The sequence below is a fragment of the Amblyomma maculatum genome, chromosome 11 (assembly GCF_055883805.1).
Source record: "Amblyomma maculatum isolate TAMU_Amacu chromosome 11, ASM5588380v1, whole genome shotgun sequence".
In the NCBI taxonomy this organism is placed as follows: domain Eukaryota; kingdom Metazoa; phylum Arthropoda; class Arachnida; order Ixodida; family Ixodidae; genus Amblyomma; species Amblyomma maculatum.
The window spans coordinates 67,536,650-67,680,828 of NC_139354.1; the positions used below are offsets into that span (position 1 = coordinate 67,536,650).

Here is a 144,179-nt window from a genome sequence, read left to right on the forward strand (position 1 = left end):
GAATAATTGACTAGAACCCCACTGACCGATCCAGATTCCACCGGCAGCACGTGGTTTTCATTCTACTTTCCAGCCTATTATCTTCGCGTTTAATTAATACTTCATATTGATTAACAAAATTCTAAGGACGATTACGATACTCTCGAATACAAATTTGAGCGCAGCTATTTGAGCGTTTTTGTCATATATTGAGGCAAATAGCAACGGAGATCCTTGTATGCGTGTGCGCGCAGTTGCAAAGCACTCTTATTTTTCTCACTAGCCAAGGCAGCCAAAGACAGTCTCCCGGAAGAAGAGAAAGAAAAGCCAAGCCCGAGCGGCGCAGATCTCGTTGCTCTTCTTTCTCTTCTTCCGGGAGGCTCCCTTGCCATCTGGACGAGTGCGGGCGAGCTTCGCGAGCATAGTGAAGAAAGAGTTCACCAGGCGACGTAACAGAACAGAGAAATAAAAAATAATGCTGTCTCGTCTATAGTGTCGCAAAAGCTGCAGGTTCTCGCATTTCTCTAGTGCAGGTTCTGCAGTGTTCTAAGAGTTCTCATTCACAATTCCTACGCCGTACTTTCTGGGGAACGAAGCCTATATGAGATGTGATGTGTGCAAGAAATTCGGTGGAGAAATCTTTGATACTGGGAAAGATCGAGTGGCGCAGGGGAAAGGATAAACAGCGAACGCGATGGTTGTAGAGATGTAATTCTCGAGGTATTGGAGATGAATCTATGTGCTATTCGAAATATATATCGTAGGTTATCGTAAAACTCGGCGTGATATGGTTTATAGGGTCACGAAGAGCCGGACACGACTGAGCGGCTGAACTGAATTGACGTATTAGAAAATCGATTAAAGCAAGGATGAAATGTATTGCTTCAAATACGTGGTAAACGTCTTTTGTATTTCTTTGCTCTTCTTCAGTTGATGTTGCAAAAAGGAATACATTGCAATGCAACATATTTCTAGCTGTTTTGTTCTGAGCAAAAGTCACTAAAAAGAACTATTCTGGACGCAATGGAAAAGAGCACTTAAGTACAGGTTCGACTAATATGAGGGGGAACACTTTATCTACATAAAAAGGCGTTCCATAATTGTTAGCATTTACTAGAGTGTAAAATAATTTTGAATGTTAAACGCAAATAGGAAACCTGCTTTTAAAGCTGGAAGGAGTCTGTATGGCGCACGTAATTTAATAGTAACAATGTTTCGAGACAGTAAACTTTATTCCCTTGTAATGCATATCTAAATATTTACCGGATCATCATATGTGCACTATAACGTCTACCAAAGATGTACAGAAGCAGAAACACACAAAAAAATTGGCTTGCGACACTGTAAATATATCGTTGTGCTATACGAACGAGAAATTCGTGTATTTTTCAAAATCCGAGAAATTATGTATTCAAGCAGTCGTTCATGCGAGAAGGGGGGAGGGGGGGGTAGCCTTCAATATAGAGTCTACGCAGGAACGAAATCAATACATGTGGTGCCCGACTTAGGCCGTTTAATACCTAATCGCGTGACGGTGCCATATAGAGCATTTACCTCGGCCACAATGTCTACCTAGCAGACATCAAGACAGCAAGATTGTTCGGACATTGGCGACCATTGCGAACAGTTGAACGCCTCTCGAAATTTGCGAGAATTTCTCACAACCACATTTACATCCAAAGGTGCTACCAGTGACGGGTATGGGATACACTTGTCATAAGCCCACATTAAATACACGAGACGTCCTAGCGATATGTCTGTGTTGTTCACGGAGCTGATCAAGTTCCACTCCAACGGCATCATGGCGTCGAATGCTGACTCGACGCCCAGGACAGCAGAGGCCGTTTCTAGGCAGTTGCTGTCCTTGTCTTTAAAATGTGTCTGTCGGAAGCATTTCAGGCGATCGTCAATGTTGCTCTGGGTCCCACCAGCCCAAGACGACTCCAACAGGAAAGCCCATACGTGAGCGGCCATGTCGACACCCACAACAGGCAGGTCGAGCGCAGGGTTTCGAGAAATATTTAAATGCATTAGTGCAAGCAGGTTGCTTGGCAAGACAATGACATCACGTCGCCTCACAGCAGCGGGAAAGAACAGGTCGCCCGGGTCAGGTAGCTTTCTCGCCACCCTTCCTGCCCTGACATCGAAGGCATACGAGTGTGCGGCGAGCAGGTTGGAAGCAAACGTCTCCGACACGGCTGGAATCGCAACATCAGGGATGACGATTTCCTGTGGGAGCACCAGCTTCAACTCCTTCAGCCTCTGGGTAATATGTTGCTCAGATGTGCCGTTGAAAAGAGCATGCCTCGAAGCTTCACGGGCCACGTTGCGTCTGATCTTGGCGAACAAGACTCGCACGTAATTATTCATACTGAAACTGCTCACCACTTTTGCCATATAAGCATGCTCGACGTCGCAAAAGTCCAAGACCTTGCACGAAATTTTCCGCGACCACATGCCAAGGGCGGCCGCAACTCTCTCTATTCTGGATCTTGCTCTGAAGGCCGTGCACACTAGTACGTAGACGAGTGGAACAGGATGGCGGCTGGAGCTTGCAAGGATGTCCGTGAAGTCACCTAACCTGTCCTGCTCTCGGGTGGCAACAGTTTTCACGTCGGGATGCACTGGTAACACCAGCTCGTCTAAAATGGCCTTCCACCGACCCTTCGATAGCCCTGAAAATGGGGATACCTCTATGAAATGCGACAGGTTAATTGAGCTGTTAGTGGCAGGAAATGAGGCTATTTCATTTTCAAACCTTAGAAACTGATTTGCTGTTACAGAACAGTTCAGAGCATTGTTAGCTGCGTCCAGAGCAGTGGACAGTGCTTTATCAAATGCGATGTCTCCAAAGCAGGAATTTCTTGTGACATTCAAAACAGCACCCGATGATGAGACGTGGAAGGATACGACAGATGTCAGGCCATAGCGCATATTGAGTGAGGCCAGGAAGTGCACCATGTGAATCAAATCCGCTTCTCGGGGCAGAATACCTGTACCTGCGATGGCCTCCACGAAGTGGGCTACACCTTCTCCGGAATAATTTTCACGATCCGAAAACCCCTTCGTGAGAGACTCGAGCATCAGGCCGGCGGCGTTGTCGCCCGCTCTCAATCCGCCCACGCGCCGGAAGTCCCACTCCAAGGCAGCTCGAACGATAGGCGACCAGTGCTCGGAACTTCCCGCCTGCGCCCTAGAGCAGACGTGCGCGTAGAAGTCGACGCATGGGTCGATGCTTCCGTTGATGGCCCGCAGGACCATGAGGGCTTCTTCTGGGCAGCAAAACGGCTCGAGCGTTTTGTTTGCAGAGGCAGTCTTGTCCTTTACCAGCACGGTGGCAAGAAAAAGGCCAAATAGGAAGACCGACACAGCCAAGCCGGGCAGTCCTACAAGCCAGTAAAACCTGCTGGTGTACAGAAGCCTTGTCCAAAGCAGCCCCCTATGGGAGGCCACCTCTGTTTCAGGTGCGGAAAGCGAGAGCGAGACGTCCAGAGCCTTAGGCGTGTCCATCGCTGCCATGACTTCTTCTTCTTGCCTTTTTGAAACATGGCATAGAGGGGATTGGCCAAGGCGTAGTAGCATACACAAGGAAATTTCCGCAGGCGCTTACGACAAAATTATCAGCGCTTAGCTGGTATATTTTGAAAAACGTAGCGATGGAAGTGACAGAAAGCATTTAAAGTAAAATAACAAACCTAACATTTTGGTGCAAAATGATCTCGAAAAGAAATTTAGATGTTAGCTATTCAAACTACCATTTGCAATTATGAAATCAATGGAGAATCCCATAAATTTGTCGCCGACGCAAATCCTTCCCAGTAAAAAACATTCAATGGGTCAAATTGGGAATCTCCCAATTGAAATGAATTGGTCAAAAACCAATTGTGTTTTCGCCACCCATTCGGCCTTACCATTTGATATGAATTGGTGCTTCCAATTGGAAAGAATGGGTCACCCATGAAGACCAAATGGTTAACCAATTGAACTGAAATGCATACCCATTGAGCCCAAATGGTTTGAACTCACATTGCTGCAAAAAGAATAGAGATGTAATTTCAGTGTTTTCTGTCGAGAATTTACAGGGGAGCCGACTTTTTACAAGTGCAATGAAATTACAAGTTTTTACAGAAATCATGAGACAAGCATGCATCACACACACGGAATTAACACAGATTCAATTGATATATCCAAAGGATACTTTGCAGACTTATATACTCCATTTGTTGAACAGGGCTGCAGGACCAGTGATACATTTCTGTTATTCAGAGTTAACTTATTTAATTATGCCTGCACTTACAGTGGACATGATAAGATCAATTAATAAGATTAAGCGGCATATACTTTTTACAAGAATTTAAAATTTTCACTTTTGTCTTTTTATAGAGATATGTATATATATATGCACATCTCAGTCAAGGATATCACTGACTTGATTTTCCCAATTGGGAATATTTCCTTAAGACCAGTTAGAACCAATGGGAAGCCCAGTTGGAAGCCCAATTGGTTTCAATTGGGCGTCCCGGGCCAGTTGGGAGTGAAGGCATCCCAATTGGGATTGAAGAAACCCATTGGGCTTCCCAATTAGCCCAATGGGTTTATTCAATCCCAACTGGGATGCCCCGGTGGTTTCTTCATTCCCAATTGGGACGCCCAATTGGTTTCTTCATTCCCAACTGGGAGTCACGAAGCCAACTGGGCGTGCCAATTGGGAATGAACAAACGAACTGGGCATCCCAATTGGGATTGAAGAAACCCATTGGGCTTCCCAATTGGGAGTGAAGAAACCAGTTCGGTTGGACAGTACCCACTGGACAAACCATTTGGGATTGGCAGAACCAATTTAATCTGACTGGTTGTCCCATTTGGACCCATTGATTTTTTTGGACTGGGTTTGGCGGTCGCACCGAACCATAGCAACATTGATAAAAGACAAGAGGAGCCGTAACCTGGAGAGGGACCTGTCTGCAGAGATCTGTCTCTGAAGTGCGAAGCTTCAGCAGGAGAAGAGAAAACACTGTGGGAAGACGAAGGGTCAGACATGCTGAGACAACAGCCAATCTGCTTTTATGGGCGGACCCATCTGGCTTACTTGTATATTAATTATTATGCTAACTTTAGTGCGTTTTGAGCCCTAAAGAAATGTATTTGGCTGCAGTACTACATATTGTTTTACTTAGAGCTCACAAAATATGCATAAAATTTAATTTGAAAGGTTTTAATATTTATCTCAGCACGCAGAGTACTTCTCGCTCCTTTGTGAGCGTGCTTGTGCACGGGCCAAGGTGAGCTTTTAGCTCACCACATAACTGGCGTAAAGTACTTTCGACACCCTGAAGTGCCCCGGAATGCAATTGCGGGTATGTTAAAGGGTTGTCATGTACACGAGACCTTACCGCGAAGAGCGGGGCGACGGGAGGAACCAGCATATGAAAGCTGCTTCCGTGGCATAGGCGACAACGCGTTCCGCCACCACCACGCTAGAGATGATGCGCTATGTAAACGCTGTCGCATCGCATTACCGTTAGGCGCTACTAAATATGCGATGCGATACGACCCGCAGCAACCTAACCGATTCTTTTTCACTTGAGTGACTTGTCTCGTGACGTTTAGGAGGTATGCACATGGCGCCATATCCGCAAGGGACGCTAGTGGCCGGCGCGGGATTCGCCATATGCGTGGTCGTGTGTGCGGGCGCCGCAACCATCCGCAGTACTGAACTTGTGGTCCGGGGTGCGCTTTTCGCATCTTGTCGGAATTTCTACGTGCGCCAGCTAAAATGGTGCGAGTGAGAGGATACGTACCTACACCCGTGGATTTCGTGGAACAATAAAAATGTCGGTCTCGATAAAATTTTCGACTTTGTGAAAACATCGGCTCGTACAACTGCGGTAACTTCGCCGTGGTGTGCGGGCTTACCACAAGACCACTGCTTCGCGTTGAACACCCCGTAATCGAGGCCTTCTTGTGAAGTGTGCTCTTAAGTTTTGCGACAGGTGAAAAAATTAAAACGTAAAAATCCATGAAAGCATTTAGGCGAGCGAAGCTGAGCCACACGTACGTGCGTGAGGGCGTCGATGGGCGGCGTGCCGTTTTTAAAGGTGATTAAATAACAACGTGTCTGTTCTTTTAGCTAGCGCTGTCACCTCTGTCGACTTGCGAGTGACGTGTTAGAACTGTATCAAGAGTTATCGCTGCACATTGCATTATTGTGAACCTATATATGTTCCATGAGTTATGTGCATTTCAAGCAGCCGATACCAAATTTGTAAGATATGCTCGCTGGGTGTGCCCTTTATGCTGCGAGTGCGTGAAAGTATTTGCTTGACCAGCTGTCACCAAAATTAAGCAACTGCATTGCTTCGCTTTACTGCTGGAACAGCGCCTATGCAAGCTTCGATTGGCAGTTTGCAGACTACCGCCACTATAGAAATGTGCGTTTCGCAGCCATATGCCAGCTTTAGAATAATGAAAATTAATGCACTGTCTTTTCAAGATGTGTTCTGCATCAGTTGGAGCTAACAACAGGTTTAATAAGCTGCAAGTCGTGTTGCGCACAATGGGCAGCCGGTCACTTTCGCTGTTGAACGAGTGAACGCCTAGTTGAAACACCGAACAGGCAGTTTTATGTCCCGGAGCACGAAAATACCGCTGCAGACTTCACGCGCATAAAGGGTTCCACAGCGAAAAGTTGATGTGGACGCATTTAACAACTTGATAAAACTTTACGGATCACTTTCCACTATACGGCGAGCCTCTGACAGCGATACTGCGCGAGCCGACGCGCGCCGATGGTACCGATGCCACCGGCGACCTCCGACATGGCGGACGAGGCGGGTCGATGCTGGTGCCATCTGTTAGTACGACCTCAGTGAATACCTGGTCCCGCCTCCGTAATTTGTACGTTCCTGCCAGCGATGATGACACATGGCCAATGGAGCGAGGCGACGAGAGAGAAAACGGACGCGTTCCAAAGCCAACTCTTGTGGATTCGGCCATTGTTGTCTTAAAAAGTAACTGTATTGTTTGAGCTTTGGAGAATATTCTGAGGGTCTCTAAAACCGGTAAGACCCGCTCTCTAAAAGGTACAAATTTCACGCAAGACATAGCTTTGCCACGCGAGCTCGTTTGCCACGCGAAGGTGCAATTTACGCGGCGATCCAAGGTCATGCATGCCAGGATTGTGATCACCGTTTAGAAACGTAGCATCAGTTTCTGTGAGGTCTGGGGAGCAGGAACGCACGTACTTCGCGAATATTCGTTCGGTCTTACTCCTATATACAGTACAACTCAAATTAAACAGCCGATCATATTCACGAACTTCAAAATTTCAGTGATTCCGATCCTTTTATATGAACGCCCCGGAGGAAGCGCGCAACCAACGCGAAAGCGCCGGCTCTAGGCTGCAGTTTTGTTTTTGCCACTTTTTCAAAATAACCCAAGACCTAATGCAATAGTACTATCATCTAGCGACGGGCGTGCGCGTTTCCGCCATGTTTGAGGGCAGTTTACCCAACGCACCCAACGACAATCGGAATTGTATGGGGGGGGGGGGGGGGGGTGCGTACTGTTGTGTCCGATGTTGTATGCAGCACTAAAATATGGTTATCAAAGTAAATTGGAGCAAGCTATTTCCATTCATTTTTGTTTTCTTGTGGATTTGTGCTAATCAGCTGTCCCATATAGTTCTTGCGCTGTAGGTGCACTCTTGTTCAAGGGCTCACCTAAATTGTAAAATGGTATCTTTGAAAGATATTAAATGCATACTCTGTGATATTTCCCACAGTGTGTTACATTTGTACTGCTCTTGAAGGTCCGGTAAATGGCAGCCATTTTGTACAAGGTCTGTACCATTTGGCACAGCAGCTCCACCACTGCATCTCTCCAGCCATCTTTGCTTGCATCCCTTTCCACCAGCCAATCAGAAAATTTTACGACTGAAAAGTTTTTTTTCTTCAGGTGCTCTTATTACCTCACCAATATTGGTTTGTGACTAAGGGCTTCTCTAAACTTTCGAAGTAGAGCGATATTTACGCCAGTGTGCATAATGTGAAGAGCCCTTTGGAATGGTACTCCCTCTGCACAGCACTCTGCCGCCGTGGGTCGTTTACAGCACTCGGCTACCGAGCTGCGAGATTCGGTCAGAACCACAACATGTTTCGATGCAGCCGAAACACTAAGTGCTTACCTATTGCAAGATGTCTGTACATGTCAAGGAAGTTAAGGTGGTCAATTGTAAGGAACAAACCACAGGAACAATTGGACAGAGGCAAGACGGCAACAAGTTGTCGTCTTGCCTCTGTCCAATAGTGCCTGCGGTTTTGTTCCTTACGATAACCCACCAGCTGGTCTACAACCAGGTGCTATTAGAGTTAAAATTATCTGGAGCAGTTGTCAACGCCGTTCTTCATAGCTCAGGTTGGTCGCTTTCTTTGAGACGTTAACCTCATAAAGCAAACTAAACTATTTTCGTACGAGTTACCCCTGTGGCAGTGAGAAAATGGGAAAAGTAAAGGAAAAGGTTGACACATGCTGGATGCAGCAAGTTTGAATAAAACACAGTTTTCAGCCTTCTCCCTCCTTTATTCTTCTCATGGTCCTAAAGCTTAAATTAAACCAGTACAGGGTATGTGGAAAAGGGATGGGAAAGAGTTGGGATAAAAGGGGGGATGAGAAGTGGTGCCAACCATGTTTCCACATGGATAATGAGTAAGTCCGACATCATGAAGCATCATGATAATGGGCGATAGGCCGGCAAACTGCCACCTAAAACAAGAGTACAAGTATCACAGAAGTTTCAAGTCATGCTCTCAGGCAAGTCTGGTGGTACATGTACTACAACCGAAATGAGTGAGAATTTACGGCAGAAAACACGTAAAAAAAAGCCTCGTGACAGCGAAATTCAGATGCTCGCTTAGTAACAGACAAGCAGCCTTACTTAGGCATCTGCGCTTCCAGCCATTTCCACTTTCCTCTCAGACTTCCTTGAAAACGCAAACCCCATCGATCATACAATTTGAAAATAAAAACTATATACATATACACAATCATTCACACTAAAAATAGTGCTACAAAGGAAAAAAATGTCATATAGACTGCATTAAGGTTCACCACAGAAAAGCAATGGTGACTGACATAGGCAACAAATAACCCTTTCGAGTAAAATTTGATTAACACTTAATAAAATCAACAGTGACCAAACTTAAACATGCAAGGTTAGAAATTGGAAATAACAATCCTATAAATAAAAACAGGGCTGGAAGAGTAGCCTGTCTGAATAAAACTGCTTGTTCTGCACTCTCGCACGCCTCATTTAACCATGAACAGCAAAACAAATGAAATCACACCCAAACAACCACACAAAGCACAGAGCAAAAACACGCACATACAGATTTCTCACAATAACGCATGCACCAAGAACTACAAAAGCCACAGTAGCAGATGGTCAATTCTGCACCAGCCCAACGGCACTTATGGCAAGACATGAAACCAGCGTCTGCTGCTCAAAAAAGTGCCAAGGGAAAAAAAAATGCAGCCAAAAAATGAACAAGCAGGAGAAATTATTTTGTCAGGCTGTGTTAATGGACATTACACCACACCCTATCAAGATATTGCAGCTCCATGCACATGATGACACTTGATAGAGGTAATGCCAACAGTCTAGAAGTTTCTACCAGTTCTGTCTGCGCAGAACTCATTTGGAACATACTAAGGCCCTACGCTGCCTATGAGCTTGGCAACAGCTCAGAAAGGCCAAGGTCCAGCACTTAGCGTAGGAACTTGTCCACTTTTTCATAAATGAGTCAAAAAAGAAAAACAGCTGAGCAGATGATTGCTGTGTCCAAACTGCAGGTTACCGTTTCAACTCTTTACGCACTCAAACATACAACAGACGAATATAGATGCCATGATAAAAATCATGTTAGCCGATGGCAGCACTCTGCTATGGTTGTAAAGACCACCTCATGACTTCAACCCACAAGCAGTAGGAGGTCAAGATGTGGAGAGAGCAAGCTTGTTTCACCAAAGCCAGTGGAACTAAAGCAACGTTGCCCACAAAAGTGCTTTCTCACTCTGTCTACATTTGAACAATATTAATAAAAGCCAGCGCTGGCACTCAGCTCCCTGCAAAAATGGCTGCTATGTTGGTAGAGAATGTCAAAACAAGCCCACCGCTCTTAAAAATGGGACGAGAATATATATATGCAAAGCTTTTTTCCGGTAAGCCGGAATGCACTAAGATGCACATTTCTTCCATTCCCATTGACCACGCGCTAAGGCATAGACTGCAAGCACATTCCTTGAGGATGGTCACATCACTATGCAAGCCTCCTCTGCTTGGCTACGCAAAACAGACCATGGTTTGTCCAGGACGCTTTTAAACACCAGCCTGAAGTACAGGAAAATATTTTCTTTCTTCGTTACAGCCATACCTGCCTTCTTTATGAAATGCTTCGAAAGACCCGGTCCAATGCTTGAACAGCCGTGAAAATAAGTCCATGCAAAGTAGCAGACAAAACAGAAGCCCGTTGAGCTGCTGTGGAATAGAACAGGATTCAGCTCACTGCCACTAGTGCATCTATTTTCTCTCGCAAATTAATGCATCCAGTTCAAAACACACACGCTGATTGGGGAAGAGGAATTAACCAGCTTTTACTGTGGCCTCTGCAGAAGCCAGACTACACTCTAAAAAAGACTAAGTAGGTGCGATCACAAGAACTTCAAAAAATGTTAGCCGACATGGCGATGACATTCCTCGCGTCCTTGATGTGCTGCTAACTGAAGCTCCCGAAAAAATGATAATAATAATAAGAAAAGCAGGGACACACCAAAAAAGAAAAACATTAAAGGACAAATGCAACACCACAGATAAAAATGGATGCACAAAAATGACACTGCTGCTGCAAACAGTTTACTGCAAAGGTGGGAAACCCTTGAAGAAGAAAAAAAAAAAAAAAAAAAAGGCATCGAACATGCAAAAACCCATAAACTTATATGAGAACTTATTCAAGCCCCTAAAGTAATAAATTAATAAAATTCTCTGGGAATAACATTTTATGAACAGCATAAACACTGCACCCACAGTGGATTAAAAATCCTGCAAAACACAGCAAAAGAAGGGTGCAATCTCTGTCTGGGTTGATTTAGATTACGTAAGATCAATACTGCCCATTATAGGCTAAAAGAAAGCAAAAGAATGTGGGCGTTGCCCTATACAGACACCAAGGCACTGGCAACTAGCCTTTCAGGCACTTTACAGAAAAATGTACAAAGAAAAGCCATCGTTGTCTAGTAGCCAGTTGAGGAGGCCTATTCTAGTATATTATATTGCACAGATAAGGGTATATACACAGATAACTGTTACAATATGGAACTCGCACAGCCAAATATTTACATCAAATGGACATTGCAGAAAAAAAAAAAGAAACTGCAAGCAGATTCGACAATATTTTAGCACTTCATTCAAACTTTTTAATATATTAAAATATCTTCCCCATAGAAAAAAAAAAGCAAGATGGCAACCATTTCTGCCACCATTAGAAAAAGTATCCCATTCAGGGAAACCTGAAATGTATTTTCCAACTGGTTGTCTAAGCAAGAACGCTGCAGCGACAATGAACAATTAATCGGTTTTAAACTGTTGCAACTCAGTGTAAGAAGAAGAAAGTGCCATCTTTGAGTGCAGATGGCAATTGCTGTATCTGGATTAAAAACGGGTCTCACAGCAACATTGGAATTATATACAGAAAAGTTTCAGGCTTTTAAGCTGAGGTCCATACATACCGAAAATAACAATATAAGTCAAGAACAGTTTACAGGAAGATAATCAGTGAATGCCACTGAAACCATATTAACAAGTGCAGTCAGTGCAGATGCAGCGACAGTTTTGCAACAGAGTTCCGGTAAACAAAGGCTGTTTCTGGATTTATATCAGAGGGGAAATATAGAGTTTTAGCATAGCATATCCATTATCGTGATCAGCCACCATGCATTCCATTGAACATACTCGGATTGCCTCGAGGGCACCAGACGGCGGCACACGCTGAAAGTCTGCAAACAGATCTGCCTCACATGGACCATTCAGTACGTACGCACCGGCGGCCCGCAATAGCAGGTCATGGTGACAGATCGCAACTCACGCTATGCTAAATCTCTCTATTAGGTGGAAGCAATTGGACCCTTGCCACATGCAAATGCCCCAACACTGCCCTGGACTGTTGTTGCAAGTTGTATTACTACACACTCATACTGGCAGAGGTGAAACATAACTGATGTGAGAACAATTTCCAGTTAAGCAGAGTGCCCTTGCACTTTGATACTGACACACTGGCTTTGCATAATGACAAACTTTTCCACGACAATAAGTAGTAGCAACAACTGCCACTTTTTGAATAGAGTGCACCAACCTTACTGTACAGAAAGAGAGTGAGTAAAAGAAAAATACAGAATATGTAATGTAAAGTGCTGGTCCCAGGTCCACCACATATTGACGTGAACCAAAACTGTGCAGGGGCAGTCATCGCCACGTATCACCATGCACTGGCAACTACTGTCAAGCACTGCAGCTGCACACCCACACCACGTGTCAGAAGCGGTCGTCACGCGTCGAAGTTACGCACGACGCGCTGTATGCGGCGCCTGCACACGGGGCACGGCTGATTGCGCTTCTGCAGCTGCAGGGCACACTTGTAACAGCTGAGACGGTGACTCGTCCGCCCGTGAACCAGGATACCACACTTGGGGCGCACCAGGCAAATGGTGCACAGGTCACCACCCAACGATGAAGCAACCTCTCCTCCCCCTGTCCTGCCTGTGCTGCAGCCCGGCTGAGACCAGTCATCTGTCAGCTCCTGGCTCGGCCCGGTGCTGGCTGTCTGGCTGCTGTCACCGTGTGGCTGCAAACACAGTGAAAGGCCCGTTTATTGGAGAACTTCATTCAAGCATGTTCTGGTAACTTAAAAAAAAAAAAAAAAAAAAAAAAAGAAAGGCAGTGGTTTAACTTTGTTACACCAAGTAAGACAGACCGAAAGTACTAGTTAGTTGTATTTACATTCTATTTTATCCATTTTCAGTGTATTTACTTTGTCTCCCCGTATTTAAAAAAATTGCTGAAGAGATCATACTGTATTTAAATCTTGAATAATTAAACATAATGTGGCGGTTAAGGAAAAAATACTCAAGACTAGAGCCAACTTCAGAGAAAAGAAGAACTCTGTGTTCTTGGCACAAACTGAACTAAAAAAAAAAAGCAAAAAAAAAAAAAAAACAAACAAACAACCAACCAAACAAAAAACAAAACAAAACAAATGTTGCACTCACCACCAGCATTTCCAACACTCCTGGGTCACTGAAGCTTTCTTGCGAACCCCCAGAATTCTGCAGCAAGATTGGACATCAGTGTGCTGTGCCATGCCCTTTTCATCCAACACGTCCTCCCCTCCCTCCCCTCAAAACCAGCACAAATAAACTCTGGATGGCATAGCTAGAGCCACCATCGTGGCAGAGTATGCTTCCTCTGAGCAGAAAAGCCAGGGTCAGCAAGAATATGCACCATGTTACATTTACTGATGTGCACATACTGAACTGCTGCCCTGGCCAAACAATTAGGCCTGCGCAAATATTCAGTCGTTTTAAATATCCAATTAAAATGGCCAAGAATCTGGTATTTGACTCGACCTACATGTTTGACATTCATAATCTACGAGTATTCGTCAGCTCAAGTGGATAATGTCCTCTAAATAATAGCTGAACACAAACCAAGTAGTCAAAGACACATTTTAGGTGTCCCCTCAATGTTCCAACAACCAAAGATACCCCTCTCATTGCTTGTGTCCTCCAGTGTTTTCCCGAACGGCTTCTCAAACACGCTCACCGATTCAGTGTTGCTGCTACCCAAATGCAAAGCCTCGTTCTTCTCGGTGCATGAAGCGGGTCGGCTCTCCTCGCCGGCACTGCCCAGCTGGTGCCGAGCTTCGAGTTTCACGCTGCTGTTGCGGTGGGAGTGGACCACGCTCATCTGACGACTGGTGCGACGCTGGACTCGCCTGCGCTTCTTCTGGGGCGGGTGGCGCTCTATCCGGTCGGGCAGCCAGCCAAACCGCTGCTTCCAGCAGCTCGTGCAGTAGCGCTGTACGGCTGACAAGCCGTGCGGCTCGCATCGAAGTCCACACAGCCGGCACTGCCACAGATCCTGTGTGGCGAGGTGAAATAAAGGGAAAAAAATTACAAAGCATGTAAGCAACTGTGTTGGTTGTACAACAGCAGCAGCTTTCCAAGCAGCACAAGCCATCAACCCAATATTGCGCCGTGCTGGTAATGCACCAGTCCTGTTTATGGCCGAAGCCTTGCCAACATATAGCCAATATCAGGCCAATGTTCGCCGGATGTGTTCAAGTTTGGTCATTCGTTATTTTTGTAAAAATATTCGGCTGCATTTGTGTATAGTTGGTCATCGGCACAATATTGGGTTGTTTTGGCAGCACACTGGTCCCATGTAGGGCCGGACATTAACACAGAACCAATATTGGGCCGATGTGTACTGTCTGGGTCCGGGTTTGGTCATGCACTGCTCTTGAAAAATTATTAGACTGCGTTTATGTACAGTTGAGGTCCATCATGGGGCTTGCAGTCCAGCGAAGTTAATATGTGAAGGGGCAAGTGGGCTAGATGTTGTGAACGCCAGTTTCGGGCGATGTTCTGCAACCGATGCTTTTGTCTTCAGGCGCTGGGAGAAAGCGCAGAAGGGATGGTCCCACTGGCGTTGCTGCCTAGACCGTGGTGCCCTTCTTTCTATTTCGAGAGCTATCCCGTTGAGTTTGGCCGGTGCCGTGCTTTGCCGTTAACTGACAGCTGATGTCAACCCTTCAGTGCAATTATCAACCTAAAAATTCCTCACGATGTCGTTCTGTTAACTCCCTTTTCCATGTGAGCAATAAGTGCTCAAACTGCGTTATTAGAATACTTTTCTTTTTTTTTTTTAATGGCAGCAATCATTATCAAATAATTGTAAACAAATTGCAACTGCGTGAGTCCTGCCTTATTTATTGCCTGGTAGGACCTACAGGTGTAACAAATTATGTTGATGATCACCGAAGATTTTTTCTGCAATACATGTGTTCCCCTTCATAACAGTGTTTTGCAAAAAGATAAAAAAATAAAAAAACACTGAAAACATATAAAGTTTTTTTCTTTCCAACTACCAGCGCTAACTATGGAACTAATTACGACAAATTTTCATTGTTTGTGCTTGTGCTGCACCAAAACACTCAGTCATACACTTCTAAAAATTAGTTTTCTTGCTGTCCACGGTTTGAAAGAGGTTTCCGTCCACAATTTAGCTAAGCAGTATTTGGGAATGGTGACTGGGACAAATGAGCTATTCTGATAATTTTGGCAAACAAGCAGTCATTTAAAAGGCAGTGTTATCGCAGAATTTATCACTTTATTTTTCTGGCAAAAAAGGAATTATAGCAATAGCTGCTATAAAAGCCAAGATACCGCTCCTTCAAAGCGCTGACCATATCTAAAATTCAATTTTCAGAAATCGGCAAACGTTTTTGGCATATTTTTGAATTACCAAGGCTAACAGCAACTCTATAAAATAAGCTACAACTGGCTTTTGGTGTGAATGCACCCTTCCCTGTCGAGAAAATTCTTCCTGCAACTAAGAAGGAAGTTTATCTCGATAAGGTCTGTGATTCCGCATGCTGCGCGTGACGTTTCGCGAACGCCGCTGCCTGGCACCGTGCCACTAACTTTTCCAAGTGCTCGATCTGTCTTGCCCCTAAAAACTGCATCGTCAGGATTATAATGCTCGTATGCAACAGGAATCGCTTGAGGAAATCGTTCACTCTCCTACCTGTCCTGCTGAGCACCATTGGCTACGCCGTTATTGGTGCATTGAGAAGCGCCGGCGCTTTGTCACCGATTGCCGATAACTGGATGCCGCATTGCCATGTCACGGACATACCTCTTATCTCTACCTTTCTTTGCTTTTTAGGCCAGTATGATGCTCAAACCTAAATTTTGTTTTATGCTGTGGTCGCGAAGACGGAACGTGGCTATACGCTAGGCTTAACTGCGCAACCATTTCAAGCAGTCGACACCAGCAGCAAACCAAAAGTGGTCAGTTGGGTCACATGCTTTCAAAGCCCAATAGCAGTGTGCGTTTCATGCAATTTTCTCCCTTTGCTTCCCACTTAGAGTGTTCGCTCACGGACGCCAGTCATGACATAGGAATAGCCTAAATAATGATCTTTCGAACAAGACCAAAATGATGCCGGTGGAACGTATATTTGTTGATCTGCGGCCGATGAAAACAGCGTGATTTGACAATTTAAAGGGCCAAGCGTTCAGATTTGCAACTTTGGAACGCTGTAACGTGCAAAATAGGCGGTATTTTTTAACCACAGTTTGCAGATAGTTGCGGAAACGTCTCCCGACTGCGAAAATGAAGAAATCGAAAATTCAATGTTTTAGAGATTTTCAGATGCAAAGAGCCGTGTCCCCCCTTAATAACGAGGGCAACGTGGCTACAAATACAAGAGTTTGATGTGAAAACCAATGCCTTGCATGAACACGGCATCATCTTTTGCTGTCTGTCTTTTAAAAGGCTATAGATAAGAAATGTGCGCTGCAGTCAAGAGCTGCAAAACCGCACATACCGCACCTCCAGTTCTTGCCGCCACTGCCTCAAGTTGCACAGTGCTGTGAATATTCGACTGTTCGTGCCCTCCCCTATTTCTCACTGCAATTTTACTCTCCTTTACTTTCTAAACAGACTGCGTGGCCTCCTTTCCATGTTTGTTCGATGGCTAATTTTTTTTCCTTACGCACTGCATGCTTTCCCACACGGCTTCAGTGCCTACGTTAAGTTGGCTTCTCATCGGGACTGCTCAGCCTGGTAGTAAAACCATTAAGAAAACCACACTTGGTCTTTTCTTTCTTTTTTTTTATTGCCTCACAAATCGGTAGCGTGTCATTTCGTGGAAAGTCTGTATCGGCCACCAGGCGCACTTTGCATTAACTGATTTTTACGAAAAACGTCTTTACTATAAAGGAGAAAAAATGTACATTAGTCCATGGAAGATGAACCGGGACTTCAATTTCACTTTACTATATCTCAGTTTTTACTACATCCAAAGTTACTATAGCAGGATTTCACTGCATTCCCATAGCTCTTTAGGCACTCATTACTATTCAATGCGGCCGAAAGGCTGCGAGCATGTGAGGCAGGAATAGGACCTTAACGAATGGGGCTCCCGAAGGTTTAGAACGACCGGGAGAACCCATTAACAATGCAGCATCCCTTTCTCCAGGCTGCTGCGACCATAGCTGGTTGGCCTCGTGTGGGAGTACTCACAGCATCTCCAATTTCGGAGTCAGAGGAGTGGCTGTCTGAAGAGTCGGCCCAGAATGGGGCATCATCTTCATCATTGACGCAGATCAGGATTTCCGCCTGGGTCACCTCCTGCAACCGGCAACGCAATACACCATGCTCACAACAGAGACCACTTGCAGCCCTGTATACACGGACTATACAGAGTTGGGTCGAATTAGCCTGTCGAGTAAAAAAATAAAAGTTGTTGCGTTCACGTATATGGCATTCGAGAAGTTAAGTAGGTGGCCAAGCGGTCGAGTTAATCTATTTGCAGTGGTTGGCTAACTCGCTTGACCTGCTAGTCAAAAAGCATGCAGATGCTGTCGAGTTGAATAATGCAGAACTCTGGGATCAAAAAGCGTCCAGTGTGGCTACGAGCATTAGTGAAATCCAATGCCTTCTAGCCCTTATCAACGATAAATGATAAGCCAAACTCTCGATAGTAAAAGGCAACGAAACCAAACTCGAGCAGGAAGCTCACACAATAACTTCGAATCTCGAGACGCTAGGCACCGTTGCTATACTTACTCGCTAAAATCGAGTTCATGTAGACACAAAGTGGGTCGAGTAACAGTGACCTCGCTTACTCTACGTTAACCAACCCGCTGCTGTCGAGTCCATGTTTACAGGGCTTGTAATTCTGAGCTGTGAGCTAGTTTCACACTTGCAGTAATTTCATCGGGCACCATCTTCAACATAGACACCGCAACCAGAATAATGAGAGGAAATTTTAGACAAACGGTGTACAGTGCAGTCCACTTATAACGATACCAGATATAGCGACATATCACTTATAACGATCAAATTCTTGAGATTTATAATTTTTCCCATTGCCCCTATGAGAAAATAAACTAGATATAACAATCTATTATCGGCGGTACATCGGATACCAACGATAGCTTTATCGCCGCCCGGTAGACGTTTACCACGAAAATTTGGCTGAATATTCAATAAAAGATCAAATATTAAGAAGACAATGACGTGAAAACGACATATGCGACAAAAACTGAAGGAAATGAGCCCTATCAGCCACAATCACAGACGCACAAAGGATGCTGCTGCGGCCGTATCGCCATCGCAGATTCTGCGTCCATGGAAGATGGCGGCGACCACATTGATGGACGGCGCAATAGCTCATGAGATGAAACGGCTGATCCACCAAGATTTTTGGCAGGGTTTCAAGGCTGGAAGCCTCGTGAAAAAATACGGACATTCGCACTCTACGATTTTAACGATCATCAAGGCTGGGGATGCCCTTCAGTTCATCCAGTCGCTAATCGGTTTCGTGCATGCAAAAAGGACTGCCACTAGCGTACATGCTACTGGAAGCGATGCTCACAGCGATTGTCAAGCTTCAGCTGCTGCTCAAGCGAGCGCAAATTTCAGACTTCTTTAAGTATGCTCAAGTTATTTTATGGCTATTGATGTACACTGTAATAAAGTGTTTAGTGCTCTTTACGAAGATTAGCGTTGTTCAACCCGATATACTCATCGTCAGTAGGCAAGAAGGGAGGGGGGGGGGGGGGCTCACCTTCAAGATTACATGCTCTAACTAGCATGTCAGACATACAGGTTAAATGCTTTCTGTAGGTGGGGGTTCAACTTCAAGATTACGTGCCTTAACTAGCATGTTTAACAGACATACAGGTTAATTGCCACTGCTGTAAGCACTGCGCTCTTTCGGAAGAAAACTCCGGAATATCACTACCATACCTGCCAGGTCCACAGAAAAGGCATTAGGGAGATCTCATCGGAGAGGGGAGGGGGGGAGGGAATGAAGGAGTTACTAGGCATTTATATTGAATGAGTTGTTTTTATTTGGTTCAAAAAAGCTGGAATCGGGTGGTTTTTGTTTGAAAACCACTGACGTGCCACATCCCTGCTCCCTGTTGGGGAATGTTCGATGTGGCAGATGCTGCCCTTTTCAGAAATTCCTTTGAGTACTACCAAGAGTAACAGTGTTCGCCCCTGCGACATTTAGCCAAAAGAATGTGACCGAGGGTTGTGTCGGACATGGATGATCTGAACTGGGTGCGATTTTTTTTTACATTACTGAACTGCCTCTCACATTCAGCATTGCTGTGTGGTATACAGAGGATTCCAAGCATTACTGCTGAGATGCGGCTAAATTTATTTTGCCCATCTGCGCCTTTCAGCTGGGTGATGGCCAAAAGCTAGCTATGCAGTTAGACAATGGTATGTCCAAGGTATTCAGAGTATTTATCAGCAATCTGGCGATATTGCGCCCAGTTGACTGGCCCTCTAGGGTGCTCAGCACAAGAAGTTTGCTACCGATCACGCCCAATTCTTCAACAAAATATGTAACCACGATCGGGTACAGCTGCGCTTGGCTGTCGCTACTGTCATCCACGGCAACTGAAAACACACTCTTTTTCAGGGCACTCATCGTGCTCTCTTGTGCGCGACACGCCATTTTACTGACATTATCTGTCGTCTTGGTTCTAGAACATGCGTAGCGCTTCGCAACGTCAGACTTTGGGAACATTTTGCGCAACAGAGGTCCCATGTGCTCAGAGGCGCTCAGCGGGACATTATGCTCCAACAAGAAATCGGTAAACAAGTACTCTGCACGGATGACATCGCTGTCGTCTTGTGCATTGAAGAAATCTTGGAGACACTGTTGCTTGTCTTGGCACTGAAGGTTGCTTGAGTGTGTCTTCGACGAAATTTGCGTAGCCAAGTCCGTTCTGCCACTTTGCGAGATGCTGATGTCACAATTGCAAACTGTGCAAAACGCATAATGCTCGCCTTTCCGAGACTGCACAATACATCAAACTCAGCAGTATACTATCTTAGGAAGACCTGAAGATATTTCTCGTGCTATTTTCTTAGCGCCATGGCCGAAGACTATGTTAACGCAGCACTAAACAACACACAACACACGCCTCTTGGAAACTGCATTAGACCATGCAACTGAGCTGCTGAAGTTAACAAAGAACACAAGTAAACACGGAAGTTGCCTAAGCAAAAGCCGGTGTTAATGTAGAAACATTATAGGCAGAAATTAAGGCACTGGAACTTTAGACAAAACTCGATCTTAGCGTCACGCCTGAACAGCCCCAAGCAGTGACGGCGCTAGTCTCAAACAGTGAAAGTAGTTCTTGCAGTTTTAACACTGCGTTTGGCCAACTATGCTTTTTAGACCTTTCACTGATCACTATGTCAATCGGTGTCAAGTGGTAGATAGCCTTGGAGCTATGTGGCCAGACTAGAAAAAGGATTTGACCAAACATGGGAGTGTTTCCGGGAGATTTCTGTTTTGGTCGTACAATCCTACAAAAGCATCAAGATTCGAGAGTCTCCCGGATAATTCGGGAGACCTGGCAGGTATGCACTACAGTCCTGGTTTAAGGGGGGAGGCTACCTTTGAATACCAACTTTTTTGTTTCTTGAGATAGTCGAATGAAATTTTCAGGGTAGACTCATGGCCCAGCCATTTGAATAACTGCAAAGTTTCATGAAGCTGTGCACATTGGTACTCAAGTTACAGAAGTATATCAGAATGGTTCACATGGGTTCCTTATACCATGCCTGGAGAACTTGCGACATGTGTTGGCACTATGAAATTCATTATGAAGGTTCGTGAATAGGTACAGTCAAACCCGAATATAACGAACTCGGATAGAGCGAATTATGTTTTATATCGAACACTCGAATTTCCGCTAGCATTATGCATATAAAATGTATTTTTTATAACGAACTACACATCGGATATAGCGAACTCAGCGCGCGCGATCGGTCGCCAAACGCCCGCCAATGGGCGGGCCTTTGTGCCGGCTCCGAGTTCTCTCCGGGCAGCCCACTCTGCCGGGCCGCAATACTTCTAGCGCATGCCGTTGTCAGATGGGAGGGGGATTGGCGACGGCTCCGTTCCCCAAGGTCTCACACAGCGCATACGTCATCACGCGCCCGCTAGGGTGCTTCTGCTGCTTCTGCGCCGATGCCACGCTTCCGCAAAACGCAGGAGGGGCTCTCTACAGCAGCTTCCACGAGGGACCCTCCTGTACGCATGCGCGGCCGTCGCCCGGAGTAGCGTGAGTAGCCTTTAGAATCCGCGCCATCGGCCAGCCTCTCTTTGCAGCGCTCCTATTCGGCAGCTGCCTACCATGTGATCAAAGACGTTCGAGCAGCTCCGGACCTATTGCACTTCGAGAAAGAAGCAACACCGGCCAGAACTGGTTTCAAGTTTGGGGGAAGGGAAGGCAGCCTCCGAACAACGAACGCGTCAGTGCCGAACTTTCCTGCATCCTCGGAGCTTTCTTTGTTCGCGTTTGCAAGTCGTGCTGCTGCTATCCTCACGATTCCGGACGTGCCTACGTTGCTGCTGGCTTGCATTCCGGTGCTACATCCTGCAAGATGACGATGAAGCAGCGGCGTGCCCTACCGCTTTCCGACAAGCTGGAGATAATTCACCGCGTTGGCCGCGGCGAAAAAAAGTCTGACGTTGCCGCGCATTTCAAGATTCCGCGGAGCACGTTAAGCACCATTTTGAAAAACCAGTCGGCCATCAGAGGCAATGCACAGGAATGACCAAATGGTGACGGCTTTCGCCACCGCAAGCCGGCTTACGACCAAGTAGAGAAAGCGCTGTACCGATGGTTCTTGGACGTTCGCGCGCGAAATCTGCCGGTCTCTGGCTCCATGCTACAACAGAAGGCAAAAGATTTTGCCTTCGTCCTGGACGTCGAGGGGTTTACAGCGGGCAGTGGTTGGCTCCAACGATTTAAAGACCGCTACTCCATCACCGGGAAGGTGGTTGCAGGTGAAAGCCAAGCAGTGGACGCTGAGAGTGCTGAAAAGTGGGTGCAAGACGTGTGGCGTGCTGTCACGGAGAGATACGAACCGTGCAATATTTTTAACACCGACGAGACTGCCTTGTTTTGGCAACTGCTGCTGAGCAGAACTTTGGCGCTAAAGAATGAGAAGTGCCATGGCGGCAAATTGAATAAGGCCCGAGTCACCGTTCTTCTCACGACAAACATGGACGGTTCATCAAAGCTGCGGCCGCTTGTCATAGGCAAGTTCAAGTCTCCTATGTGCCTGCGAGGATGCACTTCACTCCCAGTCACATACAACTCAAATTCTAAGGCCTGGATGACCAGAACGTTGTTCGAAGCGTGGCTGCGTGGCTGGGACGAGGAACTTGCAACGAGCGGGCGAAAGATTTGCCTCCTCCTCGATAACTGTTCTGCGCACCACTGCGGCGTCACGCTCAAGAACATCGAGCTTTGTTTCCTGCCACCAAACGGAACAGCGGTTTTGCAGCCCCTCGATCAGGGAATCATCCGCGCTTTCAAGCTGGGCTACAGGAAACGCGTCGTTGAGCGGCTGTTGGTGAAATTGCGGGTTAACGACGAGCTCAAGATTAATTTGCTGGCCACAATAGAAATGATTAACCGTGCCTGGCAAGACGTGACGCAATCCACAATCCGCAACTGCTTCCACCATGCTGGACTATGTCGAGAGGATGCAGAAGCTGCTAGTGAAGCGCGCACTGTGCAAGATGACAGCGATGTTGCCACGCTGTGGGAAGAACTCGCTGATGCTCCGGACGCTGTGCCCGAAGAAGTTGCCCTGGAGGATTTTCTCACTGTTGACGACAACGTAGCCGTCTCACTGTTGACGACAACGTAGCCGTGACAGCGAGCCCGTTGGACTCGGAAATTGTTGCCGACATGCTGGCATCTGGTGCAAACGAGGAGACCGAGGAGCCGCCGCCGGAGGACGATCGCCCTCGCCCGACGTTGCACGAAGCCCTCGCTGCTACCGATCTGCTGCACCGATACTGCTCCGGAATACAGGGAAGCGGACTGGAGTTTGTGGAAATGATGTCGCATGTGGAAAGTGCGATTCTCACTGATGGAGTTAAATGCAGTGTTCAGGCGAAGATCACTGCCTACTGCAAATAAGTGAGCATTTATCTGCAATAAATTTCTTTTGTAGATTCATGGTGAGCGGCACGGTTTTTCTTTAGTTAGTGCGTTTTCGCTGCGCTGTCTGGACATCGTGTATAACGAATTTGGTACTGAAGTTCGTTATAAACGAGTTTGGTTATAGCGAAATACTTTATATAGCGAACAAATTGCGTTGAATTACGCAGTTCGTTATAACCGGGTTTGACTGTACCACAGGGCAAGACAGCCTTTTTTTTTTTAATTTCCTTGCTGAAAAGTTTTAGGACAGCATTGAGGTTAGTGCCACTAATTGGTCTTGCATTAGCCTAATTTTGATTGTTTATTATAAATTCTAGACTCAATATTTAAAAAAAATGAGCTTGTCTTGCCCCCAGAAACTTATTGAGGCACACAATAAAAACAAACCAGGTGGGAGTCCGATTAGTGGTTCTAGAGATACTGCAGGAATAAGAAACCATACCAGGAAAAAAGTTCATTCTGAGAAAATGGCCCTTGAAGTTTAAAACAACATTTTCAAGTCTAAAGCTTGTTTTTTACAGCAGCAGGTTGTGCTTCCACCTCCTCGATTCGCTCGGAAAGTGCATTTCCATGTGAACAGTGGACAACGCTGACGACGCGTTATCGCTTGCGATGACAGACGCGCTTCGGGAGGCCGAGATCGCCGAGGTTGATATGGTCGGTACAGCAGACACGCTTCAAGCGCCACCTTCTTACGTTGACGCGAAAGATACACAGTTGGAAGTGGCAGCGCAGTCGGTCTAGTCGTGGTGTAGCAGAGGCAGCACTGCTAGAAGCGTCTCCGCGACCGTTGGCAACGCACTTCGCTAACTTCGCGATTTGGACTGCATTCACAGAACGACGACGTACGCAGTGTTTTGAACTTCTTAGCGCGCATCGTGACCGACCGTGCGACGATCCATAAGGTGCACAAAACCGTTCAAAACACGCCACCAGAATCCGTAACGAGCGATGATGATGACCACCATGATGACTGCCATCTCAAAAATGGTGAAACGTGAAGCGATTCAGCGAGCACACGAAGAAAGCCAGCTCAGTAGGCAGCCGGAGCAGACGACGCGCCGGGGAGGGACCACCGCGTCAGCGCGCGCAGCAGCCAATAGCAGTCGCGCGATCTACCGCATTTTCACGGAGCACGCGCTTCGTCCAATCACAGCCCGAATTGGCGACGCAGGAAGCTCAACAATCCCTGCGAGGCCCCCAACCACAAGCGAGCCATGCTTCTGCTACGCGTGGACACCGCCGGCGAAGGCAACATAGAAAAGTGCAAGCATTCACAAACAAAACAAGACCAAGATGGCGGCGCTCGGTTCAGTAGCAGAGAAATGGCGTGCACGCGAAATTTGGGTACTTTTGCCATTCGCTCGCTACTCTGGGGTTGCCGCGCCCAGTTGTATATATAATTTAAAGCAGTTTCACGATGAATTAGGTGTTCATAATTATAGAAAAGGTAGTTTATAACATGTACAGCAGAGATATGTACTTTTTGAAAAGCCGACTTTTTAATGATTTTCGAAGCCCGCGTCCCCCATTAAATCCCCTCAGATCTGTCCCGTTGGCTCCATTTGCCTCCCACGTGATGCTTCCTCTCCCAAGAAGACCCCACCCCTACTGCACTGCACTTTGATGTCCCTGACAGTGTACATGCTTCAAGGAGGAGGAGGAGGAGAAAGGGAGGGCGGAAGGCAGGGATACAGTGAAAGCTCGTTAATTCACAACTCGTTAATTCGAAATAGTCATCGTGGTCCGGTCCGCAGTGCATAAAAGTCTATGCGCGTAACAGCTCGTTAATTCACTCAAAAATTGGCGCCGCCACCCATAATTCGAACTGCGCGCCGCCAAGTGGCGCTGTTAAAAACCATTGTTGGAAGTTTTCACGGCAGAACGATAGATGGCACAACCATCGGGGCGCCGCTAGGGTGCTGGAACAAGCACTAAACAGTCTTTCCTGCCGCGACTTCTTCGAGGAACGACGTTTTAGTGTTATCGACCACGGTTTCGTGTTGCATTTCGTGAGCCCTCGTTTTGCACGCCGCTTGTTGTGAGCTTGTGTCCGCGAGATGTGTTCGCATGGGAAATACTGTGCCAAGACGGTGAAGGAGAAAGTGGCTATTTTACGCGAGGTGGATGAACGGAAGGCCAGCAAAGTGGAAATCGCGAAACAGCACAGGATTCCACCAAGCACGTTGTCGACGTACGTCCGAAATAGGAAGGCCATCGAGGATGCCTATGAAGCCGAAGATTTCACCAGCAACAGAAAAAGGCTTCGGTTAGCCAAGAATCCGGAAATTGAGACCGCTGTGATCACGTGGGTGAAAGAAATGAGAAGCGCTGACATTCCACTGAGCGGCCCAATTATCATGGCGAAGGCGGCCGATTTCGCCCTGCGCTTGAATGTGGAAGATTTTGTCGCCTCCGAAGGATGGTTTCACCGCTTTAGAGACAGACATAATCTTGTCTTCCGGGTGTTGTCTGGAGAAGCCAAAGAAGTGGATGCAGAAACTTGTGCCACGTGGCGAAGCGGTGCTCTGCAGCAGTACTTAGAAAGCTACTCGGCACATGATATATTCAATGCTGATGAGACGGCTTTGTTTTATAAGCTCTAGCCCGACAAAACAGTAACATTTAAAGGGGACAGCTGCGCTGGCGGCAAGCGAAGCAAAGAGCGGATTACTGTTCTGGTCGCTGCTAATATGACCGGGACGGAGAAGGTCCCTCTTTTTGTTGTCGGCAAGGCACATAAGCCTAGATGTTTCAAGAACATTAGGACGCTGCTGACGGAATACTCCGCCAACAGCAAGGCGTGGATGACGGGCGAATTGTTTAAAAAATGGCTCTTGAAATTCGATCGGAGGATGGAGCTAGGGAAGCGTCAAGTTCTCCTCATTGTGGATAACTGCTCGGCACACAAAGTCGACGCCGAGCTGAAAGCCACAAGGCTCGTCTTTTTGCCCGCCAACACGACTGCGGCCTTGCAGCCGATGGATCAGGGGGTGATCAGAAACATCAAATGTTTCTATAGGCGCCACATGATCGAGCGCATGACTTTGTGCACTGGAAACCAGAAGACCAGCACCATCACATTGCTCACAGCAATGCACATGTTGGTGCGTGCATGGGAGCAGGTCACGCCGTCCACAATTGCAAACTGCTTCCACCACTGTGGCTTTGCTGCCGGAAGTATGAAAGAAAGTGGCGACGATGGGAGTCCGGAGCCTCTGCCTGCGGCTGTGCGTGCTGTGCTGCAGGACGTCAGTTTTGAAGATTACGTTGGAGTAGACAGCGATGCAGCAGTGTGCGGTGCCCTAAGTGATGAGGACATTGTCGCTGAAATTGTTGGGGAGCAGTCTGTCCCAGAAGAGGCAGAAGACGAGGACGACGACGAGGAGCAAGAGCCCGTGCGTCCATCCGCGGCAGAAGTTATGGGAGCGCTGAATGTCGCGCGCCTTTTCTTCAGCTTTGAAGAGGGGGAAGAAGACTCCCTGCGTCGCATTCGCATGCTAGAAGACCGAGTGAGTACGGTAGCCCTCAGAGAGAAGAAGCAGAAGATGATAACAGACTTTTTTGCTAAATAAATGTTTTTCGTGCCCTCCGGGCATCAAACGCCTTCATTTTTGCTCACTTTCATTAGTTCGAATTTTGGTTAATTCGAACTGGCCTGGCGGCCCCGTGGAATTTGAATTAACGAGCTTTTACTGTATTAACCAGAATGAATGAATTCCGGTTGGCTACCCTGCACTGAGGAAGGGGAATGGGGGATTAAAGGGGGAGGGTAGAAGAGGAGAGGAGGTGAGAAAGTCACAGTCTGTCAATCAGGCTACTCTCTCTTAAAAAGCGAAGAAGTGCCTTGTAGGCTTCGAGCGCAATGCACTGCAAAATACGCAAAACGTCTTTGTCACATGCAAACAGAAAGTGATAAAAAGAAAGGAAAACAGAAAAGAATCACTCTTACCTCAGTAAATTTATTTTATAAAAGAGTGAGCGACTGCTTTAGAGATGAGAAACGCAACACTACACGCGTTTCCGTCACTGCCTTGTGAGGACATTGTCGGAAGCGTTGAAGCCAACCGTCCCAAAATGGTGACTCTGGCAACCTACATGGTGCAACCCGCAAGTGGTCCAGCTGCAGACTTCTCGCAGGCATCAGCGTAGCGTGCGATGCTTCACACACAGATATTAGAGTGCATGTGGTGACAGCACAAGCACAAAAAGAGGCTAACCCAGGCAACAGCTGCCTGGAACAGTGGGCGAGCCAATGGTTGCTTCACACCGACACTTTCTTGACCTTGGTCCAGGCGGCGTCCTCTCAGAAACAAGCTTTGTCCAAAAATTCAGTTCAAAAAACTGCAGGTCTGTCCTCTACGTGTTGTCGCCAATGCCGCGCTTGCTACTCAGAGGCCCTTCAGCTCCACCGTCTCCAGGTTTTTCTATGCGGCCGATCCGTTCCTCGCTCAGCAATGAGCAACTCTGAGGTCAACGCAGAGGTCAAGCACCAAGAGTGAGATGAGCCTGCTTTGCATCACCTGTAGCACAGTAACTGCTGTTTTGTTTGTTATTGCTTGGGCTCTAAACTGAGCTTACCGAAGCTGAGCTGAAAGCTGCACTGTCATCACTAACAGAGCAGGGAACTTAAAAGGCAATTCAAGCTATGGAAAGGAGAACAGTAACGTCAGGAGACAGCAAGAGATAAGACTGGGTCTGAGAGCAAATAAGCTTCAATAGTGGGCATGAAAATGGAAGGCGACTGATGATCTTTTGAGGTTAATGGGAAGAATTATAGGTGAAAGAATGTGTAACAAGGTGGGGCAGAAAGTCAGACTGATGACACCAGAAAGTTTGTGGAGGTAAGATAAATAGCGGGGAAAGGCCACCTACCTCAATGTCACTGTCGGAGGAGATGCTGCGTGCCTTGCCCCCGCTGTCCGACTCCTCTTCAATCTCATACTCCACCTCGAAAGGGCAGTCACTGTCACTGTAGTCATCCAGTCTTCCTCCTCGTCGTTGGCTCAGAAGCAGCTCAGTTGCCAGGGCGGCTGCCTCCACGATACGCTGCTGCTTCGCTTCGCTGTTTGACGACGAGGAGTAGCAGTCGTCCGACGATTCCTCCAGGAACCAGAGGTCATCGCTCGAGTCCTTGACAAGGTCCGTCTCATGACCCTGGATCACAAAGTTCCCCACAATAAGACGGCATAGTCCGTTTTCACGACTTGCACTAACTACCCGCCTCATACTTTTCCCCTGCCCACCCAACAATAGTATTCTTGCAGAAAAGAAAAAGGGCACTTCAAGAGAACATTTGACTCCGAAAACACTGAAAATTTGAAACCAGTTAACGCCAATCATCTTTACAACTTGTTACAAGAAACTGGAACACCTTTCCTTTAATCAGAGGATAGTGTATTCAATTGCATTTGTGGTCTATTTTGGTCCATTGCTATTCAATTTTTGTTTGTCATTCTTATATATTGCTTCTCCTGCGACATGGTTAAATAACCACCAGTATACTGGCTTCAGACTGCGTGTGCACCACCCAATGACACAATACTGAGTACAGTTGACTCCCACCACAACAAAATTCATGGGGCATGCTAAAAATTTCGTTGTCAAGAAATCCGAAAAAAAAAAAAAGGAACAAAAAATGACTCTGGAAACCACACTATTTCATTTCCAAAAATCTGTTAGCTTTTTCTGCTTTGGTTTCATCGCCAGCAGCGGCGTCACACGAGTTTCGCACTTTGCTAACAGAGCCATGGCAACATCATCATCGTGAGTGCCAAGGAATTGCCGGATCACGTCGAAGGCATCCATTACCTGGCACTTGGTCGCTGAGGCAGTTTTATCCTGGATGGAGTCATCATCATCGGACGGTTCTTCTACTTCACGGACACTTTAGTTTAGTTCCTCATAAACAGCCACCTCCGCGTCAACGGCAAGGAAGTCTTCCAGCTGTATGTCAGCAGAGATGCTCCCGGTCTCTTGAAGCGAACTCCATGTCGCATCAATCTCTGGGGTCGATGACGACGATATGCTGTCTTCTGGGGCTGCAATAATGCTGGTCGCCGCGCCAAGAAAAAAAATCCGGCGTGCTTGAAGCAGTTGCTGATTGTGCTCGGTGTGACAATCCATGAAGCAGCCATCATTTGCAGTGCCATGAAGAGGTCCACTTTCGTTTCTCTTCCCGTCTGAGTATTCAGGAGAAGCCGCTGGATAAGTCGCTCAAGGTAGGCACTTTACACTTCGTATAATTCCCTGATCGAGCGGTTGAATTACTGAAGGACAGTTGGGCGGGAAGTAGCGCAACTGCACACTTGTCAGCTTCATGTCAATGCGATGGGCCGAACAATTGTCTACGAGCAAACACACCTTTCCGTTTTGTCTGCTCATATCACTGTCAAGTGCACTCACCCAGTCTGCAAAGACGGCACGAGTCATCCATGCACAAGCGTTCGCAACATACTTTACAGGAAGGCTTCAATTTCCTTTAAGGGGAGATGCGCGTCGAAAAAGTGAGTTTTCCGAGTAATTTTTCAGTTTTGAGTTTTTGCCTGTAAAATTATCTTTGAACATTTAGCTACAACTTTCTAAAAGATCAAGGCAAAATTCGATCGTGAAGTTAGTAAAAAGTCCATTTTATTCAACCACGGTGGCTCGAGAAAGTGCTATTTTCCGCGCAAATCGTCAATTTTCGTGCGCCTATACCTCGAGAACGCCGCGTCGCCCGCCATTGCCGTTTGCTGGGAGAGGTTGAGTAAGCCTTTCTCTTGTAGATAGCCTCTCTCGCAGTTTCATATCTCGGCTGCAAATAATAAAAAAAAAAAAACGTTTTCCGCGCACGCTTCGAGCATCCCTACTGGATCTTTTAAATCACGTGGTGCTCTAGAGAGGCCGCCATTGGCCTGGACTGATACGACGCTGTGGCGAAGCCTACCTCCTGCTTTCGTTTTGTGCAGCGTCTGGATCGCGCTAGATCGTGCTCTGCTAGTTCTTTTCAGCGGCCTTTTAGCATTTGTTGAGTTCGCGATGAACGACACGCAAAAGCGCAACTTCCGAGCTTGAAAGCCTCGGTCGAAGAACACGTACCGAGGATGCCGTCGCGGACCTCACCGGAAAACTGCAGCGGGAGACGCAAGCTAGTCCTAACCAGGCCAACGTGCACTCGGACGAGATCGATACCGCGGTGAACTTTGCGAGTGCCTCGGAGGTGAAGATTGGACTCTTCAAGGAAGATAGGGCAGCATGCGGTCATCGATATTCTACGAGTGCTGCGATATGCGAGATTAGCACGCTTACGGTGCTGGTAAGCGGTGCTGCTTGCCCTACGTGCCACACCTGTACCCTTGCGGTACGCGAACCGGTGGAAAAGCGAAAGGGGCTTTCGGCTTTTCTTGAGCTGCACTGTGAAAGTAGTGAGTGCCCAGCATCAGTGCTTTCTGCTGTGCACACCTTGAGCCGCGTTGTGCCCGGTGGAGTTGCAGATAGCACCAGTGGAAATCGGGACTATCGGAGTGGAAGCTCTCGCGACAGCTTTGCCGTCAACGTGAAGGTGGTGGTGGCTGCGCGCGCGATTGGCATCGGACACGAACAGCTGTCGCGATTTTGTGCAATTCTTGACCTGCCGAACCCATTACACCACAAGAACTTTGCTGCGATCGGCAAGAAAGTTCATGGTGCGGCCATAAAAGCAGTGGCAAGAAGTTTCATGTGCTTTTGTTGTGTTTATGAAAAAATACAGATGTTTGAAACTTTCAAATGCAATTTTCTCCATTCGTAGTTTTCAGCATTTTTTACATTTTGTGCAACAAGTTTTGAGTACTTTCAGTAGTCAGATTTGGATGAAATTTCGCACACACCCTCTTCAAAGTGTGTAGAATGTTGTTATCTACCTGGTTATAAAAAATCTCTTGAACTTTCTTTGATAAAAATTCAGAATGTTGACACATGGTGCCCCAAATATACACATAGGTGTTCCTGAATTTTTTTTACAATTATAGGATAAAATGAATAAATTTGAAGTAGCTTTCGACATATTATATTACCAAAATAACAGAATGAGCTATTGCAAGCTGGTCTAAACATGCATTTCATTATCAAAAAAGTGTGCACAAAAGGCCCTATATTGTGCTTTTGCAGACACTTCTACACAAAAACTAATAAAGATATGTAGAAAGTAAAAACTTATTTGGAATCAGCATTAAATACTCTATAAATGGCCAATGTTTCATAACCTTAGAAAAAGTGTTTTCGGGGAGCATCTCTCCTTAAAGCATCGCGGTTTTTCATTCTTCCCGATTACTAATGGAGGGCGCTTATCCGACCCGTCCAGGTTAGTGCATAGCAACGAAGTAATTCTTTTTTTACTATATTTTCCTCCGTGGCAATGTTGCCTTTTAAAGTCGAGAGTCTTCGCTGGGAGCATCTCGTAGAAGAGGGCAGTCTCGTCGGCACTGTATATATCGGATGGAGTGTACCGACTCATGATGTCAGGAAAGTAATTTGCAGCCCATGCTGAGGCACCTTCCTTGTCTGCTGAAGCAGATTCGCCGCACAAAACCTTTCCGACGACATTGTGCCTAGCTTTAAAACGATTTAGCCATCCTGTACTGGCCTTGAAATCGTCTAGGCCTAGTAAGCAGGCATATTTAAGGGCCTTCTGCTGCACCATATGCCCACTGAGCGGGATATTTTTCGATCGCGTGTTTACAAACCACGTGTTGACAGCCTTGTCCAGCTCGTCATACGTCGGCTGCGTCACTTTATGTTTGGCCGATGTTCCCGACGCAAGTGCCTTGCTTGCGCTGTCCTTGTTTTTCAAAATCGTGGACAGCGAACTCGGGGCGATGCCGAAGTCCGCAGCAATGAGTGCCTTCTTCCGTCCGCTGTCCGCTTGGGCGATGATAGCTGCCTTATCTTCAAGCGAAAGAAACTTTCGTTTTTTAGTTGGCGGCGATTTCGGCATTGTAGCGACTGGCAGAAACGGCGAGGTCGTGGTCGATAATCCTCATGAATGACACACGAGAAAATGGCGATGCAATGCCGGCGACGCGATGTGAAAGCAGGGGAGGGAGAGCTGGTGACAGTGGATTTCGTTGGATTTGTCTTCAGCCGTCTTCAACCGACTGCGCCGAAGATGAGCTAAACTGTACAGCCCCAAAATTTTTAAAATGGACGGCTCACTGAATGGCGAACGCTTACGAAAAATTCGTTGAAGTGAACGCGTACTCACAAATAATTCGCTTTGGAGAGAATTTTTAAACATTACTTCCTATGGGGACTTCGCGGGGAATGGAAAATACTTCGCTGTGGCGAAAATTTCGTTAAAGTGGCGTTCGTTGTGCCGGGAGTCAATTGTAGTAGACTTTCGTGGCAAACGAATTTCAAACTCTGCTTCCACACAAGGCATGCTAAAGAACCTGGTGTTGCTATTTGGTTACCATGTTTCGAACCAAAAATAGGACACACTACAGTAGAGCCTCGGTGATACGAAACTCACGGGTCGCAAAAATATTCGTATCATCCAAGCGAAAGAAAATAAGTATGCAGAAGCATGAGAAAGGCAGTCACACAGATCTGCTCATGTCCGAGAAGGTTTATTATTGCCACGTGGTCACAGCTCGCCACTCGCGGCTCACATTGGCAAAGTGCGGGCCGAGAAGCGCTAGACTGCTCGCGATGCTTACAGTGCAACTAGCGGTCGTGAGGTCGACAATGTGCGGCCCGTGCACGCTGCCGACTACTACTTACGGCCGTGCCACGCTGCAAACTTTTCGCGGTATTGAAAACAATCGCAAAGCTGGCGATGTGCAGTCCACCCGCTTCCGTATACATCTCCTGGTGAACGCAACAGGACAGAAGATGGTGACATGCGGACCGCACGGCGCCGAAAACTGCTCGCAGATCACGATCACGGAGCCAAAGCTGCGTGGTCCTTGCGCGCCTGCCCACCGCCACCAGCTGCTGCGGTTGCGACGACTGTGGTTTGTGGGCCACGCGCTGCTGAAAGCTCTTCGCGGCATGAGCACGACAGACAATCGCAACATCAACGAGGTGCGGACCACGTGTCACCGCAAATTGCTCGTGCTGCGTACATACAACGCAGCTGGCGATCGCAGAGTCAACAATGTGCAGGCTGTGCACAGTGCTCAAGGATGCGGTCACATTTCGCGCGTTCGCATTGTCCATAGTGGCCTGGAAGAGTGTTCTGAACATCCGAAATTTTACACATTTTCACAATGCACTCCGGCCAGGGTATTCCCCCAATTCGCATCATCCCGAAATTCGTATCACTGAGATCTTATGGCCAATTCGAGTGGGAGAGCAGGTGCACTTGAGAGCACTTCAAAAGTGCTCCCAGACAAGAGGGCGCTCTCCAGTGGGAGACCAGGAGTAGAATCACTGGCTTCCAATGGTAAAGGAGGCGGGCTTTTCCTCCGCTGAGAGTAGCCAAGTGCACTCTCGGCTGCTCTCGTCTAAAGCAAGTATAGAGGAAGTCACATGGCACAAAGCGTCATATCCGCGCCATCTTTTTTTTTGTCTCTTGAGTCGGCGACACTCAAAATGGTGGCTGCAAAACGTCAGCGCTTGGTGAGCTCTTTGGAATCAAGCGAATTTGTGCCAGGAGCGGAAAGCAGTGCTCAGGTGCTGTATGCATGTTTCAAAGTCGCTGCTGGCGTTGAAAGGGCCAATGGAGGCAGATCGCAGCGCTGCGAGAACGAAGGCATACAGAACAAGTGGTTCTTCACGGAGCATTGGCCTCTCCTCGGTTTGAAACTGCCGCCACTGCAGGCAGGCGGAGAATGCTGGGAGAGAAGTGCGGTCACGTGGTCATGACGCGTTGCTCTTGACAAGCAGTGTTCCCGCGGGAGGACAGTTACACCCTCGCTCGGCGTGCTCCTGTACTGCTCTGCAATGCTCGGCGCCTCTGCTTTCGTCCCCCAACCGAACGCTCCATTACTGTAGTATGGTCACCTGTTATCATACAGCTCAGTTCATGTGAGCCACGAACATGAGTTTAGCCTTGCAGTTGCAGGCATGGACAACTCGTGATTTATATTTCCTAATCTATTTGTTATTTTGCCACATACCTGTATGCTGTACTCCGTCTCCGTGCCACTGTCGTATGATGGGGACGGTGGTATGTGAAGAGCAACGGGCAACGTTTGCGCCGTGCTCGCGCCACTTGTTGTCGAGTCCGGTTCCAGGCGCGGACGCTTGGCTTCAACGGCGGCGCCGTTTCCACAGGCACCCGATTGGGGTTCCCGCTTTAACGCTCCTACAAGCCCAACCGCAAACCCCAAAGGGGAAGGACAAAGAGAGGGAGAAGGGAACAAAAAGTGTCAGGACAACGAATGTAAGGCACTTCACAGCATCTCGTTTAGCGTGCAAAAACGGGGAAAGGAATAAACCACAGTCGCTCGCACATTCACGACCATGCAGCAAAGGTCTCTCAACAGCCCACTCATCACAAACAGGCGTGCGTTGGTCGTAGCGAAAACAGCATGGCAAACAGCAATTTAAATTTGTACCAAGATGCCTGCAATCTTTCCATATTTTTATTTTCGAAGCACTTCAACTCCTTATGCAGGTAACGACCAACGCACGCCTCGCACGCATTCAACCGCAGACGCTTTCCATCAGTTAGGGGGCAATCGCATTCCTCACAACAGCTCACAATATTGTGCCCTGAATGTTAATAAAAAAAAAAATAAAAGGTCAACAGTTCAAGCGGTTAGTTTAGAAAAATGCTTAAGACTTATGCGTTGTAGGTGCAAAGTGCTCGATATCTGTGCAATAATAGGCAATTGCAACAGCGGTGTCAATTCGGTCACGTTTTGGGTGCATCGGGCAGCAAAACCGACATCTCTTGGTAGTGCGGGACAGGGAGGTCGGGTTGGGGGAGGGGCAAAGGTGCAACTCCGTTAGTAATAAAGTGCAATAGACAAAAGAAATGTTTAAATTTAGTGCACGAACATTACCATAAAATATCATAATACTGATTATTACTGATCACAAGGTAGTAATGAGTGGCAAATGTTATGGTGAAGAAGTGACCATGGCCAAAGCTCTCAGGATTCGTTCTTCGCAAGGTTATTCACCATTTAAAGGCTTGCCAGGTAAAGCCAAGCATGACTACAGCAATGTGAATAGGTAACAGAATTTCCAGCATGGATACTAAACACTCCATGAACACAATATGATCGCAAACTTAACTCGCATCATAAAGGCAAATTTGGGGCAAGGGGAAGGGATGATGCTTAGGTGGGGGATTCAAGTTCTGCTGCCTTCTGCACCCAACTGACACAGTCTAACGATGCAGTGCTTGAGAGGAAACACTCTTTTCCCAACCCATTGTTAACGTGAACTGCCAGATTGTGGGCAGAAAAAAAAGAAGAAAAAAAGAAGGGGATCTCGCCCTAAATCAACTCCACCCAGAGGATAAATTTGGAAATTAAAGGAAAGGAGCGTTTCCTTGACGGGGCCCGACAGACGCATCTTTGCAGGCAACAATACCAAAGCAGTCACAAGACTACAATTGTTAGGCACACCCACGGTACACTCAACGACCTGGTCTGAGACGGAGTGGCAAACCCTTGAAGGCCACTGGTAAGAAGCTCTCTGTTCAACAGCAGAGCAATGCAGCGTTTTTTCGTCTTTTTCCCCAAGCAGCTTTTGCGCTAGCCCAGGGCAACATTACGCATTTGACGCCTGCATAGACAAGTCGGCAGCTCGCACTTGATTTTTGAACGATTCTAGCCAATCCGAGGTGCACGCACATCGCCGGAGAATCGTGGCTGGGTGCTTCTTCGCACTGCTGCCCAGACAGAGACAGTTGGGAAATTTCAACATTGCAGGTATGGTCTCCAACCACGGTGACCAGGTCGTTGATGACCATGATGAACAAATGGCTTTGTTCACTGCCAGCTTGGCACGTGGCCTGTGGGGCTCTCAAAACACTCGGTGGCAATAATCGCAGACTTGGTACGGCAACAAAGCCAACTGCCCTGTTGAAACTACCAGAAGAAAGAATGCCAGAAGCTTAGAAGTGATACGAACTGCACCATCGAGTGAGCCCCAGATGAGAGCATACCGTGACATAAAAGAAGACGAAAGACTGGAAGCAAACACAAATCGAACGCTGACTTAACACCAACCCTAACAAGTTCTCGAGGGAATGACTGCAGCATGAAACAAATGAATCCTGCGAGAATGAGCCTAACCAATGACGAGAGAACTGAAACCACCACTGCCATGACAATGAATTGCCAGACAAGGCAACTGAAGGAGAAAAATAGTAAACAAACAAAACAAATGAAAGCACTATGCTTCTTTGCAGTGAACACCCATCCTATTAGGAGGCTTGTTTATTTTTTTTTCACATATTCCCTCAACCACGACTGCCAAAGGGATCACCGGTACATGTTTCATCTTAACATGGCCCTGCCGGGGTGGCGCAGTGGTTACGATGCTAGACTACTGTTCCCAAGGATGCGGGATCGAATTCTGGCCTTGGCGGCTGCTTTTCGGTGGAGGCGAAAAGGCAGGCGCCTGTGTGCTGCATGATGCGAGTGCACATTAAAGAACCCCAGGTGGTTGAAATTTCCAGTCCTCCATTACGGCGTCTCTCATAGCCTGAGTCACTTTGGTACGTCAAACCCCACAAACCTCCTCTTAATGTGATGAGTACTGGTCTTCGTAGAGCAATAAGGTCCTGAACATAGGATGTGATGTATGGCACTTGGCTTGCTCATCATATTAGAAGTGCCTTTAGTCCGGATACTCCAACAGTCCGTTACACACATCTTCGCTTTGATCTGGACTTGCGACATATCATTAACAGATGTTTCTTCACAAAACCCTCAACTTGGGCAAGGCTAAAGTGCTCAACAAGATGCTAAGGATGCCAACTGCAAATAAAAGAGCACAGTGCACCGAACAAAGCACATCATAATTGTGCTTGAGAAAAAAAAAAAAGACTGCACGCTCTAGGAAATGTGAAATCCGACTTGAAGAAACAAGAAGTGGCCGTTGCCCGAGTTGAAACATTCCTTCTCAGCATGGCCCACCAAGGGACCAGTGGTTATCCGATGGCTGACAGGGGACGAACGATAACTGGCTACTAAGCCTAACCAGCATTGAACAGGCTCCTCTGCTCCTACTTCGATGCAATATCATCAAGGACCTAACCCTCCAATGTGCACAAGAATATTGTGTCGTTTGATGTTACATAACTCCCGTACAAATAACAAAAGCTAGTGGTCACATTCAAGAATTAGGATCACCAGATAAAAAAAAAAAAATACATTGTCCACAGATATAGAAATACTTCAGGGGGTTTACTAATTTCTGCATCCTCTGAAGAGGAAATTCCGTATATGAAGAGAGCATTGCAACTTTTTTTTTTTTTTTTTGCTCGGTGGCTGGGCTTACAATCATGACGATGAACCGCAACACTACAAGGTGCAACCAATCAGTGGGAGGGGATAAGCACCAGCTCCGAGAGCCCCACGACCACGAACCTCACGCTGGAAAAACGACAGAAAAAGTAGTGCGTCTGTCTCCCGCCCCACAAAGCAAACGGCGCGGCGAGCCCTTTCTCAGCCGCGCGTCGCATCTCAAGCACCGCACAATGAATGACAAAGCATTGCTAAAGCTACGGGGAAAAAAAAATTGTGGAGTTCACCGCTTATAGTTACCTGATGATACTACATGCTGCGTTGGCACAGCACGCATTTGTTTGACTAGAAGACCGCTAAAGAAGGAAAAAAAACAAGAGAAGGGAGAAACGTGACATCTTTCACTTCCTCCTCCGTTTTGCTCCCAAGTCCTCGAAGTTCTCACTCCCAGTCTTCCCATCATCATCATCATCCTTCCAAACTGATGCGTCTCTCTCTCCCCGCTTATAAAAGCTGCAGTGTCACAGACGAAGAGCAGACGACGGCGTCAATCCTTTCCCACAGAAGAAGAAGAAGAAGACATGTTGCCAACACAAGGATGTCTTCATTTGCCTTCCCTCACACACACCACAAATTCAAAGAAGGCCAAATCCAGTTCTTCTTTCTCAAAGGTACTGCATTTTTTTTAAAAAGACAGTAAATTTAAAAATCTAAAGCTCCACAGAAGTTGAAGTTTTGCACTGAAGATGCAGACGACGGGCAGCAGAGCAGGGTCGTCTGCTGAGTTTACGTTTCAATATGTCATTTTTCCCCGTCGTCCCTGAGGAAAAAAGCACAGAAGAAAAAAAAGATACGACGAGTGCACACAAGAAGTATCTGTGCTAACAAAACAAAACTCTAGTTTCCTTTTTTTCTTTTTGTGTTTCAAGTCTCAAAAACATGCGTGCCACATGAGAGGTGCCAAGATATCTTAAGTATTAGCTAAAACTTTGTGGCAAGCAATCCAGTGCTTACACTAAGCAAAACATTACCCCTTCGCTACCAACAATGTTCAGCTCGTACCATTTTCAACTTAACGCTCACAAAAGACAGCTCCAGGATGCAAAAGGCTGCCATCACTGAAACTCTGCAAGTTTCTCAAAAGAACGTAGCTCACTCTCTTAAGGGTGGGTGTCTTCCCACGCTATATGTCTCTGCTTATGAGTTTATTCCTGTTATCTGGCTTATCTTGCACCTCTCAGGTCGCACGCTGTACCACAAGAGCGCTAACATCAAGTAAGCATTCCGATTCATCGAAGTTACAAGTACAGGAAGAAGAAAAGTAAGGAACGAAAAAAAAGTTGGCGAGCATTATAACCAATACAAACCTTTCGGTGGTTCTGGAAAGGTAAGAGAAAGCGCTTGCCAACTTAAAACCATTCAGCTTGCTTGCCACAAATGAACTCGCTTCAACTTTGCAACGCTCCTGTATTGCCGACCTATTGACAAACTCGTTTAGACCAAATTGAGACCCGGGATATTACAGTAGCGAGGGTTCTCACACCACAGAGTCCTCACAAGCTGTAACGTTAACTATTACGAAGAAATTCCATGACCAGCGCTACCTCACCAGTGGCCTCCACTGTGGTCTAGCCCCTGGGCACTGTTGTGAACCACAGCACAGTTAGTGCTGAGTAATGATGCTTCAAGTGGACAATGCATCTAATTTGCTGCCCTGAAATATTACTAGTACTAATAATACAAATGATTTTACTGCCAAACAAACTGAAAAAAAAAAAAAAAAACACCAAACACAATGTCAAATGAATAAAACTTTCTCCCTCTAAAAGTGAAAACTTGCGCTTTGGATAAGTCATAGCCCTAATTCAAAGCTCTGGCTGCCTTAGTGAGCTTCTAACAAGGCATCATGAAAGCCTCTTCATAAAATAATAATAATAATAATAATAATAATAATAATAATAATAATAATAATAATAATAATAATAATAATAATAATTTCAACCGTCAGGGGCGCACGGGAAAAAAAATCTGCAGCTTGACTCGTTCTTGTCCCCTCATAAAAAGTGCCTTCACAAAGTAATGAAATTACTGTCCGTGAGAGCCAGGTCCATATGCTTTTGAAGATGTGCACGTTCCACTCAGTGTTGACTAATACTTTTTATGTTACTTTTTAAAGCTGAACACAGCTCTCTCATATTTTTTTCTTCACCGAGTTACCAGTAGTGACATGGAGTAGCCAGAACAGTCGCGACTATATAACTCCTCTACATGAATGCGAGTGTGTGCAGTAGGTGGCGGAGAGTACACTTTTTTTGTGCACAAATCTATGTGCAGACCTGGGATTGCTGGTACTGCTCAGCAAATAAGCTTTAATCTGAACAGCTTGACAACTCAATCCAGCTGGTTTGGTTCGATAGAGGAAGACCTAAGCATGCCTACAGCAAGCCGGTGAATGTGGCAAACAAGCACGGTTACAAAAAAGTAAAAAAGGAACGGAGGAGAAGAAGAAGAAGAAGAAAAAAAAAAGAGCCAGGTTTGCTCAGTTTTGCATAGATGCAGCTGTGCTGTGCTGTGCGCTCACCTGGCCTGCTCACCAATCTTTTTTTTTTGTTTGTTTTGCCACCAGGGTTTCAATGAGGCCTCGACTTTGCAACTCCAGCAAAATTATAGCGATGGTCTCAGATCCTGTTGGTTTTTATTGCTGCATTTTTTTCCAAATTCAGTTTTCGTTTTAGCACATTTCTTCTGATGACACGCGCTAGTGGTGTCAATGCAGAAATTACCGCACGTCCGTAAGCCCACATTCTCTCAACCCTTTAAACGACAACCCCGAGCTATATTAGTCATGGCAGATCATACCAAAATCGCTAATGACGAGTTAGACTCGACCGGCCTGATATTGTGGTGCTGCCATCTCGAAAGACGAGTTACAATCGTCAATTGCATTGGTTGTGATTTTGAACACTAGAGGCAGTTAGTCGACCATAAAAAACGCATTTTGCGTCTTTGGCGCCTAATTGAAGGCTCAAAAGAGGCATTTCACAATGTGCATGCACTGTGGGAAAGCCACCCTCGTGAACAGTATTTTTTTTTTAACTTTTGGTGTTAATTTTAACCACAACCCATCGAAGCAATATTTTTTTCAGAAGCGTAATTACATGGAGAAAATTATGGTCACTCAAAAAAATTGGCGATTTCGGTAAGTTTTCACAAGAACATCATTCTTGTGAATTTACCACTTCAACTAGCACCAACGAACTAGCCCCATTGCTGCTTTGCTTGTGAATTTAGTTTGGCTTTAGAAAAATTTAACTCACCCTGATACCGCACTGTGATGTGGCGCACTGCACCCTTAGGAAAGGGGCTGGATTTTCACCTTTCACAGTTGCCGCGAATGCTACAACGAAGTTTAACCGATTTTTTTTCTAGCTATAATGAATGATCACGGTTACTAGCATAGCCAAAGTAATAGAACTCCTCAAAGAAACTTCCTTAAAATGAAGAGTTTTGTAATGCACAAATTAATTATACCTGGAACTTCTACTCTGTAAGGAAAGACACATCTATGAGAAAGTTTTTGCATATCTGAGTTTAGGTGGTCAGGAGAAAACACAGCAGCAGCAGCAGCAGCAATCGGAAAAGGAAAAGTAATGGTCGAAAACACAAAATGCATTATTGCAAGAGCAATGCCACACCTTACTGGCCATGTACCAAACACAATTCCTGCTATTATTACATTAATAAAATGCAGTAGCTAAGATATTGTAATATATAGTGAGCAATGCAAGGTTCTATCATCGATATTCAGGCACGTCTTAGTTAAGGTGTCAGTTTAACTAGAACTATGCTGCTGAAGAACGAACAAAGTTACATGATTTCGTGATTTATAGTTGGCACAAACAAAACCAGTTTATCCAAGTTCCGTGAATTACATTGTTGTTTTCATTCACTGTTCAATAGGGACACTTCCAGATTAGTTTTTTATTTTTTTTTTTGCAGTTAAGTACTCTATTTACTACCCACTTACTAGAGTAGACTATCTTTAAGACTAACTCCAAGGCAGCATGAGAACTGTGTGTATTACAACATCACCTCATCAGGAGTGCTTCCACAGATGACATGTGAGCATGAAGAGTGTGTCACCTCATACTGAGAACGAATTAACAAAATGGCCCTGCAGAAAAAATTACTCGCAATTTAAGCATTTACCTTACTACTGATGGGATTACACTATGTTTGCCCCGAAAGGCACCATGCAATCTCGACTGTTATCCAGTCTGTTAGTTCCTTTAGTGTCTGTCATGAAAATCGGGTGGCAAAAGTAGACAACTTGTTCGGCTTTCCAAGAATTGCTCGAGTGCCGATACTGGTAAAAAAACTGCAGTAAGGTATCCATCCTCTATCGCGTCAGCGCAAACCTACCACCTCCCAATGCACCAGTGACACACGCATGTCTCGAAACAACTGCCCGGTACTTTTCAGAATGCTGAACTTGCGAGCTATTTCTACAGTGTGACCACGGTTGGCGCGAGCTTTGGTCTATAAGTCAGCCTCCTCATGAAGCTCGAGCTGCTTTCTCCGAGTGGTTAACCGACTGGCCATAATCTCAACGTGGTGTACGCACAGCGTTTGCATGAGGAGGTCACCATGAGGTGACAAGGCGTGGTTGGAGGTCGCAACAATGTCACGGCGACGCGAAGTGTTACCCACTAGAAGACTGTTTCCTTTCAGCACCTGTTCTCATCAACCTTCTGCGCTAAGCTTTCGCAATGTCTCAAGATGCGACGTTTTTGATGCACGCCACTAAAAACTGCATCAACGCATCCAGCGTCTTAGCATCTGCTATATAATGAAACTTAGAAAGCAAAAAAACTTAGAAAGGAGGCTTTGTCTTGCCCAGAGGTACCTACTGAGGAATTACTGCATTGAATATCACTATGCCAACACATTTTGCATATTCTCTAGGCCTGGCATAAAGGACCCAATGTGACCCCTATGACATACTTTCGTAGCTTGAGAACCAGCCTGCACAGCACTGCAAAACCTCCTACTAGTTATTCAAATGTTCATGCTATAAGTATGAACAGACAAAAACATTGATGTTCTCAACCTTCTAGGACCATTTTCTCAGAATCATTTTTTTTTTTTGCCTAGTGCAGCTGCTTAGTCCAGCTCTGTTTCAGGAACCGCTCATCAGATTTTCATGAGTCTGCCATACCTAAATGAATTGCTGGGGGCAAGACAAATGCATTTTTTTCTTCGAGATATGTGTCTGGAATTGATAACAACCAATTAAAAGTTGGTTAATGCAGATCTAATTAGTAAACACTAAATTTGGGGCTATGCCAAATCTTTCCACCAAGAAAATTTAGAAAAAGGGCTCTTTCTTGCCTTACAGTAACTACCCAAGAATGCCCATAAAGAATTTCGCAGTGCCAGTACATGTCTGTCCTGAGGAACCTATCTATTTAAACCATTTTGATGTACTCCTCTAACTTGGGATCCAGCGAGTACACCTCGAAGAACCATGGCAATTCTTCAAATGTTAGCCTGCTCTAAAAATTTCAAATATCTCAACAAATAGAGATGCGTTGGTTGCTCAAGGGTAACCTTCCCTGTAAATTACAGCACTATTGACACAGAGCGGTCAGTGTTACTTTACCTTGCAGACTGCTGCCTTACCTTGCACGAAAATTCATGAATTTGTGTTCTATACTTGAAGGACATTTCTACCAGCTCAAGCAGGCAAGAAACGCTCGGTAACAAGAAGATAGTCTGCCAGAAAGAGAGACGAAATGTACACGGCCGACCACACTTCGCGGGAACACATCTCCGCATGGCTGCGAACCTGTGAAGCACCGTTGCGCCTAAACTGGTAGCAAACTGATGCAAACTGGCACACGACATGAAGCACCACCTTGATGCGCCTCTTCCCCTTTGCCACTGTTCAGCGATTCCTTACCAGGCTAGATGCAATGGTGCTCCGCACGAGAATAGCCACACCGAACCGTGTTCCCGCTAAGTGTGACTGACACTGTACTCACGAAAAACTATGGCAATAATAATATTATTAATAAAAAAAAAAGCATTTTGAAAAAAAAAATAAAACTCCTCTTCCAAGTAACTTTCGTTCTGTTAACAACAGCAGCACATTGTTAACTACACAAATAGCAGAAACAGACACACAGCAAAAATAAGGTTATCATGACCGGAAGGGTGTGGCACTACTGTTGCTGCAACACACAGAAAGGCAAAACTAGATAGAAAATGAGAACACTGCTGTGGCATGCTCTCCCCACGTCGTCCCCCAGACAGGGGATCGGCCCACTCACATGACTTCGCTGACTAGAAAACGTTCCACACCCAACACCTTGCCCAGAGGGTCCTGGCCACAGTTGATCTGCGTCGGATGTGCCGGGTCAAACAGCTTCCTTTCCATGATGTAGTCCTTTAGGCAGTCCATTATCTGCACGGTTCAAGGGCACGAAATTAGCTGCGGGTACCATGGAACGCTTCACTCCCCCAACGTCCCAGAGAGCAGGAAGCTAGCACCATGTGGTGCTTTAAATTAAAACTTAGTAGCGACAAATGTAAGCTCAGCGCTACACACTTAGCGAAGCTTCCACTGTTCCCCCCCCCCCCCCCCCCCCCCCCGATTTGCTCAAGACAAGGGTCACAGGTGAACTGTTGCCAAAGCCCAGAGAAGCGGGGCAACTGTGCGAGGGACAAGCTTGTAAGCAATGGAAACCAGTGTGTACACGGCTGCTTTAGGGATCGTAACATGCACTTCTAAATGCGCCGCGACACCAGCTGTCCTTGCTTCTGCTTTCGCGGAATCCTCCTGATGCTGAAGCAGTAGATTCATGCGTCAAACCAAAGTGGCACTTCTGTCAGCGAAATAAACTGGCTGTACTACAAAGCCATGGCTTAATTAAAAACAAAAAAAATGCTTTGAGAGTTATCCTCAGTCGAAAATATCTTTCTGATGTGCAGCGCTCTGGGCACAAACCTTGTCCACGAGAGAAGTTCGGACTGCTCCATCCTCATCGTGCAGTCACCAGTGCTGCTCTTGTAGTAGTGGGGCCTCCGTAGTACGTGGGCTGCAAACGCGCAGAGGTTTTCCCAAATATCCCTTCTCTCTGGCATTTTGCAGCTTCTTTTCCGCAGCTCCAGATTCAAGTTTTCCTCAGTTTCCACTTTTTTTTTTCCCCCGTTTCACTCTTTCTGAAGGCGTTCTTCCAATGTTTGCCTCTCTCGGCCATTTGGTTCGGGGACAAATCCTTCGAGTTTCAGCAGTGCGGTGAACCAGTGCAGACTTCCACTGGTAGCTCACGGCGTAAAACCGAGTGTTGCGTGATTTGTCAACAATGGTTAGTGGGCGCTGCTTCGCAGAAAGCGCAATGCCACAAAAGGCTCGAGACGCAGGAACGAAACAACAGTTTTCCTCTGCAAATTCGTCCACTTCCACCAATCTAAATGGTTCGCCTTGTGCTGTGCGCAACTGTCTTTTCCACTTCCACTTCTTCTATTCCCATTCTCCCATTAATGGCCCTTTCATTTAGCGCACAACCTTCCCAGGAGCAATCTGTGACAAAACACGCCCACAATTTATACAGCCTGAATAGAAAACACCCAATGTGAAGCACAATAACACAAAAACCATGTTGAAACTGGGCTAGTTAGCCCCAGATGACGATTGAAAGTAACGAAACCATTCTCAACCATTTCAGTGCTTCCTTAGCTTGCACTCTTGTCACTGAAATGCCAGCCTGTAACATTGCAGTTTAACTCTCCTGTTAAACGCCGTAGTAGAGGGCTCCAAAAACTTCTACCACCTGGGGTTCTTTAACGTGCACTGACATCACACAGCACATGGGCACCTCGCTGTTCGTCTCCAGTGGCTGGAATTCAATCACATATCCGTGGGCATAGTAGTCAGGTGCCCTAACCACTGCACCACCGCGGCGGGTCCATTTGGCATTTCTGCGGGGCAAGCTGACGATCAATGACCAACTTGATAATGAGGCTTGCATAGCTCCTTCTAAGACGTTATATTTAGGCAGTGTAACGCCACTTTTGTCAAGCGGAAGAGCATTCACTACCAAAAGTACATATCCACAGAAAAGTTAACAAAACTACTTGTCTTTCTTTAGGTCTTCTCCCTATACGAAACATTTTTTTTCTTTGGGTAGCACTGGTTATATTTAGGTAATTTGTTTTTGTCTTTTTACTAGAACTAGTTAGCAGTGTATGAAAGGTCTGAGCTGCATGCATTAGAAGGAATTACATTAGAACCTCGTTGATATGTTACCGGCTCTTTCATATGCTCAAAATTGCGGGCAGTAGAAAAATCTCCCAAAGAGTTGCACTATTTTTCTCCCGGTTATAATGCTTTCCCGGATAACACGATTTCCCGGTTACTGCATTAAACATTTCAACAAACTGTGGTCGTATAATACGTTTTGCGATCAACCAGACGTGTGGTAACGAGCGCCCGCGACATGACTTCATGAGGAGAAGTGTAGTAGCTTGTTTGCAGTACCTTAGGGGCATAGGGGTGAACCATTTGATAACAACTATTTGCTATCATACGAGCGGGCCTGGTTTGGGGGACGCAGCATGAGTAAAAACGCAGCGACTGTAAGCCATCGTGACGGCTTCTTCACGTCACTGGTGTAAGGGGGTGAAGCATCCAGAAACAACCAAAGAAGCGATCATGGCTCCTCGTCTGCTAACTGGATTTGTTGCTAAATGTTTTGTGCGCTTTGGACAATGCAAATATGGACTCCAGCAAGAACTTATAAAGCAGCCGTTCATACTTGGTGTCCATAAATGCTAATCTACACTTTTATGCAGTGAAAACGTCAATTCTAATGCCTTTCAGCCTCAATCAACAGCTAAAGTTTTCAAAATCAAGCAGTTCGGATGACACATTTTCCCCGAAAATACGTCTTTTCTCCCAAATTCTAATAATAGTAATAATAAAAAAAAAGCATCAACAAGGTTTTAATGCAATCCCAGCAAAACAATCCCGACCAGCTTTAGACAGTAGACAACGCAGAGTTTTCCCAAATCTGTGAAGCATGGTTTTCCCGGAGATTAAAACAACACCAAATTCAAAGGCAGTCTGTTGCAAACGGCGAAGTTTTTCCAATGATGTAACGCCATCTAGTGGCAGCTAAAAGAACTTCATGCAGGAGGAAAGACGACAGAGACTAAGCCTCACCTGCTGTAAAGACAAGGGCGCCGATGTAACTCCCATCGTTTTGAGGCACTCCATTAATCCATTATTTGGCATGAAGAGCTGTTCACCAGTGGGGGGGAAGAGACACAGATAAACGAGGTCAGTTTGATCCAGCACAGGGCGCTAAGCGGTAAAGTAAAAAAAGCGCTTCAGTCAGACACCACTCAAAAATGAAGCAGCAAATGCCCCTCGGAGGGCATTGACCTATGATATCGCCGTCACAGGTGACCGGGGACAAGATGGGCGACAGCAACACGATGACTGACAGCAACTCAGAACACCACGTCAATGCCAGTGGTATTAGAACCTCTGCTGAGGGAAGGGCATCTGTCACTCCATTATTAAGTTGTATCCGATTAGAGCATATGAATGCTGGCTTAATCAGCTAACGCCATTTTTAACCTGCCTTGCTTTTAAGACTTTTCGGCAAGCTAGTTGGTGTTTTCAAAGCGTTATGAAGCATACAGCACGATTGAAGAGAACAAAAGGACGAAGAAATAGGAGATTATCTACATTGCTGACAGGCAACTTATGTTTTCGTTCGGTGACACCAGGTGCAAATAGAGCGATGATGCTGAAGGTATTCAGTACACGCAGAGAACAAAAAAGAAAAAGAGAGAGACTTGTGAAGGATAGAAGAAATTTTTATAGAAGCTTTTTTTTTTTCCCCCTTTAGAAGTGGCAGCCCCTTGAGCTACAGCGCAATAAGAAGTTGCTCACGCACAATCTTACCAGCATTCTAATCTTCAGCTCTCTTGACTAACCTTGAAGATTAGGAAGCCGAGACCATTGCACTGATGTGCAAAAAAAAGGCAGTCACTTTTAAAGGCGACAAAATAAGTGCCTTGTTCTCAAAGGCTAGAAAGCTGAGAAATTCGCGACACAGCATTACTTCCATTGCAACACAAGGGGCTGTTACTTACTTCTCACGGGAGCATAATCGCTGCATTATTTTTCCAAGCATTTTTTTTATTCTGCACAATGCATCTGTGTGTTCCGATTACCTTTGCCATTATGCTCTATTTATACAAGGAGGTAATGAAATAAAACGAGTTATTAGTGTATTGTTTCATGCAACTTTGTCCTTTTGTATGTGCCTCTGATCATCTGTAAGCTTCATGTTGCCCGAAAAATTTTATCACTGCTATTCTTGCGAGTTGCTTTATCCAGTACTGTGCATGCCATTGCAACACAAGGGGCTGTTACTTACTTCTCACGGGAGCGTAATCGCTGCATTATTTTTCCAAGCATTTTTTTTATTCTGCACAATGCATCTGTGTGTTCCGATTACCTTTGCCATTATGCTCTATTTATACAAGGAGGTAATGAAATAAAACGAGTTATTAGTGTATTGTTTCATGCAACTTTGTCCTTTTGTATGTGCCTCTGATCATCTGTAAGCTTCATGTTGCCCGAAAAATTTTATCACTGCTATTCTTGCGAGTTGCTTTATCCAGTACTGTGCATGCATTTCATTCCAAGTGAAGGAACAACGAAGGCCACCGCCCCGTAAGCTCACCTTTAACTAGCAAATGTCGTCGTGTGAATATTAGCTCCACGCCACAAAACTAAGCGTCACACTGTGAAGCATGTAATAAGGGCAAAACTTTCCATAAAAAAAAAAATAAATAAAAAATAAATGAGGCAAAAGTTCACATTGCAAAATGGTTCCCGAGAGACTGTGAAAAGAAATAACAATTTCAGAGGGCAACTATGGGGCTTTTTGTTATCTCTGAACTGCACATATTTTGACAAAACTTTCGTTCTGCATTAACCTTTCTGTACCAATCAATCCTATCAAATTATGCAGCAATACGTGATGTGTTCTTAAACCGGTCCTTGGCAGCCCGTTAACTATACTCCCAGCTTGCTAAAGCAAAAAATCCTTATCCCTGGATTCGTCATTTCACATCTTTCATGACTCTAATAGTGAGCACGGTGGCTCCAGCAATGCGTTGCATGAAGCCATCCTCTCAAGTTTTGTTTCGCTAAATTTACGCAATTTTCAAAAACAATACGCTCCAAAAGTGTGGGCTCTAATGCAGTGAGAGAGAGAGAGAGAAAAAAAGAAAATTCGGAGTTGCCCTCTGAAATTCTGGACAGCTACTACTTCATCCAGTTGGGTGCTGCTGGTACTTTTATGCCAATGCTGTGAAAACAAAAGTAAAGAAATAAATGTAAAAGCAACAAGAAACAAGGGTCATTTACTGGAAAAAAAAAAAAAAAACATATAAAGCATTCCCCAATCATAAGCTATGCTTCGCGCAGCGCAAACGCAGGCATGTTGCAATGTGCAGTCGCTGAGCAATGTACAAAAATAAATGCCAATGCGGATGAAACAAAAAGGCATCTGCAGCGATACAAAAACAAAAGTGATGAGATGTGTATGAGCCTGTACCACGCTGAGCGTGTGCATCACTCCGAATTGCGTGCATTGCTCCACTTCTGAACGTCTCAAAACTTTGTGTAATCGTGGCAAGTACACATAAACCAGGCTGCCTAGCACATCAGTCCCTGCTTCTTGCTACATCAGAAATAGAGACCATGCCTGCTGCTAGACAGCCTGCAATCGCAGACTTGCTCACAAAGAAAACCATCAACCTCAGCTTCGTGCCAAAATGCTAATAGGTGGAGACTGACCTGGGTGCGCAAACCAGCTTATCAAGTGTCATAAGGCATGCAAAAATAAAATACGCAAATGACCTCTGTCGAGTTTTCTTTCTTTTTTTTTTTTTTTTACAATTATGGCAAAAACGCCAGCAGTTCCTGCCGAACCAATGTACAGGGCAAGCCTCACCACAAGACTTGGAATGGCGCAGACCAGTTTCTACCATCTAGGGATTTTCCCTCTAAAACTGAGTCGAACACCTCCAGAGATATCAGCAACTAACATGTGGTTGTCATACTTCGGGTTTTTCGATACGACTAGTACTCTACCTCTAGTAGTCCACAAGAACTTCAAGCTAGGAATGTATGATGTAAACCTCTATCGGTACTACTACTCCCTATTCACGCAATTCACGTCTAGTGAAGAACTCTAAGCTGAAATTTTAAACTCGTGGGCAGTGACAAGGCCACTTCACTGATCAGGATTTGCTTCTTTCCAGCATACTAAAAGGCTATGTTAGGATAGACTTCAGGATTGAAGCTACCGATGCCACCAAAAGGAGACCCTTCGAACAATGGCATCAATCGCTTGTCGCAATGCCGTGGTTAATACGACTAAACTGCGGTGAATCCCATCCCAGCTGGAACACCTAACAATATCCCAACAGCAGTTCAAAGGGAATGATCCACAACGTCACAACAATCTCTTGAAGCTATTTGTTCGAGGGCATCCTTCTCAGGGGGCATCTATCACTCCGTTCTGTTGCGTCCGACTATCGTAGATGCTACCTGACCTAAGTCCCAGCCACGCAGTTTCCTCGCGCAAAATGCACGAAACTGCTAGCGTTAGATGACTATTTGCGTGTTTCTACGCCTCAAAAGTGAAGCAACAGTGCGGTGCAGGCAAAACGGAAAGTTTGTGTTAAAAAACAAAAACGAAGGAGAAGAAACAGGTGCAAATGAACGGACGCCGGTCAAAAGCAAACTACACAGGAGATGCATGAACGGCGCAAAAAAAACGGCGGGAAGTAAGCAGAAGGGGTTGGGGCGACGGAAAGTAAGGGGTAGTATAAAAATGAGGAAACGGATGGAGCCAATTGGGAAAATCAGCCGCTTCCTCCGTGTTTTTCTTACCTGATGAGCTGACACACGGCTCATGCTTTATACACCTGCAAGAGTATACACACACACACATACAGGCACCAGGGTATACATAATCATAGCAGGCACCAATCATGGGGCAGAGAGAGCTTTGAACCGCTTGGCCGCACACGGCAGGCCAATGAAAAATGGTGGGAACAACAAAAAGCAAGTCTGCCAACACTGCATTTTTTAACGACCTTGCAGCCTCGTTTGATTCGTATGCAGTTTGCTATTATGGCAGCCCAAGAGGTTTAAAGTTTTTTTTTTTTTGGCCAAAAAGGTTGCAGGAATGCAAATTTGGAAAAAAAAAAAAATGCTACTTACGTTAATTACAGGTGGAAGAAAAATAATGTGACAAATTTCAACCACCATACATAATACTGACGAAATTCAATAGTAAGGAATTTTACAAAAAGCCTTAAAGGAACCCTATTTCAAAATTTTGATTACATAGCACTCAAGCACAGGTCTGAAGAACAAGTAAACCAAGTAATGTCAGGCTGGAAGGAGATACAAGCAATAGGTTAAATTTACATCAGTTACATATACAACACAGTTGCAGCTTTTAGATAGTGTGCAAATTTTATGCTCATCCCCACTAAATTTGCATTCCTGCTAAACGAGGCTGCATTGAATTTCCTCACTCTTGAGTTGCTTAGGTCGCTTTTCATATCTCCGGTTAAGTTTCAGTAACTCAAAGCTTTTTGCTTGTTTTCTCAATTCTTTGACATTCTTTTCCCATACCAAAACCAAATCAAACAAAACATTATTTTTAGTACACGAGGAACCTGAAACGGTTTTTTTTTCTTTCTTTCTTTTTTTTTTTCAAGGGCAGTCTTCAAACACTGATGTAAAGGAGAACATGTGGTTGTTAACTAAAACTAATATTCCCAATACCAGTGTCACAATATAGACTTTAAATCGATCGATCAGTGTGCTGGCTTGGTATGATATTCTTTCATACATAAAGCACAACGCAGAACGGCCAACCCAGTTGTCTACGGAATCTGCATCTAACCCAATTTTGCCACTCCTTTATAGCAAACCGCTGCTTCTCTAACGACATCATCAAAGAGGTGTGGAGACGAAATTGAGCCATGAATGTTCCTCTAAGGCATCGTTACGCTGGCAGAAGTGGCACTGGACAGGAATATGTACAGGGTCATCGACTTCTAGCTGCAACGCGGCAAAGGCTTTCAAATCAGAGTTTCGTCCGACACAGGCGCAGAGGGCCCGGAGAAGGTGTTTCACATGGCCTGCCACTTAGCTTTATTGCGTGCCGAGGTAATACGCAACGGCACTTCGAAAGCAGTGACCGCGTTGCAGCTAGAAGCGGACAACCCTGTACTTAATTGATTTTGATGCTTAACGAGTGCTCAGAGCTGCCGTTTTCACAGAGCAGCTTCACTTGGGAACTACTGGGTTGCACAGCCAGAAGACAACAACTTTTGCTCAATTTAGCGTGTCTTAACGGTCACCCCGTCATTCTTTATCTACCGTACTCAGATTTGATTGCTACTCTCACAGCACACTGGAAAATTTTCTCATCCTTAGCGCCAAATCTCACAGCTAGGCAGGAAAAATAAATGTTTCCATATTTGCAACACACTCAGTGAGTGTGTTCTCAGAAAGAGCACATGACATAAATTGTACAGAGCTTCTGATACGTCCTTCATGTCTCTTTTAGTGTGTATTTTTTTTTTAGAGGACCTCTTCCAATAAATTTTACGGAGACGAACCACACAACAACAGTTTTAACTAAAGCCAACAACCGGATGTGACGCTTCATATGCCTGGACGCATTCTAGGGGTCAACAGTGACAGTATTTTACTAGTGGCCATTGTGACACTGGTATAGCCTGCACCATGTGCGGGAGAATGCCCATCAATACAAGTCTGCCATCATCGAGGAGTGCAAAGTTCCCAATGCCATCACGGTGATGATGGATCTAATATTTGCCATCTTTTCTTCACTGCCTCCTGCAGCGAGCATGATTCAACCCCAATAATGATGCGTCTTCCTTTCTATCAGAGTCCTGCTCCAATTCTACAGCTTCCCCTGCGCTTTCCTTGGTTTCATGACCGCCATGCTCACTGGTTTAACATACTCCTTGCTTCCTTTGGCTCTAAGCCAGTGGCAAAGTTTCGATAAACAGTCTAGTTTTTAGCTTTCACATACTGTGTTCAAGACAGCATTCATTTGCGCCTCCAGTTAATTCCAACCACATATACCACATTTTGGACTGTCTGCCCTTCCCGAACTTAGAGTTGAAGGCATAGTGAAAACCGTTACAGGATCCCTTTGAGAAAAAAAAAAAAAAAAAAAAAAAAAAAAAAAAAAAAAAAACGAAAATTACTTTCTTTTTTTTTTTTGCTCTTTATGGTTTTGGTTCAAGGAACACCTTCCCACACCTTTTCAGGTTCAGCATTGTGCCCAGAAGCTCGTCTGAGCTGGGCAAAGCTCTCGGACCCATGGCAGGCAGTATACCACACCGTCTGGCACAGGGGGTGACAGCCGACCACAGACACTCTAGCAGCCAGTGTGTGGTGGGCAGCAGCAGTGAGTTGCATGGCATACTCTGGCAGTGACCCCGTAAGTCAGCACGATTTTCCCAGGATTTCAATGGCATTGGGACAACAAAGAAGATATGTGTGTGTAACTGCAACTAAGGCAAAGCCTTACCCCTGACTACAAAGGTAAGACCAATAACTAGCAGACATGACTGCTCATTGATCAGTAAACAATTATCCCGCTCATTTCAACATGTTTTCACAGCTGCCAATATAAGAACGAAACACAGTTTTGCTGCCTTTGTACACGGCCAATGAGAATTCTGCCAATGAGCTTGAATACACGATTTGTTGCAGGCTAGAGTTCATGTTTCCTTCAACTGCAAATTTGTGAGTAAAATTTAGCCGCTGAGCCCAGACAAATGTGTACAACAAGTGTTTCCTCGTCGGTAACCTACTCAACCATGTTGTGTTCCTTCTAGCATGCAGACTATTATGTGTGAAAATGCTCCCAGCACCAGCTGCTTCAGTTTGCTAAATTTTTGGGATTTTTCAAAGTACACCAGAGACCAACAGCATATTTTAGCAGACTCATGGGTATTTAGACTTTTTTCTTTATTTTGTATTATGCAGCTGATACTTCTATACTTTTCTATCCCAGGAGCAGCCATGTTTTAAAGCCAGCATTAAATCAATGGAAGTGGTATATATTTTTTTTTTTTAAACTGCACCAGTACCTCTGTGAATAAGAAACCATCAATTTATTGATTGGCAAAAAAAAATAAGGGGGGGGGGGGAAGGGGGCTGCATTAATTTTGCCATTATTTTTTCTTCTTTGCCTGTAAATAACTTAATAACTTTGATTTTGTCCTCGGCATCATTTGGGCCACCACTACCGTTGCTGTATGTATAGGGCCCAGAAGCTTGTCAAGTTTGTTGGATTTTTCTTCTGGCGTCCTTTGCCTTCCTTTCTGGCGAAATAAAGACTTGATTGATTGACTGCTGCTGCACACACACACACACACTGGATGCGTCCCACATTCTCACCATGCAACTTGCTTGTTTTTTTTTTTTTTTCCCATTTTTGCTGAACAATGGAAGCAACCACTTTGGCCGGTTGACAGTGCACACTTGTGGAAAAAAAAAAACAACTGCTTTTTTTTTTTCTCCGAACCAGGCCATGCACAAGGAACCATAGTACTAGTTATTTTTTGGCAAGGTTGCGACCCGGTTACTATAGCATCGATTAGATGAAGCCTTCTGTCAACAGTATGAAGGCTGACCAAGTGGCAACTAGACTCTGCACAGTCATGTTCCTGACACAAACAGCTCCAACACGAAAATAAACTAACTGCCTGCATCATGCCCAACAAAAGAGCTATGATTATAATTAGCAACACTTTTTGTTTTTCTTTGTTACAAGCGGTTTTCATCTGGAAGCTCCTTTAAGACCATGAGGTATTTTCATCTTTAGTGCAAACGTAACAATAGGACTGGTTCCCGCTCACACTGGAGCTGTTTCAACTGATAAGGATTGTAGAAAGCAGTGCAAGCCATCCCCCCTCAACATAGAATTGGAGTACCCAGTATCACTGCACAAGATTTAATACCAGAACTTTAGAACAGCCTTACGATCGTCCTCAATCCACGCTGCATGGTCAGCACACTTTCTTAAATGATTAGAAGATTAGAAGGGAAATTAAGAAACATGGGATGCAGATGAGCTGATTTATTACCGCTGACACTGTCACGAGGACATGAAGCCGTTTGCACAAGCTTCTAGCCAAGCTCTAGTCATAGCAACCTTTCCAAACATGAGGTTTCCAACTACCAACTGCTCACCTATCTCCCTGGAGCCCTGTATACATGGACTCGACAGAGTCGGGTCGAGTAAGCCTGTCAAGTAAAAAACCAGTTGTCGGGTTCATGTATACGCAGTCGGGTCGAGTAAAATAGCCGCGGAGCGGGTCGCGTTAACTTGCTTGCAGGGGGTAGGTTAACTCGCTTGACCCGCATGTCTAAAAGCATGTAGACGCTGTCGAGTCAGGGAGTCGAGTTATGGCGAACTCTGGGATTAAAAAGCAACCGGAGCGGCGAGGAGCGTCCGCAATGTTAAATGCTTTTTAGCCCTCATCAACGATAAAAAATAATAATCGAAGCTCTCGATAGTAAAAGGCAACGGAATAAAATACAAGTAAGAAACTTGCACAATAACTTCAAATCTCGACACTGCGTGCCGCTGTGATACTTACTCGCTAGAAAGCGAGTTCATGTAGACACCAACTGGGTCGAGTAATGGTACCTCGCTTACTCGACGCTTACCTGACCCGGTGCTGTCGAGTCCATGTATACAGGGCATGTGCATTTCACGAAAAGCTGCGGTCTCAACCGAATGCACAAATTACGTATTACCTGGAGGGAAGGTCTAGTCCACCTCCCAACTTCGAGGTTTTTTTCGGTCAAATTTTTTGTACAATACTTACTCAGTGACAAGTTTCTGCAATCGGGAAGCTGCAGAAATATGAAAGTTTACTATAGGAAAATGGCAAGCCATTCGTGCTAGTGGCATTTAAGTAAAGGCTATAGAAGCAGCCAGCTAGACCTTCACAGTAAAGGCCTGCACTGCATCATATATGTCAGTAAAACTACTCAGGCTCACAGCTACTAACAAAAGTTCAGCGGAGACGGAGCAAAAAGATTATGGCTACAGGCTGCAAAAAATAATGAACTTTCGAACTTCAATTTCTATTGAAGGAGGCAATAAATGTGCAAGCAGCCGTTTGAAGCCTAAGCTAAGGCACTAGTTTTGCAAATGTGAAACAAAAACCAGAGCATCTGACTTAATGTTCACTGGTCTTTTACTTAAAAGCTGCTTCAGAATATGAATGCAAGCAAAAAAAAAAAAGGAGAGCAGAGATACAGCTGCTTCAAATGCAAATGAGATGCCAGCATACCTGTTACACAAGTATGCAGCAAAACGACGAAATAGAATATCTTAACGCGCATTTTATTCACTACTATGACTATCGTGAGATGAATACGAGTCCCTAGTTAGATCTTGAGGCAGTGGAAATTATAATGATATGTTAGAATGCATAGAAGAACAGTTCTCACTGAATCCTACATAAGAAACATGCTGAAATAGACTGAAAAACTGCAACGTCATTCTGTTTCGGCAGATTACACGTACCGAGCAAAAAAACAAAAACAAAAAACGAAGGCGTAAAAGTGGTTACCAAAAGAGGGAATAGTTTTTGGCGAAAACCTAGGGGAACGTAGCATTTTGCATTCGTTTCGCTCCGCTGCAAATTACCAAGCCACCACACCCCAAATCACCGAGTCACGAACTTTTGCCAGGACTCGCCAAGAGTATCATTAGCGACGCGGTAACTGCCGCCTACGCAGCTGTATTGTACCGGTCAAGAGGTCGAAAACGCTTCACATCCACCCCACATGAACGCGTCAATCACAGCCATATTTAAAATTTCGGGCGTTACTACCGGCGTCATGACAACGGACGACGCGTGACCCGACTGACCACGTGCCCGCGAAAAAAAAAAAAAGAAAAACATACGCCGCAGGACGACGCATTTGTTCAACCTCCACACACGCAGGTCCTTCTTCGGTAAAATTCTGAACTTCGAGGTGGAGAAAACTTACTTTTGCAGGGATCTGTCCCGTCGAGCGCGCGGAGCGTAGTGCGAGTGTGCAGGCGCCAGCCGGCGGGGCGAGGGGCATAGAGCCTATTTACGTAGACTCTTGCCCGAACATGTCGGGGCGCGTAGCTACGCGACGCATTCCCACAGGCGGCGGTTGACCGCTTGCGTAGCAATTGTTCCACTCTCGCTTCCTCCTATGTCGAGCATGCACACAGGCGGCCTGACTCACATTCACGTCCCCAACATGCCCGCACTGCTTATCGGCGTTTTCAAAAGTTGCAAAGGTTCGAATTGAGAACTTTGAACAGTGGCGTCGCACCGCCAAGCCGCTTATCTTGTCGCAAGAGGAACATCGGTCCGGAAACAACGTAGAACAAATTGACCAAGTGTAGTTATCGCCTATATCGCGTCAGTACACCAACGCGATTGTTTCGCAAGCTCCGAACATATAGGTGGGCGTTTTATTCACAATTTCCGCTTCAAATTCGCACAACGCATGCCGAATTGGCGCTTACCGCCATCGGCACGACACGCTAACCCGCAGCGTCTACAAACGATCGCAGACTTTTGCGCCGCAACAACCGATGCCCAGGACGCGCCAGCAAGCATTCCGAATACTGCTAAGATCGCAGACATTCAAATGTCGTTTGGCTTACCAGCAAATTTGACGACCAAATTCGTGGCGGACAGTAGGCTTTGGAAGTGCTTTGTTTTCGTTCTTGTAGTGTGGGGCTTCGCCACCAGGCCATTCTGTGTCGCTAGAGGGTTGTTAATCACAATAACTGCGAGAAATGTTTGTGAATGTGCGTATCAAGTTTATAAAATTAGTCACAAGCATCAAAAGTTGACAAATTGGTAATTTTAGATGTAAGAGACAAATCTAAGTAGAAGAGGATCCAGAACGTTGCCAAGCCACTTTGCTAGGTTAGGTCTTGCAAGGGCCTTGCAGGCTTGCAGCCGCTATTCTGGATAATAAAAAGGCAGCTTAGTATCTTCTCAAACACTGAAGAAAAAGTAAACATTTTCAAGTAGAAGTTTTCAACTGTTTCAATCATTAGAAGGAGTTTCAAGGGAGCCGATTTTCAAATCAAAGTACATTTCATAGACTTCATATGTATAGTGAGGATAAACAGCGAAACCAAAGTGGACATTTTCAGCCAATGGCACCTCTTAGTTTTATGTGGTGCCACTCAAATCGACCAATAGCACTCTACTTTTCGGTGTTATGCGGTAAGTGTGAGCTGCCTACACTAAAGTGTGTTATGCCATGCAACCATAGAAACGCTTGGTGAGGGAAGAAGGAAGTCGCTCGCAAGCGCGCCTCTCCGTGCTCGTATAAAACCCGGTGCCTAGCGCTGCGTGCCATGACCGGTGACAGTATCGACAGTATCAAGCGAGCCAAGATGTCTTCGTCCCTGGACCAGCTGAAAGAGGTCACGACCGTTGTCGCCGACACTGGAGACTTCGAAGGTGCGTGATGTCCACCTTCGTTACCGGCCGGTTGCTAATAAACATACGAAAAAAAAAAAAGAAAGCATCGAGCGCCCATCGCATGGCCCTAATTTCCGCGTGTTGCGGGATACGTTCGTTTTCCTGTTCGCTCGTCTCACGTTTGAAGTAGCGTGGAAAGCGCAATATTCGTACTCTGTGGACGGGTAGCGTCATTAGGAGACGATCACGCGTGCTCGAGTCGTTGACCGGGTCGCGTATGCACTCGTGAGGAGTTAGCTACGCGGAGCAAACACCGACGTCTACTTCGCTTTCCGTTGCCGTTATCGTATCCGCTTGGAAAGTCCAGGCGGAAAAGACGGTCCCCGATTGTGGCTGCAACGTCTACGCACACCTGCGGTTGTTGTGTGCGAAATCGTGCACTTTCATTGCATTTTCGGCGACTTCTTGGCAGGCGCTGAATGCGAGGCTTTTCTGTGCTCTCGGTTCCGGTCGACTGGCCATCGCGGGAAAATTGTTTTGCTGTCGGTCGCACTTCAGTGTAGCGAGCTTTGTAACGCTCAACCAGTGTCTGAAGTGGCAGTGCCGTTGTTAATTCGCCTTGAGTGGGCGTGGCCTCTCATTAAACGCGGGTGACGAAAACTGGTTTGCGCATTTTCCGTCACTAAAAATGCCCTTCGGTCGGCGACTTCCCGTTTACGACTTCGAAGTTGTAAAGCTCTTCGCTCGAGATGTCGTGGGAATCTCGCCGAATTCATGAAATACCTTGGGAGCCTTAAGTGCATGGACACCTAAATTTCTGGCTCCTTTCCTTCGCAATATTTAGGAGTGCTTCAAGCGTAATAAAGATATTCATTTGGCTTTAGTTGTCTATGTGACATATTTTAATCTGCTTACTGAAGTGTGCTTCTTACTGTTTTCACTTGCCTGCTGCTAAGTATTATTTGTGTGATTTCTAGCATTCATTGCTAAACAGGGGGAGTAGAATGCTTTTTCCTTCTCCCTCTCAGTGATGAAGCAGTACAAGCCAACAGATGCCACCACAAATCCATCACTCATCCTTGCTGCCTCAAAGTTACCCCAGTACGCCCATCTGGTGGAGGACGCTGTCAAATATGGCAAGAGCAATGGAAAGTGGGTTCAGCTTCTTTTTTTTTTCTGCTTTTGGCACTTTAGAGCTTTGATAAAATTAGTGCTACGGGTGTGTTTGCTGGCCCTTTGTACGCAAACATATTAGGCAACGACTGTTGAATGTATCTACAATTTAGAGGAGACATTGGGGACAATTTATTTTTTGTATTAGCAGAAATGGTGGTTAGATTGGTGTTTGTTCAACCAGAAAAACCACTCTTCCTGCGGAGAACGTTGGATTTAAAAATAAAAAGGACCCTCGTTTTTTTCCTGCTGCTGGGTTTGAGCCTGTAATATCACAGCTGTAAAGGAGTCCACAGTCGCTGTCTGGAACCAGTGACTGTTTGCTAGCTTCAGAGATTCCCGTTCAAATATTTGATTAAACATCAACGTAATGTCGTTGTAAATACGACAGCTGGGGGTGGCCCTTGTTTCACTTTCTTCATTTTCTAGCCCGTAGAAGACTCATTTTACAGTACTGACCTCACATGGGATGGAAGCTAATTTCTTCACTCAACACCAGATAGCGCTAGCACACCTTTCTCAAATCATCATCATCATCAGAGGTTAGTGGAATTTGTGGAGAATAACAGTGAGGAGGGATTCACCTAAAGGAAACACAGTGGCTTAGGACAGGGAAATTTTAGAGTTTATGCTCACTCGCAGTCTCAATGTTATCATTCCAAACAAAGGCGGCCAGGAAAATACCCGCGAAGCATTTTGTGTACGTACCAGTGCGGACAAAAGTAAACAGAGCACGCTTTTATCTTCTGCCATTTGTCACGTGTTGCATAATTGAAACTGGCAGTCGTGGTATGTGCGAACTGGCATAGTAGATGCCATTAGCCTTTTTCTTAGACAAATATTGTTTTCTTATCTCCAGTGCAGAAGGAGTGATTTTAATTTGAATGGGAAAAGTGTGCTCCGTTTACCTATGTCCGCACCTGTACATTCCTTTAGTGACATGGAAAGCAATGCTGTTCAATTGGGTACAGTCTTCTCACTCGGGTACACTCGCTGTCGGTTCCATCTACACAGTAGACTTGTATGTCTCCTTGCTGCTTGACAGGCTCATCATGCTTGGTCGGTAGTGCATGCCTAATTGACTCCAGTTCCCTCGTTTTTCTTTTTGATTCTTTCTTGCATGGTTGCTGTTCATTTCCATTTTGCCTTGGGTGTATGCAAGAAAAGAGTATTGACACATTTCTGTTCTAAAGCCTATGAATTCTCGTCATACAAAGTGGCCAACTACGTGTTGGGTGTTGTCTCCCGTACAGTGGCCGATGCAGTTAAGCCTAGCCCTTGTAAAGTTTCTGGCGACCACTGCTTTGTTATGATAATGCGATAGCCTTAGCATGAGTCAGGTAAAGAATAATTGTTTACCGTGAGCTTCTGAGAAAAAATTGTGGCATATTAGTGAAATGAAAATATCTGTGAGCCATGTGCATTTGATTGGATGAAGCTATGCAGCTTGAGATTTAATTTCAAAGATTACACACATACATATTGATAACTACTAAAAGGCCCAATTGATTTTTTGCCCCATTCATAACAGTAACAAACTGAGACATAACAGACCTGTTTGAAATATGTCCAGCAGTAGTGTGGATGATGTACAAAGTTGTGGCATAATTTTTGTAGTTCGCTGCAGAACATTTCATTCAATAACTCTGCATATTTTGGTTTTAGGAAGCGCAGAAATGCTCATTTACTAAAGAGCTTTTTAATCATGTTGAATATATACATGCTGCATAGACAGTTCAAAGGCTAGGCTTACAGAGAAAAGCAGACAAATCCTTTTTTTTTTTGTTGGCACTGTTCACGCACACACTTTATACTTATCAACTCGCTCGTGTTTCACTTTTAACCCATGTCAATATATGATTTTGCAGAAAATAGTCTTGCGACTTTAGGTTTGTTTTGTATGCTTTGGGGAGCATGTGACTAAAGTAGATCATATAGCCTTTACTGTGAAGAAAGCAATTCACACAATTCTTTGCAGGCCACTTTTTGGACATTTTGGCAGTTGTAATTCTGGAAGGAATAGATTCAGTGCACAGTCTAGCCGACACATATGTCTCTAGCAAAAGGGAGTTTAACAGCATGCCACATGGATAGATAAGTGCTGTGCTTCTTTTGATAAGATGGCTGCTATCACCAAGATGTCCTGCAACTAGGATAGCATGTCCCCGTCTTCTCTGACCCTTGCATATCTGTGAAGTGCTCCGCTATTTTCTGAAAGAGCAGCTGTATACACACCTGCATCGTTCAAACGAAAATTGTTGATAGGAATCACTGCCGAAGCCTGTAAAATTAGGATTGACAACTGAGATGGCCCTAGGGTATCAGCTGCGTGGGTAGCATTGTCAGGGATGGAAAAATGTAACAGCTAACTTGGAAAAAAAAAAAAAAAAAACAATTTGGAAGTGGTAGTGCGATTTGTTTATTAATCCATATACTTTTCAGCTGCGAGTGTGAATTTGAGACTTTTCTTGCCGGCGCGTAGATTTTCGTGCGTCGTTTATGTGACGTCACTCTGAATCACGACCGTGCTCTGAATGCTTCCTCAGTGTGCGCGGGAAAAACCAGCTGGCGACGATCGGATTATCAAATCGTCCACTTTTGTGCGCTTAAAAATGACAGTTGTCCGTGACAATCATGTTGCCTGTGTACGATGGCCCGAGATCGCGCCCTTTCCTATATCCTGGCCTCGCAATAGCAGCCTCTGAGCTGATCTGTATGTCCTGCTCATTGCGGAGAATGGCCTTGCGGAAACCGCGAACAGTTTTTCTTTCGGCTGGACTGTCTTACGAAAGGAGCCAGACGCGGTCGCGCTCGGTTCCGCTTTCCGGGTAGGGAGCACCAGGGTTTGACCGACCGAGCTGGCGTACTGGCTAAAGTCCATTCCGTGACTGACGAAACCGCAACGCGCCAACCTGCTTCGAGTCCTTGACGCAAAATAAGTAGGCGGTGAGCGCTGCTTGCGTTTTTTTTTTTTTTTTGTTTTTTCCAACGTCGTCTGAACGCCGCCTGCTGGCGGTCGCGCCCATGCGCTAGACAGCTCTTACCTCCCCGCGGGTGTTTTTTTTTTTTTTTTTTTTTTTTTTTTTTTTTTTTTTTTTTTTTTACGAGCTTGCGGTTTTGCCCGCGCGCAATCGCCGTGTCGTGCCCAGGTCCTTTCATTTTTCTGCTCTTTATTTATTTTGGCGGGCAAGCGCATTTTTGTTTTCACCCCTTTTTATCTCGAATGCAGTGTAACCCCGTTCAGTCCCCGCTGGTTTCGTTAATTTGTTTTGAGCCTAATTGTAGCCGGTACGTCCAACGTCCTTCGGCTTTTGCGCCGGCAACGTGAAGACCACGCGATGAAGAGAGGTCGCCCTTGTTTCCTTTCCCGCCGAGCTTTGCCGAATTGAGCGCGCGCGTGGCTTCGTTTTTGACGCGCCTATTTTTTTTTTTTTTTTTTTTCGTGCGTGCAGTCTAGAGCCTGCACGGGTTCGGGCCGGCTTGAAAGCCCGGGCCCGGCCCTGCCCGCAGTCCGGGCCGGGCCTGGGCTTGAAGTGCCGGGCTGGAGCTAGATGTTTTGCGCTTCAGAAATGAAGGAATCCTGGCATTAAAATCGTTAGATTTATGAATAGACCTATACTTTTGTTGATGCTGAATGAGAGAAAGCTAATTCGCAGACTGTTTAATCAGCGTCACTCAGAGCTTTACCTATGTAACGTCAGACGCGCGCACCTGGCGGCGTTCAATGACACAAGCGAAACAGTTAAAACGAAAAGTGCAACACCGAGGAGCGGCTGTACTACAGCGGAGAATTACATTGCGTAGCGTGAGAGGGATTCCTTTCAGAACATGCAGGGCCTTCTCTTCTTTTTTCTTTTGTAAAGCGTGCAGTTTTTGTAGCGCTTGAGAAAATGCATTGCCGTCTAAAACTGTGCTCTGCGTGCTTGCCACACGTGTGCAGTGCTCGCTGCCTTGAGCAATGGTTCTCATGTGTGTCGCAGGACCGTGGATGAGCAGGTGACCAATGCCATGGACAAGCTCGTGGTCCTCTTTGGCACAGAGATCCTCAAGATCATTCCAGGCAGAGTGTCAACGGAGGTTGACGCCAGGTAAGGAGGCTACGCCTCGTCCAGTCAAGTAGAAACGGCAGGCTTTCGGCAGCAAAGCCTTACGCTCCATGGAGCAAGGGAAGTTCTCCGGCATGCAGTTTGGTATGTCACGCTTGGAACAGTAGCTGTTAATGGGAAACACCTGAGTGCATTAGTGAGTTTGTATTGCTAGCCGATACGTTTGCATACATCTGAATTGGGATCATGACATATTAACATCAACCTATTATGCTGTGATGTAGTGCAGTAGTTATCACTTTTTTTTAACTATGTGAGTGGGCAGAACTGGGGTGCTTGGCGGTTAATTTGTTGTCCAGCTTTTATTTTTCTGTTTTTTTTTTAACTATGTGAGTGGGCAGAACTGGGGTGCTTGGCGGTTAATTTGTTGTCCAGCTTTTATTTTTCTGGTTTCTCCAATCCACACCAGCATTAGCTTTCTGCCCCTACTGTATTTTCTGGTATATAGGATGCACCGCTCATATTTAGGGTCTTTTGCGCTGCATTAAAGCTATTTTAGACGGTTAAAGCTGTTTGTGCCGTACCCGCATTTAATCTAGGAACATTGCGCAAAATAAAGGAAAATGCATATGACTCATCATTGCATAGGGTGCACTAATGAAATTTTTGCTTTAAAAAAAAACGTCTTATACACACCGCAGGGGTGGCGCAGTGGTTAAGGCGCTCGACTACTGTGCCCAAGGACGCGGGATCGAATCGGCGGCTGCGTTTCGATGGAGGCGAAACGGAGTGGCGTCCGTATGCTGTGCGATGTCACTGCACGTTAAAGAACCCCAGGTGGTCGATATTTCCGGAGTCCTCCACTACGGCGTCTCTCATAGCCTGAGTCGCTTTGGGATGTTAAACCCCACAACCAAACGAAACCAGATGTCTTACACACAGGAAAAAACAGTAGTTACATGCTCTGGTCATTATTTCTTGCATTAGTGACGTCTGATTTTGGCATTCCTGCACCCTGACTAGCCTCGGGCTGTGTGTGTCTTGGTGTTTCCTTCTATTTATTCTTCTCTTGCATGCGGTATAGGGGTGTAAAGGGGACAGGAATGAGAGCTGGGAGGCGTGGCCGTCTCTTACATCAGTCTGTCGTCGTGGTGCAGGCTTTCGTTCAACAAGGAGGCATCCATAGCCAAGGCCCTGCACCTGATCGCCCTGTACAAGGAGCACGGCATCGACAAGAAGCGCATTCTCATCAAGCTGGCCTCCAGCTGGGAAGGGATCCAGGCCGCCAAGTGAGTCCCTGGTGCTGCTTTGCTGTTGCCTCATTGAGCACACACCATAGGCATGCGCACAGAGGGGTGGCCATACTCTCAGCACTCCCCACGTTTCGTTTATGTTGATAATAGGGAGTTGTAGCATAGCCCAACCTGCTACTGCGATTAGGTTCGGCCGCCGTCTATGCGCATGCACTAGCACGATCAGATACCCTGACCCTCAGTGCGGGTCTCCTACGTCTTTCAATAGTCTCCAGTGTCTTAGTCATCAACCCCATTGCTCTTTTCCTCAGCGGCAACATCGGCTATGATATCTTAAACACTGCGTAACTCGCATGTCGCCAGTTGGCCAACCGCTGATACAAATTCTTTCGTAGACACGTCTACGTTGACATCACCGCAATCCGGGAAGTCCATCTCGGTGCGGTCATCTTCGTTCTTTATGGCATTGCTAGGCGCACGAAAAAAAGCCACACTTATTGAAGCAGTTGGCAATTGTTTCCGGTTTGACGTGATCCCATGGCATAGCCAAAAAATGGATGGCATCAAGAAGGTCCACCTTCAAGCTTTCGTCGTTCCGGTCGATTTTCGCCAAGAAACGTCACTAATAAGCTCCTATAGTGAAATGACATTTTAAGGCGAAAGCCTGTAATGGCTCATACTGTCGTCGACAAAAGCTGTCCGCGCGAGCGGCGCACTTGATTGGTCGACAGAAAAGTGACTTCACCAGCCGCGAAATTCGAAGCGACCAACCAGAAGTCTTGTGCCCAATCATTGAATCGATACTTAAAAAATAAATTAATAAACCTTGTCTTCCACTGGGGAATCGAACCTCCATCCCTTGGATCCTCAGCCCAGCGCTTTACCACTGCGACACACCCCGGATTGTGAAACTCTCTTCATAATTCTCGTTGTCTACAGTGAGAATAATAGCGGTATTCCGCGAGTGACAGATACTGCACCTTTCCTTTCCTGTAGATGAAGTATAGAACGCCGGTTAACTTTAATGCGTTCAATGAAATGTTGGTTGTGTTCAACAATGGGGCGCGCAATGTACAGTCACAACAGGTCATGACGTCGCAAGGCGATTCATGCATATAAGCTGACCCCACCGGCCATCTGATCCAGGCGTCCGTGCGGTCTTTCATGTGCCGCTTCCTGAAACGCTGAACCACACAGCAAACAGAACGAGACCCAGATGTATAGGAGGCGTTGTTACAGCAGGCATCAGCGGCGTTTGAAATTTATTTACATTATAGAAAAGGCGCAGTATCTGTCACAATTCTCCGCGGATACATGTACCACGTGGTAAAGGAAGGGAGGAACGTGAAACAGTAGTCACCCTCTTTACTCGAAGAATCATTCACTGCCACATTCACAACAAATGTGTAGTAGCAGAATGCGGCACTCAGGGTTTCGCCTTTCACCACTTTAGTCTCCAAAGTGTCTCGTAATTTTTTATTATGCCTGCATCGTGGGGTTGCAAGTGACTGGCGCAGTTAGGCAGCAAGAAGATAACTTTCACGTCCTGCAGCCACGAGGTATCAATGGAATGCGTGGCACAATTGTCTAGAAAGAAATAAATCTTGAGGTTCTTGGCACGCATCCATGCATCCAGAAGGGTGGAGAACTTCGTGAAAAAGGCTCCGGTCATTCGTGCCTTCCTATTCGCCTTGTAAACTCCATCTGCATTGGCATCCTTTGGTCGGTACCACTAAATTACTGCAAACGCAGCCGAAAGCCAGTTGGAGACCTCGTCTTCGTTGGCAGACTAGCTGAAAATGGTCTTGTACGACAGACCATGCCCTTTTTTTGAAATGGTGGAGACACCCGCCCGATGCCTTGAAATCTTCGATGCCCAAAGAGAATGGAATCTCATCCGCTTTCTCGCGAACAGCAATGCCGTCAACCTCCACGCCTGCGGCCCTTACTTTCTCAAACCATGTCGGGTCGATCTCTTCCATTTTGCAATACTGTGCGCCTCTTTTTGTGTCACACCGGCGCCGAAGACTTGGTAAGCGAGAGGAAGTTTGAAAGAATATCCGATGACCTTGTTCAGCGTGGAGACGGGCACAGAATTCGCGTGCCAGGTCCGCATGTTTCTTTCATGAATTTTCGTAGACTTTTGAAAGTGTTGAGTTTTAGCGACAACGCTGTCTGCTCCCTAGACATGTAATGTTTTTGCGATTCTATATCCAAACCGTGGAGGAAATACGATGTACTAGCCGTACGAAAGTGCATTCCCTCTATAAGCCGTCGGCCGGGAAAGAGCAGAAAAATGTGTTAGGCGAGATTGTATCAACTAGATTTCACTATCAGTTAACAAATGTATACAGCTATTCTGGCTGGGGCTGAAAGAAAAAATGGGGGAGAATATCAACTTACAGTGGAGAACCTCAAATGCTTCTACAAATACATGTGTTCCAGTCTGTGATTTGGAGCAAGGTTTGTTGCTCTGAGAAAACGAAGGGTGGGTTTCAGTACAGTTTTGGTTCGACCTTGAGCAATATCTTGCTCCTTTGTAGGTTTGGAGAGCGGGTACTCATTGCCAATCGGAGTAGTTACATCATTAGTTTTTGTTTACTTCACTGGGAAGATGGTTGGTTCATAGTAAGGGAAAGGCGCAGTATCTGTCACACTTGCTCTGTGGACACCTGAACCGCACCATAAGGGAAGGGAGGAAGGTGGGAGTGAAAGTGGAAAGAGAGAAAGGGGGGCCATAGTGGAGGGCTACGGAGTAATTTCGACCACCTGGGGATCTTTAACGTGCGCTGACATCGCATAGCACACGGACGCCACTTCGTTTCGCCTCCATCGAAACGCAGCCGCCGAGGCCGGGATTCGATCCCGGGAACTCCGGCACAGTAGTCGGGCGTCTTACCACTGCACCACCCCGGCGGGGCTCACTGGGAAGATGTTTGTGCTTTTTTAAATGTTTGATCTGTTTTTGTTTAGTTCGAGTGCTTGTTTTTGTGTAAATTCAATTAGCGTGGTAGTATTTGTACATTATTGTGGAGCATTGTATATGAAGTGCATTGTTCACATATAAGATGGTTTATTGCTCTTGCTCGCTGGTGGGTTTTTTTTGCCTCCCACATGGTTGATGACCCCGGTCTCATGTCCTTTTTGTGTGCAGAATCCTAGAGTCCCAGCATGGCATCCACTGTAATATGACCCTGCTGTTCAACTTCACCCAGGTAAGTCGGGTGATGATCACACAGAGGTGTAATTCGGCAGCAAGTGTTGCGCGAAAGTATATTTAGTAATAGTAATAATTAAATCTTGTCGTCTTAGACATCATTAAAAAAACATGCTGAAATGCCTGCTGCTTATTCATTCTTATCTATAGTGTGTATTTTTATCTGTCAGCCAGCACTGCAGTTCTGTTACACATGTAGTTGTGGATAGTAGAATGCTGCCAAGATGTCTTTTTGAAGGAATATGTATTTATACAGTTTATAGCTTTTGGTTTGAGGGATTGTGTTTCGGGGTTAGTCTGGAAACATTGAACGGTAGCCCAATTGTCAAATTTCTTAAATTGGCATCGGGTTGGTTGGTTGGTTTGTGGGGTTTAACGTCCCAAAGCGACTCAGGCTATGAGAGACGCCGTAGTGGAGGACTCCGGAAATTTCGACCACCTGGGGTTCTTTAACGTGCACTGACATCGCACAGCACACGGGCGCCTTGCTTTTCGCCTCCATCGAAAAGCTGCCGCCGAGGCCGGGATTCGATCCCGCATCCTTGGGAACAGTAGTCGAACGCCGTAACCACTGCGCCACCCCGGCGGGGCTAAATTGGCATCGGGGTATACTTGTGGGACAAGGCGATATACTAAAACCGAAAATGCCATTTGCTCCAGAAGTAGTAGGGTCATGTTTCAAAAGCTGATGGAAATGTTTAAAGGTGGAAGCAGGAGGTAGGGATTGTTGTGTGTTGGGTCAGTTGTCTCCATGTCTAGGTTGATTTACCTTTCGCTAGGCTGGACGGAAACTTTTACTGGCAAATAAAGATTATTAGACCATTATCATTATTAGACGAAATTTGCCTTAAATTTTTGTTGTTTAGAGGGACTTTGAAAACGGAGAGTTTTGTGTCGATAGGCTTTGGTATTCTAAAAAGAGCCAATAAATGCAATGCAGGTAAGCTACTGGTCGATTGTAGATTAATCCGTATACTTCGGCTGAAAGAGTGAATTCTAAAATAAAAAGCACTCATCTGCATGTGCCACTGACTCTAGCATTGTTTATTCGGTGTTGTTTTTGTCTCTGGTAGAACTGCATGCTACGCAACTGTGCAGTCACTGAGGACGTCACTGTTTGGACCGTTCAAGATACAGCAGGTTATCGTGTAATCTACGGTTGAACAGGTATATAACGAAGTTGCAAACTGTCAGCAACGTCTGCTACTTCTTGGTTTTTGTTATTGCTAGCCTTTGCTTTGCAGAACGGGAACCGAAGTAAGCAGTTTTTTTTTTTTTTTATTCGAGACATTTGCCATTAGGCATAGCGAAAAACTAAGGATTGTATTTCCACTGCTGATGTGTGAGAGCTGCTGGTGTCGTAATCTCGTGAGCAACCCCTTGGAGGCGATGGCCACACATAGCTTACAGTGTCACTTTTTTTTTTCTCCGTTCTGTTATTTTTTGCCGATTTCGGGTGCGAGCTGCTGTTGTACCACATTCCAAAAGTGAAAGCAGCGAAGACTGCGGCGTTTCGTGCATAGATGTGCCGTGGGCGCTGAAACGCGCCTCGTTTCGATCGTTAGCATTCCTTCAATGTCAGTTCATGCTTCATTGTCATAAAAGTTGCAGTTCTGCAAAATTTTAATTAATTCAGCTAGATAGTCGCCCCGTCACGGTGGTGCAGTGGTAAGTCTTCAGACCACTGTGCTGGAGTACCCGGCTTTGATCCCGACAGTGGCAGCTGCGTTTCGATGAAGACTAAATGAAGAGGCGCCGTGTGCTGTAGGATATCAGCGCTCGTTAAAGATCCCCAGGTAGTCGAAATTACTCCGTAGCCCTCCACTACGGCTCGTCTTTCTCTTTCCACTTTCACTGCCACCTTCCTTCCTTCCCTTTGGTGTGGTTCAGGTGTCCACAAAACAACTGTGACAGATACTACGCCTTTCCCTTCCTGGGAACCAATTATTATTATTATTATTATTATTATTATTGTTATTATTATTATTATTACTATTATTATTATTGTTATTATTGAGAGATAGTCTGAGATCATTTTCGGCCACTGCAACGCATTTGTTACACTTAGTATTCAAATGCATACAGTTCAATGGAGCCAGCATTGGGGAATTGGAGAACTTCATAATATCGAGGAATTTACCGCATGGAGGCTCGTTACAGAGGTTTAACTGTGTATCTGATTGAATGCTAACCTGTTGGTACTGCACATTGCAATGGCATTGAGCCATTGCACGCAGGCCCATCAGCACAGTGTTATGCAAATGACGACAGACGCTGGCACCACAGAGCCCGAAAACATGCCCTTAGCAGCAAGAGATTGTGACACTCTTCCTAGCTCACTGCTTGTTTCGTCCCCTTTGTCCCCCTGTGTGACAAACAGGCGGTGGCGTGTGCCGAGGCTGGCGTGACGCTCATCTCTCCCTTCGTGGGGCGCATCTTGGACTGGCACGTGGCCAACACCAGCCAGAAGAGCTTTGAGCCCCTGGAGGACCCGGGCGTCAAGAGCGTGACTCGCATCTACGAGTACTACAAGCGCCATGGATACAAGACAGTGGTCATGGGGGCCTCCTTCCGCAACGTGGGACAGGTGCGGGCGCTCGCCGGCTGCGACCTGCTCACTATCAGGTGAGTGGCGCCTTGGAATCTTTTTTTCGTGAAATCTATTGACAGGTAGGGGGTACTCAGTTTGCCGGTTTCCGTGAACGTCCGCATGATTTTGTAGTGACATTGTCTGACATAGCATAACTCTGAAAAATAACAGGTTGCAAAAGCTATTGGGGGATGAACAGTCAAATGTTGGTGGTACTTTGCAGCCTATTTCTCCCCTGTATAGTACTCTCTATTATTCAAACTCCAATGAACCAGGTGCAATAGAACCTCAGTGATTAGAATCTCACAGGGTCGCGAGAAAATTCGTATCATCCAAACATTCGGATGATATGAGAGAGTGTTTGGAACATCAGAAATCTTGCACATTGTACACAGTGCACTCCGGGCGAGAGGAATTTTGCGAATTCGTATCGTCCTGAAATTCGAATCAACGACATTTGTATCACAGAGATTTTACTGTAGTTTTGTTTGAGGTATCAGAAGTGCACTGCGATGTAATCACAGTCTGATTACAACTGCAGCATGGCCTTAGTAACCATGGTTTATGCAGTATTGAGGTCGAGGAATTGTTTGAGCAGACGCCCAAGTGGTGTGTGGTTAGTAATTAGGCTCCAACTAGACTCAAAGGGACCTTGAGGACAAAAGGTTAGATGGGTGCCTGTATCAATCGCACAGAAGCTATCTGACCAAGAATGGAGCTTTTGTAAGCAAGAACAGATGAAGAAACTGCTAGTTTCACAAGCGTTGTTGACAGAATTGTAGTTGCTGATCTCGGAGGCTACGCAGTGCATTTCCCTCTCTTCGAAATGGCAGCAATCACTTTTTTTGTTCGTCTGGTGTTCAGATTTGGTGATGGCAGCGTTCTAATTAGTTCTCTGAGCACTCTTTTGCTGTTAGCATTTACTGAAATTTACTTGTATTTGTTTTTGGCATCTCTTTGAAAGAACAGACCTTGCTCTTCCTCTCGAGCTTTTTTTTTTTTTTTTTTTTCAAGCACCGGCAGCCACGGCTGCACTATCAAGCTACTGGCTAACAACCGATTGGTAGGGATGTACACGCATCACTTGGCTCTGTTTGCTTGTTGCAACTCTGCTGCAGGGGCTCAGTGGTTTCTCCGCTACTAGAATAAACTAGGCAGGTTTGAACCATAACACTGCAGTTGCGTTTTGGTTGAGGTGAAATGCGAAGACTCCTGTGTGCTGCATGATTTCGCTGCGCGGAAATGATCTGTAACTGGTTAAAAATTGATCGAAAGCACACCACTTAGATGTTAATCTCGACATAACGTCTCTGTACTTTCCTGTACCTCCCCTCTGTCTCTCTTGATTGGTCTACGCAGGCGCTAATCAGATTCACTGACTGGCATTACTTCCGTTTGTCTTGTATTGCAGCCCTGGCCTGCTCCAGGAGTTGGCCAACTCAAAGGAGCCCATTGTCCAACACTTGTCCGAAGCCAAGGGTAAGCGGTGGTAGTAGCCATATTGGGGTAGGTTTTGGATGAATGGCACTTCTTTCGGTATACAATAGAACCTCTCAATAGTGAACTCGGATAGAGTGGAACCACATTCATACGTTTTTCACCAGACTGGGGGTAAAAAAAAGACATAACAGCCGGGAAAACGCAACTGTGAGGAAAGTTCCGAATATGAATGGAAACAGCCCAGCTTTGACATGACATTCTTTATTGAGCCTAAAAATGAAAAAACTTTCTAAAAAAAAATTTAGAATGGTAGATAGCAGTTTCTTTCGCTCGCTGGAAAGCACCACATGTTTTTCAATAGTCCAGAAGGCTGCATTGGTGTCAGCGTCTCTTTAAGGAGCGACGTACCTGCTAAGCAGGCCCAGAGCCGCGACGGCTTCTCCAAAGCTCTGTTCTGTCAACCTCCTGCAATCAAGCAGCTCGTGCTCCTCGTCACTGCAGTTAGCGGCTTCACTCGTGACTGAATTCTCAACGATCTCTGCAATGCTCTGGCACTCTGACATCACGACGGCAGCTTCCACGGTGATGTAGTTGTGATACGTGACTCGCGTGGCACCCAGCATATTCATAGAATCAGCTAGCTCTTGATCACAAGATGTTAATTAGAACTGAATATGTGCATTCTGTTGAGCAGATTGTAGAAGACAACGCTGTTATCGTGAAGGCTAAGTGTGTGTCGCAGGTCAGTGACCACATTGTGTACGACGTAAAGAGGGCTTCGGATTTTTGCCGCTGGGTTTGGCCCATTGTTGTGCCTGGCTTGTGCAGGATTCATCTTCGTGGGAATTTATGAAACAGCACACAGCAGCAACATGCTTGCAGCGCCCCTGAATTTCCTGCCTTGCAGGTACACTTAGCACGGGAAATCGCAAGCTGGCACTTTTCAGGTCATGTCCATGCTAGCTGTAAAGAAATATGTCACGTAACAGAGACGGGCCGTTTGGTTGATTTCGAACCCACGACATAAGGAGCAAAACTAACAAAAGAGAACAAGGATATGCTGCCTCGCAACTCATGCTGAGACGCAGATTGTTTCTTCTTTAGAAAGCAGACACTGAAGCTCCAAGGCAGGATATGTAAAATGACCTGTAAGCAAAGATACAATTGAGGGAACATGTTCGTTTAGTTTTTTAGTGTTTAGCGTACACCTCAGCGCGACAAGGCTATGAGGGGCGCTGTATTGGAGACCTGTAAAAATTTCACCCCCCCCCCCCCTCCCTTCTGTGGTTATTTAACGGGAACGTATATTTATAAAGACCTCCTTGTAGTTCGCCTCCAGCGAGCGGCGGCCGGGATCAAACCCATGTCCAGTATAACAGCTATAGGAAAAATGAAGTAATAACCACGCAGTGAAAATTTGTTTTTCTAGATATTGTCCAGAACTGTCTCGTTTACTTTGTGGAATTGAAATTGTACTCGATCAATTGCGGGACCAGTTATTAGGAGCTGAATGCGATTCACGAAAATTAAAGCTCGAAAATATTTCGTTTGCAGCAGAAGGGTTGATGTTTCTTTGTATACTTGTGAATGCACATTCTATTCAGGTGGAAGCTACGTATAAAATGTTCTGAGTATGCAATTGCACGACAATCGGCATCAAAATTAACATATCGGCATGTACGGAAAAGCGCACCTAAGATGCGAACGAACCCACATATCTTTTATTAAGTTTATAGGCACCAACTGGATTACATCTGCAAGCTCTTCAGAAATTAAAGCAAACAGCGCATCGAATGGTTGCATGCGCCTTACAATCTGGGCCTTAATGAAATGGGTAAAATAAAAATTAAGTACTTGCTTCAAATCCCACGTCGTACGCGATGTGGTCGCTGACCCACGACACATCTGCTCAACAGAATGCACATGGCTGACTAACAGCCCTCCCTTTTTGACATTTGTGCTGTGAAAATAGCCACCGCTGTCGGCTATTTTCTTAAAGGCCCACTGTCCACCCTCCGGTCGAAAATATTTTCTTCCCCGGTGACTGTGAGACTTCGCCCCTGGAACGCAAGGCTGCAAAATGTTTTTGAAAAGAGTAACTAATAACGCAGTTACAGCCACCGCAATCACCAGATTCTATCCTGCCTCTCTCCTTCCGTTCCCTCGCAAACGTTTTTCACTCTCCTGCCCGAGGTCGTCTAGCCTCCGCAATACAAATTCCCCTTCCTCCTCCGCGTTTGGCGGGAGGTGGGGCGTGGCTCTCCGCGAGCGCGAAAAAAAAAAAAAAAACTGTCGAGGGAGCGCGCGCTGCTGGATTCAGTCTGGCCGTGGCGAGGGAAAAGCGCGCTGCGAGTGGTAGACACCCATCCTTCTCCCGTCAGTCAGCGAGACGGGCCAATGGACGTCGTTCCCGGTACGTACGTCATTATTGGGGCCCGTCGGGCCAGCGCAGGAAGCGGTGAAGCTGGCTTCTCAAAGGAGAGCACGAGGGAGCTTTGAATTGTATTTTCGATGCTTTGCGGCGCGCGTGTCGCTGTAGAATTTTGCACAGACTATCTCCGGTAACTGATCGAAACACTGGGCTCCTTTTCTTAAAAGGGCCTTCCCTGGACAGTGGCCCTTTAAACCACATCGAAGCATGTACATTGCTGCACACTCGCTTCAAACACCACTTCGTCCAAGCGAGAGTTTGAAAAGTATAAGCAGAAGCGCGCGCGCAAGAGAGCTTTCTTTCAGCACGGAAATGCAAGCGCGCGCAAAGCGAGTAGACTGCGGTCAGGGCGCGCGCGCATGCAAGCAGCTTTCAACAACGCAAGCGCGCGCAAAGCGAGTTGCTCCCATGTGCAGAAGCTGCAAAGACACGAAAGTCTACAGGCGAGCTATTCACTCTGCCCGTCCGATTGCATGGTGTTGGCCGGAGAGGGCGCTGTTCATTGGCGCCCGCAGCGCTGCCCTGCAATGCTTGGGTCCCCTATTAGATTATTCGCTGATGACTGTGTGGTTTATCGGACTATTTCCTGTTGCACTGACAGCTTCGCTTTACAATCAGATCTAAATGCACTAGATCAGTGCTGTTCATGGTCAATGCCTTTAAATATCTCTAAAACTAAGGCCATCTTCTTCACCAATCATGTAAATCGGTCTTGGAATTCCTACACGATCAGCAATGAGACAGTCGAACTTACCTCTACATATAAGTACTTGGGTCTCCAGTTGTCTGACCTATCCTGGTATCAGCACATTAACCTCCCGCTTGCATCTGTTAACCGTTCCTTAGGTCTTTTAAACGCAATCTTCAGCACGCTCCTGCCCACTTACGCAAGCTTGCCTACACCACTTTAATCCGTTCCTAAAATAGAGTACGCATCTGCCATTCGGGATCCCGACCAAGCTTACATCATAAGTAAAATTAAGGCTTCCCAAAACCGTGCGGTGCGCTTAGTCTACTCCGATTATTCCAGTCACACCCGCCGCAAACACTCGCGCCTTTCACTTTTCCACAAACTTTATTACCACCCCTTGCTTCATGAAGATTTCTTTCAGGAACCTGCCGCTGTCTTTCCACGCCGTGATTATCCTAACAAATTTTAGCGCGCTACATGGCACACATACCTTTTTTCCTAAGTCATTCATACCATGCACGATCATTAATTGGAACTGTTTGCCATCTGATATTGCTATAGAGTCTGATGCAACTAAATTTCAAGAGCTAATTCGCACTTTCAATAATATCTGACAGAATGTAGCCCCTGCGAGGACACGATCCCATTTTGTGCTTTGTTGTCTCCTCTATTATGAACATGCGAACATTGTGATGATTCACTATTTATGATCCACTATTTATGCTTCAATGTTGTTTTTTTTGTTTTGTTTTCAATTTACTTCTCCTTATTGTTTTTTGCATTGTACTTCTGTTCTTGTATTAACTTTTCTGTTCCAATTAGGTTGTGACTAGTAAGGTATATATTTTTTGCCCCCCCCCCCCCCCCCCCCTTATGTAATACCCTTGAACCCTTTCGCTCTCAGGTGCTTCTGGCCTTGACGCACCCCCAGTGTTGGCTTGGTTTCAGGGAACGAGCATAGCAATTTATATTTGATTATGATTGCTATACAAATAACATAGTCAACGGAATATGCACATTTCAGTGTTCTGCAGATGTTGTTAATTAACATCACCATCATTATCAGCCTGATTATAAACTAGATAAATGAGGATACTGTATGAAAAAAAACTGCTCGATACTTGAGAGACCAAATCCGAGCTCGACTCATATTTATAATCTAAAGAGCAATCACTGCAGTCCGCAGTCGAAGGTCCCGCGCGGTTATCTATCTGAAAATGCTCCCATGGAGGGCGCATTTTCGGTGCCCCGCACAGCGGAGTTAAATGGCATGTTGTGAAATCAGCATGACAGAGGGAGATGGAAAAAGGCTAAAACAAATTCCTTTGCTGCTGCTAGCCGCAGGCAAGGGTGCAGCAAGAGGGAGCAAAAGCAGCTATCGAGTCGCGTGTCGACCTATTGGAGAAGCAACAGTGCGAGCCCCTGAACGGGATGCGTCGTAGCAGACATGCTAACAGAATAAAAATAAAAACCTGTGGCAGATGGCAGAACAACCCTTGAACTCGTAACCACACGCACGCGCCGCGAAACGCATGCGCCGCATGATCGCTTAGCGCAGTAGAGTAGCGCGCGCGGAGCGACCGCTCCCTCCAGCAAAGAAGGGGGTTGGGGCGGTCACTCTATACTCTTCAGTATATACGCACCACACAACATGAGGTGAAAATGCGAACTTGTAGAAAGCTTTGACAGATGGCGCAGCCTGTCCATGCATGCCAACTTTGTGCTCAGGCGCGAAGTTTTGAGTGAACGATAGAGCACGTACCGGTACGTCGGTGACACTGGGGAGAAAGCACGAAAACTTACCGGTACGTTTGTGACAGTGAAAGGGTTAAGGGTACTATGAATAAATAAACTAATCGGTTGGCTGGATGATGCACTGCCGATAGACGCCATCGCCACAGCCTAGCACAAATGACCAGCCAGTCTATTTACACAAGTGGAATTGCTGCTCCACTTGCTCCATCCTGCTCCAAAACTACTCTAAGACTGCCTTGATGTTCTGCGATCAATTTTAGTGGAACACTGATTTTCTTTGCACTGGGAGTTAGTAATGATATTTGCTCAAAATAGGATACAGTGCAGTTTGAAGTGACAGCGAGCAACACATGGGTCAGTGGCATGCCACGAGCTTCGTGTACATCCTCTAAGGGCCAAACAAAGGCAGCACAACGGTGGCAGTTACAAGTTTCATAATCTAGAAAGCACAGAGCATAACAAATTTGAGAGTAAATTTTTAAAACGTCTCAACAAGTGACTGGAGTGAAATAGTTACAAAAAAATGCTTTTTGCACTCGACATTGCACCTTCTCCAAGCCTTCTGAATTGCTGGGGGCGACAAGTGATCGAAGAAGTCGTGGGGGGTACCTAGAGCCGTTGGCAAAGTTGTCCAGCAGCACCGAACAACTAAAGTTATTCTAAGGTTTCAGTTGGGAAAAAAGCAGGGACGTGTATTTACACGGTTGTAAGTCGACCAGTTTTAAAATTCGAAAATCCCAAGGGAGGGGAGCTCGACTTACAGTTGAAACCAAAGTGTGGCATTGTTAATAAGAGCAAGACAAAAACTATATTAGGGAGGATACAGCAAATTTGTTATCTCTACGGCTTGCAACATTCAGTTACTGCGCGTGGAAGAATTTTTCTTCTTTAACTTGTTCTGCACAGCACAAACTACAGCTTCGGGAGTGTCCATAGTTTACGGAAGAGCCGCTGTTAGAGTTGCGTTGACTCTTTTTGCACGTCATTTGCGTATAGTCACGTGACACGGCGTCACTTCCAGGGAGGGTCGATGGCTGATGGAAGAGCCAACACATCATTCGTTGAGTGTGCGCTCATTGCGTGTTCCCACTTTTGACTTCACAACTGGATACATGCTTTGTCACGAGCTCTCCAGTCTTAAAAGCATTCGTTGCAGCATTCAAGGAGGCGGCTATCATTTATGCCGAAGCAACAACTGCGCTGTGGGCCGTACGTTTGAAGCTTCTAAATGGGTGGCAGCGAGACAAAATTTTCAACTAGCGCAGAGGCTTCCAAGGGATACAGTTGGTATGCTATCCAGAGCTGGAGGTCAAGCTTGCAGCGTATATTGCCAAAACACAAAGGTAGATGAGTTGTACAGCCAGGCAATAAATTTTTGTTGTCGAATTTGTTTTTCTTCGGGACGTGCAATTTGGAAGGTCAGCTTACATTCGAGTAGACTTGCAAATCGTATAAATACGTTACTTCATCTTGCCTCTCTGTTGATACCAAATGTGTCTACATCAGACAAAAGCTTACTCGAAGCATAAGGGGGTGGCACCACAAAGGTGCCATTTACGGGACTTATATTCTCCAGAGTGTTGGAAAGCCATACTGGGCCTATTGCCAACGTGTTTAAATTAAGGAAGCATCAGTGTTGCTTTGATGGAAATGGGAACCATTGGCACAAGGCTATGAAGCAAATGAATGTGGAGTGGGAAAAAGATACCCCTGAGTGCAGTCTATCCTCCCTGAAGGTACTAAAGACCAGTGCTCTGGAATTCATCATAGGCATTGGATCAAAACAAGGAGAGCGGAAATGTGCTGGTCATTGATGTGAATTTGAAACTAGTGGTGGTGCTTGGCACATCAAAGTGATAGCCTCAACATTTCAATTTATCATGTCAAAATAGACTTGGTTGAGTTATTACGTAGAAAGGCAAGATTTGGTTTGCTGCTTATGTTTTCCAAATTCTTGTACAGGTCAGTTGTGTTATTTCAAATATTCGAGTATGTTTTGGCTGTTTGGGTTGTCTTGTCACAGACACTGGTGTAGTCAGCAAAACATTGAACCTTGAATATAAAGGAATCAGAGTGGGTATTTTCGTGCGGCAGAAACAAAAAATTGCTGTTATTAAAAGCGTTTGACCCTAGAAACATGCTCTAAAACATAATTTGAATGCTCCAAACTTGTTTTATTGCTCCAAAGTTGCTGCATATTTGCTTTATTACTGGTCGCCGAGCTGCTCCAAATATCTAGCGTGGTTCCACTGCTGCACTTACAGCTGACACAGAAACCTCAGATTGATGTTTTGATGCTTACTCCCTGTGCCTGTTCCTTTCTCTAATGCAAGTTTTTGCTTTCATACAGCCAAGAAGCTGGACATAAAGAAGGTTGAAGTCAATGAGGCGACCTTTCGCTGGGAGCTCAACGAGGATCAGATGGCAACAGACAAGCTCTCTGATGGTATCCGCAAGTTCGCAGCCGATGCTGTCAAGCTGGAGAACATCCTCCGGGAGAAGCTGAAGTGATGCTCGCCTATTTACATCCATTCAAAAGGAAGCTTGGGCACAGAGACTCTCACTACAAAGGCCATCCAATGGTTCGCTTTTCTCATTGACTTTCCAAACCCACCTTGACATGGATCGCACTGCTGTGGTGATAGAAGTTGAAGTTAAGCTGAATGAGCAACAAAATTTTGAAAACTGTTCTATAGGTGCAAAAATTTCTCTACTAAAGATATTTTTCCAGAATTCTGTGTTGCAATACGTTATATATTACAGAAGCTGTTTCGTTTGAAGAGAATAAAAGTATTTTTTATGTTGCACAGGTACAGCCATGGTGTTGTTCGTACCTTGGGTTGAGTAGATTGTTTTGATATGCAATGGGGGAGGGACTATCATTAATCACCTGCATCGTCCAAGGGTCACTGATGGTTGAAGGGTCCGAACTCTGAATGTTGTTCGGCACGCCTGAAAGCTTGCTGTCTCAAGGGGTTGAAACTTGTTCTCAGAAATTGTACATTATCTTTATTGATAACCTTTCGACAAAGCAGATGCCTGCTTCTATGTAGTGCAGTGCTGGAAACCACAATTGGCAAGTGCTATGGTGATTGCTTATTGGGGAAAAGGATGTTCTGAGGCCAAATACAGCAGGCGTTTTCTTTCAGGATAAAGTCTGTATCATGTCTGCAAGACTGGGTGCTACCTCTGAAGGAAGAGTTTCCAAAGGCAGTTTCCAATAAACGAGGGTGTACAGTTGTGGCTATGTACGTCATGGGCATGTGGCTTTCTTGGGGACCAAATATGTGTATCGAAGTGTTAGGAAGTGCTCAAGATAGAAAAGAGGAAGTGTAAGGAAGACTCTAGTCATCTGTTCGTTAGCACACCAGGCTAAGGTGAAGTGCTCTGTAAATAAATCTTTACAGGGGTGGAGGTGCTGGAAGGATCACCAGGGACCCTTCTCTACCTCATTAGAGCTGATGACTCGCTAGACTCCCTCTTTGACCATGACTATGATCCAAGACTGACACTCGGTAGCCAGGCACAGCAGCACCCACTTGGCAGAATTACCGGGAGCTGTGGACCTTTTCTGGCAAGGCTGGTGAAGACGTGGATGAGTGGCTCGCCAATTACCAGTGGGTCAAGTACAGCACTGACATGGTTTGAGAACCATGAAGCCTGTTTAACTAGCTGGGACTGCTTCGAAGAGGAGATCCATAGTTGTTTCGGGGATACCACGGCAAAACGCAAATGTACTGAGCAGGCTACTCCAGCGCGTGCAAGTGCCTAGGGATTGCACAACATACATTGAAGAGGTCCTGGAACTCTGCAAAGCAGTGAATTTCAGTATGTCTGATGAAGACAAGGTTGGTCACCTCTTAAAGGGCATTGCAGAAGATATATATAACTTTTTGTTCACAAAAGATAACTTGGATTCTCCCATAGCCATTATTAAGCAGTCACATGTTCAAAGCTTTAAAGCTGCGTCGCATAACCCCCAAGTTCGGCCGTTTGCCTAATGTGACCACTTGCTAGCATGAATTCTCATGAGCCTCCGAATTTAGCCATGATTTGCCACATCGTGAAAACCCAGGAGAAAATCGTAACTGGTCTAAATAGTTTAAGGAATTCCAGTTGGATCTTATTGGAATTCAACTGGGATCCAAATGGTATCAACTGGCAATTGTTCCTTAAACCATTTAGACCTGTTACGATTTTCGCCTGGGAAACTATCTCGCCATCAAGATGTGAGCCACAGTGCAATCTCCTGTGACAGCTGCTCTCTGCAGGCAGCTCCAATCCAGCACTCCACTTCTTGGGGTGCTACTGCTGTCACTCAACCTGTCCGTGAACCCCGGAACGATTCGTATGGCTCTGCTCCACTCCCTCGTTCCAACTACAGCGCGCTACTTCCTCCGCAACGACATCAGCAGCTGGACTTTGCTGATCGCTATACGGTCTATTTCCAAGGGCTATTATTTGGACCGTGCTCGTGAACCACCAGTATGTTATCACTGCTATGCTCGGCCATATACCCGATTGTGTCGTCGCCGGAACCAGGTTCCACGCTACCAGCGCCAATGGTCAAACCGTCGATCTAATGTGAGTCCAGAAGTCCGTGACCCGACCTTTCCGGCCTCTTCGGGCTCCTACCGCTACGCACCACCACGAAATTACTCTTCAGCTTCTGGCTGCAGCCTCACTCTCTCTGCTCGCCGCTCCCGACGTTCGCCCTCTCCCCGCCGCCTCTCGCCACCACCGGGGAACTAGCATGTGCGGCCGATGGAGGTGCGGTCGCCAGGTCATCATAGAGTTTTAGCTTTCCGCGATCCGCTACCGTGATCCACCACCGCGCGCGTGTTCCATTGCGCATGCCCAGATCCCCTTAATGCCGATAGATGGCGCCACATACTGGAGGCGGTAGAGGGTCACGGTGGAGGATCGCGGATCACGGTAAGCTAGATCGCTCTATCGATTCCTGTCGTCATGCTAATCCTCTACCTGTCGTTATGCTAAAGAACCGCCTGGAAGTGTTAGCGGACGGTACGTGTTTGTGTTATGGCCTTAGTGGATACAGGTGCTAGTGTCCGTGATGAGCTTAGATTTTAAGAGTTGCCTCGGCCGTAAAACCATGTTTGATTGGGATAGAACTGTCATATTTCGAGGCTTAGGGGGAGAATCGTTGGTTCCATTTGGTATTTGTTACGCCAATGTAGCGATTGCTGGCAACGTGCTTAGAACTGAATTTACGGTACTTCCTTGCTCTACGCACAGCATTATTCTAGGTGTTGACTTTTTACTGCGCAACTCTCTGCTTAAACAGTGGAGGGATATCAATGAGGCCTAACGAGCTTCAATCGGCCCTCATAGAAGAATCGCCGCGGACTCTCCAAACATTTTCTTTCTTGAAAGATAACGTCGTTCCGGCGATGTCCGCCATCTTCGTCCCGGTTGTGTCCTCGGGAGCGGTTTCCAATGCCTTCGACGCGGTGGTGGAACCCGCTTCCCTTGCCGGCGCGAAAAAGAGTGCTGGTGCCTCGCAGCGCTTTTCAAGTGAAAGAGCGCCACACCACGCTCTTACTCAATCCTTCCGACGAACGTGCCGTATTGCCGTGTGGTTTGAAACTCGCTGACTTTGAAGAACGCCTTTCTGTTCCAATTTCCGCGTTCGCGGTGACGGCGTTGCCTATCCAGCTAGACGTCCCGATCGGACTGATTCCCAATGCCTGTCCATGATAAAGGAATCGCTACCCACCAACGACCGCCGGATATTGATGCAAGTTCTTTTGAAACTTGTGAACGACTTCGCTCGAGATCAGCCACCACCGATTTCATTTTCCCGCACCAATCACATGATCGACACCCGGTTAGACAGACGCCATGCCGTACGTGTCCCACCTTCAGAACGTAAGATATAATTGACGACCAGGTCCGCGATAATGCTGCAAACAAGGAGATATTCATTAATCACCGAGCCCGTGGGCCGTCCCTAGCTGTGATATTGTGAAAACGAAACGTGGCTCATGGCGATTTTGTGCCGAAATATCACCGCCTCAAAGCTGTCACAAAGAAGGACACTTACCCGCTTCCGCGTGTTGATGCCATTGACTGCCTCCATTCAGGCTCCTACTTTTCACCTGTCGATTTACGGTCAAAATACTGGCAGATCCCAATGCATCCGAAAGACAGAAGACTGCGTTCGTAACTCTAGATGGCTTATATGAATTTAATGTGATGCCTTTCGGGCTGTGGCAACGCTCCAGCTATAGCCATGAAAGTTTTATGGACACTCTTTTGCGTGGACTGAGGTGGCAAATTTGCACATGTTACCTATAGACCTTTTTAGTTTCGATGCCTGGGTGCAGTCATCTTAGTTTAATGGTGGTGCCCCGTATGAGCCAAACTGGTCCGCTCCGACTCCTCTTGACGCCATCTTGGGCTGTATTGTTCGTGTTGATGCTGCGGTGCGGTAGTGTAAAAGTGCTCTTTCGTGGTGCTCGTGAAAGCTATCCGATACCTTGGTGCTATTTGTGCTTTGTTTGAGCGCGCGAGCAAACCGTATACAATTCGTTCGGCATGGCGGCAGCTGTTGGAAACAGCACTGCCGGGGTGACTGCGAAGGACTGCGCTCCACTTCCGCAGTGAGGGTGTATCTGTTGTATCTTTCACGATACATGTATTTTCATTTATATTTTATAATCGCAATGATAACTGTACACACAAACAGCGAATGAACCGTACGGGCAGCTACCGAACGCGGAATATTACGAAAGACGCTTTCCAGTTATCGCCGCATTAATTTAACGTGAAGTGCGACCCATTTCGATATACGATCGACCTGTCCTGCTTCAACAGTGTATACTTTCAAGTTAAACCACGGTTCAAGACCAACACATAAAAGAAGTAGTGTCTAAAGTACCATCCGTCGACGTTTTTATGCAGCCTTGGTGTTCGTCCTGCGGCGCAACAACATAGTATACCCCTGTCCCGTACGTCGTAGCAGCATGGTTTGCACGACGTATTGTTGAGCAAACCGTCGAAAAATGTGCACTCTCAGCTGCACCATGAACGAAGACAACAAATTCGCAGCGCGTACAGCAGCGCTTACGAAAGCGGCGCCGCCCGCTGGCGCGGCGGACTACGGCACTCCCGTCAAACGCTACTCCCTAGTCGTCGCTAGGCCTAAATTGTTTCGCATCGAAGGCACATCCGACGGCGCTTTGTAATTGCTCAACGCTAGAGTAAATGGTCTCTCATGGAACTGTCTTACTGCTGATGCCATAGTATCAGTAAAAGGAAGATGTAAATTTCGGTGACACCTTAGCAACGGAACCCGCATGCTGCACCAGCGGCAACGTGTTGCGTAATTTATTTATATTGCAATTATCCCCAAGAGAGATTTTTTTTTTGTGGTTGGCTTATTGTTTAAGTGAAGAACAGATCTTAGCACGCTCTTCTTGCGCTGGCGGAAGAGATCCACCGTATCGTTAGCGCGAAGGGCTTGGAGAAGGCACGGCCTGCCCGGCATGCGTGGTTACTACGGCGGAGGAAGTGAAATGGGCATCATATTCGTGAGTCCGTCATTGGTACTAAGTCTGTCTGGCTTACATAAAACGTTCATAGGCGAATTAAATCAGGATAGACTGGAAAGCGGTGAAGCAGAAACATATCACAGCCGAACTCGGACCGTCGATGCATGCTTCCCGCATACGCTCTAGGCAATCATCTTGCGATTTTTTTTATTGTTTGTGCAGTCCAGGATCACGCATTGCTGTCCCGATGACATTACGACTAAAATGGCCACTAAAAAGATATTTAAGTCTCTCAAACGACAAAATACCGAGGTGCAAGGCCGCTCTGCTATGCATAAAGCGTGCGAACAGCCCACTCGGTACTGGCAACAATGGGCTGGCGCAAGGAATCTGGTTAAAGAGTATTTTCGTCCTCTCCGGCTTGCTCTCGGTAAAACGGTCTATAATAGATGACGTAGTGATTTTCGGGAGAACCTTCGCCGAGCATAACAGCCGTTTAGCTGTTGTTCTGAACTGCATGGAGAAAGCCGGTCTCGTGCTGATCTCTAAGAAGTACTGCTTCAGTGAACGACAGATCATTGTATTTGGGCATTTGGTTGACCAAGACGGTGTTAGGCCCGACCCGTGAAAGACAGAAGCCGTCAGCTGAGTCAAAGAGCACAAGTATGTGAAAGAACACAGGAGCTTACCCGCTCGCATGCCTCTTGCAAAAAAATATTCCTTTCAAATTGACCCCCGAATGTGATTCGGCATTTCACCAGCTCAAGTTCCTTCTTACCTCGCTGCCCATATTGCGTCATTTCAGCCCGACAGCTCTCAAACTTAACTCCACACTGACGCCGGTGGCATCGGCGTATAGGTGCTGTGCTCATACAACGGCATGGCGGGAATCGACACGTCGCTCATGCAAGTCGCACCCTCAGCAAGTCTGAACGCAATTATACCGTGAAGGGGCAAGAGTGCTGTACCGTCGTTTTTGGCGTACAGCAGTTTCGCTCGTACCTTTATGGACGTACTTTTACAGTTATCACTCATCATTCGTTTTGCTGGCTGATGAATCTGCGCGACCCCTGCGGTCGGTTAACTGGTCCTCCATGCCTTCCGGAGTCCAACTTTACATTGCCGTATAAAAATTACCGCCAAGACGCTGACGCTGACTGCCTCTCGCGGCTCCCTGTCGCGACTATACTCTGCGATGACGACAACTTTGACGACCATCTTGCCGCCGTTCCCGCACAATTTCCGGATCTTGCCACTTTCCAGCGAGAACAACGTAAAGATCAAGACTTTGTGCGTTTTATGAAAAGCTCGTAATCTGGCACCTGGAAACCCTTTCTGCATTCGCGATGGTTTGCTCTACCGGAAAAATTACTCGTCTGGCGGTGCGCGCTTTCTGCTCATCGTTCCGGCTAGCCTCTATTCATCTGTTCTACACGTAGTCCACGATGACGTTACAGCTGGACACTAGGGGTTTGCCTTTCTACTGGCCAAATATGCTTCGAACGACACAGCGTTGACCTCTTGGGTGCTGTGCTAGCGGTTCAAGCTTCCCACGACTTCTTACCTCCGAACACACCATATGACCTCATAGGCCCGTTTCCTCGCTCGTCCAAAGGTAATCGCTGGGTCAACGTATGCGTTGATCATCTCCCGTGAAACTGCCACCATCCCTTCCGCCACCGCCGCTGACGTCTCTTCACGCTGTCGTCCTCCGTCATATGCCCTCGTGTCATTATTAGATACCGTTGCCGCCAGTTTACGGCAGATGTTGTGGAACAGCTTCTGCGCTTTTGTTCTTGTCAATTCCGTCATTCTACACCTTACCATCCCCAGACAAATGGCCTCGTTGAACGTACAAACCAGACACTGACGAGCATGCTTGCGATGTATGTCGACTCTTATCATAAGAACTGGGATGACGTGCTCAATTATTTATGCCCATCCGCCTCGAAGCTCTCTCGACACCATCTTATCGTTCTCTCTCGACACCGAGCCTTCTGTTTCCAGCACCGTCTGCCGCGCTGAAGAGGCTCGTCGGCTCGCTCGGTTACGCACTCTGGCCTCAGGGCCGCTCTAAGCAGAGCTACAGTAGCCGTCACCGGATTGTCTGCTACTTTCCCGAATATTTAGTATGGCTTATAGACGCCTCTCCGCAAGCATGGTTTGTCCCAGAAGCTGTTGTCGCACTAGACAGGCCAATTTATGCTCAATTGGATTAATGACTTAAATTACGTGGTGTCTCGCCAATCTTCCCAAGGTCGCCCCTCGCGGAAAACACAAGTTGTGCATGTCGCAAGGATGAATTAAGCTCTGTTACTCTCGGGACTCTTGACGACAGTCTCGGGGTCTTCGTCTGCGAAGGGGGAAATGTTAGGAAGCGCTGAAGAGAGAAAAGAGGTGTGAGGAAGAAGCTCACCATCTATTCGTTAGCGCACCAGGCTAAGGTGGAGAAGCGCATTGTAAATAAACCTTAATAGTAATTCAAACTAATGAAGAGTGGAAACTTCCTGGTAAAAGAGCCCTGCAACTCTTCTTCGAGACGCTTTGGATGAATTTTTGCAGATTCCAAATTAAAAGGAATTACAGGAATCGGTACTATAGAACAGGAGTTTTAAGAAAGGAATCTTCAAAAGGCAAGCAAATAAAAAAGTGCTCTCAACTCAATTTTCCCGGTCTTCTGCTTCCCCATTTCGCCCGTCCAGTGACGACACTTGTGGGTTGGTTGGTTGGTTTGCGGGGTTTAACGTCCCAAAGCAACTCAGGCTATGAGAGACGCCGTAGTGGAGGACTCCGGAAATTTCGACCACCTGGGGTTCTTTAACGTGCGCTGACATCGCACAGTACACGGACGCCTTGCTTGTGTACCAATCGAAACAGCCTACATGAGCACGTCGCTACATTAAAAAAAGATGGCTTCTTATTGTTTTCCAGTCGCTGTAAGACATTTTTTCTAAAGTTGACGCGCTCTCCACCATGATGCCTCTCAGGAATAGAATGAGACCGGGGGCAGGCAGGGGAAGGAGACATTCATTTGTCACCATGCACTCCAAACTATTGTGCTTGTCTGGTGAGCCCGCTCCTTGATCGCCCCTCTCTGTATCCCAAGCCATCCTCCAATAGCGAGGAGCGACTGGCGAGGTCGTTCAATTATTTTCTGCCTAACTTTGGCTACATAGCCACAGGTCCACATGTAGGTCGTGAAAGTTTTTGTTCCAAAGTAGTAACTAGTGCCTCTGTTGGTGCTTTTTGTGTCACTTGCTTTGCAGCCTTTGTGTAAAACAAACATATTGGATTCATTGACTTAATATAGAAATACAACAATGCGACGTAACATATTTTTCCTAATGAACACAATTTGCAGCGCATTTGCCATTTATCCAATCATCAAACGCTCACCATTTGAAGAACAACCACTGTGTGCCGTCAGCACCATGATTTTGATTCTGAAGCAAATTAAAATATAAATGCAGAAATATGCGTTTTACGACCGGTGGCAATACTGTCACCATAACTCGACAATTGCAACAAAGAAGCAAAACAAGGCACTCAAATTATGTTGCAGGACCCCTTTTACTACCTTGGTATTTTTTTTTTTTGGACCATGCGTTTTTTCTTTTCTCCGCAGATGGTGTCGCGCACGCATGCAATGTCAGCCCAGCAAATGGTAACATAAAGAAAACAATATGCTATATATATATATATATATATATATATATATATATATATATATATATATATATAATAGAGCGAAGGGTATACGCTTCATTTAAAGAAACATTTTATTAGACTCGACGTTTCGATCGGAGACCGATCTTTCTCAAGGACTCTTGAGAAAGATCGGTCTCCGATCGAAACGTCGAGTCTAATAAAATGTTTCTTTAAATGAAGCGTACCCTTCGCTCTATTATTTTTTAAGCGGCCAAGTACGTTAAATGTTCTCGCATCCTATATATATATATATATATATATATATATATATATATATATATATATATATATATATATATATATATATATATATATATATATTCTAGGTTTGCTTCGTAAACTGCTAAAATTCTGTATACTTGGTTATGCTTACTAGAAGACACGTCATTCCTAAGCTGTAATGCAGTGCAAAGCTGCCACGTTCGTCACATTTACGAGCCTTTTATAGTGTGCATGGATTCGAGCGCGCCCGACGACAGCGATCATGACGATCACTGTGACACTGCTTGCCAATGTCTGCCCACCCAGTCCAAAATTAAAATATAATTGGAACTACCTGAGGCTTCCGATGAGTCGTATTGAAACCACCGGAAAAAAGGAAAATCAAATGGATTATCGAATTCCATTTGGTCACACCTATTGGCTGCTTGAATAGATATTTGCGTAATTCAAGTTCGAAACTTGATTTCCAAGTGCAGTTTGCTTACACATTTGGAGTTTCAGTTCCAAGTGGACAATCTTTCACATTACATTTGACTTTAGAATTGGAATTTGTATTCCCAATTGTAGTGTCAAAATCCAGTTGGTCAGACTGTCAAAGCTGAACTGAAATTTTTATATCCAATTGGTATCTCTGTCGTACTCCAGATGACTTCACTTGTAATTTGTGCCCCTTTTAGAGCCGCATGTCTTAGTAAGAATGGGAACATCAAATTCTTACTATTTCAGTTGGAAATTTTTCAATTGAATGTAACTAAAAGGCAGTAATTAGATCATCACATTTCTTTCTATAAGGATGAAATTAGTCTTCTAAATAACGATACTACCAGGTTAATATGTTGAATTGTTCTCATTATTTCCACATTCCCTGTAGCGAAGAATAAACAAATTCATTTCACAGAGAATTATCACTGTCACCAGCAACAGGTTACAGCAAAGTATATAAGAATGAAGAAGATTGTTCGGTGCATAAATTATTGAGATTAACTTTGTACCACATTGCTTAGGTGTACGGGATACGTGTTTGACTTTAATTCCACAAAAAGCTTATAATTATCAAATTTCAATCTTCTGGTAAAAAGAAATGTTGGCATCAGACACAGTATCTCCAGGCATTAAAATGGTTCCATTTGGATTCTATCGGTTTTCCATCAATTGGTTTAGATGCCAAGTCGCATCTCAGCACCAACATTGCTGCTATTGGTAAATAGGCAGGAATGCGGGCTTCTGGACCTTGCTTTCGCATGCGTTTAACGCTGTGGACGTTTTGCTATAAACCCACTAATTAATGCTTCATTAAATACCACATTAACGCCCTGATGCAGTGAATATTGCTTTTAAAATGAAATAAAATCGTACAGCGCACGCACCTCATCGACCTCATGTTGATTGCTGGGCAGTTTGCAGGTTTTAGATGTGTCTCATCATATTTTCAGAAAGTCGCTCAAAGAACAATCGAAAACCGTCCGGGAATTCCTGCAGTATATTACAATTCTGCCTGCTGATTCTTCCGCGGAAAGATTTTTAGATAAACCCCGGTAATGAAAAAAACATATGACTCATAAAAATCTCATACAGATTTCTAATACTACAGTCATACAAATATCATACAGTCTCATGTATTTGTCATACGTTGAATGATATTTGTATGAGATGATAAGAGATATGTACAAGTTTTATGTGAGTTTAGTATGAGAAATCTGTATGAGGTTTTTGTGACTTATAGGGTTTTTTTCACAACAATCCTCACTAGCGATCCTTTGCCAGAACCAAAAAGAAAGAAAATATTTTTCGTCCATTTTCATTCCTCGTGCCATGCCTCATTTAGACGAAGGAAAAAGAAGAGCGTGCTACCCACAGGAAGCAAGCACCATGAGTGACCCTGCAAAAAAGAGTATTACCTCCCCTCGTTCACCGCCGATGTCTCCGATATCGCCGTTTGCAGCTTCGCGAGCGTCAAAGCCGCAATATCCAGTGGATGGCACGAGCAAGTCGCCAGGAGCACCACCACGGAGCACGAATTTATCACCTAAGACCACATCACCACGACCACAACTCACCCTACCAGCCAGAGAAGGGAAACGCGGTGAACTAAAAAGAGGCGTTCTATCCCCTGCCTCACCGTCCGCAGCGCCGAAATCATCACGAGAGGCGGCGGCAGCTTCGCGAGCCTCGAGAAGCCCACCTCCAGTCGTGGCCACGACAGCGAGTGTCCGAGGTCTATCAGGTGCCGAAGCAACAGCACCTGTTCTCTCACCTACGGCTGTAGCGAGTGCGCGAACACGTTCTCAGCCGACGTCTCCTGCTAACCACACTCTCTCTCCTCGGAAGGCCCACCCGCTGCGAATCATGTCCCCTTCAGGCTGTGGAGGTCAGATCCCTTTGTCGTCAGATGCACTAGACCTGTCACTGTTTTCTCCTGCAAACACAGAGCCCTCCAAACTACAGTGGGCCATTCTAGGCACCGCAGGCCAATCAAAGCAGAGCTATTTCCAGAGTGTCTTTCCTGGCGAGAGAGAGGGCGGGTCACAATACATCGTCCACTTGGCTATGGCGATTGCAGGAATCTGCATGCTGCTGCTATTGATCGAATCTACCACGAGCGCCTACTTCCAGCACTGTGACAATCCCGTGAGCTGCTTTGACCTGAACACCGAGCTTCGCCGCAGCAGGCTTGTAGACGTCGACCCATGCGAAAACATGTTCGCTCACATTTGCGGACGCTGGAGCAGCATGTATCCTGGCCAATTGAATCAGTTCGATATCCTGGACAACCGGCTGCTCATGTCCTTGCTCGAGAATGTCGGCCGAGCACCGATGGGCTCCGGCAGCGCGACTGACAAGGCGGGTGCCGCTATTTCCGCCTGCATGGCAGTACCCGACGGCGAAGTAGACGGCACCAAAACGATTCGGGAAGTATTGAACCATCATGGGCTCAGATTTCCCGCGCAAGAAAGGCGAACTAACCGTGAACTGTTTCGAATCCTTGTCGGCTTGACCCTGCAGGACCTATCCCTTACAAAAAAGCTTAATGAGTTTCTGATTAAATGTTAATTGCATTTCTCATCATGCACATTAACATTTCTATACATTTTCTTGATGCATATTTAATGAGTTTCACAAGAAAGTTGGCCACCGTGCTTCTGGTTGGTACCTAATGTGTGCATTTCTTGTGTGTTGACCAATGAGCGCCTCATGGCTTTCACTTTTGGATAAAAAGTAAAAGCTAAAACATAGCGAAGCACCTCAACTACATTAAAAAAAGCTAAAAAATAAAAAAAATGAAAACTAAGCGAAAAAAAAAAATGCACCCTCGCGCGATTCGAACTTAGTACCTCTTACTCCGTAGCTTTCTACGCTAACCACTCGGCCACTCGGGAACTGGTAACAAGGTACCGTATTTGCTTCTTATGTCTGGACTGCATTCATAAGATTGGGACTTAATGTTTCGAAGCATGTTTCGAAGTGTACAGGCCATTGCGGCTGCTCTAACAATTACAACTTCTTGACCATTACAACTTGCATCTAATGTTCTGGATACCTATGCGCACTATTTTGTCCACTGGAGTCATTTTAACATGTCGAGTTTGGCATCGCTGGCAAATTTATCAGCGCTGGCTCTTCCGTGGTTGCTACCTTGGGCGTAATTTTCGCTGAACACGGAGCTATAGCACGAACCTTTAAGGAAAAAAAGTGCGACCAAGCTTCAATACCGGCAAGCGCAGCAGCGCCAACACTATTTTACTGGTAACTAAATCTTATTTGTATCTAAACATTTCGGGAAGCGATGCGATGACTGAGGGCTCGGCTAATCTATACGCAGAGCAAGAAGGAGCTCGAAAGCTTAAGAAACACGCAAATATCATGCATTATAAAGAAGGCATTGCTTCTCGTGCCCTGGTCGCGCACATGCTCCCAGGACAGTCCAGTTCCGAGTCAACGAACGGCTCGGGTTACGTCCGCGCGTCGTCGTCGGCGCAGGCCTCTCCAAAACGGCCTGCTCGCAGGTGCGAGGAGGCATTGGAAATGGAGCGGCCTTGCGTCCGTTTGCTTGGAGGCGGTGTGGCAGTGCGTCGGTTCGCGTACACAACAATATCCTTGCCCGTAACACCCTCAAGCATATTGTCCAACCACAGCACCCATTCGCTTGGCAAGAAGTGATTTGCAATGGCACAAACACCCAAGACGCCGGGTGTAAGCGTGTTTTGAATGAAACAAATGTCCAAAAAGTTGTTTTTGTTTTTACAGTGCATGCTAAACAAAAATGAAAACATAGTAAAGAATATACATTCGCTTAGTGATGCATAATTTCCCTCATTTGAGAAAGTCAATGCATTTCCACATTAGCTCCTATACAAAAATACTGTTGTGTTTTCCAAGTACGAAACTTCTTGCGTAATCTCAAATGAAAGTCTGTTGCGGATCTCATGTTAAAACACATAAAAATTGTTTCTTAGGCAACATCCTACATATGCTAATCAGAAATGAAAACATAGGGCTCTGAAAGTGTGCAGTTAACAAAGAAATAATATATATTCACTTAGTGATGTATACATTTCCTCATTTGAGAAAGTCAATGTATTTCCACATTAGATCCTACCCAAAAATACTGTTGCGTTTTCCAAGCACAAAACTTCATGTGTGATCTCAAAGGAAAGTCTGCCGCGGATATGATGTTAAATCACATCTAATCTTGAATCTCCTTTGAGTGGTTGATGACTCATCAAAAACACATTACGTGGGTAACAGAAATTCAATATCCATTTTTGTAAGGGATTGGGCGTGTTCTTCCAGCTCAAGCCTTCGCCCTACTTGAAAACGGAGCACAGGTTCGTGTTCGAGCTCAGGAACGCTGAGACGATGCAGAGGTATACAATCCAGGAGAAAATAATGGCTACTTGCGTTCGCGCATATGATCCAGCAGTGGACGATGTAGATTCTTTGGCAGCCACCCTTGTCAATGTAGAGATTGACGTCAGAGTTCTGTACAAGATGTACGCACCCGGTGAACCGGAAAGGCGGCACAGTCGGTTTCGGCATATTGAACAAGTTTTGCACGAAACAGATGATCTTGCAGCTATAATTAAAACAGAGTGGTGGGTTGATGATATTAATGCCAACATACCCAAGAAGTCGGCGATAAGTGCAGAGTCTGAAATCCTGCTAAAGGACAGGGAGTCTCTACTTTCAACAGAAGCTGTGCTCAGGGGATACAGTACCCGAAGCTTGCCACTGCAAAACTACATAGCTTGGAAAGTCATCACGTACCTTTCGTATGGAGCGTCGAGCAAGATGGCTCACTGTCACGCCTCCTTGCGTCGTAAACACTGGAGTTACGCATTCAGCGTTGCTCTCAAACGCTGCATTTCGTACACGAAGCTAATCTTGCCCTACGGCATTATCAGTCTTCAGCTCACGAATATTCTCGGCGACAACACAATAGACTATGTGATCACTATCGCCAAGAACATAAGGCAGCAGATGGAGTTGTCGTACAATGTTTCCTTGGGGGACAAACAATCTGCAAAGCGCATAGTGCAGAGGCTACGCTCTATTCATCAGATCATCGGAACGTCGTCGAAGCTTCGAAATAACGTCGCATTGGACTCCTATTACAAGCACGTGCCGAAGTACGAAGATAAAACCGAATTCGTCGTTTGGCTACTGGAAGCTCATCGCGCTGTGGCAGCGCACAAGAAGCTGTTTCTGCAACCATCCGCCGATGTCGCTGCTTCGATCAGTAGAGACGACTGGGAAGGCACAGCTGTATCCGTGGGCGCCTTCTACGTCATCTTGCAAAACCTCATCTACGTTCCGGGAAGCATACTATTACCGCCGCTTCTAGTTCCACGTGTTCCAAGCTCGTACAACTACGGCGGCATCGGCAAAGTGCTGGGCCACGAACTATCTCACGCATTCGAGCCAAATTACCTGGGCGTGGGCACCGGCGACGAGGGTCAGACGTTCTACACGCCTCGCTTCCTGAAAAGACTAGAGGAGCAAAGAGAATGCCTCGTACTGCAGGCGAATAAGATGGCCCACAGTGCCATAGCTGGGAACAACTCCATCAGCGAGACATATGCTGATAGTGCAGGAGTCGAGGCCGCGTACCTTGCGTACTCCGTCATGACAAAACATTATCCCCAAAAGGGAGTAGAACAGTACACGGCCGACCAATCGTTCTTTGCCGGTTCTTGTTACATGTTCTGCGAATCAGAACAGAAGCCATCGCAAGCGGGTGTCTACCTACCAAACAGCCTCCGCTGCAACCAGCCTTGCGTTAACACCCAGGAGTTCGCCGATGCCTTTCACTGCAAACAGGGTTCGGCCATGGTCCCAGCTCAGCGGTGTGACATCCACGACCGGCGGCTGACGAAGCATTGGGAGACTCACTGAAATACTTGTGGCTCTAGAAATTTTGCACCGCGCCCTAAATAGACTGACATTGACAGGGTATTTTGCAATTGTGTCTGCTACTGTGAAAATTTCCTCGCCGCTTATGATGTAAACGCACTGTTGAGTCTAGAGACAGCGAACGGACTTTATTTTGATCATGGTCATTGTTTGACTACGTTTACTCTACCCTATTGTTCGTTGGACGGATATGCTTAATGTGGGACTGGCTTTTGCCGTCGTTCTGAGATGAGTCATATTCACTCTGTTTCAGTGGTTTTTATCGCGTGCCTTCACTAGCACAGTTCCTTGTAGTTGACTGAAAAGGCAGAGAATAGCAAAGTCATAAACTGAGCAGAACTATGATCGGGAGCTCGGTAAAAGTTTGTCGCGTTAGTATTTTGTGTTTTGCTACGCTTTAGACTCTTTTGAAGATAATTTCGCTACTTTATTTACTGCGAAGGGAGCGATGCAAAGCTTCCTGACATTTTGAGTGCCTTGAAAAAGTATTTCAGGGTTTTGCAATGTGAAATCAGAAATTTTGCAAAGAAACGAAATACATGCTTAGTTCGGTGTGGATTTGTCCACTAAAACCAGCAACATCAAATATTGACTTTATATTTATGAGACCATACAAAGCCAAGTTTAGGTCATGAGTCGGCTATCTAAAGGATGCGATATGTGCAAATTATTCGCGGCAGTACCACAGGCTGGTTGTATGTTGCTGGTGCTGTCCGGTAGTAACGTGACTATCTTATCGCTTGCGCGTACTCTAGTCACTGGCGCATCTCGCTAGCAGTATACAAGGCAACAGCGCAGTGTTACGATTCTTACCCGTTTTGATTGATCAGTAGAATAGTGATTTTCGCGAAACCATGAGCAATTCACGAGTACCTCGTCAAGGAAACTACTTAGTGCATCTCTTTTTCAAAAGTATCCATGAAGACCCGGTTTTAATGGTCTCATCTATGTATGATGCTTCAGTTGAGTGCAGTTTTAGTCGAGCAAAGCTCCAGTCAGAATATATTGAAAACCTTGACCTAAGGTAGCGTCAGTTTGGCTTTGTAGCTGCAGTACAGAAAACACACATCATTGATTCTTTTCGGTATTTGGTGCATGCTGTTCTGCGCCTCTGCAATGTATCGATTCACTTTTAGTTCACGACTACACTGAGAAACGATCCTGATGCTTGATATTTGTTTCATTCCAGCCTAACTATCTTACACAACAGCAGATACCTTGTCAAACGTGTAGCTTTGGGAAATTCACGCTGATCGTTACACTACTTCAGTAAGATGTGTTGTCGGCCTAGTTGGTGCAGTACTTCAGACATCTTATAGTAGCGCGAAAAAACACACACAAGACAGGGTACAGGACGAGCGCTGACTGCCAACTGTTTATTGGAAGGAAAGAGGAACGTATATTTAAACCCTCGGCCACTCAGGTGTTCATAGCCCCAATCGCACTCACCCCACCCGGTATCAAAAATCATCAATGACAAGCCTAGGCATGTGTGATTAAACACAACAAGGAAGCGATAAATAAACGATACATATCTTAACAACAGTCAAACGTAGCAAAGCAGTGTGAAGACTTGAAGCAAAAGCAGACAAAACTAAACAACGTAAAAATTAGAGCTCACAACAAGGTAATAACCAAAGGTAACTAGCAAAGAGGCAATAGCAGCCAATCCCTCGTAGCAAAAGCAGTGTCCACAGCAAGGCAAAAGTAGTCTAACAAAAAGCCGTAAAAAACCAGAACAAAACACCAAGGTAACAAAAGCATTTTAACAAAAAAAAAAAAAAAACCAACAAGGTAAGACCAAGGTAAAAAACCAAACCCAAGGGTAACTAACAAAAAAATTGTAGCAATAGCAGTCAATATCTCGTAGCAAAGGCAGTGTCATGTATACGAAGCAAAAGCAGTCAAAATCTAAAAATTAAACAAGGTAAAAATCTATATATAAAAATATAAAAAAAACGCCACAAATACCAAAGACAGGCCGTCCGAAGCAGGTTACAAACAGTGGACAATGGAATACTCATTTCAGATCATATTATCGAGGAAAGATACCTCACTGCTGTAGAGCACTACAGAAGACTCACTGATACAGTCAGTCCCTCTTATCTTTACGCTTCCATGATTTCACTTGCGAGTGAATTGCGGCTCTTGCCAAGAATCCTAATCTCATACAGCCGAGGCTAGCAACCCCTACAGGACGCGCAATGCTTAGCCAAATTAGAACCTTCCCCCGTTGTTAATGATAAGTCATGTTCCCGTGCACGATCGTCCTGTACCCTGTCTTGTGTGTGTATAAGATGTCTGGAGTTACACTACTTGCATACTGCTTGTGTGTTTTCACCAGCGTCCCTTTCACTTATATTATGCTTCGAGACATTAAACGCCTTGCGAACCTTTCGCAATGTTTGAAACAACACAAAGCTTTAATCAACACTCATGCACTTTTACTCTATATGTTAATTTATTTTGTGAAAGTACAAACGGCACGACTACCCGTGTATGTTGAAGATATTGCCTGGTTTTCCTTAAATTCATTAAAGGGAAGAACAAAACTTCCCGAAAAAAATCCAATGCAAGAAAAAATATCGCCCACAAACAGACTTGCATGCGGATACAGCACCTTAGGTGGACTTTGGAGGTATTTGTGGCTTTGTGCAGTGTCCATGGCGCGGCAGCACGTTCGGCTATTTTGTTCCACTAAAAGCTTGGGTTATGAAATCGAATTTGCGAACGTTTAGCCTAGCACATCCGTGGGACCTACCCTCTGCTCACTTTCTCGCAGCACGAAGGTCTGAAAGAAAGTGTCTTGACAGACCATGACATAAGAGCTCAACCACTAAGTCGGCTGACCCAGTTACGTTGCTGACCGCGGCGGCCATGTTTCGATGCGGGCGACACGCAATTCAGCACCGGCGTGTTGATCTCGTGCACCTTAATGAACATCCTGCAATCGAAATTAACCGAGCTCTCTTTTGCGGGGTCTCTCATAGCCGATGTAGCTTTGGGACATTGAATAAAAAATTTAAAAAACAGGAGCTGAAAATTTCTCTCTGCTCTCGACGAGACATGCTGTAGAGGTTTGCAAAGCAAAAAGTTGAACCTAAACTTAAAACAAGCAGTCATAAAGTTTTCAAACATTAAGATCTGCGTAACAATAGAACAGAGATGACATGACAAATAATAAGTATATTTATCCCCACCTACATGTTACCTTACCAGTGAATTTCTCTGTAGGGCTAAGTATCACAGAGCAAGAAAAAAAAAAACGATTTAAGTGCCGGTATAGCTTGCAAAGCAAACACGGATATACGTGCGGAACATACAGTACTTGTAGCACTCGTTTAGCTTTGCCTGGTCGGGTTGATCTAAGTATGTAACGGGTGCTTTAGGCTTTATTTTGAGGATGAAGAAGACCTAATTAAGATGTTCAATGGGACTTTGTAAGGGGAGATGAAGACGATGAAATAATCTCATGCCAAACAGCATAATACCGGAATAATGTGCGGCCAATCCCTTTGTGGGTGTGTGCCATTATCTAAGGGCACAAAAACAATGACGTCTTAGCAGGCAAAGCAACTCCTATCGACATTGCGGGTGGTCAAGCGAATGAACAAGAAACCCGATTTCATTGCTTCGGCCTAATTTCAAAATTCATTGCGAGTTTTTTTTTTTTTTTTAGGATGACACTTCACGGCCCCCTCGCGAAATCCAAGAATGCAGGCAATAATGCATCTAAAAAAAAAAGACGTTTGTGATCACTGCGGCCACCCGCTTTGGAGGGATGCATAAGCAGATCACTTTGAACGTCGACATTGCCGCCTTTAGCTATTTCGACGTCTAATTGACTTCATTGGCGGTAATTAATTAACGAATGACTCCACAAGCGCGAATATTTACCCTGGCGACATTTTTAACGCCATTCACGCACTTTCACTCGCTTACTTGTCAAAAGACGTCCATTTTCAGTTTTATGGCGTCATAAACTGACGTCACGTCCGATGTCCTCATAGGTATAACGTAGCCAGAAGTGAGGTACCACGTTATCAATTTGAACGTTGACATTACCCTTTTGGATATTTTGATGTCTAACTGGCGGGTACTTAACACCATGGAACACCTTTCTGAAGTAGGTGATTACACAGAAAGCATTCGCCTGGCCCTGAATATGGACGAAGCTTCATTCGCACAAAAGGCAGCCAACCAGTTTTTCTTAAATCATGATTGTCTTCCTACTCCTCCTCCGGTGTTATCAATGCTTGAGCCCCTGAATAGATGACTATAGACTTCACTACGACAAAATTGCTGACCTCTGTACGTCGCCTCAAGACAAACACTGCCCCTGGACACGAAGACATACGCAATTCCTTATTTCGTAGCTTGGAAGGGTCTGCTTTACAGTCTCTGCTTGATACATTACAATCAATGAGCTGTGGCATTCTGGAGTAATTCCGAGAGAGCGAAAACATTATATCGTGTTCCAATACCCAGATCAGGTCAGCCGCCAATTTCTCTAACGGCCCTCTGGCCTAATTTTCTTACGACTGCTATCTGCAAGCTTTACACATTCTAGCAGATCGCTTGTCATTGTGGTTGGAATCGAATGCTTGTTATACAGAACGAAAGACGGCTTTGTAGCTTTGGCTGCTGACGTACTTAACGATTCTCCCCAGACTCATCTGGTTCGTAGTGTGATAGCTTGAGACATCAAAAAGGCATATGACAACGTCCTTCGCTCCGCAATTCTTGGCACCCTTGAGGATCTCGGTCGCCGAATCGCTTTCTTCTCTCAATTCACTCCTTTTTAACCAACAGAACTTTTAGTATTCCTGTGTATGGGGATCCTTTTGGTCACTTTACATCCAACTACGGGATGTTGGAGCCCCAGGGCTCCATCTTCATCTCTACATTATTCAACGTGGCTTTTATTCCTCTTGTCAGAGCCCTAGTAAACATGCCTTCTATACTCGTTCTTACCTATGCCGATGACGCAAGCTTGTGGTCCTGTCATCCAGATACGTCTGTACAAAAGTCGGCGTTCTAGCACGCGCTAGATTCCTTAACATCTCGACTCCCCGTTTTGGGTCTGGCGCTATCGTGCAGTAAATAATGTTTCATTCACATCACTTACAAAAGCAGCTCCTTTTACCTTTACAGTAGATATTTCTGGAATTCATCAAGTGGAAAGTGTTCTGGGATTGGAACTCCTTGGCTAAACACTGCCCGTAAATCGGCTCATGCTGCACTCACTCGGTCTGATTCGTCGCATAGCCACGCGCTCTGGCGGAGCGTGTTCTAATACTTCTCGTCAGCTCGTGCACTCTATCTTTCAGCCGCGGATATTATTGTACCAGGCAGAATTTTATCTCCTCACCCGTTGAGAATGAGACTCCCTTGAAGCTATCAATCACGAGGCTGTGTGCGCCAAAACCTATCTCCCTTGTCTTACACCGATATCCGTCCTACAAGAGTACGCTCAACTTAGTACATCAACTGAATTCATCGACCAGCGTGAGACAAGCAGAGCACGAAAAATGTCGCTTCAGCTCCATCCTCCGTGGTAGTATACTGTCAAGTCACAGACAATCGATCCACTGCTTCGCCAGCGATGTCAGCCGCGCGTCTACCTCCAACCAGAACTGCAGGGCTACAGCCAGTTGCAGCAGTGTACAGTCCCTCTCTTCGTCATCTTAACTCTCGCGCAACATATAGCGTGGATACATGCACCCCCTTTCCTTGGAGCTTCAGGCGATACACAATGCAATTGACTCCCTTCCCCTCTTACCCACATTTCATATTGTTAATATTTACACTTACTCCTTAGCCACCTTTATGCAGCTAAGGTTGTTCGGCGCACATTCAAAATCTCATAGCCTGAGTTGCTTTGGGACGTTAAACCCCACAAACCAACCAACCAAAATTACACAGTGCATTCACCAGCCCTGCAAAAATTACCCGTCCTGTGCTCGCCATGCTCACGATCTACATAATATCCATGTGGATAGAATGACAAACCTTGACACATCAGGAATCTCGCCACCTTCCCTTCTTCCCCCCAGATCCACTCAGCGAACGCGCGTTCTAATTCCTCCGTGTTCGTACCCCTCCGCCTTAATCTCACTTGGGAGGAGTGTGGTGTTCGGCTTATCGGTCGTTCGTTCACATTTCACCGACCATAAATCGCTTTAACCAATCTTGGGCCCAACAACCGGTGTTCCGACTATTGCAGCAGTGCGTTTGCAGCGCTAGGCTGTCACATTGTAAGCTTACCGGTATTCGCTTATCTTCAGAAAATCAAGCGAGAATGCTGAAGCCGATTTCTGTTCGCGCCTGCCGTTATCAGTGATGAAAGACGAAACGCAAGAAAGCGAGGAAACGTTTTACTCATTGCGGTTGCAATCAATGCCAGCTTCAAGCCAGCACGTTGCTCGAACAACAACTCGGGACCCCATGCTTTGTAAAGTGATAGATTTCATAAACGTGGGTTGGCCATGCGTCTGTGACTGAAAAAGATTTGAAGCCTTTTTTTTTCACAGACGCAACGAGCTCAGATTTCACCAAGGCTGCATCATGTTCGGGATGCGAGTGATCGTGCCGGCAAAGTTGCGCAACTTGCAGCTGGACGAACTTCACGAAGAGCACCTGCAGGCATCGTGCGCAGCAAGCATCTAGCGCGCAGCTACGTGTGGTGGCCTTCCATCGAGGCGGACCTCGATCGTCGTGTCAAGTCCTGCGTAAGTTGTCAAAAACAGCGTTCCGAGCCGTGAAAAGCGCCCCTGCATCCTTGGTCTTAGCCAAAAGCGCCATTTCAGCGCGTACTATCGGCGTCAAATGAAACGCGAACAGCGGAACGCGTGGCGATAGGCCAAACTGAGACCATCTGCCTTTCGTTATCAGAGATCGAGAGGCGCGAATTTCTGGTTCGGGATAGTTTGCTTCTATTTTTTTGGCGTTCGTTTTCTTGTTTTGCCACATGGAGCGTCACATTCCTACTTACCACCGATCGCAAGTGCCGCAGCGCGGTTTCTCTGGCGAAAGTGGCTTATCAGATAAAAAAGCGATTAAAAACGTCGCGTAGCGCACCGTCCGTTCCCGATCGGCCGCCTATGCTGTTCGCATCGCAATCAGATGCTGATAACATGGCATCGGTGGAAGCACAATCAAAGCGCTGTGCAAGGTGTAATTGGTGCTAAGTATGAATGTGGCGCTCCAGTGGCGAAGCAGAAAACGAACGCCATAGAAAATAGAAGTGAACTATCGCGAACCGGAAATTCGTGCCCCTCTCTGATAATCAGTTGGGCCTGTCGCCATGCGTTCCGCTGTTCGCGTTTCATTTGACGCCCGGCGCGATAGTACATATCGATTTTGCTGGCCCCTTTTTGCACGCAATGTTTCTTGTAGTCGTGGACGTGCACTTCGAGTGGCCGGAAGTGTTTGTTATGCGCGCTCGACTACTTCGGATGCTACAGTCGACAAATTGAGAGAACTGTCCGTGCGTTTTGGTTTCCCAGAAACCGTTGTCACTGATTTACGGCCCCCCGCAATTTACTTCCGAAGAGTTCGAGCGTTTTGTAAACGAATTGGGCTCTCGTCACGGGCTTACAGCACCGTATCATCCCAGCTCAAACGAGCTTGCAGAGCGTTCTATTCAGACACTCAAATACACTCTTCGTAAATCTAGCGAAGCGGACACATTACATCTGAGGCTTCACAAGTTTTTGCTTACCTATCGCAACTCGCCACACTCGACAACAAGTGAGTCACTAGCAAACTTGTTACTAGGAAGACGGCTGCGAAATCGACTCGATGTTGTCAAGCCAGCGGTGGGAGGAACAGTTGTATTCAAGCAATCCGTGGCTCGCCCATGTCGTGATCGTGATATAACAGTTGGTGACCAAGTGATGGCTCGCAATTATCGAGGCTGACCAAACTGAGTCCCTGGTGTTGTCGTGGGGCAGTCCGGCCCTTTGTCTTTCAACGTTCCTGCTAACACACCCAGAGGCAGTTTTGCCCCACCGGGATGGCGCAGTGGTTACGGCAATCGACTATTGTTTCCAAGGATGCGGGATCGAATCCTTGGGAACAGGGAATAGTTGAGAGGATATTTTGAGTGCTGGCTTGTACAGGTCGTTGCCTCCAAACACTATCTTCGTAGTAGTAGTGATAGCAGTAGTAGTCGGCACCGCGCGTTAGAAATATTCGCTGGCTGCATAAAAAAATTCGTACTAAGGTAATTTGTGGCTCCAGTGACGGATGTTTGATTGACGTGTGATAGGCCATGACAAGTTAATAAAATCATTTTAATTGATGAATTTAAGAATGAAAAACTTTGAAGGGGTTGAAAGGTGTCAAAAATGCTCAGAATGAAAAGCAACTGCTTGATGACGCCAATTAATAAAAATTCAGAGTGCGCCATTGATCAATTCATTAATTGTAGAAGAAATGAAGAATGCGTCCAACGTGTCAAGCTGCTCAGAATGGAAAGCCAACATTTGGTGCCGACTGCAGGAAGCTGACCAATAGTAAGTCAAAAGCTTAATACGCAGTAGCCTTGCACGAGGGAGAAAAAGCGAAAGCAAAGTCGAAGGCAAAAGCCCACTAACTTACGAATGTGATTGTGCGCTCTGTACTGTGCGCAGAGGTGCATTATTTCTCATGAATGTTCAATGCAGCACGATATGGCAAGTGAGCTGTATTCCAATCCAACACCAGAGGTGTTTTAGGGCCCTTTTAATACAGAAATTTTCTATGTGAAGGAGCGGAAAAAATGTTCATTAGGAACTAGAGCGGCTACCTAGCAAGCTTCCAGACAGCAGTCTACTGATGAGTGTAAAGTGCAATAAAACGCCTCTCGAAACTAGCGCGAACTCATGAGCGCCAAGTTGACATTCAAGGGCGTTCCCTTCACTGGCAGGGCGGCACACTTGTTGTAAGCCCACATGAAATACACCAGGCGCCCCAACGAGATGTCCGTGAAATTGACGCGCCCAATGACGTTCCAGTCAGGTGACCTCATAGCGTCGAATGCAGACACGACACCAAGGGCGGTTGTGGCACTGGCTAGGTAGTCGTCACTTTTGCTGCCGTTAAAGCAAGTCTTTCTGAAGCATTCGAGGTGATTGTCGATGTTTCTTCGCGTCTCACGAGACCACGGCGACTCTAGAAGAAAAGACCACATGTGGGTGGCGAAGTCCACGCCAAGAGCTAAAAGGTCTAGAACAGAGTTTCGGCGGGGGCTCGAACTTAATAGAGCATACAGGCTGGTCGGCACGAAGATGGAGTATCCGCTTCTTACAGCCACTGGGAAGAAAAGACTTTCGGTGTCAGGAATCTTTCGTGCCACCTTGGCAGCCTTCACGTTGAAGGCGTAAGAGCGGGCAGCTAGTAGGTTGGCTTCGAATGTCTTTAACACGGCTCTGACAGGAATATCAGATATGGCTATTTCCTCCGGAAGCATCAGACGCAGCGCGTGCAGTCTCCGCATCAGCTCTCCTTCCGTGGTATCCTTCAACAGCGGATGACCGGAAGCATCGTGGGCGACATTCGATATCATTTTGGCGAATATGCCACGTAAGTGTCCGTTAACACGGCGACTGCTAACCATTTCTGTCATGAACGCTTCCTCTATTTCGCAAAATCCCAGAGAGTGACAAGTGCTCATTAGAGTCAAGCCATGAGTTCTGACTGCAGCTTCCGTCGCGTCCCTTGTCATTAGAGCTGTGCACACAGCGCAATACTGAGAGGCTGGCGAGTATTATTAGCGAGGATATCCATCAAGTCATTCAGACTGTTCTGCTCCGCTGTCGAAACTGTGGTCACATTGGGATGCAGAGGGAACACCAGCGCTTCCAAGATTTCCATCCAAGTACGTTTCGACAAAAACGAGAAAGGGGAGTGTTCTACGGTTTTTGTTATGTTGCCTGATCTGTTTCTTCCCAGAAAAGAAGTTACGAGATCTTTAATTGACAGGAACGCCTGGTTCGTTATAGAGGAGTTGAGAACTTTGTTCACAATATCGAGTGCAGAGGGCAAAAATACCTCCAAGTCAGGATCTGAGAAACACTCACTAGCTGCCAAATTCAAATTTGTGCCCTGCTGCGATACGGAGAATGACATCACAGTTGGCAGGTCATAGCGAATGTTCAGGAGCGCCAGAATGCGAACCACTTGATATGGGTCCAGTGGTAAGGAGGGAATGGCGGCTTGCAGAATCACCGCCAAGTACTGGGCGACTCCGTTGGCTGGTGACTCTTCGCTCGTCCAGAAGCCATTCCTGAGGGATGCGAGCATGGCCCCTGATGCGCTGCTGCTTGTTTCAATGCCAGCCGTGTCGATGAAATTCCACAGCATGGCACTGCGGAAGAACGGTGAAAAATACTCGGAAGTGCCAGCATCCGCTTTGGAACAGACATGTCTGTAGAAGTCGTCGCATGGGTCAATGCTTGAGTTGAGCACCCGGATCACCATCAAGGCTTCGTCAGGGCAGCAGAACTGTTCACGGTGATCCTCCGAATGGGAGGTTCTCGCTTTCTCAGCACAGCGGCGATGAGGACGGTGATTAGGAGGGCAGAGAGGGCGATGTCCAGAAAGGCGGCCACCCATAGGTGCCTGAGGGAGTGGGGTCCCCTCATTAGTGTCTCGGATTGCCATGTCACAGGTGTTTCGGCAGCCTCTGTCGAGATATCAGGCATCTTGTACGTGCTCATGTCTGGTAGGAAGCGTTGCATTTTTTTTCTCTTGTTCTCGTTGTTGTTGTTGTTGTTCTCCTCTAATTTAATGGCACATACCAACACAGGGGGATCGGCCAAGAATTGGGGTGCAGAGATATTAGATTTTGAGATGTATAATTACATCTTTTCTTTGTTTAGGGCCTGAGTATTTTCGGCTTCTTTCTTTTCATTGATGATTCGCTCCAGTGACGCAATGCGACCACGTAACGAAAAAGAGCTAAATGTAACAAAAATAACAGCTTGCGCTAGAGTTTGGAGAATGAAAAAGTTCAATATTTTCTATAGCTCTGGCGGGAAAACTTGTTTGCATAACAAGGAAAGAAGACGTGCTATGAAAATTTGTGTTATGTGAAAGAATGTTTACTCCATTCAGTAATTTACACATACGCATGTATTTAACCCTTGGCATAAAAGTTCATTGATTCGTCAATGCATTGTTTGCCTATGCTCCTTCATTCGTCATCACCTGAAGACCTACAAAGAAAGAAATTATGTGGGACAGTTAAGCTCCGCCTTAATGGTTATGACGCGGTAGTGGTGGTTACCACACAGAATTCAAACACCCGCTTTAACCAAGCCGTATAAACGGGCCCGCTTATGGTTTACGTGAATGGAAGGCTCCTGGCAGGCTGATTCTGGTATAACCCTCCCATATGAGAGGATAGGCTCGAGCTGGCCGCTGCTGCCAACATAATGTCTGGCAACCCTCAGCACAGGTACTGCTTGACCATGTCATGATGATAGTGTTAGCTAGTCCCTTTGTAACGGGTGACAGCTGCCAGCTATCAGCGCCATGCTGGGGACTTCTCGCTCATAACGCCAGCGACGGTGGACGGCCGTCGACGCCGACAGCCGATGCCGGATTTTCGGTGTACTTTACCTGTAACACTATCTCGTTAAAGAACACATGCTGAACCTATCAGGTATGACATGCACGCTGTATTTTCGTATAATTAGAAAGGTGAGTAAGAATAATAATTATGCACATCATTATAACGCGTAAACTAGTCGTATAATATAATCACGCCTAAGGCATTTAAAGTGAGACAGGTCGCCAACCTCCTTTGAATTGCTGTAAGGAAAACGAGGTTTTCGGCCTGAGATTCATACAAATGAATCCAAAGAACACAGATCTAAGGGCGCAGACGAGAAGGGTCATAAAGTGTATTGGGCACAAGCCCCTTGTATATAGTGTCATGGGGTTTATACCGCCTTGCTTGTTTACTGCAACTAGTCCATATGAGAGGAGTGCGATGGAATAATAATAATAACTGGTTCACAGGAAGGGAAAGGCGCAGTGTCACACTTGCTCTGTGGACACCTGAAGCGCGCCGTAAGGGAAGGGATGAAGTTGGGAGTGAAAGTAGAAAGAGAGAAAGGGGAGCCGTAGTGGAGGGCTGCGGACTAATTTCGACCACCTGGGGATCTTTAACGTGCGCTGACATCGCACAGCACACGAACGCCACTTCGTTTCGCCTCCATCGAAGCGCAGCCGCCGTGGTCGGGTTCGAACCCGGGAACTCCGGACAGTAGTCGGGCGTCTTACTACTGCACCATCCCGGCGGGGCACGATGGAATGGATGGATGGAATATAGAAGCGTCTCCTATGAAACGGAGTGGTAGCAGTTGCTATCATGCTCATGTTCCCCCCTATATCTTATTGTTTTAGATTCGTTAACTATGCCATCATTGTTTATTTAATTTTTGTTTGTACATTACTAAAATTATGTCACTTTTCTGCTTTTAAGGCACTAATCTTCCAATAGTTTTTTGCTGGTTGCAGCGGTATCGAATGGGTCGGGTAGACCGGTCACCGCGATTACCCTGAAAACTAGATCTCCTGAGGCAGCTGAGGAAGTGGCTGTAGCTCTAGCCTGCGCCCAGACAAAGGCGCGTTTCGTGATCTGCGACAGCAAAACTGCCATACGAAATTACAGTCGTGGGTTGATTGCTCCCCAGGCAATTTGAATATTACAGCAATCACCAATCTCGCGAACTATACAGCTGATTTGAACTCCATCGCATACTGGCGTTCCCGGCAACGAATCCGCCCATGCCATGGCTCGAGGGCTCTACCACCGAGCCGGCGGCAGAGAGGGGGCTTGGAGCGGGGAGCATAGTGTGTGCCAAATCGTACACGGAAATTCTGCAGCATTACAGACTCCGTAGACGGGTGGCTGCTGCGCCAGCCCCTACCCTAAATTGCAGGCAGGCCGTCGCTTGGCGTCGCCTTCAGACTGGTACATTCCCACACCCGCTCCTGGTGAGCTATATGCTCCCAGGAGAAAGATCTGAATTCTGTGCAAACTGTGACACGAGAGGGACCCTCGAACATATCCTCTGGGACTGCCCCTTTTCTCCCGGGAGGGGTCTAAATCTGACGCCGCAACTCTGGGAGACCATGCTGCGCTGCTTCTGACCCTGGGCTCCAGCTAGCCGCCATCCAGATGGCCTGGGACGCCGCCGGCCAACAACGTCTGCCGGCCTGCGTCTGAGGCGGGGCACCCGCCATCCATCCCAAGCGACGGAGGGCAGGAGCCTCTTCATCCGCTGGAATAAATAAAAAGTTCTGCTCTCTCTCTTGCTAGATTCCACCGCAGGTTAATTGCATCTCTAAACCCCTGAGCTCCAGGAAGAGTGACTGCGTCTAATACAAAGACAGTCGACTGCCATCTACCGGCCGAAAAAGACGTTCCCCCTTTCTTCAATGTACTTCTTTCTCGTCACCTTCCAGGCACGAGCACGCCAGTTCATTTCAGCGTTCTCCACCCATATTGTATCTAGTTGCCCCGCCGGGGTGGTACAGTGGTAAGACGCCCGACTACTGTCCGGACTTCCCGGGTTCGAACCCGACCTCGGCGGCTGCGTTTAGATGGAGGCGAAACGAAGTGGCGTCCGTGTGCTGTGCGATGCCAGCGCACGTTAAAGATCCCCAGGTGGTCGAAATTACTCCGCAGCCCTCCACTACGGCTCCCCTTTCTCTCTTTCCTCTTTCACTCCCACCTTCATCCCTTCCCTTACGGCGGGGTTCAGGTGTCCACATAGCAAGTGTGACAGATACGGCGCCTTTCCCTTCCTGTGAACCAATTATTATTACTGTATCTAGTCATTTTTGTCTCGACTTTGCAAGTTAGCTGTGAGAGACACCTCAATGAATGATTCGGAATCAGTTTCGTACGCGTGGAGTTCCCGATGCGCTGTGACATCGGGCAGTACACAGACGTTCTTCGCAATTCCCCTTCACCATAACGATGATTAAGAAAGACGATAAAGTTCAATGAGCAAGCAACGCATTCCGCTGACTAAATAAATAAAGATGTTCTGTCCTCCTCCTCCAAATGATTTTTCGTGAAATGGGAAAACTGTAAAGGCATGGATAACTGCCTCAATAAGAAACAGTGTTTCTGGGCTGTAATAATTTATTCGAGTAATTCGACAGTGCACATTGCCTTTATTCCTGTACACAGTTCCTTCTATGTAGTCCTGGCTATGCGTGAGGGCATGAAGTGTGAACAGCAGATCGAACGCGTCCTTAAAGACAGCTGAGGCTGTCTGGCTGCCATCACCTGAGACAGGCGCGCGCATCCGGTTGCCAATAAGGTAACTTTAACGCGGTAGCGTTAAGGAGCTCGTGTCGCAGAAAGGCCGGTGTCGTCGGCGTCCAGTGAGCGATAAATCCCGGCATGCACTTCATTCCAAGATGGGCTGGGTGGGAATCGAACCAGGGTCTCCGGAGTGTGAGACGGAGACGCTACCACACAGCCACGAGTTCGATGCTTGAAAGCGGTACAAAAGCGCTTCTAGTGAATGCGGTGTTGCCTTAGAAACATGCCGTAGAACGTTATACTGCAGTGTATATCGGTAATTATGAGCATGCTACTTACAGAAGTCGCAGTTACACGAGTAGCGAAGTACGTTTCTGCTACATTTCTTCTGCGCTCTGCGCACATGCAGAGCCATCTTGCGGCAAACACAGAAGAACCCCTCCTCGCAATGTGCGGCGCTGCCCCGACACGTGGCGCGCCACTCGCCCCTGACGTTTCGCCGTGCACCCTCACAGGTTGTAGAATCAAGCGTCTTTCATTTCTTTAGATCACTATCTTCGCTCACCCGCTTCTCCCCTTCGGGCCGCGCGGGTACCGGTGTGAGGATGCCCCAATACCTTTGCGTTTAGTAAGTTTTCTCGACGAGGTGCAATAACGCTATCGCGTTCCACTCTTGAAGGCGAAGCTTAAGCGTTTTCGAAATTTTTTATTTTGCATTCGAAACCTTTTTACGCTTATGCTTTCCACAGATCGCATCTGGTGCAGTATTTTCTCATGCGGCAGCGGTTGTCGCTGGGCCCTCAATGTCTGCTCCTTGGCTCTGTCTCATTGTATATATCTTTCATCCGACATTGCAAATATTTTTCTCTCTGCTACAGTATTGTGCCAAAATTTAAAAATCGTTGGCGATTCATAATTGTAGACTCTTCAGACTTGCGCGGTGCTCTATGCGCAAGGGCCTTATTGATGTGGTCTTAATTACTTGTGCAACAAAATTATGCAGTATGTTTTTGATGATTTGGAAAGCTGAAGTAGAGGAGAATAGGTGTACAAAGTTTCAAAATATAAAGAAACGTTTTTTTTTTTCAGTTGTCCTCCTGTGCCAGAGTTCCCGGGTTAGATCCCGACAGCCGGCGGTTGTGTTTTAATGGAGGCGAAACTGAGAAGCGTCCGTGTGCTGTGCGATGTTAGTGCACGTTAAAGATCACAGGTCGTCGAAATTATTCCGTAGCCCTCCACTATGGGTCCTCTTTTTCCACTTTAATTCCCCCGCTTCCTCCCTTCCCTTACGGCGCAGTTCAGGTGTCCACAGAAACAAGTTTGTCAGGCCCTTCCTGTGAATCAATTATTATTCACCGGAAGGAAAAGGCACAGGTATGCTGAGAAGCATTGTGTTTTTAGTTACGATGCCCATGCGAAATATCCACATGTTTGGGTATTGCACGGTGCCACAATAATAAGGTCATAAATAACTGAAGAAAATATTCATGTTTTGGCATCGCACATTGACCTCCACGCTAATGGATGCGCGAAATCAAAGGCAAATAATTCATAGACTTTAGAGGGATGCGTGTCTTTAAAAACATCAATTCTAACAATCTGTATTTAAACTGTAATGAGCGCTTGGAGAAAAGCGCAAAAATCCCGAGGAGGCTGCTTATCGTCAGGATCATGAAATGAGTGGTTCTAGCCTGGGCTCCTCCACAACCACGTGTGTACGCGAAAAAGTGGCGCCTCAGCGTCACAATATATCTCATCAACCGTGCAGCACAACTAAACCGCCGGACCATTGGTCGGACTGAGCCGAGGAGCTATCAAAATCTAAAAACAAATGCAAAACAATTCCGAGAGCATTGTACAATTTACACTGCAAAAATGCTAAAGCCTAAGTGTTGATGGTGCACATGGTGCATCACATTTGCTCCTGGGGTGTTAGTGCTGCTCCAGTTGCTCCATTCTGCTCCAAATTGCTTTTCCTGCTCCATCCTGTTCCAAAATGCAATATTGTTCCAAAACTGCCCCAAACCAGCTGCCTCAATGTTCTGCCATAAAATTTAACAGAAGGCTGGTTTTTACTGCACAGGGAACCATCGTATTGCCTACAGAGAATTTGATTCGATGCAGTTAATTAAGTGACAGTGAGAAGCACATTGGGCAGTGGCATGCTGTGAGCTCGGTGTATACACTCGGGGGACCGCTTCAGTCGAAACAAAGGCAGCAATTTATAAAAGTTTCATAAACTAGAAAAGCATAGAGCATAACAAATTTACTAGTAAATTTTAAAATGTCAGAACAAGCGATTCGGGAGTAAGGATTACAAAAATGTTTTGTGAGCTTGACATAGCACCTTCTCCAAGCCTTCTGAGTTGAGAGAAGTGAGCGAAGCAGTCATGGCAGGTACCTCGAGCCGTTTGGAAAGTTGTCCGAGAGAGCACAGAACAACTCGAGTTGTTTTAATGGTTCAGCTATGAAAACAAGCAGGCACTTCACCAATACGCCTCTTTGTTAGTACCAAGCGTGTCAAGCCTACGTTAGACAAAGCATACTTGAAGCGTAATCGGGTGACATCACAAAGGAGCCATTCACTATACATATTCTATAGAGTGTTGGTAAGCCATGTATAGGGTCTATTGCCAGTGTGTTTAAATTAAGGAAGTGCCAGCGTTAGGTGATAACAGAAGCCACTGGCACAAGGCTATGAAGCAAGAGAATCTGGAGGAAGAAAAATCTATATCCGAACCTGAAGGTACTACTGACTAGTGCTCTAGAATTTTTTAGCATAGGCATAGGATCGAAGATGATATGCACAAGGAGAGCGGAAATGGGCTGGTCATTGATATGAACTCCACATTTCAAGTTCACATCACTAGTGGTGGTGCTTGAGAACATCAAAGAGATAGACTTGATGTTTTAATCGATCATGTCAAAATAGTCAGACTTGGTTCAGTTATGACGTATAGAAGCAAGCATTTGGTTTGCTGCTACTCTTTTTCAAATTGGTCGACAGGTCAGTTGTTTTATTTTAAATTTGCACATGTTTTGGCTTTTTGTCTTGTGTTGTCAGAGATGCGGGTGTAGTCAGCAAAGCATTGAATGTTGAATAGAAAGGAATCAAATTGGGTATTTCTGTATGTCAGAAACAAACTTGCAATTATTAAAAAGTGTTTGAACCTAGAAACATGTTCAAAAACATAATTTGAATCCTCCAAACTCTCAATTTATTGCTCCAAAGCTGCTCCAAATTGGCTTTATTACTGCTCCCCGAGCTGCTCTAAAATGCTTGAGCCTGCTTCCACCCCTATTGCTCTCTTTATAATTATCAACTAAATGTACCGTCATTATCATTGATAACGTCATCATTGTCATTATCGTTATTATCAGTAGCGTCATTGTAACCGCTGCTATCATCCTCACTATAGACAAGGAGGATTATGAAGTGGGTTTTACGATCCACGGCTTATACTGATTGCCCGTGCACCTTTTCTGTTGTGGTAAAAAGAGTTATTGAAGTTTTCCGCGTAACTGAGCGTTGCGCGTAAACACACTCAAACTAATGGGCTGGCCGAGCGCTTCAAACGTACTCTCGGACATATATATGTTCATGATGCATGTCGCAGCCGATCAGACCAACTAGGACGCTGTTTTTCTTTTCTTGACGTACGAATAGAACACCGCCACACACATAAGCTTTAGCCATTCCTTCCTCCTTTTTAAGTGTGAGGCATCATCCTCAATGGACAGTATCTCACCGCAGAGTCCCGACGCTTCCAAGTCGACTCCCTCTTCAGACGTTGGAAAGCACGCAGATGAATGTTGCCAGTTGGTCCAGTCATTTACGCAGGAATCCTAAGGCCATCAAAAGCATCGTCACGACAAAGATCAGACGCCACACGTTTTTTCCTACAGGACCCCTCGTTTGGCTTTGGGTTCCTGGAACCCAAAAGGATTGCCTTCAAAATTTCGCACCGAGGACCACGGCCCTTAGGGCATTGTCCACCAAACCTCCCCTGTAAATTACAGCGTGGACCGCTCACGCTCTCTTCGGACATGCATCATCGCGGCCGAGAAACTGTACGTGAGGCCGTAAGCCGCCTCAAGACCTACTAGGGCCCGTTCCTCTTGCCTTCAGAATCTCAGGTGGTCGAAATTTCCGGAGTCCTCCACTACGGCGTCTCATAGCCTGAGTTGCTTTGGGACGTTAAACCCCACATGGTTTGCCACGACAATCGTAGTGGACGATGGCGGCCGATTATCTGAAATACGACTATGAGAACGACAAATTGCCACCGCGCTGCTCGAGCTCGCTTGTGTGCCTAGACTGGTTGTGTTTCGCGTTGCCCGGAAGCAGCGGGTAGGCCTCGCGCACTTGCGCGGGAGCACACACTCTCCTTGTGGAATTCTGGCCAGTTTGCGAACTGCCGCTTAAAATCCCTGGACCCTGACCTGAAGCTCCGCCTTCCACCTGGCCTACCCCGACGCGAAGAAACTTTGCTGTGCCGCCTGTGGGTTGGTGTACCTTTCACAAACTCGTATTCTTTTATGATAGGCATGGCAAACAGCCCTGCATATACAAACTGTGGATGAGACGGTCACATTCTTTGTGAGTGCCCGATATGCAGTGATTAAAGGCAGTGCCTGTGCCGTACGCTGGAGCCTCTAGATGGACGCCCATTAAGTGAAATAAGATTTTAGGTCCCTGGCCACGGCGATCCTCTGCGGTGAAGGCCTCCCAGGCACTGCTCCGCTTTATGAGAACCACAGGTCTAATCGAAATACTATGAGTTTGCTTTGATATGACTGTGACGTGATGTGATGTGGCGTGTCTGTTATGTGACTGCGACTATACTAACTTCAACTATCCCTCTCTCACAACTTTTATATCCACTCATCCCCTCGCCCCAGTGCAGGATAGCAAACCGGTTGCTTTTACTGGTTAATCTCCTTGCCTTTCCTCTTCATCTTCCTCCTCCTCCGGCTTTCAGCTTACGGACGCTTATATTCCCCGGTCTCTATACCACCCGCCTTTCTACACCTTTCTTCTCATTAAATTACTCTCTCTCTCTCTCTCTCTTATATTCCCCGTCTACGTACTCAGTGAAAAGCCCCGCCGGGGTGGTGCAGTGGTAAGACGCCCGACTACTGTGCCGGAGTTCCCGGGATCGAATCCCGGCCTCGGCGGCTGCGTTTCGATGGAGGCGAAACGAAGTGGCGTCCGTGTGCTGTGCGATGTCAGCGCACGTTAAAGATCCCCAGGTGGTCGAAATTACTCCGTAGCTCTCCACTACGGCCCCCCTTTCTCTCTATCCACTTTCACTCCCACCTTCATCCCTTCCCTTACGGCGCGGTTCAGGTGTCCACAGAGCAAGTGTGACAGATACTGCGCCTTTCCCTTCCTATGAACCAACCAATGAACCAACCAACTCAGTGAAAACTTCTTTCACATGCGTTATTCTCGCACCTAGGCTGATCTAAATGTTTGCTGCAGCTGAGTTGGACTGCGTTTCTCGGACAAAAACTGTGGACAGCCAACTGTACCAACCTAATGAGCATATTGCTAAACAGCACCTATATTGCTGCACCTATATTGATGCACTATATTGCTACACAGCACCAATATAGTCTATCCCATGATTACGCCGCTCGACTACTGTTGCCAAAGATGCGTTATCGAATCCCGGCATCGGAGGAAGAGAAGAAAACATTTATTTAAGATTATATGATTTCGGAAGGGAGGTGCGTTTCGTTGTGGAGCTGAATGGCAGACCCTATTTCGGGACGCCATTGGCCGCCGCCGCTGCCCGAGCTCTCTGGACCAGGACACGCTGGGCCTCCAGGTCCAAGCTGGACAGGGCCGCCTCCCTAGCCCTCCCTAGTTGGCTGTTTTATTGCTTTTAGTTTTGTATTTTGCTGGCAGAGGTTGCTGCTTTTCGATGGAGGCGAATAGCAAGGCGCTCGTGTGCTGTACGATGTCAGTGCATATTAACAAACCCCAGATGGTCGAAATTTCAGGCGCCCTCAACTACGGCGTCTCTCATAACCTGAGTAGTTGCCGGACGTTAAAACCCACAAACCAAACCAAACCAAACCAAACCAAACCAAACCATGACCAATGGCAGTGGTTCATGAAGAAAAACCGGATGCCAAACATCGCACGCTGATCTCGTGCTGATGGTCATTGTTAATCAGAATGACCTCGATTGCGCTACCATAGTCTAGGTAATCATCTCTTCCGCCATACCACTGGCTTTCAGGTGTGAATGACTTACTGAGTTGTGTAAAGAAAGCTTATCAGTAACCATGAAACTGTATAGGCGCATGCGAGCCAAACTGGGAGCGTGTTTCGGAACTTGTGGCGCGTGAACGATAAACATGATTTGCTCCCAATTAATCTGCAGCCCTTTACTACGGCTCTTCTTCTCTCTCCGCTTTAACTCCCACCTTCCTCCTTTCCCTTTCGGCGCGGTTTATATGTCCACAAAAATACGTGCGACAGTACTGCGCCTTTCCCTTCACGTGAAACAATTATTATTGTTATTAATAACTAGGTGTAGGCGTACACCATTACGTGGTAGTATACGGCGCCTTCCTTTCCTTAAACGCTAGCATAAAAGCAAATGAAAAAAAATTGCGCATTGAAAAGGCGATGTAAAAGGATTTAGCACGGCTACTCTCATAGTTTTCACTCCTATCACTAGTTTAAAGCATTGCTTAAACTCCCACAAATTTGAAATAGAAGCTTCAATTAGCCCTTCCCCGTTAGCCAATTGATTTCGGAGACATATTACATTACCGGAGAAGCAATAGATTTGCAGAAGTTATTTCTCGTCATGACTGAGGGGGCTTTGTTTACGCAGACCGCGAACCAACGAACCATTTTTAGATATCATGGCGATATATATACAAGGCTGTGGATCGTGTTATACTATCCCTCTGATCTCTCAGCTGGGGAGTCAACATACAGCAAGTTATATCAGGCGTACCCTGTGGCAAGTTTTAGTCAAATGTGGCGCTCCGATTTTCGATGCCAAAAAGCTTCAACAAATTCACATTATGCTGCTTAAACTTAATGATGAGGTTTTGTTGAATTCGTGTGACTATATATGAGCGTTTTTTAATGACAGATATGAGTGGATATACTGTATACACAGAGGATTCAGAGAGTGGGACTAGAACGCCCGACCAGATGCCAGCTAATGCCAGCTAAAGTCCCTTGATAATTTGAAAGTAGCGACACTCTCCTCCGCGCCGCGCTTTCCTCCTCGATTCTCCTCGCGCGGCGGCGGCGAGCGCTGCGCACGACACGCTTTTTCCCCCTGACGCCCGCCGGCCGGCCGCAGCAGTGAGTGAAGCGCGAGCTTTTGGGCCAGGTCTGCGCTCCAGGAGTGCACAAAATTTTTGAAAAATTGCGAGAAAAGCATTGAGAATGCCGATAGTAAAGTTCATGAATTGATTGGTTTCTTCTTAGAACTGTTTGAATGGGGAATACTGATAAACAAAGCTTTCAGACACTTTTTAAGTCTCATGATAAGGTTTTACTTTGTGCACTTAATCTAGTACTGCCTCTGACTTTGTGTTTGTTTTTTTTTAGAGCGTGAAATCTGTCACCGCGGTAAAACTTCAGAAAACGATCCAGGCTGGTGCTTTGAACTTCAAGATTAGAGAAGGTTAAAGCAGGACTTAGTCTATTTCGCTACTGTCAAGCTATCTCTCTAAGCATAGTATATGTCACGTGATCAACCATGAGATTGGATTATTGGTTAATTGTACATGTATTTCAATCAATTACTGGGCCAAATTAATTGATATTTAGTAAATTGCAATTAAAATCTAAATTTTAGCTGCAACACCGAACCGTATACCGTTGGAAAGCTTAGGCCAAGTGTAATGGCACTGTGCTAGTTAGCGATCCGCGATAATCTGCGTTCATTAGTTAATTTTGTATAAAATCAAATTTTGAGCTGTTCCTTGCTGCTTTGAGGCAAGGAACAGGTTTGCCACGGCAGTCTTGATATGATGCTGAAGGAGGAATTAAATAATTTTATGAGTACGTGGCCCCTCTCTGACTTCGCGTGTGGTTAAAAGACAGCAGGGTACACTGGCAGAAGTGGTGGGCCCTATTGCCGATACACTGAAGTTCTGGGGCAAGCATGCTGTGGTCTCATGCGCTGTGTAAAAGAGCTTGATTTCATTGAACGCAACAATCAAATAAAAAAATTACAAGGTGCACATAGGTCTTCAACGTGCGGAAATGAGAAAGCATATAACTGCCAATTCATTAACTATCGCTATCCTATCTATCACTATATCTACTAATGCCAGAGACCTATCGTAACTGTCACTATCCGCAACGAACACTATCACCTTACTATCCGGGCCTATTACTATAATTTACTATTATTATCCGTAACAGTCACCATCGTTACCTATCACTATTCATAACCATCACTATTTAATCTGATGCCGTCCCATGACCCATTGATATACTTCAATTTTCGTTGACTTACGTTGTCAGTCATATCTCTATTATCTCATAATATCTGACGAGACAACTATACATTGACTTTTAATTCTTATACTTTCTTGTTTTCTCATAAATGGAGGTGGGAAAAGAGCAAGCCACAGAAATAACAGTCATATCTCTATTATCTCATAATATCTGACGAGACAACTATACATTGATTTTTAATTCTTATACTTTCTTGTTTTCTCATAAATGGAGGTGGGAAAAGAGCAAGCCACAGAAATAACTGACTACTATCAGCGCGAGGTTCATGTCTCTGTCGAGGAGGCTTCCTTTACTTCAGGACAGGTCGGTGAGAGAAAATTGATAGAACTGCGTTCGGTCTGTTTTTTTTTTTTTCGAGTTCGTGTAATATTGGCGGCTCAAGCTGGTCTTCAGTGAAATGTAGCTAGAACATAGAGCGATGAGATAATTACCCAGGCTAGGTGAAAAAAAAAAAAAAATCTTGCATACAATTGAAATGAGTAATATGTAACAGTGTTGAGAATTGTTGCTCGCAAAATGTTCCCCTATTTTTACATAATAACTAATATCATCATTGATTGTTTAAGTTTCGTAAATACATAAAATTGATGCAATGATTCCGGCTGATTTGACATCGATGGGATAACTTTTCTCGCAATAAATGAATACGCGGAATCGCGCTTTTAAGCTCCAGCTTTCAAAGCGAAGGTAACCTGCCAACGCCTTATAGTCATGGTCAAAGTGAAGCGTGTGTGATCATATGAACACCTCCTGCTCATTGGCCGTATCCCTGATAAAACGAACGCATATTTTTTAACCCACGCGTGCGTCGAAGCATGGCAAGACACATTCAAGAATTGAAAAAAAAAAAAAAAATGCCATAGACCTAACTAGTGCAGATTACCCGCAATACCTCGGGTTTACTTGCCAAAGAGTTTTTCAGGGCCAGCATTCATTGCTCCCTAGTAACCGACGCACACTACAAGTAAAAGCTGGAAAGGCTAGCTCCTCTACAAGCCCGAATTTTGATTTTTAGTGAAGGAGGCCAGGGATCCTAGCATAATCGCGACAAATGCAATCGAGAGACTGTAATTTTCCAGTTATTTCTGACAGCAAAAAGCAGATTATAGCGCCCTGTTTCTGACTGTACAGAAGTCGAAGCGTGTTAAATGATGGAGCCTTGGAGCCCCGCAGAATATTCAGCATGCTGCAGAGGACAACTTATTTTTATACAATGAACATGCTGCCGCCGCAAAAATATTGAGCAGCAAGCAGGAATAAAAAACGCAGCGTCAGGTGACGCGTTATTACGGGTAGTGAGAAAGGCACTCGACGTCGCAAACAACTCTGTTGTTTCTAGGAATAAACGTCTTTCGACTAATCTTGTGAATCCATTGACTCGTGCGCAAGCCGTCACGCTTGCCTTGAGATATCATGAATACCGCATAACCATCTTCAGGTCGCTTGCTGCAGTTGTACGCGCAACAGCACGGCATAGAGCTTGCACGCTGCAATAAAAGCACAGCGCGCTATATTCGCTCGCCGAGACTAGGGGAAAAATGGCGCGAAGGAAAAAGAAAACACAAGGAAAACGCCAGACGCGCGTCGGTTTCCAATGACAACGGCAGGGAGACCAATCGTCGCTCAGGAAATCGGGCGGAGAGCCGGCCTTCAGCGAAGGGGCGCGCAAGGGGCGAGGAGGAGGCGAGGAGGTAGCGCGGCGGCGGCAAAGTTCAATCGTTGGCGTAACTTTCAAAGTATCAAGGGGCTTTAATGCCAGCACGTTACCAGCGCCACCTACGTTGCTTTGCACCAGTTGCGAAAGCTGCGGTAGTACAGGGGTCAAAAGGCCTGTTGGGCTTGGATGTTTGCGAATTTTCACACCTTTAGCAAAATATTGATGGGAATCACATAGGAACCAACCTATAGAACCTTGTATAGAGTAGAGAATTCCCTTGGAAATTTTTGAATTATCAGAAATCGCAGCCGCAGCTTTTATGTGTTATCATGAAATATTAATGTTTACATGCTGAAAATTAAGTGGGTGGATGAGGTTAAGAAATTCGCAGGGGTGAAATGGATGCAGCTAGAACCGAGCCGGGTTAGTTGGAGGAAAATGGGAAAGATATTTGCCCTAGAGTGAGTATATTCCGGCTGCTGCTGGGGCTGATGGTGGTGGTGTTTAAGTCCTCCAGCATTTCAGCATATTTCTGATTTGTGCCAATAGATGAGAGCAGACGAAACCTCTTAAGAGGAAAAAGAAGAGGAGAAGAACGCGGACTGCGGGAGCAAAGGAGCCCACTGCCTGTCATGGATGCGGCCAAGGCCTCAGGATTCCGGGATACCGTGGTCGAAGCTCCAGTACTAGCCACACGAGGAGAGACTTTGTTGTTGTGGCTCCGTTCATGGAGCCATTTGAACTTAGTTGCTATCTTCAGCGTAGCCCTCACAGCAACCCTGTGCATCATCGCACTTGCGACCATGCTGCGAAAGACCAGTACGCAGTTTTGGAGCCAGAATTTCCAGCCTTTCTGTTGCCGAGACGAGGCCCTCATGATTCTACGGACCGTAAACCAAAGCATCGACCCATGTGACGACTTTTACGGATATGTCTGCTCTATGGCCGTCGCGAGAAGTTCCGAGTACTCCTCTCCACAGTATCGAATTTTATTGGGATGGGCCGTTGATGACGTGAAAAGAAGGGGACGAAGACGCAGCGCCGCCGATGTTATGTTTGACACCCTGGCGGAGGTTTTCTGGGAGAGAAAGCATCCCCCGCCTCGAGACATCGCCCAGTACGTGGAGGCCATCGCAGCTGTCACGACGCCTTCCTGGCAGCCGGATCCATTTCACGTGGTTCGCTTCCTCGGGCTTCTTAGTCTACGCTACGGGCTGCCGTCCATCCTGTCTTTCTTTGTCGCTTATCGGGACACTGTTTTGCGTGGTACATGGAACGGCTGTTTCTGGGATTCGCCGTACGAGAGTGAGTTGCTTTCTGCCCTTGATATTATGAACAAAAACCTACATACGGCAGTTAGCGTTGAAGAGTTTCTACAATTTAAAGACAAGATAGCTTCCGTGCGTGGCACTAACAGCTCAAAGAACTTTTCTCAACCAATTTATATCTCTCCTTTTATTGGTATTTCGAATCTCGAATGGGGCGCCATTGTGAAAGAGCTAGTCTTGCCTGTGCATCCCAACGTCATATCCTTTGCGACGCGCGAAGAGGACAGAATAGGCGACTTCGTGGATATTCTTTCGAACAAAAATAGTCACCCGGTCACTATGGCCTATACAGTTGTGTGTACAGCCTTTAATACACGAGCGTGGATAGAAGACATCGTATTCTATCATACGGGAAGAATAATGATTACAGGAGGAGTTCAACGCAAACTATCGTCATGCAAAGATTTGGATTTCTGTGAAATCCAGAATGCGTTAATGGCTGAAAAAGTGAGCAGTGCCCAAAAGAATGAACTGGTGAGAGCTTTGTTCACCCTGATAAGAGACAAGATGGCGCATGAGGCTTCGCTACACCCGCTGTTCAGTGGTGTTACCGAGGAAGAGCTGGCCAAGAAATTGAACCAAGTGCGGTTAGTACTTCCAGAAGAAATAGCCGTCTCAGACATTTCCTTTCCAAATGTGTCGAAGTCATTTGCCACTAACATTCTAGCAGCAAATGCATATACTTTCGAAGTCACGGCTGCGCGGTTGGCTCGCCAGATACCCGAGCCCAATAGCCTCATGATTCCCAAAGCTGTGAGGCAAGGCGACCTGATCTTTGTGCCAACTAACCTGTTCGCGTTATTCGGCTCGAGATTTGGCTGGAACACGGAGCTACACCTTGCGGTTGTAGGAGTCGACATCGCAGCACAGCTGTGGTCTTTCCTCCTGGAATCTACCTGGTCTTTCTGGATACAGAAGAGGATTGAATTTCGCCTCGAATGCTTCAAACAAACGTATTTTGGTGGCAGCGAGAGTGAAGAGTATCTAAATACGGCCATTGCTGCCCTGGGTGTCATGTCAGCTCTCGACAGTGCGGCGACAGCCAAGTGGAGCGTTGTCAGCAATGTGAACAATACTGAGATATCGCTTGGACGCCTGATGTACCTGGTGTGGGCATACGACAGATGTTCCGCAGTGCGAAGCATGTCGGTAGGATTAGACGTGAACCTCACTTTAAGACATTCTCACGGCTTTCGAGAGGCTTTCAAATGTTCGCAGGAGTCACGAATGACTGAGCCTAGCTGCTGCCTCGATACTTGCTTACAATAAACGAGGGTTCCTCCCGTTGTACTCTGTATATTATTGTCACCGAAAAAAAGCAAAAACCCTGCTACAAGACAAGGATGCAAGAAAAAGAGCACAATACCAACGGGGTAGGCTGCCAACAAGCGCAGAATGGCAGCACGCGACAATGACATTGCGCTTGTCCCTTTTCCTTCATCTTTGTCTTGTAGTTCAGTTTGTACTTCCTTCAAACATGAACAACTAGCACGTCAAGCTTTGCTCTGTCATGGTAATGACATATTAGTCAAATGAGCAGATTTAGGCCAAAACGGTCGACTCTACCTTAAAACGTTTACTCGTATGAAAAACTAGTCGCCGATTACAAGACTATTTTTGCAGAATAATTACAACAATCAAAAAGCGTAATAAAGAAAACAAAATGCTGATTGTTACGTTATCAAGGAAAACTGTCGAATCGCTTCCTCCACAAAGCGTGTTAAGGCATTGAGGACAATCTAAGGTCTAATTCACGATAAGGAAACTATTAACATGGTCTTCTGGCCGAGAAAATCCATGCAGAATGATGATATTTTCATGTTTGTTAGAATTTATTTTCACTGTTGCATGATGATGTTCAGGTAAAATGATTAGGTATCGGCTAGATGTAGTTTTTAGACTTACAGGACTGAAATTACGCGCGAAACCGTTTTGATGCGAAGTAAGGCCGCTGAGTTGAGAGGGTGTAGAATAAACGAAACAGCTGTTCTGCACATTCACATTTTGAAAAATTGTTTAGTTCTTTCAAGAAATTTACAATTTATAATAGACATCTGCAATATTTGAGAGCTAGTGAAAATCCAGGGAAGCATGTAGAAAACAGCCTGATGCGAAAAATGATAGACGGTGAATGGGATGTGACGTACATGCGAGAGCGTGTCTTTTTTACGCATATGTTACATGAGTATATGTTACCGTCTATGTTAAGAAATTGCAGACATTGTTGATCGTTTCTGAGTCACTCGATTTGCAGGGGCAATCACCTGCTTGTCGGCTTCGATCACATGGGTTGAGTTCTTCTCTTGAGCATTTCTGTGAGGTGAAGGATCAGGCGGAAAAGGGGCAATGAGTACGGCATGCTTTAAACCCGCTATTATTTCTTTTCACAATATTTCCGCTATCTGCCACCAGGTGACGCTGCTCAGAGTACCCTACTAAGGCTCCTCTATTTGACCCTACCGTTGAGGGAACGGAATCACGTGGAAAGGAGACAGCTCATAGACTAAGAACTAGAAGTGGGAATAGCGTTTCATTGCTTAGTGGAATCCACCGAACTGGTGTAGGTTTCTAATAAAGAAGTAATAAATTATATTTCTAGCAAACGCTGTTGGTGCACTACATCTGCATCTTTCTTTCTTCCTGTTCTTCCTTTTTTCTTTCTTCTCTATTTTGTCCTCTGTCCGCATGAGGCAGCAGGGGTGGCTCAGCTACAGAGCCAGTAGCAAGTCCGTGCATTTTTTTTTGCCTTCTCCGTGGAGTCGCAATTAAAAAAAAAAAAAACAAGATGCACAGCCGAATGAAATTACTCCGGGGCCTTCTACTATGACACCCCTCAGATGACATACGCGGATGGCTCAGCTACTAACCGCAATGGGAAAGAAAAGGAAAATTTACTAAGCAGAGTAGGTGCAAATCCCTGAACAAAGATCATCCTGTAGCAAAATGCAGACAGCGCTGTCTTGGCACAATGTCCAAAAGAAAAATGACAAGGCTGCCTCGGAGGTCAGGAAGCGCCAGGTCACTACATATCGCGCATGTATGCGCGGAGATCCGATAGTAAGGGCCGGTCATCTAGGCATATTAGTCTCAGACTGCGGAAATGAAAGGCACGCTGTGGAGTATCAAGGTCATCGTTCGGGATACGGCCTTTTCGGAGGGCTGGAAATCCAATTCAATTAGTACGAGCGCAAAGAGCAGCTTGTCACCTAATTAATCCAGGGCTCGTTGTCATGTGGCGGATGCTGTCTGCACCTATCCGACGTAGGCTGTCGCGACGTTTCAGCGAAGAGCGGAGAATCTACAAAGGACGAGGGCAGGATTAGCTCCACTGCCTGTTGCCACCTCAGTACCGTTGCAGCAGCACTAAGACCACAACACAGACGGGGCTGATTGAAGGAAAGCTAAGCGAAGAGCAATGCCAAGTACACAAGAGCTGGAAGGTCATTTCTGCTAGAGAGCTAAAGTGTAAGCTTAGTTGGAACTATATTACTTCACAGCTGTATTTGCGTCTTACAAAACAGGAAATAAAGCAGTGAACTATATTTTAGCACATTTGCTGAAACCGGATGAGTGGGAACGAGTTGAGGTTTTGTTGTGTGACTAGAAAGCGGCGCATCGAAATGTTGCTTTATTTTCTCTGACATTGCTTTAGAGCGTGAATTTTGGTTCTTTTCCTCAAGTGGAGAGGATCTTATCGCGTTTTATTGTTTTGAGTGACTCTTAGCCCAAGTGTATTTAATTTTCGCCACGGAAACAGAATGGCGCGTCTTGACGCCGTATTGGTTGATTCGGGCAATTATTGGGGCCAAATTCAAAGCCTGCTTAGGCAAAACCAGTCGTTACTCCCTTACCCGATACCTTCCGAGAAGCACAGATAGGCGCATTCTTAGCTCTTAGTAAATTACGAGTTTGGCTAGACGCCCTGAAAAGGTCCAGACATAAACTTCATCCTCAGTGTGCTTCTTGTATTTGCTGAAAAATATTTTCATATTAGATTTACACGGACTTTTGTATACACGCAGTTTTGCATATCTTGGTCTGGTGGGATGAGTGTTTGAATGACGCTTGTTCTTGTTGGGTGTGGCTTGGGGACCGTTGTCCCATCAGGCTACCCTCAAGCAGAGATCGGAGGTCGAACGTCTCCCGTTGGTGACCAGAGGCTGCGCTTCATCGTCGGTACGGCAGCGGAACACTGCTAGAGAGATATTCTCGGCGCGCCCAACCAGCTGAGCTGCTTGCGAGCAGTTCATCTTCTAGCGCTTTTTCTGGCGGCGGGGGGGCTGTTGTTTCCGGCAAGCCAATCTTCACCGTTCCATCAGGCTATGTGGCGCTGCCGTGTCGCGGGATGGAGGCTGTTCCTTTCACATTTTCTTCCGCTTCGTTAGTGTTTTCAGGAGAAACGCGACCTCGGCCAGCGGGAGAGAAGTAACCTGTATGCTGCTCCAGTAGTATTTGCACGCTGGGAAGAGCGGCCGACCGCCGGATGCCTGTTGCCATCGGCTTCTAGACGGGTTCTGAGACCTGTGGCTCCGTGCCTGCGATCTTGGGACCTGCATCGGCATCTCGGCCGGCTGCTGCCTGTCAGTGATGAGTAACTGCGTGGGCGGGGTGGGCCGAAAGTAGGATGCTAGAGGTTTTTGAACATGAGTGTGTTGTGAAGTGGGCTCAGAGGTTGCTCGTACGGCTCTCAATTCAGGCAGACTGCCGTCCGGCTCTCCGAGTTATTTGTCCACTGAAAAAATTGTATGAGGCAATAACCTCACATTTTCTCACACACTCACTCAATTCACATAACAAATCACATACAAGTCGCATATAATTGCATAAGGTCTCATAGATTCTTGTACATTATCATAAATTGTGTACGATATTTTATGATAATGACGTGCACCATATGAGAGTTTATGCGATTAGATGAGATTTTATGAGGTTATTGCCCCGTAGAACTTTTGGTTTTTCAGTATATGGAACGAAAAATGGTAGGGGTAACATTAAGAGATAGAAAGCGTGCAGAGTGGGTCAGAGAAATAACTCAAGTTACCGAAATTCTAGTGGAAATTAAGAAGAAGAAATGGACATGGGCAGGACATGTTGTTCGAAGAGAGGATAACCGATGGTCGCTGAGGGCAACAAACTGGATTCCAAGGGAAGGAAAGCGTAGCAGTGGGCGGCAGAAAGTTAGGTGGGCGGATGAGATTAAGAAGTTCGCAGGGGTCAAGTGGATGCAGCTAGCACAGAACCGGGTTAAGTGGAGAAATATGCCTTTGCCCTGCAGTGGGTATAATCAGGCTCATGATGATGATGATGACTGGTCAGAGCATGTTAAACCAGTACAAGAACATTTCTCTACTCGGGCGCATACCATGCATACAATGCATTCAGCTATGGATACTGTCTGTCACTGAGAATACGGCAAGTGGTTTACAAGCCCAATAAGCACTGTATATATATAGATGTCCAGCGGTGGCGTAGCGGTAGAACATCCGCCTCGCATGCAAGAGGACCGGGGTTCAAATCCCGGTGCCGCGCAATTCTCCACCGAATGAACACACACACACACACAAAAAATCCGAGTGTCGATGGAATTGCATAAACAGGTTTGGAGTGCGACCTGATGTCGGTGAACACCTCCGGCAACGCACTCCCTCACCAGAACAGGAGTTGGCCACCCTGGTGCAGTAATTGGCCACAACCTCCTATGATAAGCTCCATAAAACCCCGGCCCTCAGTCACCAGCGGCTGCGGAACAACTGACCACGGCGGCGGTCAGACCTGTGACGCAGCAGGGGGTGCTAAGAAAGCCTGGCTCCGCTGGACAGGCCGCCATTGGAAACTGACCCTGGCAACGTTTAATGCTAGAACCCTAGCTAGTGAAGCTAGTTTAGCAGTGCTGTTAGAGGAACTAGAGGGCATGAAATGGGATGTCATAGGGCTTAGTGAGGTTAGGAGGCCGAATGAGGCATATACTGTACTGAAGGATGGGCATGTATTGTGTTATCGAGGTTTACCAGAGAGGCGACAACTAGGAGTAGGTTTCCTTGTCAATAAGTATATAGCGGGTAATATAGATGAATTCTATAGTATTAATGAGAGGGTTGCAGGCATCGTAATTAGGCTTAATAAGCGGTATAAACTGAAGGTTGTACAGGCCTATGCACCTACAAGTAGTTATGATGACCAGGCAGTTGAAAGCTTCTATGAAGATGTAGAATCGGCAATGCGAAAAGTAAAGACGCAGTATACTCTACTAATGGGCGACTTCAATGCCAAGGTAGGGAAAAAACAGGCAGGAGACAAGGCAGTAGGTGACTATGGCGTTGGTTCTAGGAATAGCAGGGGGGAGTTACTAGTTGAGTTTGCAGAGCGCTGTAACTTACGAATCATGAATACCTTCTTCAGCAAACGGAAGAACCGGAAATGGACATGGAAAAGTCCTAACGGAGAGACTAAAAATGAAATCGACTTCATAATGTGTTCAACCCCCGCCATTGTGCAGGATGTAGAGGTAATCGGGAAAGTGCGATGCAGTGACCACAGGATGATGAGGTCCCGAATTAGCCTAAATCTGAAGAAGGAACGCAACAGATTAGTAAGAAAGAAACCCATCAACGAATTAGCGGTGAGGGGGAGGGCAGAAGAGTTCAGGATCTCGCTACAGAATAGGTATTCAGCTCTAACTGAGGATGGCGACATTACCCTAGAGGCAAGGAACAATAATTTCAGAGATATCATTACTGAGTGCGCGGTAGAAGTAGGCGGTAGGATAGTTAGAGAGGATACCGGTAAGCTGTCTAAGGAGACGAAAGATTTGATTAAGAAACGCCAGAGTATGAAAGCTTCCAATCCAACAGACCAGATCGAATTGGCCGAGATATCAAAGCTAATCAATAAGCGCAAGGTGGCCGATATAAGGAAGTATAACATGGAGAAAATTGAGCATGCTGTAAAGAACGGGGGAAACCTTAAAGCGGTAAAGAAGAAATTGGGCATAGGCAAAAACCAGATGTATGCGATAAGGGACAAGGCGGGCAACGTCATCACTAATATGGACAAGATAGTAAAAGTAGCCGAGGAGTTCTATACAGATCTCTACAGCAGCCATAGTAGTCAGGACCGTAGTGAGATTGGCGGTAGGGAAAAACAGTCAGACGTTCCACCAGTGACGAAAGACGAGGTCAAGAAAGCATTAGAAACTATGAAAAGGGGGAAATCAGCTGGTGAGGATCAGATAACTACAGATTTGCTGAAGGACGGGGGGGATATCGTGCTAGAAAAACTGGCCACCCTGTATACGCAGTGCCTGGTGTCATCGACGGTACCGGAACCATGGAAGAATGCAAACATTATCCTCATTCACAAGAAAGGGGACTCTAAGGACCTTAAAAATTACAGACCAATCAGCTTACTGTATGTTACGTATAAGGTATTTACTAAGGTAATCGCTAATAGAATCAGAACAACCTTAGACTGCAATCAATCAAAGGATCAAGCAGGGTTTCGGAAACGGTACTCTACTATCGATCATATTCATACCATCAACCAGGTGATAGAAAAATGCTCGGAATATAACCAGCCCTTATACATAGCATTCATTGATTACGAAAAAGCATTTGACTCAGTTGAAACCTCGGCGGTGATGCAGGCATTGCGAAATCAGGGGGTAGACGAGCCGTACGTGAAAGTGCTGGAAGATATATATAGTGGCTGCACAGCAACCATAGTTCTGCATAAAGAAAGTAACAAAATTCCCATAAAGAAAGGTGTTAGGCAAGGAGACACAATCTCCCCAGTACTATTCACAGCTTGTTTAGAGGAAGTATTCAGAGACTTGGAATGGGAGCAGTTAGGGATAAGGGTAGATGGAGAATACCTCAGTAATCTGCGATTTGCTGATGACATTGCCTTGCTAAGCAACTCGGGGGATGAACTGCAAATAATGATGACCTAGACAGAAAAAGTAGAAAGGTAGGCTTGAAAATCAATATGCAGAAGACTAAGGTAATGTTCAACAGCCTCGGGAAGGAACAGCAGTTTACATTAGGTAGCGAAATACTGGAAGTAGTAGGCGAATATGTCTACCTAGGACAGGTAGTAACCGCAGATCCGGACCATGAAAAGGAAATAACAAGAAGAATGAGATTGGGATGGTGCGCATTTGGCAAGCACTCGCAGATTATGACTAGCAGCTTACCGGTATCGCTCAAGAGGAAAGTATACAACAGTTGCATCTTGCCTGTACTCACCTATGGGGCTGAAACGTGGAGGCTAACCAAGAGAGTTCTACTTAAGTTGAGGACAACCCAGAGGGCCATGGAACGAAAAATGGTAGGGGTAACATTAAGAGATAGAAAGCGTGCAGAGTGGGTCAGAGAAATAACTCAAGTTACTGACATTCTAGTGGAAATTAAGAAGAAGAAATGGACATGGGCAGGACATGTAGGGCGAAAAGAGGATAACCGATGGTCCCTGAGGGTAACAAACTGGATTCCAAAGGAAGGAAAGCGTAGCAGGGGGCGGCAGAAAGTTAGGTGGGCGGATGAGATTAAGAAGTTCGCAGGGGTCAAGTGGATGCAGCTAGCACAGAACCGGGTTAAGTGGAGAAATATGGGAGAGGCCTTCGCCCTGCAGTGGGTATAATCAGGCTGATGATGATGATGATGATGATATATAGATGTCAGCGCACGTTAAAGATCCCCAGGTGATCGAAATTAGTCCGCAGCCCTCCACTACGGCTCCTCTTTCTCTCCTTCCACTTTAACTCCCACCTTCCCCCCCTTCCCTTACGGCGCGGTTCAGGTGTCCACAGACACAAGTGTGACAGATACTGCGCCTTTCCCTTCCTGTGAACCAATTACTTACTTACTACTTGTACTGGTCTCAAATGCAATTGTGTTGTTTGTTCATTTCTTTCACTGTTTCATTATCACTGACGTAAAGCGATACCTTGCAAGGGGCCAAGAGGAAGACCACTAAACATACTAAATCTCGGCATGCCAGGAAACAAATATCGAGAAGTTCAACATTATGTTGGTTTTATGAGCGCTGTGCGTTAAAGAAGATAACTATGTGTCATTGCAGTGTGATGGGAACTGAAAATAGCACCAGCGCGCAACGCAGCCAGATTTACAGGGATTACAAGCAATAGGGATTACAGTGTTTGGCAGAAAATTGCAGGAATTTTATTAGGCAATTTTACTGTTGTGTGATTTAAAAAATTGTCATCATAAACCGCTTGATCATTTGCAGTGAAACTGTGCATCAAGCTTGCAGAGTGCGGTAAATATATCTCATAGTCAGTTACACAGTGGTAACCTTGACTGGCTCGGCATCTTTTATTAAAAGCCCAGAATATGCGCTGAGATCGACGACCCGCGAAGGGGCCGGCGCAGGCCGATCCGGCTTCGCATCATGAGCGGCCGATCCAGGCTATTATTAGTGCTTAACTTACTGCGAGGCATAAATTAGGAAAATAATTTTACAATACAAAATGCAAGCGTGCTTCACAGTTTCACAGCAGATGAGATAGCGCTGTTGAGGCGGTAGGATTTCTAAAAGCAGCTACGGAAACAATCGATGAACGACAAGGATGCCCGTACCAGTGACTTTAACGCATAACACGCAAGAGATATTTGTCTAGAAATATGTTGAACCTTACCAAGGTACGGTATCGCCTTGGTACGATCGGCGACATCGGTGCCTCTAAAACATTGTTGCACGTACGGCGTGGTACGCAGGCTTAAAATACAGAGCCACTGCGCTCGTAATACTGCCGACGCGTAAGGGGACATTGAAGCCGTTCTTTTGTGGGAAATACAAGAAAAGAGAACGTACATATAAAGACGAAAAGCGCACAACAACCGTTATAAAGCCAGCCACCATGACTACGGCGATAGGCGATGTTGCGCGGAAGTTGAGAACGCCACCGGCAACGTGAGACCGAAAATGGAAGCAAAGATCTTTAACAAAGAGTCATATGCTGCACATCCATAATATTTTTTTGGATTAAGTTGAAGATATTACAACTTCTTGTGATTATGTTTTATTGTATAAGAAATGCGTGTAGTCTGGAGGAATCTAACCAATCACTATCAAAAACCTTTGAGCTTAATAGCGTTGCAAAGGAATGAAAGAGCGAAAGCAAAACTCGAAGGAAGGAGCCCATCTTACTTTCGAATGCGATTGTGGGCTCTCTACTACGCGTAAATGTTTAATATTAAGGCTATAAAGCCTTTAATGCCTGATCGTTGTCGTTGACAAAATGTGTCCCACTTTTGTGGCGGCTCTGATTGGTTGAGACGGGATGACGTCATGGAGGTCTCGACCAATCACAGAGCACCACCACAGTATGCGCGAATGCGTGCCTTATATGGCTCTATGCCAATCAATGATCAAATACTAAATAATGACTAATAATTTAAATATTGAGTAGTGAATGACTAATTTAATTCCCGAGTCGTTAATGGCTAATTAATGAGTAGTTAATGCGTAATTATTAATCTAAGCTTATACGTTTCTAGACGTTGTGTAGACAATGCTTGGAACACTCGAAATTTGTTACCACTTTACTGCTCAATGACAGCACATGATGGATGGTTCAGCACGTCATCTGCCTCACTCGTCTGCGGGCGTCACCCCAAGGCGCTGGAGGCGCCGTACCAAGAAGATTTCACTGAGTAAATACACTAGCAGTATGTGAAACAGTAGTCACTCCCTTTACGCGTAGCAGCCTTCATCGCTGCATGCGCAACAGTTGCGTAGAGGAATGCGGCGCTAAGGATTTCGCCTTTCACTACTTCAGTCGCTAAAATCCCTCGTAATTTTTCGCGTGAACGTTTATTGCGGCACGATCTAGCAACTGACCTTATTACAAGCCATACAGGGGATGTATTTTAAGGCCTTTTTAATACAGACATTTCTTATATCAAGGAGCGTAAGAATGTTTATGTGCAAATAGAGTGATTGTCTAGCAAGCTTCTAGGCAGCAGTCTGCTGGTGAGTGCGGAGTGCAACGAAACATCTCTCGAAACGAGCGCGAACTCCTGAGGGCCAAGTTGACGTTCAAGGGCGTTGTCTGCACTGGCAAGGCGGCACACTTGTTGTAAGCCCACATGGAATATACAAGGCTCCCCAGCGAGACGTCCGTGCTATTTACACGCCAAACCACGTTCCAGTCAGGCGACCTCATAGCATCGAATGCCGACACGACACCAAGGGCGGTTGTGGCACTGGCTAGGTAGTCGTCACTTTTGCTGCCGTTAAAGTAAGTCTTTCTGAAGCATTCCAGGCGGTTGTCGATGTTTCGCCGCATCTCACGAGACCACGGCGACTCCAGAAGAAACGACCACATGTGGGTGGCGAAGTCGACGCCAAGAGTTGAAAAGTCGAGAGCAGCGTTTCGGCGGGGGCTCAAGCTGAGAACAGCATACAGTCTGGTTGGCACGAAGACGGAGTGACCGTTTCTTACAGCTACTGGGAAGAAAAGACTTTCTGCGTCGGGAATCTTTCGTGCTACCTTGGCAGCCTTCACGTCGAAGGCGTAAGAGTGGGCAGCTAGTAGGTTGGCGGAGAATGTCTTTAAGACGGCTGGGACGGGAATATCAGAGATAGTTATTTCCTCCGGAAGCACCAGACGCAGCGTGTGAAGTCTGCGCATCAGCTCTGCTTCCGTCGTACCATTCAACAGCGGATGACCGGAAGCATCGTGGGCGACGCTCGATATAATCTTGGCAAATAGGTCACGTAAGTGTCCATTCATACGGTGACTGCTCACCATTTCCGCCATGAACGCTTCCTCTATTTCGCAAAAGCCGAGATAGCGACATGGAGTGCGCATTAGAGTCATGCCATGAGTTACGGCGGCTGCTTCCATTGCTTTCCGTGTCATTAAAGCCGTACACACAGCTATGTATGCTATACCGACGGGCTGACGAGTGTTGTTAGCGAAGAGATCCACCAAGCCATTTAGTCTGTTCTGCTCCGTAGTCGTTACTGTGGTCACACTCGGATGCAGAGGGAACACAAGCGCTTTCAAGATGTCCATCCAGTCCCGTTTCGACAAAAACGAGAAAGGGGATGATTCTATGGAGTTTGACATGTTGCCTGTACCATTTCTTCTCAGCAAGGAAGCTACATCATCTTTGAGAGATACGAACTCCTGTTCTGTTATAGAGGAGTTAAGGGCCTTATTCACAATATGTATGGCAGAGGGCAACAATGCCTTCAAAGCCGGATCTAAAAAACACTCACTTGCTGTTAGATTTAAATCTGTGCCCTGCTGCGATACGGAGAATGATATCAGAGTTGGAAGGCCATAGCGAATGTTCAGGAGCGCCAAAATACGAACCACTTGAAATGGGTCCAGCGGTAAGGAGGGAATGCCGGTTTGCATGATCGCCGCCAAGTACTGGGTGACTCCGTCAGCTGGTGACTCTTCACTCTCCCAGAAGCCATTCCTGAGGGATGCGAGCATGGCCCCCGATGCGCTGCTGCTGGTTTCGATACCAGCCGTGTCGATGAAATTCCACAGCATGGCACTGCGGAAGAACGGCGAAAAGTATTCGGAAGCGTCAGCATCTGCCTTAGAACAGACGTGCCCGTAGAAATCGTCGCATGGATCAATGCTTGAGTTTAGCACCCGGATCACCATCAAGGCTTGGTCAGGGCAGCAGAAATGTTCCCGATGATCCTCCGTATGGGACTGTCCTGGCTGTCTGAGCACAGTGGCAATGAGGACGCTGATCAGGATGGCAGAGAGGGAGATGCTTAAAAGTGCGGCCACCCTCAGGTGCCTGCGGGAGTCGGGTCTCCGCGTTAGCGTCTCGGCTTGCGATGTCGTAGATGTTTCGGTCGTGGTTGTCGAGATATCAGGCGTCTCGGAAGTATTCATGGCGGGTGGTGATGATGCTAATGATGATAATGATGATGTCCTCAGTCAAAATGGCACACATCCACGGTGGGGATTGGCCAGGGCGCATTGGAGATACTAAATATATATATATTTATATATATATGGTCAATCAGTCGAGTATTTAGCTAAATATGAGTGTTTAAATAGAATTTGGAAAAAATAAAAAATAAATGAAAACGTAATGAAATCACGACTAGCAGTAGGAATCTGCTTGATGAGGTTAAGTAATCATGAACAGAATTGCACAGTGCTTCTAAGGCAAATCCCATGACGCTTGCTCCGAAGGAGAGGAAGGACTGGAATCGTTAGAGAAATCATTCATCTTAAAAAATCTAAAAGGGTAAACCTTGCCTTTTTTTTCTCCTCTTCTCCTCGTTTTCTTTGTTCAGGGCCTCAGTTTTTTCTGCTTCTTTTTTTTTTCTCTGATGATTCGCACCAGCGACACAATACGACCGCGTAATGAAACAGAGCTAACTGTAACAAAAATAAAACTGGGGTTAGAGTTTGGAATAGTAAACAGGCGCGGACCTTATTTTTGTGCTTATGGCCAAATTCAATCAACAAGTAAAGGATTCCACCAGTTATGTGAAAGGTAGCTGACGGAATATATTGGGCAGGACGCGCGATAAATTTTAAGCAGTTTATCTGCCATATCAATTTGCGCTTAGGTTTACTGCAACTCATCTTATGGGTTTTTGTATGCATACGCAATTTGTTACAGTTAGGTGCAACGAAGAAGAAAAAAACGAAATCAATGCCTCAGCCCTGTAAGACAACCAGATGACCGTTTTTGCAGTATGTTTCGTTCTTAAAAGTTAATATTAAGGGCTAATATACCTGTGTGTCATCATAGACTGGTAACCGCATGAGGCGAGAATCCGTGGCTCGGCGTCGCGCGTAGACGATGCCTACGCCTTTCATTGTCGCAGGTGCACCGCGAACGAAGCGACGGAAACGCGACAAAGCAGCGTGTTTTAACTGTTCTGTTTATGCCGCCTCCTCGTTCGGTTAAAGGGAGTACAGTTACGCTAGTATCCCATTTCTAACACTAAACAGGTTAAGTACGATAAGATGCCTATGAAAATCCTTGTAACGCATCGCCTTTCTAAGGGACACAACGCAGTGGTGCGCTGTTACACTACGATACAGACTTGAATTGCAAGATGTGACTTTCTCCCGCGCCTTTCAAAAATCACCAATATCTAGTCGCACTAGCTTTTCTTTTTTTTTTTTATCACCCTATCAAATATTCGCTGGTTTCTCGCTCAAACCGGGCAAGGAAAACAGTCTTCACTCGCACAAAAAACCAGAGCGGGAGTTGAGCACTTGAGCCAAGCGACGCTGCCTTCGAAATCAGTTCGCGCGTGCGAATATTCTGAAGCGTAAGCTTCGCTTCTGTGTAGAAATAGTTTGGTTTATGCCTGGAGAGTATCAGCACGTTGTCAGCCGATTACTGCTCGAATTACCTGGCGAAGAGCGCTGCATTAGCTTCCTTATCCGTGGCCTCAACAGCACGCGGCTACGGTGCGTAGGCGACTGCAGTGAGTGATTACGTTAAATTAAAACGAGAAAGCGCAATGTACAAGAAAGACTAATAGTCAACATTGCTCAACTCCCGGGCCTATTCCTAGCGCATGCAAGGAGGATGACGATGTGAATGACTGGGAGTGTGTTTTCAAATGCAGACTCTTTCGACTGCGCGCCTTTCTAGCTGCTTCAAGCACTTTCACTTAAGAAACAATTATCAGCAACTATATATAGTGAACTCGAAATTACATTTCTAGCTCACTTTACCGCCAACTTAAGTCATAGAATTTCATATTTAATAAGAACTCAATCTTTTAGTAATTGTACCATGTTCACATAGTGCGCTGCCAACTTTTTTTCGCCTGCTCGATAAAAAAGACGTTTGACGTCTGTCTCATCGTACATACGTAGCCAAGGTCATTCACAGGTTAATATATACATGAAGGCCTGTGAGAATGCTCTCATTTTGTTCTATTTGCTTTCTAGGAGAGACGCATATGAGTGCAGATGCAAATTACCGTTCTCCACGATCGCTTGCAGCGAAATTTGCGCGATCTGCTGAAGTTTTTGATTATACTTGAAAATTTTTTATTGGAATGCGCGTCATCTATTATGCTTATTTTACACCCCTCATAGCCAATTCCACTTTGGGACATTAAATTCCATGTACCATATATATATATATATACTTAAATATCCTGCTCGACCAGAGCTAGCTGCTGTACGTTGATATTTAATTCGTAGATTCGTCAGGATCTTAATGACCTTCAAAAAGAAATGTTAAGACTATGAGAAATAACGCTGCGGGACTGCCCGGATCATAAGGATTTTACTATAGAACCGGTGATGAAGAGTCACTCGAAACTCGCGAAAGTAAAAACAAAGAAAAGCTACTTTACAATTAAATCCGCGGGTCTGTTATATCGGCAATATCGCGCTGGAGTGACCGCTGAAGGTAATTGCAGTTACCTTCGCAGCAGATTTTGTGTATTTTTCTGTGTGAATATACGCACGGGTAATACTGCAGGTGAATGGAACTAGTGCAGCTTCCCTGCGGGATCATACGTACACGGAATATCAAAACGGGCACGAGCTGCAGGCGTTTATTGTTATTGCGCTATTCGTCGTGCCGCCAAAAAGTAATCACGACAATTAAGGGTTGCAAACGAACTTATCTAGTTGCAGTGCAGAAGTGCAACGCACGTTAGCCGCGAAGGTAATCCTTCAAGTCTACTTGTCGCGCTCAACGTCGCTGCCCTTCGCTCTCATCTTTATCCGACCGCAAGAAACATGTTAAAACAAGTGCCGTTTTGTTTTTGTGCCTCGCGGCGCAATAAACCGCACCACAGCTTGCAGAAATATCGGGAATTATGCCCGAAAACGCAGCAAGCGCCGCGCATCCAATGCAGACAGTTCGGGTTTTTGCCTGCACCCCAAAAGTCACTACTGTCGCCAGCGCCGCCGCATCTCCACTGACGTCACGGGCTGACGCTTGTCAATACACATCTTTTATTCATTTCGTTTGACAGAGAAGAGTTTGTGAAGCAGCAAATAGAGGTCTCAATTTTGTCTATACAGTGTCGGGGCTTCTCACGGGGCTCAGGCTCTTTCTTCTCTCAAAGCAGAGAGCCACGCCGCCTGCTCCGGCCACAGCTATGGTGGGGAAGAACAACTCACCGAAGCATAGCCAGCGGGCTAAGCTGTTTATTGGGAGCTCCCAACCTTCTTCGTCGGTGTCGTAAGAGTATTCGCGCGCTCCAGCTTCGCGTCCTCGTCTCTCCGCTGCCGAGATGTCTGTCGAAGAGGAGGGGGAAGGAGGGGCCGCCCGGCGTGCTACGGCAGTCCCTCTCACCCGCGGCCTTAGCGAAATGTAATGCGTTTGGAATATACTGCGGTATATCCGAAATATATTTTGAATGTAATTTGTATTCAGGAACGTGCTCAAATATTTTAACAATATGCTTATGTTCCTTAAGCAATATTCAAAGCATATTATTAAAATATGTCCAAATAGCATATACGAAAGTATGCTTCGAGCAAACTTCGAATACGTGAAAAGTATATATATGGTTTAGCATGTTAGGAATATATTCAAAATGTACTTTTGCAAATATACAATTAGTTCTTCTGAAGTACATTTCAAGTCTTGCTCGAAATTCAAAATGTATTTTTCGTGAAAATACATATGCTTTTGGCATATTGGGAATGTATTCAAAATGTATTTTTGTAATTAATTCATTCGAACTACGTTTCAAGTCTTGCTCGAATATTCAAAATGAATTTTTATGATTAATCGAAAATGGAAGACCTGAAAGTACAGATCGAGTGTACTTCGAATACGTGCAAATTAATTGTTGCTATTACTGGGGGAGCTGCTCATGCCCCTACAGGACTCGGACCCGCTGTTTGAGGCGAGGTCTAACCTGCCCCCGGAGGTTATACCTTTGTAGGCGGTCATCGCACCCGCCACTCCTTCGGTGGCGGACGATGACTGTTGCAATACGCGTCTTTGTCTCTCCATCTTCTTCTTTTTTTTCTTTCTTTTTACTTTATTTTCTCCTCTATTCGCACGAGGTAGCGGATATGGCTCAGCTACAGAGCCAGTAGCAGGCCCGTGCATCTTGTTTTCCTTCTTCCTACAGCCACAGCAACAACTTGTACCATTTACTCCCGTCATATGCCATTAAGTGTACACATGCATGCACACAGACGGTAGATTTAACGCGTAATTGTCAGGGCTAGCAATGCTAAAGACCGAATTTCGCCTAAATGAATGTAATGCCAACTCGTGTAAACTTTGCAAAGCTCGATAGCAAGGGGAATGAAAACGAAGACACTGTTCGCTTATTGGCACATTAGAGAATAATAGCCGTTTTTGTCTCTTGCTAGCCAGCTCTGAAAATGTTTTGTATTCTTTGTTTATTTTTTACAGCATTGACGAGTATATGTTTGGTGAATTTTTCGTATATTTAGTTTTTCGTTTCAAAACGTGCATCCTATTTATGGTGCATTTTCAGTGTTCTTCAAGCATGCTAGAAATTTACTTTTGGCACATTATTTGTAAACCTTCACCTACCATGATAAAAAGGTCATGAGTGCATTAGTAATGTTCTGAAAGTACATTGTCACTCTATTGCTCCAATGTTTTTCAGCCCTGCATAACAAGCCCAAATTTATAAAATACATTTTTAATATATTAGAAGTACACTAAGCCGGCACAAATTGTATTTTAACATATTTGAAAAAGTATGCAATGTTGTACTCCTAGTACATATATATATATATATATATATATATATATATATATATATATATATATATATATATATATATATATATATATATATATATATATATATATATATATATATATATATATTGTAGTGAACTACACGAGGATATACGAAGACGAGGATTAAGTAGGCAGGAATATCACGACGACGAGGATAAGGACGACGAAGTGCCGCTGCGCTGCTCGTGCTCGCTTGTGGAGACTGAGACTGGCTGTTTTCTTGTGTAGTTCGCCGTGATACTTCGACAGGGCTATTATCCCTGTTAAAGCACAGTAAAAAACCCCTTTCAATATATATATATATATACATACATACATATATATATATATATATATATATATATATATATATATATATATATATATATATATATATATATATATATATATATATATATATATATATATATATATAATGTGTTGCTTCTAAATATTAAGCAGAGACAAATAATACGAAAAATAAATCGCATTTGAAATACATTTTAGCACACCTTTTTTCTCCAAAGGCGCCCTTTCCGCAGCATCTCCGAGAAAAGAAGGCCGGGAGAGGAATAATTAGAGCTCCCCGTGGAGGAGAGAGGTAGTGGGTGTCCGCCGCGTCGTACAGGGAATGTAGAATTCCTACAACATTATTTAGATTTGGTAAAGTCTTTTTGGTATAAAAGGTCTATAGTAGTTCCTCATTGTGTAGTCTGGATGTCAGGGTGTGAAGCTAAATTAAAGTCAAACTTCTTTCACACCTTGACTATGTCAGTACCGTTTCCTGGTGAAATCACCTGAAGTGACAGACAACTCTGAAACCGTGCAGTAGGCTCGTATACACGTGGTAACCGTATTAATCGTCTGCGCGCCTACTTCATCTCCGCAATGCTGCGCATGCGGCCCGCGGTTCGGGCGAGGCGGCGATGAACTGCTCGGCGCATCTTAGGGTCCCTCTGGTTACCATGGTATTGGCGCATGCGCACAACTGCTCATCCGCGGGACGTTACGCGCTACTCCGACGGTAGAGCGGGCACGCGGCCGCGGCGAAGGGCACGCCGCACCTGCTGCTCCTGTCCGGTTGCCATAGTAACGACGCATGCGCACAACAGGTCTCTCCCCGTAGCACCCGCTACAAAATCATCACATAATGCAACCTTATGGCGAACACACTACTCATGTATGGAGCGAACCCCCTATTTTCTGAGGCGAATATTAAAAAAAAAAAAGATTCGTGTAAGGGCCGCACTTAAACTTTCCGCTACCCACGCGGGAATAGGGAACCAAAGCTGGAGTTTGCTCCGCGACGCCAGCGCTCGGTTTCCAGCGGAGCGGAGAGGAACTACAAAACCTACGCGCATCCGCGCCCGCGCTGCGCGCGGCTGTCTGCGGAGTCTGCGCAGCCCGCTCGCTCGGGAGCGCGTGCTACAGGCAGCCGCACGTGCACGCGGAGCGGGAGAAGGAGAGTGAGGACGAGGGGGGATGGTCGTGCGTCTGTGCGCGCAAAGCCGGCGCTCTTTGCCAGTGGTGTTCCTTATTTTTGCTTTTTTTCTGTGCCCCGGCTGACATAGAGGCTGGCTGGAGGCACGCTTTTTATCGGTGCTTTCGAAAGTGAGAAATTATGATTAATTGATCGCCGCGGACATTGTTTTCAAAGAGCGCTTGTGGCAGGCTCAGACAAAAAACAAAAACAAAACATGAACGCGAATTCGGTACTCGAAGGCAGAGGCAAGCGACAGGTATTTTGAAGGACTTGAGGCGGCACCTCTTGATGTCTCTTCCATGTTCAGAGAATGAAGGGTCCAGCCTTCTCGTTGAGAATTGATACGCGTGTACACAGCGACGAGTGCTCCGGGCGCTGGTTGGGGAGCTTCCTTTCCATTTGTGACTGCTCACTTGAAAGTGGCCGATTCAACTCTTTGGGGACAGACGTTTTAGGCAATGCTGCCGGCGCCGTGGTGCCTGCTTTCGGCGCGTTTAGGACGCGTTCCCTACAAAGGCACAAAGCATGCTGCCTTACCCTTCGGTTCCTGCTGACAGCGGTCAGGGGGAGTTCGCTGCTGTGGCGCTGCCATCCGAAATCAATGACTTATCTACCTTTAACGGTGAGAGGTTTCTTAACGACCTGGATCACTGACGAGAAGCCGAGGCATGCCATTCTTTCGGCAGTTTCCTCTCTCCGTGAGACGAAGAGCGAGGAAATGCCTGACGACTTTTCATGCAGGCGGGGACATCTCTCGAAGTAAACCTTTGTCTTCTTAATTCCACAGCTACGCTGTGCAATCCCTAGTTCAGTTATCTCCTCTAGTGAATGCGCAGTTTTGAGCTCTCGAAGCAGGATCGCGTATGAGGATAGGACGATTAACGTATGTGTTTTCCCTTTATAAGCGCCGAGTGATGGCATTAATGACATATATCTGTTTCTTGAGGCCGACTTGGTGCTGCGATGGCTGCTGCGGCACCGCCAGTTACAAACAGAGGAGCGAGATACGAGCGGTACGAGATACCTAAAAAAAAAAGCCGACGACCATCGTTTCAACACGAAAGAGAGAAGAGAGAAAAACACTTTCACGAGTTTTGCGAAAAAGCGCGCCGTCACTTTCTCATTCCAGTTTTTTTTTTTCTTGCCCTCTTTGTTGCAGCGCGACGGCGGCCAGAATGCGGCCGGAGGAGGAGAGAAACAACCGGGCGCGCGCGCGCAAACACGTGCTGGAGAGCAGCGCGGAGCAGACGACAGCATGCTTTTCTATGCGGCGGGGAGCAGACGACACGGCCGCACTGCGCGTAGGTTTTGACGGGATCTCCATGGAGGGCGCTGACGGATGGATGGATGGATGGATAAGGCTGAACCCTTTGAATCGGGCGGCGGCGCCACAGGCCGCCTAGCCGTGAATAGTAATATATAGTGTGGACCTATTCTTGCCTTCCTTTCAGCCACCAATCAGCTAACCTTCGTTTGGTTATTTCTACCCTTTTAAAGTCTATTTTCCCTTCATTATCCTTAAACCCCAATGCTTTGGCTAAATCTGGCCCATTGCCTTGAACTATAGGGCGGAGCCCTTTACAGGAAATTATTAAGTGTTCAGGCGTTTCCTCATCCTCCCCACACACCCTGCACAGCGTGTCTATCTCTTGGTACTTGACTCGGTACGTCTTAGTCCGCAATACTCCTGTCCTAGCCTCGAAAAACAATTAGAATTATCGTAAATGTTTTCTTTGGCTATTTCCTGCTTGAACGTTCGGTACATTTCTAATGCTGATTTAGTCTCCATCCCTGTTTTCCACAGACCCCTCTCTGTTTCCTTAACCTTTTTCTTAATTGATAATTCCTGGCTGGTCCCCCTACTGCTGTCCAAATATTTGCTTGCCAATTTTCTTGTCCGCCTTCTCCATCTTGTGTCAACATTCCTCATGTAGAGGTAGCTGAAGACTTTCCTAGCCCACCGCTTTTCTCCCATTTTTCTCAATCGTTGCTCAAACGCTATCTTGCTGCCAGCTTCCCTGCTCTCAAAAGAAGACCATCCCAGGTCACCCTGCACACCTTGGTTTGGCGTATTCCCATGAGCTCCCAAAGCAAGCCTACCCACCCCGCGCTGTTTAATTTCCAACCGTGCTCGGACCTCTGATCTCATACACAGGACTGCGTTGGCAAAAGTCAGACTAGGAACCATCACCCCTTTCCAAATCCCTCGCACCACTTCATACCTATTGTAATTCCAAAGCGCCCTGTTTTTCATGACGGCTGCGTTTCTACTTCCCTTAGCTGCCACATATTTTTCATGCTCCGTTAGGTATTCAGCTCCAGTATTTATCAACACCCCAAGATACTTGTACTTATCCACTACTTCCAGCATGTCCTCCTGTATCCTATGTTCGCCGGTATCAATTATCATTAAAAGTCATGACTGCCGATTTTTCCTTGCTAGACTGCAGACCTAACTTATCTCCCTCTGTACCGCAGATATCCATCAACTCCTGCAAATCTACCCTGTTGTCAGCCATCAGTACTATATCATCTGCATACATTAGTCCTGGTAATGACTGTGGGATAAATTCTCCTTGCTTGAATAAAGAAAGGTTGAAGCCGAGTCCACTCCCCTCTAGTTTAGCCTCTAATCCTTGCAGGTACAGCATGAACAACAAAGGTGACAAGGGACATCCTTGTCTAAGCCCCTTCTTTACCTCTACAGGCTTCGACACCTTTTTTTCCCATTTTATTAGCACTTGGTTATCCTTATAAATATCTTTTAAAAGATTAGTTACTCCGCTTTCCACACCTAACACATCCAGAATACTCCATAAGGCTTCTTGAAGTACACTGTCATAGGCTCCTTTGATATCTAGAAAAGCTAGCCATAGGGGTCTGTGTTCCTTTTCTGCTACCTCGATACACTGTGTCAATGAGAACAGATTGTCCTCTAACCTCCTTTGTTTCCGGAAGCCATTCTGCAGCTCTCCCAGCACCCCCTTGCTCTCTACCCATGCCTGCAGTCTGTCCTTTATAATCTGCATCACCACCCTGTAGACCACTGATGTTACTGTTATGGGACGGTAGTTGCCTATGTCAGCTTTGTCCCCCTTTCCCTTATATATCATGCTCATTCTACTTAGTCTCCATTCATCAGGAACTTTGCCATCCATTAACATTTTGCTCACCACCTCTCTTAACGTTTCATTAGACTTTGGGCCCAACATCTTTAATAACCTAACAGGAATACCATCTGGGCCTGCTGATGTGCTACTTGGTACTCTCTTCTCAGCCCTTTCCCACTCTCTTTGTCCAATTGGAACAATTGCACTAACCGGTCTATCGTCCTCTACTAAGGCACCTACTACATTTCTTTGTTCTTTAAACTTTTCTGACATCGTTAGTCGTATATGCTCTATTGCCTTTTCCCCTTCTAGCCGAATACCTTGATCTGTAACAATAGACCTCTGCTCTAGGCTAGTCTTATTACTCAGGGAATTCAAGTGTTGCCAGAATTTCTTAGCTGCATTTTTATCCCTTTTGTTTACTTCTGACAGCCACTGGGAACCTTGTCTTCTAATTTTCTCATTGATTAAGTAGGATGCCTCCCTTCTACATTTTATGTATTTATCCCATTTTCTCTCAACGTCTGCTTCTGGGTCTCCCCTATGCTTAGAATATCTGTGTTCCCTGGAGGCTTCCTGGCGTTTCTCTATGGCCTTCTTCACCTCACCATCCCACCAGCTCTTTGGTTTTCGTCTTGTCCTTTTTTTCCTGACTCGCACCTTAGCCAACTCTAGCCCAAACAGTCCCATTAACTTTGTGTATGTCCACTCTGCTTTCTTATCCTTAGAGATTACTGCTTCAATTTGGGTGCTTGCTGTTTCTATTTGCTGCTCCGAGTAAAAGATCCCATCTGGCTGGTCATCATGTTTCATTCCTGAATTAGTTTTTATTCCAAAACTCATCTTGATACGTTTATGATCACTGCCTAGACTCCTGGCACCATGTTCATCTATGTTCATGACCCTTAGCCTATCGTACATCCTGTGTGACATTATCGCATAATCTATTGTCGAATGCAGACTCCCTACCTCCCACGTTATGACCCCGTCACACTTCTCAGTACTGTTACAGACAACTAAGTCGTGTCTTTCACACATATCCAGCAGCATGGTACCTGTCGAGTCTGTGTATCCATCTATATCTTCTATATGAGCATTCATGTCCCCTACTATAATTATTTCGCATCCTTTTCCTAGCTCATTAATGTCACCTGCTATACATTCTACCATTTTTTTTGTTTTCCTCTTTGGCAGTTGCTCCTGTCCACAGGTATACAAAGCCAAGGAGTGTTTGCTCCCCTGCCACTTTTCCTTTTAGCCATAAAAGTTCCTTACATTCCTGCTTGACTCTCTGCCAATTTGTACTTTTATGGATGAATGCCCCAATTCCCCCTCCCTTTCTGCTGCCCTCTGTTCTGTTGCAGTATTCCCA

At 45.9% G+C, this 144,179-nt stretch overlaps 3 protein-coding genes across 5 annotated transcripts; 2 read left to right on the forward strand and 1 right to left on the reverse strand.

Annotated features, from left to right (window-relative positions):
- Positions 1 to 8,538: 8,538 nt before the first annotated feature.
- LOC146174035 (E3 ubiquitin-protein ligase Mdm2-like) lies at positions 8,539 to 57,619 on the reverse strand. Of its 3 annotated transcripts, XM_084583289.1 has the most exons (12): positions 57,521 to 57,580; positions 55,689 to 55,716; positions 50,686 to 50,720; positions 46,927 to 47,004; positions 44,033 to 44,166; positions 38,001 to 38,056; positions 34,392 to 34,579; positions 28,186 to 28,467; positions 17,339 to 17,446; positions 13,850 to 14,167; positions 13,297 to 13,353; positions 8,539 to 12,872 (listed from the first exon to the last, which is right to left on the reverse strand). In XM_084583289.1, exons 3-12 carry the CDS (start codon positions 50,707 to 50,709, stop codon positions 12,576 to 12,578), a joined length of 1,542 nt encoding a protein of 513 aa, XP_084439415.1. In that variant the 5' UTR covers positions 50,710 to 50,720; positions 55,689 to 55,716; positions 57,521 to 57,580; the 3' UTR covers positions 8,539 to 12,575. The 3 variants fall into 3 exon arrangements, with proteins under 3 accessions (XP_084439415.1, XP_084439413.1, XP_084439414.1); XM_084583287.1 differs by lacking the exon at positions 55,689 to 55,716 and having other exon boundaries at positions 57,521 to 57,619; XM_084583288.1 differs by lacking the exons at positions 55,689 to 55,716; positions 57,521 to 57,580 and adding an exon at positions 56,866 to 57,472.
- A 527-nt stretch (positions 57,620 to 58,146) lies between these two features.
- On the forward strand, positions 58,147 to 79,698 carry Taldo (transaldolase). The gene is made up of 8 exons (XM_084584539.1): positions 58,147 to 58,334; positions 59,324 to 59,447; positions 63,449 to 63,556; positions 64,672 to 64,803; positions 67,922 to 67,982; positions 70,365 to 70,609; positions 71,986 to 72,053; positions 79,242 to 79,698. The coding sequence occupies exons 1-8, from the start codon at positions 58,229 to 58,231 to the stop codon at positions 79,400 to 79,402; spliced, it is 1,005 nt and encodes a 334-aa protein (XP_084440665.1). The 5' UTR covers positions 58,147 to 58,228; the 3' UTR covers positions 79,403 to 79,698.
- Positions 79,699 to 80,146: 448 nt separating this feature from the next.
- LOC146174037 (neprilysin-1-like) lies at positions 80,147 to 94,728 on the forward strand. The gene is made up of 5 exons (XM_084585321.1): positions 80,147 to 80,150; positions 80,299 to 80,533; positions 81,163 to 81,376; positions 90,664 to 91,248; positions 93,127 to 94,728. The coding sequence occupies exons 1-5, from the start codon at positions 80,147 to 80,149 to the stop codon at positions 94,726 to 94,728; spliced, it is 2,640 nt and encodes an 879-aa protein (XP_084441447.1).
- The last annotated feature ends 49,451 nt before the right edge of the window (positions 94,729 to 144,179 follow it).

Bases quoted from the DNA above. Each gene is read 5' to 3' on its own strand.
- Taldo (XM_084584539.1), top strand. From the start codon at position 58,229: ATGACCGGTGACAGTATCGACAGTATCAAGCGAGCCAAGATGTCTTCG. The intron at 67,983-70,364 runs GTAAGTCGGGTG...TGTGACAAACAG, and splicing joins TGCTGTTCAACTTCACCCAG to GCGGTGGCGTGTGCCGAGGC. The intron at 70,610-71,985 runs GTGAGTGGCGCC...CTTGTATTGCAG, and splicing joins TGCGACCTGCTCACTATCAG to CCCTGGCCTGCTCCAGGAGT.
- LOC146174037 (XM_084585321.1), top strand. The intron at 80,534-81,162 runs GTTTGAGAACCA...TGCTCTCTGCAG, and splicing joins TCAAGTACAGCACTGACATG to GCAGCTCCAATCCAGCACTC. The intron at 81,377-90,663 runs GTATGTTATCAC...TCTCCTCGGAAG, and splicing joins ACCGTGCTCGTGAACCACCA to GCCCACCCGCTGCGAATCAT.
- LOC146174035 (XM_084583287.1), bottom strand. From the start codon at position 50,709: ATGAGCCGTGTGTCAGCTCATCAG. The intron at 47,005-50,685 runs GTAAGAAAAACA...ACTGGTGAACAG, and splicing joins GCCGTGTGTCAGCTCATCAG to CTCTTCATGCCAAATAATGG. The intron at 14,168-17,338 runs GTGAGTACTCCC...CTCGCCACACAG, and splicing joins ACTCCGAAATTGGAGATGCT to GATCTGTGGCAGTGCCGGCT.